The sequence below is a fragment of the Trichoplax adhaerens genome, genomic scaffold (assembly GCF_000150275.1).
Source record: "Trichoplax adhaerens TRIADscaffold_21 genomic scaffold, whole genome shotgun sequence".
Lineage (NCBI taxonomy): Eukaryota > Metazoa > Placozoa > Uniplacotomia > Trichoplacea > Trichoplacidae > Trichoplax > Trichoplax adhaerens.
The window spans coordinates 245,195-367,591 of NW_002060962.1; the positions used below are offsets into that span (position 1 = coordinate 245,195).

Sequence of the window (122,397 nt, forward strand, 5' to 3'; positions counted from 1 at the left end):
AAATGCAAGGTGATCAACTCCAATCTATTGATGACTCATATGGTATTTGCTGTCCACCATTTTGTTTATAAATTGTTTGTTAATCAATCTGAAATCATGCTTTAAAACAATCATCAATGCTCATTAAAGACAAGGCTTTCAAAACTGTATGATCTCAATTCCTTACTAGTAATAAGTGAGAAGAATATCTCTACCAGTTTTATATCGATGGAATGACAACCCATGATTGATATCTGCCTAAAAAAATAAATGAATAATAGTGTCATACCTGCTTAGTGATCGCTTCCATCTTATTTATTTGCTCTTATTTCTCTACAACCACGCTATCAAAATGCTTGCATTATCGACAACAGTAGCAATATTCACTTGGAATAGAGTCATGGATTGCTAAATTTGTTTGCCTAACCTATACAGTAGTGTAGTAACTTCTTAAAGCTATTGAACCATCTCTTCCAGCAAGTACGTAGAACCTATTGAAAAAAAAATAGAATAGCCTTCCATCGTTGATTTACAATCAGCATGAAATGGAGATTCAGTGCTTTTCACATTCCATCATCTCTCTTCACGTAGTACGAGAATGATACTGTACAAGATAGTTGATATTATACTTTATAGATCAATATCTTACACACTTTGCACGTTACACTTATGTTCTCTGATTAAGAAATTAAATAATCAACCTTTCAATAGAGACGTGAAGTAAGTTTATCGATTCGATTTGAAAGCCTCAATGAAACGACGGCGTTACAGCAAAATAAATAATATCTATCGTTTCACTAAGACGGTCTAAAGTTATGATAAAGTACCTACTACCTATTGTAGTAAATCTGATCAATTGCACGAGCTAGTTCGACTCAGCAATTCCATCCTGTTTACTATACTACATGTACTATTAGAGTTATATACTCTACACTTTATAAAGCTGCTTACTGAATTTTGTTCCATTATCCTCGTTGCACTTAATAATTCATGAATCTCCAAGTACTCTACAATAGACCTATACAACAGTATAGACCAACTATTAGCATATCTGCTCTCAATAGGCTGTACTTATAGTAGAATAAAATAAAAGTAACATAACTACCCCATTAGAAGCTTAATCGTAGTCTGTGTGACCGATCGTATTAAGATCGATTAAGATTGATCAAAGGATTGGTAATTAACTTTAATCTATGCAATATCAGCAACAGCCGGTGCTGATTCTTTTACCGACTTGAGTACTTTCAGTATTATTATTTTCCATGAAACTTATACATATATATATATATATCATCCTTGGACTAGGTTGAACTACATACTCACTTCGATGGCGCTCTCCGTGCAGAAACAGTTGTAGATCTAGCCAGGTATGGAAGGATAGGCCTTCAACTAAAAACCATAAATAGAGAATAGCTTTATACTAGTGATAGTACGCGTATAGGATACTGTATGTGATAAACTGCGATCAAAGTAGAAGAGAAATTTATATCGCTGTTCAGATTTCAATCAAGCTTGATGTTGTAATATCTTTAGAATTTGAACTATTCACTTTTCATGCAGCCATGAGCGAGTAGGAATTGTGCTGCAAACTTAATACATAACCGAAATAGATGAAATACAAGTAGAACTGCAATAGAGTACAGCTTGAGCTACTATACTGTACTGTGCCCTATATACAGTATCGTGTGATAGATGTCATATATGCCTTAACAAGCCCGTTCATCATGTAAAATGCGCTGTTTATTTTCGCCGATTTATTCGGTCATTCTCCTTGAATAATTGAATTGATATTTAATTTAAATAGAACCAAAGGTATCGAATTGCCTGTCGATAATGCTGAACAATTGAAGGAATATGTATCCTGTGCCAATAAAGAAGTAAAGTCTTTAACAGTATTTTTAGAGGCATTTGGTATATTCAATTCGGTTATCAGGTACAGTAATGCTCTTTTTAAACAGTAAACAGTCATGACCCTTAATGACAAAGCTTACTCCTTTAAACATAAGTGATATCTCACAGCGATAACACTACCAAAATGAATAACTGTTTGTTAATGGTAATAATTTAATGCCTGTTCTATCCCCAACTCTTCTTCGCGCTATTTATTCCATACGAGTACGCAATATTGATATGTATTCTACCTTATCTCGTAATTTTAAATCCCAATTAGAAATTAGCCGATCTACTTTAATCCAATTCTACTTTCATCTAACAGACCTATGCAATATTGATTGAATTCAATGTTATGGTTAGAACGTACACTTTTAACGTCTGTAGAATGTAACAGCTAACCAACACATTATTAGCTCATAATGTCTGCATATATTTGAAATTTAGAGGTGATCGGGATGCCCTACGACGCTGTGCTCTTGAATTCTGCGAAGATCAAGCAAATTATGGTGTTTTGTACTCTGAGGTACGCTATTGCCCTCAGTTTATGTGTGGTCAAAAACCAAACGTGGAAGGAGATTCAGAGCAATACTCATTAACAAGTGATGAAGTAGTTCAGATTTTATTAGATGCTTTTGCCGAAGGATCCCAACGCTACGGTATTAAAGTTAGGAGTATTCTCTGTCTCGTTCGACCGTTTCCAGGTATCACTATAATATATGGAGAATGTTAATCTTGTATTATGAGTCATCCTTAATGAAATATATATGATAATGAATGTGAGGCTAAATACTTTGCTACCCTCACCATGTTTACTTGCAATTCTAAAACTACTTATTAGGAATTAAATAAAGTCAATCTATTCCAATATAAGTAGAAGATAATGACATCGTATAATCTTAATTTAATGATTTGACATTTAAAGTGATCAAAAATATCTATACAGTCTTGATAATACGTTTTACTTCACAATTTACCCTTCAGAGTGGGCAGCAGAAACGGTTGCTCTTTGTAAAAAATATTATGGTAAGGGTGTTGTTGGGATTGATGTTGCTGGAGATGAAACGCTTTACCCGATTGTGGCTAATGATGAATTTGTCAAAGCATTTCAAGTAAGCTACCAAGATCAGAATTTATTTTCACGTACGTGTATCGATACTAAGATTGTGTGAACCAGGATTATAACTATTTTACCCTCGATTATACAATTAAAGGAAGCCAAGAAATTCGGTATTCACAGAACTGCACATGCTGGGGAAGCGGGACCAGCTCAGAACATACGAGAGGTATAGAATGTATTATTACTATGCTGAAGACTTTGACAATATTGATTAGATAATAGATTACTTAGTTCAAACTAAAAAATCCTCCAGGTTTTGGCTAAACTAAACAACTTGTCACAGGATATTTATGTTCGTACTCGATAATTTGTTTCTCTACCTATTCATTAACACTTATAGTCCTTGGATTGGTTAAGTGCTGAGAGAATAGGCCATGGTTATCACTTGGTACAAGATGAAGAACTGTATAATGTGATCAAAAAGGAGAAAATTCATCTTGAGGTTGTAATTTAATTCTTGAAAAACAGTCAAATTGTATGTTATCCTTATATTTGGAATTGTAATTTTACTCTGTATTCCACAGCTGTGTCCTACTTCAAGCATCCTTACCGGATCTGTGCCAAGTTTTAAGAATCATCCAGGGAAACGGTTCGACAGTGTTATTAGCTTATAAAAGTTGAAGTTATTATAAGATTTTATAGAATATTGCAATCATTGTGTTCATTTAAATTTTTACGTCTTTCAGGTTTATTAATGATGGATTCAATTTCTCTATAAATTCCGACGACTCTTTATGTATTAATTCAACAGTTGCTGACGAGTATAACTTAGTTTATAATGAATGGGGCTACGACTTCCCTGTACTAACAAGAGCGGTAATTAATTTTTCCACAATAATCGTTACATATAATAAGTATAATAAGACAGTAGGCGAAGATTTTGTCATTAATCTATTACTTACATATTAAAACAGTTCATGCCTTGGCATTCTAGTTATTATCAATCTTACCTGTCTGCTATTTTTTACAGGCGTTCAATGCAGCCCGCTCATCGTTCCTACCAGAGGAAGAGAAGAGGCAATTAATTGAAGACTTAGAGACAGTATACGGAATGCGATAGTGTGATGGCTACTGCTGCCCTTCTATTTCTAGAGAAAATCTCTGTTGCTAAATTTTAGTGATAAAAGTTTATTTCAGCAAGATTTAAACGTCTAGAACCACGTATTTGCTTTTTAATTCTAGTCTGCACAATATCGCTGATACAGATTTATTACTAAAATAAAAATGTACCAATCTTAAAAATAACATAATGGGAATTATGATTACATTCACAGTTATGCCTACTATGTACGGTATATACTGTATGCCTATATAACAATCTTTACATTGTGCGTAATTACTCTCTAAGTTACATGTACGTTTGTAATTTGGTCTTAGTTGCTTTGTGAACTTCACATTACGATATTATAAAGATCCTAATACGATACTGTATCTAGCCTTTACTATGGTCACCGTCCCAGATAGCCCATCTTCCGTCTTCATCAAAATTTAGAACGTGCCTATACGCACGTCAAGTACGTAAAGTGTTATTGCGGAATTCGGAGCAGCATTGCTACATAACTGCTGTAAAGCTATTACTGTAAGCAATACTGAGTACTGTAATTGCTAAGGAAGTTATAACTACTATACCGTACATAGAAAACGCCCGTAAAGCTTGATTACTTGCATTAATGTAAGCTAGTAGCGAAACTCTCATCTATCGTAATTGCATTTTATATTTATTACAATTGAGCGTATTTTTATACGCCCTTCAATAACATTTTATACAGCATAAAGCAATCGTCCCAAAGACTGTATGTTTCCAAAATTTGTTCAATCATTAACACATTTTGGTATCAATAGCCACGAAAATATGTTATATGACATCATATACTCATACTGTATAATCAAAGAATATTAAATTTTAAAGACACAGGCACAGTATTATGTCAGAATGCTGCATAAAGCTGTAACAAATTCATAACAAGCAAGGAAGTTATATCAGACATTAGGTATCAATATTTGCAAAGTACATCTTACGTCAACATCTAATCATAATAATTAGAAGACTTTAATACGAGTAGATAAATAATATCCAGCGTAGGAGTGGATATAGGGATATAACATAAATAATTTTCAACCTATTAATAGAAATAGCTTTCTCATTGCATATTTCCAGTAAATACTTTCTAATCTTTCGGGCTTAATTCCATTTCTTCTTCACTATTATATACTCGTTTGTTTAGACGAAAGTAAGCTTCTATCTCTTCTAAAGATTTCCCCTTCGTTTCTGGAAGTGCATAATAGACATAAATAACTGCAATGATTGAAAATACGGCATAGAGCCAGAAGGTACCGTATATTTCCATCGTTTTTGTCATTTTATCATAAAAATAAGTTACTATAAATGCTGTCAACCAATTTGCTATCATAGCTAAGCCACTGCCAACTGATCTTATGCGAATGGGTAAAAGTTCAGACATGCTTAAAAATGGCACAGCTCCCCAACCTAAACCGAATGATACTAAGATAATTGCAACGGTAGCAACAGCAAGCCAGCGGAGATCTCCTGCTGCCTCAGAAATAACCATTAAATGATAAATACCAAAACAAAAATGACCTACGGCCATACCAAGACCAGATGTAATTAGCATTTTCCTGCGACCAAAGTAATCAACTGTGTATAGGGTTGATATCGTCGATAGAAGTAGTCCACCGACCAGGATAACGCTAATCTAGATAGATAAACCGATAATGTAAAACGATGAGTATTTCACAAGCATATCGAAAGAACATCGTACAGCCTTAAAAGGGCTCTTTGCTGGTTAAAATTAAGATTTAGCCAATACATAAGCTAGGTAGCACACCCTCGGATACAGTCAATATCATTACCTCATTTTATCCGTATACTAACGAATTTCTATATCTATTGCAAATTTTTTTAACATCTTTAACTATGTACTCTATTCGTGATACGGTATATAGACCGAAAGAAGAGCTCTACCTGGTTTAAAGATAAAGGGATAGTACTATAGTACCTCCGTTGGACATATTCTGTTACTAATGGAAATGCTTATTCGCTATCAAGAATTCGCCATTTACACTTAAATGACGAATTGACCTGACTACTCATTCGCTATTCTGCATTTCTAGTCGATATCGAAATATATACCATCAGATTTCAATATACTGTAATCAAAGCAATTGAGAGAGAAGCATATTATATATGATAAATATTATAAAATATGCTACGGCAAGCAAAATAATATCAGTTACTTGAACCTTGGTATCAATACTAATAATAGAATAAATGCCATAAAATCTACTGCAGCTATGAGATATGTAGCTATTTGTGCTAAATTAATGAGCTGATAAGAGAAATAGATACGGTATAAATTTCCTTTGGTCTATGATATACATTAAAAGTAATCATTTATGCTCAGAATCACATAATTAAAGAGTTAATACGTATAGCTATAAGAGACTTTCAATACCTGCATTATAAATTATACTAATAAAAGAAACAGATATCACAAGATCTACCTCTACGCTTACGATATCTAATAAAAGAAATAAACTTTATGAAATTTTTTGTAATCGTAAGACCCTTTAAGATATATATGTTAACAAAAGCTATTAATATACTAAGAATGTTAGGAGGCTTTAACTCGTAAATCCTTTGAAAAATAAGCTGCATTGATTTTTATTCGATATATCTACTTGCAGCGTATAGTAATTATTCTATATACTACTACTATAAGGCAAATCTACGAAATCTACTGAATATTGCGGAATCTTGCTTATTAATAGCAAATAAATCTTACGCAAAGGAATCAAAAATGAGATATTCACTCTTAAAATAGAGTAGTAGTGGCATAGCAATAGCAATTGGATCTTACAAATGGCAATCAGAAATTAAATTTCCAATCTTAAAGTATTAACGAGATATAAAATAGGGCATAGCTAATATGAATCATTTGTGATGGTAACTGATTGTGAATATAAAAAGAGCAGGGAAATTTAATTGTTGCATAAATGACTGTAAACACTACCTCATAGCCTGCGGAAATTCCAGTTCTTTGAATAATCGAGACACCATAAAAAATGAAAATATTGATTCCCGACGTTTGCTGTAGTATCATTAACATAATGGATATCATAAGAGGCTTTAATACTGCTGGCTGACGTAACTCAGAACATTTTAATTTTTGATTATCGTTAAGACTCTGATCGATTGCTTGTAATTCAGGTCGAATATCTTGATCATCTCCGCGTAGCCATCTAGTAATATTCCAAATAGAAAATGGCAATGTATCGTTAGTAAAGGGAGATACAGTATTCATCAAGAAGATCAAATTTTAACCAAGAGCTGGGGTATACAGCTACAAATAACCATTATTCGTTGTTGATAGTTCTATATTAATAAACTAGCTCGAGAGTTTCGATATTTGCAATGAGCATTACGGAATTGATATTAGATTGCTTATTATACATTATTTTGAAGTACAAGTCAAATATAATGGCTTATAAACGATTTGAACTTGAGTAACATAGGAACTCAGCCGTTTGTGAAGAAGTTATAAGCTATATCCCAGATAGGTAATTTAATCACAAAATTCTATAATATAATTATATCATGGAACTGTCTTACTTAAGCGCATAAAATGCTTGGTAGGTTCGACCCTGTGATAATAACCATCTTGGTGTTTCAGGCAAAAACGCCATAGCGATGGATAAGATAGTTAATAGTACGACACTCACTAACGCCAAGTAATTCCAGTTAAGAATTAGTGAGAAAAGAACGCATAAAAAGTTACCACAAATAGCGGCTAAAAATGTTGCTGAAACTAGTCGCCCACGAATAGATGGAGAACAGGTTTCTGCCACATAAATCTTAAAATAAAATAGGATTATAAACATCAGTAATATGACGCTAATCAATTTTATAAAGTCTTCAACTTCTTTTTCTAATTGAATTATAGTCGTTTATACATTAAAATCTACATTTAAAAATTATCGCAAAAATCAAAACGTACAGCACTGAAAGTTAAACCAAATATAACGACAAAAACAATGTAATTACCATAAATCTCTAGTACATGAATCTTAAAAAATGAATAAAATGATTCGAAATTTCCAATCAAGTTAGAAAAATCAAATTTATACACTCTTTCACTTCTTACTAACTCAATTTATATTCACTTATAGTATGGATATAAAGAAATCATTACAATTTCAAAGTTAGACTTAAACCCAGAGTGCTTGAGTTAAGTATCATAATCACAAACAGGAATCGATTAATGCCAACATCTGTATTACTTACTGGTGCAGCCATCGCTGCTAGAATAGCTCCAATGCCGGTAAATGTACGACCAATGATTAAATAAATTTTGTTTGGTCCATACATAATAAAACACCAACCTAAAACAAACGGAGCTGAGCAAACAACTAAAGTTGATCTTCTGCCCAAGTAACGAAGGAATAAACTGCCGATAATACCACCAATGATGCCACCAACAGAAAATAATGACTAAATGATGTAGATTTAATGTTTGATAAGTGCTAAATTATCAAGAACGGCACAAGCAGAATTTACTTTACATAGATTTAATTGAGCAGATATCAAGTAGATGCTTTAATTAAAAAGTGAATTACTTTTGTCCACTATCCAGTTGTCAGGTAAAAATAGTAAACGTGTAATGAACTTTAGACCGATTTTAAATCTATAGACTGTAATTAACCTTGGATAGCTTTATTTCTATGAATATTAAGTCAATTACTGTTACATGAAATAATGCAAGCTCGAATAATATCCTGTATTGAATTGTGAGGTAAAAAGGGCACAAGTATACTTTGCCTTGGATAGATTTAAAGGCATTGGACGTCAAGAGAATATTATTAACAGCAAATAAGATGATTCATATTCTTATACTATTCCGAATTGAATCGGCCATCTTAATGTGTATACGTAGATTTAGTTAAATAAATGTCAATTAGGCTATCTCGAAATAAAAATAATTTGCTAAATTCTATCCAGTATCTACCTACAAGGTAGAATGGGCAAAAGTATAGATACTTTGACAGATTTATTTCATCGAGTAATTCATGATCGTATACTACGGTCCTTGCGCTATTTGTGGCATTGCCTATGGTCTACTAGACGAAGATCTATATACACATATATAAATCGGTGCAAAGTGTGTTATACTTGCACCATTTTCGCCATGCTATCGCATACAGAATATCGGTATAATATACTTTCGACAAATTATGGAGAAATGAAAACAAGGATTGTAAAGCAATAAGACTACAGATTCTTCACTTACCCCAAATAAGCTAACATCCAAATTGGTCAAGTATCGATCGCCTAAGAGTTTATTTTGCAATTGTGGAGTGGCTTGCGATGAATATTGCGTAGCAAATCCGAAATTAACGTTGGCAATGCAAGCAATTAATGTGACTAGAATTTGTTGAGCTATTCCACGTGATAATTTCTCTTTACTCATAATTGATCTTCTGTAGGATGATATCTCTTCAATAAAATGATAATGGATTGCTAGAAATAAATTACTAGTGTTGGCTTTTATTCTTGATTTCTTTCGTAATCAGGATAGTGCCAGCAGAATCTGAAATGAAGCAAAAGAAAATGATAGGAAATTTTTAATATCCTATCCCATTTTCGGTGGTAATTTTTATCTATTTTCTCTACCCTATTCATTCACTATCACTTAAAATCAAATGATTTAGACGAGCAAAGGAGAACTACAAGTATCTTCATCACCCGTAGTTCCACATTTACAATATCAAGAAGAAAGTGTCGACAATAGATTGAATACTTTAAGGATTATATTCTTAAGTTACTAGACATCATTACACAGTTAAAAGCAAGAGCAATTCATCCTTCTATTAGATATACCCAACTGCTAGAGGATAATCCCATTTACTGCACCTTTATCATGTCTTATTTCATGCTACTACCACATAGATAATTTGATTGAATACTTTAACGATTACATTCTTCAATCACGAATAAAAGTCAAAAGCAAAAGTAATTTGCTCTTTTCTATCAAATCTACCCGACTGCTAGAGGGGTATTTCTATTTGCATCTTACCTTATTGGGGCTACTACCAAATCAATGATTTGATAGATTAAAGCAGAGAAAGCTGAATGTATTTTGTTCAAAGTTTTGTTCTAAAATATCATACCAGACACTTATCTGAAGATATCGATTGAATATTTCTACAACGTTATTTTTAGCTACTTTAAATCTAGCCATCAATAGCTTAAGTTTACTCTAGGTATTATCATTGCTTTACATTTAAACCACTCATCAAGATCGTTATTGTATAACGAGAGAAAAGAATGCTGCAGTTGAACTAGTAAACACTGATTTAGGTATGAGAAGCTTGATTTAGCCTCAAGGTAAAGCACCTTATTCTAGAGTCTCTTACTAAATAATAGGAATAAAGAGTATGATAACGAAATAACCATGACTAAGCTAAATTGGCTTGTTAACTAAAAAGGCCATCTCCTAAACATGGTCATAGCGAGGTGATGTTGAGAATACTAAATAAGCTGAAGTCTTTCAAAACTTGGTCATGAAAATGATCATGTTCTACAATAATAATCAATTATTTACGATCTTTTAGAACATAGTCAGGAAGCGATCAAGTTGAAGAGTTATTTAATAGACCAAATGTTTTATGTAATGGATGGAAAAATTCTTTCAGAACATCATCATAAAACGATCATGATAAAAAATGACTTAACAAGCCAAAAATATCCCGAGTAATAAATAAGAAAACTCTTTCATAACAATTGAAGAACCATTTAATAAGCCAAAATATCCTGCGTAATAAGTTAAAAAAAGTCTTTTTAACAGGACCATAAAATAATCATACTGAATAAATAGCTAGAATTCTTTGAACATGGTCACAAAACGACCATATTGAAAAATTATTTCAGCAAATATTCTGAAGAAAAATCTTTCAGAATAGGGTGCCCTATGTAATAAATAGGAAATTTTTCAGAATAGGGTCATGATAAAGGATCATCTAAATAGACAAAATGCTCTATGTAATAAATAGGAAAATTTTTCAGAATTGCGATCCTATCCCCCATTAGTCATAACCGAGAAAGAAACATCTTTCGTACATGTAGTAAAATATCTATTGATATCTTTACCTAGAACCTATTGATGATTGCTGTATTATGATGCCTGCCCAAGTAACTAAAGCAACAAGGGAATATGATTACTTACATAATCAATTTTAATTACAATTAATGCGAAAGGAAAAAAAAATTCTAAACCTTGCAAAGTACAGCATACTATTACGTTAATTTTAATTGAAAGCAATGCAGCAAGGACAAAAAACTTCTAAACCTTTTAAAATTATAGCAAAATATTACAGGATCATTCTTACTCACGTAGTAGACTAGTAGATTACACAATAAAGAGAGTAAAGAAGGACAAAAAACTGCTCTTATATCTTGCAAAGTGCAATATTACAACATTATTCTCACTCATGTAATAGACTAGAAGATTATCAGCGAAAGAAATAAAAAGGACAGAAACTACTTCTAAACCTTGCAAAGTATAGCCTAATATTACAGTACCATTCTCACTCATGTAATAGATTAGAAGATTATACAATAAAAGGAATAAAGAATGACAGTAACCACTTCCAAACCTGTCAAAGACAGCATAATATCACGCCATCATTCTCACTTATGTAATAGACTAGCAGATTATAAAATAAAAGGAGTAAAGAAGGCCAGAAACTACTTCTAAACCCTGCAAAGTACAGCATAGTATTACACCATCAATCTCACTCATATAATAGAGTAGAAGATTATACAATGAAAGGAATGAAGAAGAACAGAAGCTACTTCTACACTTTGCAAAATCAGCATAATGTTAAATGATCATTCTCATCCTGTAATAGATTAGAAGATTATACAATAAAAGGAATAAAAGAAAGGGTAGAAAAATAGTAAACTACTTCTAAATCTTGCAAAGTACAACATATTATTACAGCATCATTCTCACCTACATAATTGACTAGAAGATTATACAATATAAGGATTAACCAAAGGATAGGAAGATAGTAAACTAGCAAGCCTTAAGATTTCTATTCTATCCGGGGTTATGGTATGACAAAAAAGAGAAAAGAAAGAAGGTATGAGATTGTATCATAAAAGTCAATGTAGATACATTTATCTAGTTTATGCCCACCTATTGATTTTTAAAAGAACAGAAAGCAAACAACTATTACGTTAAACAGCTGTATTTCTTCTTTATTGACTTAATGTCAATAACTTTTAGTCCAATTTCTGAATTGTATAATAACTCTCTCATGTCAAATTCATCCCTTAGTCTTCTTAAATCATCAACAAATACGCGTAAGAACGTATATTCAAATAGTCGAGTCTATCCATCGTCTAACTACAATTTAATCCGCCCAACGACAAGTTTACTACTTACGTTAGTAAATTAACCTACAATAGATAGTGTAAAACCAAGAAAATGATGAAAGTGATGTCATAGCGTTTCTTATTTACTCATCATTTAATTAATGTAGTGCCACTATTCGAGATAAGATCAAGACAAGAGATTGAGTCAATGACAATCGAAGGAGAGGATGATGTCGATATATATGTATTAAGAAAACCTTAATATGATCAAAGTAGATTGTCAATACGAAGTAAAACAGGTCAAAGAGACTCCAACTTTGATTTGAGAACGTCTTTGTTCAACACGAAATAAAAATATACACATCAGTTCTGCGGGTTGTTATTATTTGAATGATAAAATTAATTCCTAATTAAAGCCAGTTAAAATATTATTTTATCCATTAGCAATACTAGACAGCGATCACATTAATCATGAGATAGAGTCTATCTTTAAGGATTCCAGGAAAGCTGCAGGACAGATGTCAAATGGAAGTAGTACTACTCAAGTATAGTTTATGGCCATCATGAATTTGCATGAATCGTACTAAAGCTACAGGATGAGCAGGATATCCGTCAAAATGTCAGCTTGACAAGTATGCCAATGCAATTAGAGAAGATGAATGGGGCTAAATGATCAAGATGGAGCATAACAAGGTTATACGATGAGAGCTAGCGATGGATTCACGCTAAGAAGCTAGCTATGGAGTAAAGAAAACGCATTCGATATTCTATAGAGTTGAAATGACAGTCTTTGAGACATTCAGAATAGGAAAGCTAGCTTCCAGATGAGCAAGACCTTGTAAAATTATGAAATTCGGTGTAGCAATGGATTCAGTATGAGAAGCTAGCCTCCAGACGAGCAAGATGTTATAAAATTATGAAATTCAATACAGCGATGCATTTAGTGAGAGAATTTAGTTATAAATGAGTAAGATGAAATAAATTAATGCAAGGACGACGAAAATTAAGTTAGAGCTAGCAACAAGATCAACATGATTACAATTCAGTGAAATTCAGTGCAGCGATGCATTCAATATGAAAAGTTACTTATAAGTAAGCAAGATGAAATATATTGATGCTAGGATGATGAAATTAGACTTGGTAATACATTCAAGATAGGAAGTTAGGTATGGCAGTAAGTTGATTCTCATGCCAAGGCTATAAATTGGACTATGAATTTAGAATAGGAAAGCTAGTAACATGAACAGCATGGCTATAATAGTATCATAGAGTGCTAAAACTAGAGCTCATGATCGATCCAAGATCGAAAATGACAAGGTGAGCCAAATGCACTATATACAGTATATCAAACGGATATCTTGATCGGCCGATAGCGAAAGTGAATCATTTTTTTAATGATGGGAAACTACATTCACAACTAGACTGCAATAGAATTTTTTCAAAGTTATACCTTTAAACTTGACGATGCATTAAATAATATAGTAAAATGTAGTCATTGATGGTAATCTATACGTTTCAGAGCTACAATTGCTCTATGTAACGGATTAGTAACGAGAAAGTGCGACAAAATATTCAAGGTCAATGAAAAGGCATTTAAAATTACTCCTATAAAATTGACAACACTTGCTATTTCTACATGTGTTAAGAATGAGATGATTACTAATAACGTCTAGGTGTTATGCATGTAAGAATACAGTAACTTGTTGTGCTGCACATAATGTGTTGTCATAAGATCAGGCAATGAATTGCTAATATAAGGCTCGTATAATATGTTATTACGGCTATACTATTTAAATGCAGTAAATCCTAAATAAAAAGAGATTTTTAGTAAGCTTACTAGGCGGAGTGTATTGAAGCCCTTCGTGACAACGTCAACGACTAAGAGTGGAAACACAACGTAGGTAATAATTCTACTCTCTATTGCTCCAAGTAAGTCAGATAACATAGACACTTTCAGTATGAAATAAAGGCTAAAATAAAAAACGTGTACAAAAATGTATTTATATTAGGATCAAGATTGATAAGGATGGCTATAACGTTATAAAACGCTATAAACATTAGTACGAGAGATGGCGACAGTTTTCTTGATATATTAAAAATTAAATGGATCGATATTGAATAAAAATCCATCAAGATGACCATTTCTATCTCCTACTGAAGCGATCTTCTGCATCACTTCTGTAAAAGTGGCTAATAACTATAACATTAAATGAGATATTCCTGAAATAACAATCCTTGAGGTAGAGCAAGGATAAGGGTCAGGAAATGAGAAAGGATTATGTTGTAGAATGTTGTTGTTTCCAATACAATATTAAATCGAACATGACGGAAATGACAGCCTCTACTATACGCTATATCAGTAAGAAGTTGCTTGGGCTTAGAAGTATGAAATCAATGTCGTTAATACGCATTCGAAACGAGATTAAAAGACAACAAGATATCCCAGTAAAGAAGTCATTTGATGAGAAATACGAGGCATAAAGTGTGTAATTTAATACGTAGTTAATAGGTACTACTAAAGGATACAATATGAATATCTTGAATTGATATCATAATATACTAATCTATATGAATAAAGTAGCAGGAGCAAGCGGAACAAGTAAAAAAGTACTCAGTTATAACGATAGAAGTAAAAAATTAGGATGGTCGTAACGAAAATAACACTAGGTTACTTTGTTGGAAACTGAAAGAGATTGATAGCCAAGTTTGGGGCCATCTAACATCCATCTAAGATGCTCTAATGTCGTCAATTATGGCTATCACAAATACGTGTATGAATGCTACTCAATGACTAAATCACTGATATAGGATAAGATTTACAACAAAATCAAGAACGGAACTTCGATGTACTGTATCCGAAACTGTTTAAAACATAGCTGACGAAACATAATTGCAAATTCTATAACAGATGAGTGACTACTGTCATGACGGAGGAATTCTATTTCATTTTCTTGTCTAATAACAGCAAAATACGTCAATAAACTGTAGTTCAGCTCTCGTTCGAAAAATCAATTAGTCATTTACGTTATCCTTCAGTTATAACGGACATAATTGATTGATTCTCAATTAATTAGTGTTACTAACCCTGACATGGACCAAGCAAGATTTTGATTTACGATGGCGAAAATGCCGTCAAGCCATCATCAACCCTATTTATGCAGCCAATATTCATCACTTGGCCAATAATTGATATAGCTTTAAAAATTTAAAAGCACTGTCTGGATACTTTAATTAGACAAAAAGATAGACAAAAGCTATATACAAAATAGCCAACCCTGGATAGTGCTCCTAATCGACTCCTAGCCAATTAATCATTTCTACTTTACAATGTAACGATCACTCTATTTAAGAACTAGTTAATGACTGTTGCTTCCATCACTTTTATTCTGAACTAGTTACCTAACATTGACACAAATAGAAGAAAAGGCCTTATAACACAAAAAGAAATAATGACTGTATTATCTATGGTAACTATTGTTTATTAACAATCACCGTCGGTAGATAATAAAGTTCTTATCACCATATCTATCGATCGATGAAAGATAATGTAGAGAATACATGATGCTGTTATCTTAACAATAAACTGTTCATGCAAACGGAGCTACTATTTCAATGAATTAATAAACTGATTTTCCAAGGCTTTAGCTATCCTTCTACTGGGATGCAAACTCTGAGAAAACAGTGTTGTTTAATATGGAAATGATTGATCTAAAGTTTGAAAAAATATCTTACAGCATCGTATTCTTGTCATTAAAAGATTACCCTTTTAAATCAATGAGTATGAAATATTTATGATGATTGCGGGAAATAAGAGGGAGTAAGTAATTATCATGTGTCAAGATTGAATTTCATCGTAGCTATTGAAAGAATGAACGTCGTATTTTACTCGTATGAGTATGTAAAGTTGAAGCTGCAATAATGCTCTTTCGTCCATACTCCTTTCTAATCTTTTTTAATATAATCTTTCATTAAATCTTGCATTTATAACATCAAGCAATTAATTGTGAACAACGCTGATTGCAACGATACCATCTGATCAGACAAAGGATTAATTATTCCTTGCTGTCCTGTAAATCATGTGCGAAGCGCGTTAAATGTTTACATAATTATATCGGAGAAAATATGAAAATCAATCACAACACATGCTCCCATACCCTCTGATCAGATAACGGATTAATTATTCCGCGTTGTGATGTAAATCGTGTGCAAAGTGAGTAAATTTTCACACTATTACATCGGGAAAATATTGAAATCAATCACAACTTATTGCACCGTTACCTTCTGATCAGACAGCGGATTAACTATTCCACGCTGTGCGGTAAATCATGTACAAAGGTTAATTTAGAAAGAAAAAATAGAAGAACTTGGCATTAATTGTACGAGCCATGAGCCATATGAAAAGGAATATCCATCACCGAGTCATATTAACACAGCAGTTGACAATTTTCATTACTATTCTAGCATTATTGTTCAATCTACCTATCCAATATACTGTAAATAGAAGACATGTGAATCAGAAATAATACACTAAGAATGAGCTAGGATTATTTACTATCATGGGTACATTCCTGCAACTTTTACTAAATAAATGTAGGATGTCTAGGAATTATTTATGAAGATTAGATAGAGCAATCTAATTTTTTGGGAGTCTAGTTTAGTTAACAGAATAATTATCTGAGAAAGACAGATGCAGCACTTATTTATAAAGGTGATCTATATTAAAATTAAATATTAAAGATTAGTAGGATGATATACACTGATTAAAAGTTGTACCAGGTATGCACATCATTGAGAATTTTTTAATCATTTATAGAATAATAATAAAACGAAAATATCAATAATCTCAGCGTGTTGTGCATCATGCACAGCAGATTCACCTCGTTGATAATAAAACGATATTAGCCTTACGATGTCAACTTTATACTAGTTAATGAAATAATTATAACCAATAACTTCCAATTCCAGAAAAAATGAATACATCATACGTATCTGATATTTTCTGTAGTCGCATAAAAAACTAGACAAAAAATGCGCCAAATTTGCAATAATTCGAGTTATAAAGGGTCCAGCAACTTGCTTCATTCAGAGTTATTAATACTTATCTTATAAAAATAATAGCTTTGTAATAAATTATTGTAGAAACAAATTTCATATTTTCATACATTTACAAACATTGTAAAGGACGCTATATTGTTCATTAATGTAATTCATATGCAAAATTATTTATTAATTGACCAAGATTGAGATTTATCAAAAGCTCTCTGGCCACCAGTAAGATCGCTTCCATATGATAGATGAGGTTCTTCAATGGGTAAATCTGGATCGAATGATTGCTGTATTTGCTCTAGTGTTTTTCCTTTAGTCTCTGGCAAATAGTAATAGATGAAGAACTCGCTAGCGAGTGTACATCCTGCAAATAGCCAAAATCCACCTTGTTTAGTAAGACCCTTTTCAATATCTATAAAAAAGAAGACAACTAAAAAGCCACTTGTCCAGTTTAAGCAAGCAATTAAACTACTAGCAATTCCTCGAGCTTTAGTTGGTAGCAATTCCGACATAAGCAACCAAGGTATAGCTGACCAGCCCAAAGCAAAAAACATCAAAAATAAAACAACGCTGACAATAGCTAGCCAATCCAATTTTAATGGCGTACTTTCCTTTAATTGGAAGAAAAGACCGAAAAGACCACAGCTTATAACAATTCCAGCCCCTGATATCATGAGTAGTATTTTCCTACCAGCTCTATCAATAAATGGGACGGCTAGTATAGTAGCAAATAATTGTACGGCATTGGCTATAAGGTTAACCTACACACGCATGAATAAATAGAATCAATCAAGAAACTACCGTATTTATTTAACTTCTATATTGTTTTATCAATCCTACCATTTGCAAATAGTATTCTATATTATAGTTAATTTAGCTACTTTACTGTAACCATTGGATATGAAATAATTACTTACAATTAAGCTATCTTTGAATCCTGCTTGATTAAATATTGATGTACAGTAGTAGTAAATAGCATTAAATCCAGTAAATTGCTGGAGCAACATACAAGCTATAGCTATCATAAATGGTTTAACTAATGGAGGTCTAAACAATTCACAGAGATCCATCGTTGGCGTATTCTTATGCATTTCTTCAATTTCTGTTAGTTCAACATAGATATTGGCCTCATCACCATGTAGCCATCTGGTAAGATTTTAAAATTAAAGAGATAAATTTAATATCTATTTTAATATTAACCGTACCTAACGATAGTGATTTCTCAGGTAGCTGTATTATAATAATGATATACTACTACTCTATGGTTATTATTATAGTTGTATTAATATATTTTTATAAAGTTTTAAGTATGATGCCGCTTGATTGAGTGCGACAGATGTGCGAAAGTATATGGGCTAGAAGAGCATAGGGTGATAATTTTGTGACTTTCTGACAGTATTGTAACCCCAAAAAATAGACTTTTGCAATATATCTCGTAAAACAATTCAAATTGACTCATCTATAAAAGTTCTAGCGTATAACATTAGTAAAATAGGATATGAGAAGATTGGATAATTTTCTTAGTTTTATTTATCTGGAATATAGCGTATTCGTTACCAATCCTAATTGATATTATCACATAACTTTTCAAGAATATCTGATTTATGTCATTGATAACACTGTTAAAACACAATCCGAGTCACAGTTATTGCTGATATTAAGATTATAAGCCCATAGTTGTAATCAATTTATATTTGAAGCTAACTCATTAAATTGCAGCTATTGTACAATTGAAGTCTGTACCATATTTCTATCGCATATTAGTAAATATAACATATGTAGGTTGAGTAAATTTATTTAGGAGATCTTTCGATCCTCATTGCTACTGTTTCAATCTTATCGGATTGATTTTTTTAATATAATACAAACAGTGCGACCAATGTTATTAGAAAGGTAAATTCTCAATTGTATTCGGTTCATGTTCTAGTCTAACCGATACAAATCAAGTATACGCGTAAAACAGGTTATCTCTATTCTCCGATAGTAAAATAGGGTATTCAATATAATATCTTGTTCTATTGCTAGGAATGTGAGAGTCTCCAAACTTACCTTAAACAGTCAATAGCTTCTTTTAGACGGCCTTGGCTGACTAGAAAACGTGGACTTTCTGGTAGTAGGATCATACCGATAGCAAGTACTAATATTGGAATTCCTGCTATTACAGCTAAATATCTCCACTTGACCAATACGGATAGAGCGGCACAAGATAATGATCCAATGGCAATTAACAGAGAAGTTAGAAAAAGAAGACTTCCACGGATATCTGGGGTAGATATTTCTGCAAGGTAAATCTAAAAGTATTGATATGTATATCAGAGCAAATCTCGCAATATATGCTAATACAATACGAATTGTGATATAGAAAGTGTATGCGATAGTCAATATTAAAATGAAGACAATTGATAGTTAATAACTAAATAACGAACGCCTTTATGATTAGAGATATCAAATCCATACTATATCTTACTGGAACTGCCAGAGACGATATTCCAACCCCTATTCCACATAGTGTTCGTCCAACCAGTAAATGCCATACTGCTGTCGCGTATGCAATTAACAGCCAGCCAGCCATTGAAGGTATTGAAGACAAAATCAAGGTCGAACGTCGACCAAGTTGATCACTAATTTTGCCGCCAATTAAGGCACCACCTGCTGCACCAATAGCTAATAAAGACTTTGCAAGAAACGAATAAGTAATGTCAATTATAATTCGTATCTCTAATTGTTGCAGAAACGAATTAAGAGAGTTCTACTGTTTCGTCAGTAATAGACTATTTTAGATTTATCTATGATTTGAACCGTTTAATATTGTCGTTATTACATTATTAGTAGAAATTATAAATTAGAAAATAACGATCACGAAGATGCAATAAATGAGTTAAAATCCTAGCTTTCAGTAAATCTCAAAATTTCTCATGTTCGATTAATTCTATCGTAGTTTAAGTTGCGATTCAAAATTATCCTTAAATAACTACTTAATAGTTACGGAACAGGTTAGAATATATAGTAGCAGATTCAGTTGAAGCAATTCAACAAGGTTAAAATAACGACTCTAGTTGTAAGCATTTATGTCGAGTTGAAATTGTTATAGCATAAACATAGATTTAGATCGATTTCATCTATACGCGTATATTGGGGTTATCAACTCACTAACCGCGAATAAAGAAGTATTTCCAGATGATAGATAGAGATTTCCAGCGCTCGGTATAGTCAACTGTGGTATGGTAGGAGAGGAATATTGCAAGCTATAACCTACTACAAAGGAGGCTATACAGGCGATAAAAGAAGCAAAATACAATTTGATCGATCTACATAAATGTTTACCATTATTACTAGAGGATTTATAACTATATTCGTCCTCTAAAAGCGACATTACTGACAAAAGAAGAACAGTATTAATTCAGTTGTTAATGTTTGTTTCAATTTTCAAAACAGTATAGAGAATAGATGGTATTATTTTATGGTCATTTAAAACAAGATTTGAACTTAAACTAAATCAGTGGTAAGAGTACGGTCTGTTATAGATTTTAATATGCTTTTACTATAGTATTGAATATTGAATAGGTCATATAGCATCGATTCAGTAACTCTGTATGAAGATATTACTTAACTTATCAATTATGATGTAAGCTATTCTGTCCTATTCGATATTATATTTGGTTTATTTATTTTGATTGTTTTATTTATTGAATTTTGTTGTATATAGTATATCATCATTAAAGGTAAGTTGCTATTTTTATGCTCTTGCACCGATATTTACGTAACTATTGATGCAATCTACTATAGTATTTAGATATTTAGGTATAATTAATGTAAATACAATTTATAAAAAAGAGGCTTGTCCCTAATCTTCCCCCCTTGTAATCTTCATCTATACAGTCCTTTTTATGTCACGAAGATTGAGAGCATAATGACGCATAAGTAGTTTATTTAATCAATTGGAAAATAAATTATTAAATAGTTGTTTTTATGGATTATAGTAAAGTTAGTACCCATTCACGATACAGTTCTTAAATAAGTGAATTTAAAATAGATTAGGCCTGAAAATTAGTAATTATTGGGGTCTTTAATTTCTCGTAACAATTCATAATAAAGTAGAGTCGTGTCTTACTTGCGTTTAGCCTTTTCTTTTACTTTATTTAAATTACTGTCAGTACGATCACTAAAAACTAACAACGTGTCCGCAGAAGAGAAATCGGTATCCGAACCGGGTGTAAAAGAGACTTCCTCTGTTATTGAGAACCATGCTGTACTGTTTCGCAGTCCATTCCATTATACCAATACTAAGATTGATGATTACAATTATAATTAATTATCATAGGCTACATTAAACTGTGGCATGAACGGTATGTGAACAGCGATACAACATTATAGTGAGATAATACATATTACTATTTCATTCGCGATAGTAATCATGTTACTCCAATTAGATATACGTTGAGATGATTTTTTTCATTCTATAGCAGCGTTCCGATATATATTTTACTCATTCATTAATTGCCTTAGTTCTATTAAACTATTATATCCGTATGTAAGTTACAGGGTTGTTGTCATCATGTTATCGCTATTACTTTTATGCACACTTGATTAAAACTCTTTCAAGATGATGCAACCGAGTATAAAGTTAATTAATATAGCATTATTCTGTATGAATCGAGTACTGTATCGTAATTTATTGCCCAATCCTATATTAGACATGTTATTGATTTTACTAGTCATTCCTTTTTTAGCTACAACTAAAAGTGTATTCAAAAAGGAGGGGGGAAAGGGCCAGTAACATCTAGGACCATTTCTGCGGTGGTGATGCATGTGTAAAAGTTCAGAATCGCTGTTCTACTTGATTCCTCCTACCGATATCAGGGGTCAGTAAAATACCCTATGGCATGGTTATCACATTCTCTAATATCGAAGCTCGAGTATTTATCATACTAACTATACAGAATGGACATGACTGCAATAGCATAGCAATGATAGTGTGCAATGTATATTAGTTAGATGACTAGCAACTGCTCCGCTCGCTTAGCTTAGATCAGTAATCTTCTAAAATTGAAATTGCTTAATTGTTATAAAGTTACATTACATAATTGTACGCACAGTATAAATATAGCCGACCCAAAGTTGAACGGTATTATTTTATTTTAGACATACTGTATAGATTAATATCCCACTACAGTACACCCGATCGAAAATTCTAGTATTACAGTACTGAAATATTCATTTTACGTCGATTTATACTTACGCATATAGTATGCTGTATACTGTATATCTTCTTTATACCTTACAAGTATTTGTAAATTGAATACTACTGTATTATTTTACTTTACAAGAATTAATTCAAACTACTATGGTTAAGCTTGAATTACTACAATCTTACACTGGGATATTTATGAACAGTTGATAGCTATTTCACTATGATAGGATGTAATGGCCTGTCTGTGTTCTGTACGTATATGTACGTCAGGGACTACTAAAAAAATACTGGAGAGGAACGGGACAACGAACGATCGCTGACGACTATACTAATAATTGAGAGGCTGATTCTTTTACTGGTCATTTCAACTGTATCGCATGTCTGTAAGACGGCAACTTCCAAATTGTCCTGATTGCCCGTTTGCTGTCTCCGTTTCCTTCTTTTTTCGTAGTCTGTAATGTCCGTATACGAGTGTTACGGCCAACATCGGTAATCCCAGCGTTACCGGTAATGACGCCCGCGTTACTACGCCATTACCGGTAATGCTACCTTCTATTTCTTGGCCAATATCGGTAATGCTACTTTTGGTCTGGCCAGTATCGGTATTGGCCGCTGAATCTAACTGGCCATTACCGGTATTGGCCAGTTATTACTTGATCAATGTTGGTAATGCTACCTTTGGGCTGGCCATAAGCAAAGTCATTAGTCAATATCAGAACTATTCAGTAAACCTGAAGATGATCAGATCAATTTACTGTATTGCAGACTAGAGATTCTAGAAAGAGAGAGACTATTCAATAGTGTACACTGCTAGTCGACAGTGTACTAGTCCATTTTTGTTGCTGTTACTGCAAAATACTGCTGTCGATTTCCTATATTTTGCATCGATTCAACTTGCTCCATGACAGTGAAAATGAAATTGCTCAACTTCTACAATACAATATCATCCAGCTTGTTGATAGGCTGAACATCACCTGATCGATTTACTATACATCACGCCATCTTTCTCTATCTGGCGTGAGCATTACCTACAGAGACGACTGTTTTAATGGTCAAAGGGTAAGCAAAAAAATCGCTTCGTAATGGTCTTATATTAGTCTGTGGTAGTAAAACCATGCTAAATAGACGCATGTAGTCAAAAATTGCATCGTAATGGTCCTTAATTAAATTAAATTAATCATTGGAGCTGGCGAGTGCGTACTACTGTAAGTATTGATTTGTGCACACTGCTCAGTAAAATAATCATTTTTGCAACTTGTACAGTAGATAGTATGTGTGTCCATTTTTAAGTTCATTGGGTCACAAAATTTGTAGGGATTGCAATCCCTTAATTTTCAAATTGCCCTTCAAACTCAATCAGCTGCCATGTCCTCCATTTTGCACTTTTTTTACAGTACTGTACTGTACTGTAATGCGGTGTGCACTGTACAGTACACTGTACAGTACAGTATTCAAGTCTATTCTAGTCCAGTACGGTCCGTACCGGAACGGAACGTGACGCAACTTTCGTCATCGTGATGCAAATTATGTAAACAAAGTGCATTTACTGTTCATACGAATTTCTTCTCTTCATGCAGTATACTGTGTACAGTATAGAGTCGGTAGTACCTTTCTGAACTGTACACTCAGTGTGGTGGCAACCCACGAATCATGTTGGCTGAAGACTCTGAAGAGCCTATTTAATTTGCAACCCCAACGCCGATTGATTCATTAGTCTCCAGTTCTCCACGACATTCATTGCAGGTAGATTATATATATCATTTACCTGATTACTTCGATTAAGGAGGAATCACAGCAAGAAATTAATCCGTGTTCCACCTTACCAAAGTTATACAACAACACTTGATTAACACTGACCTCAATCAACATGAAAAATATTCGCATTCATCAACTTGATGCATTCTCAGCTCAATTATTTGGTGGCAATCCAGGAGCGGTTGTATTCGATGCCGATAATCTAACGGACAAAGATATGAAAAATATTGCTCGAGAAATGAATACTTCCACGACTGGTTATGTTTTAACAAGTCAGCGTGCCGATTTTCGCTTGCGTTATTTTACTCCTAGCGATGCAGAAATCACATTTTGTGGTCACGTAACTTTAGCAACATTGGCGATGATTGCTAGAGAGAAACGATTTGGTGCTGATCAGGGCATCGTTAAACAATACAACATTGAAATTAACGCTGGTTTATTCAAAGGTGAAATCGATTGGAGTGGTAATGAACCGATTATTTCTTTCTTTCCTCCCCCTATTAATCTTGATCCTGTACCTTTCAATCATGCACAACTTGCTGAAGCACTAGCAATTAATTTAGATATTATCGATCAATCCAAACCAATCTTGATCGAAAGAACGAATCGCTATGTTTATTTTGCTATTAAATCATTACAAGAACTAAAAGAGTTAAATGTCAATCAGGAGACTGCTAAAGCTTATGCCGAACAACATAATATTATACTTTATTGTGCATCAACACCTCATGGTGTAGATGAAAACAACCATGCACATAGTAGGGTGTTTGCTCCAGTAGGAATTGCAGAAGACCCAGTGACTGGATCATCTCAAGGTCCATTGACTGCTTATATGGTTCAAAATGGAATGGTTCCACAATCATTAAGCAAAGTTAACACAGAACAAGGGGATTTTGTAGGTAGACCTGGACGTGCAACTGTTTATATACTTGGAAGAGACCCTATAGAGGTCAAAGTTTCCGGCCCTGCATTCCATGTATTTTCTGCTGATATGCAGATCCCTTAAGCTGTACAGTATAGCTAGTACAGGCGAGCATCTATCAAGAATACCTTGTAATAGTAATCATATTACTTCAAATCTTTGGATAAACGTTGAGATAATTTTTTTCATTCTATAACGGCACTCCAATGTACTGTATATATATACATTCATATAATTGCCACGGCTCTATTAAACTATTACGAGTACTGTATATCCTTACATAAGTTATAGGATTGCCACCATGATGTTGTAGCTGTTACTTTATACACTTTTTATCGAAACTCTTTAAAGGTGATACAGCGGAGCTGAGCGTAAAGTTAATTTACATAGCATTTTACGCATCGATGTACAGTAATTTAAATTAAACATAAGTGCTGCAACGATAGGCCCAAGTCTGTATTAGGCCTATTATTAATTCTAGTGGTCTTTCCTTTTAGCCACTACTGCCTCTAGGCAGTCTATCAGTAGTGATTACAAATAACTCGGTACACTCGATCGAAATTTTAGTATTACATTACAGAAATATTCATTTAACGTTGATTGATTTATACTTACTCATATATCTTCTTTATACCTAGCAAGTATCTATAATGAATATTACTGTATTATTTTACTTTACAAAATTACTATGGCTAAAGTTGAATGACTACAATCACGACGTACATACAGTACAGTAGTTACACTGGGATATTTATAAACAGTTGATAGCCATTTCAACATGATAGTTGGATAATCCACCAAGAAGATCAATCCGGACCGTATAAGAAATCAGAGAGACTCATAGAGTCAATGTAGCGATGTGTTAGCCTGTTGCGATTAACGTAGAACCTTAGAGTGTTGTACTGTTAACTATAATTATATTATATCATACGCTGAAAGCGTTGCCTTATGTCGAGAAGAGGGATATGATATATACAGTAACACTGACCATATAAAATAGATCAGGACTATTATAATTATACAGTATATGAAGCAATACAAAGCTATCGCGATACGGTACAAATCAATCTGGGGGTATCCCATATATTTCACCCGGTGCTATAAGACTGTTAAATAGTATTGCTTTTGCTATAATACATGCAGACGTTGCATAGCTATCTCGGAAATTCGATCTCGATCCTGTAGTGTATTTTTGCAATAAATCTTATCCTGAATCATCTATATATCGTGTTGATCGTTATCCTAGCGAGTTTGGACCTCGCGCATTACGCAATGTAGTAGTAAAAGATGAAAACGATATCAATATAGATTTGATATGAAGAGGGTGAATTGAATACTTTGTAGTATTCAATCCTATACAGCTTACCGCGTAAAATTAATCTAATGCAGTAAAAAGTCTGTTTTGATATTGCGAGGGTGGATTGAATATTTTGCAGTGTTTAATCCTATACAGCGTAAAATTAATTTAATGCGGTGCATTATCCGGTTTCGATTTGTTCGAGAGGGAGTAGTGCTCTTACTGATGCTGGTGCAGTGGTTCAACTTGATGTACTCTTCTACTATGCAAATTAGTTTTTATTTACTGAACTAGGAGTACAGTATAGTGACGGAATTATTATTGCAACTGTATTACTGGTAAAGTAGCAGGACCGTCGGTCTAGGGTACATCCTTCCAAAAAAGCTAGATGTGTTTATATGATTTCCTTCATGATATTGAAATCGTCGCATAGTATCATCCTATTCAGTAAACCTGAAGATGATCAGATCAATTTACTGTATTGCAGACTAGAGATTCTAGAAAGAGAGAGACTATTCAATAGTGTACACTGCTAGTCGACAGTGTACTAGTCCATTTTTGTTGCTGTTACTGCAAAATACTGCTGTCGATTTCCTATATTTTGCATCGATTCAACTTGCTCCATGACAGTGAAAATGAAATTGCTCAACTTATACAATGCAATATCATCCAGTTTGTTAATAGACTGAACATCACCTGATCGATTTACTATACATCACGCCATCTTTCTCTATCTGGCGTGAGCATTACCTACAGAGACGACTGTTTTAATGGTCAAAGGGTAAGCAAAAAATCGCTTCGTAATGGTCTAATATTAGTCTGTGGTAGTAAAACCATGCTAAATAGACGCATGTAGTCAAAAATTGCATCGTAATGGTCCTTAATTAAATTAAATTAATCATTGGAGCTGGCTAGTGCGTACTACAGTAAGTATTGACTTGTGCACACTGCTCAGTAAAATAATCATTTTTGCAACTTGTACAGTAGATAGTATGTATGTCCATTTTTAAGTTCATTGGGTCACAAAATTTGTAGGGATTGCAATCCCTTAATTTTCAAATTGCCCTTCAAACTCAATCAGCTGCCATGTCCTCCATTTTGCACTTTTTTTACAGTACTGTACTGTACTGTAATGCGGTATGCACTGTACACTGTACACTGTACAGTACAGTATTCAAGTCTATTCTAGTCCAGTACGGTCCGTACCGGAACGGAACGTGACGCAACTTTTATCATCGTGATGCAAATTATGTAAACAAAGTGCATTTACTGTTCATACGAATTTCTTCTCTTCATGCAGTATACTGTGTACAGTATAGAGTCGGTAGTACCTTTCTGAACTGTACACTCAGTGTGGTGGCAACCCACGAATCATGTTGGCTGAAGACTCTGAAGAGCCTATTTAATTTGCAACCCCAACGCCGATTGATTCATTAGTCTCCAGTTCTCCACGACATTCATTGCAGGTAGATTATATATATCATTTACCTGATTACTTCGATTAAGGAGGAATCAGAGCAAGAAATTAATCCGTGTTCCACCTTACCAAAGTTATACAACAACACTTGATTAACACTGACCTCAATCAACATGAAAAATATTCGCATTCATCAACTTGATGCATTCTCAGCTCAATTATTTGGTGGCAATCCAGGAGCGGTTGTATTCGATGCCGATAATCTAACGGACAAAGATATGAAGAACATTGCTCGAGAAATGAATATTTCTGAGACTGGTTATGTTTTAACAAGTCAACGTGCCGATTTTCGCTTGCGTTATTTTACTCCTAGCGATGCAGAAATCACATTTTGTGGTCACGTAACTTTAGCAACATTGGCTATGATTGCTAGAGAGAAACGATTTGGTGCTGATCAGGGCATCGTTAAACAATACAACATTGAAATTAACGCTGGTTTATTCAAAGGTGAAATCGATTGGAGTGGTAATGAACCGATTATTTCTTTCTTTCCTCCCCCTATTAATCTTGATCCTGTACCTTTCAATCATGCACAACTTGCTGAAGCACTAGCAATTAATTTAGATATTATCGATCAATCCAAACCAATCTTGATCGAAAGAACGAATCGCTATGTTTATTTTGCTATTAAATCATTACAAGAACTAAAAGAGTTAAATGTCAATCAAGAGACTGCTAAAGCTTATGCCGAACAACATAATATTATACTTTATTGTGCATCAACACCTCATGGTGTAGATGAAAACAACCATGCACATAGTAGGGTGTTTGCACCTTTAGTAGGAATTGCAGAAGACCCAGTGACTGGATCATCTCAAGGTCCATTGACTGCTTATATGGTTCAAAATGGAATGGTTCCACAATCATTAAGCAAAGTTAACACAGAACAAGGGGATTTTGTAGGTAGACCTGGACGTGCAACTGTTTATATACTTGGAAGAGACCCTATAGAGGTCAAAGTTTCCGGCCCTGCATTCCATGTATTTTCTGCTGATATGCAGATACCTTAAACTATTGTAGAACATACGACTATCTATCGAGAATGCATTTTGTAATTGGTAAGTCATTATTGAACGAGAAGAACTTATAACGTAATCTTTCTATATTTATTTATAAAAATAGCCGATAACGTCTTTACAATGCTATGTTTTATGTTAGGTGATAATCTGTCTTATTAATCTCTTCTTACTGTTATCTGAGATGAGTAGCAAGCATTTCTTCTCCTTCTTATGGTGTTCGTACTAACAAAAATGATACGATGTAAATCATAATCTAATTTCAACTTTAATTACCAACGCATAAATTTCGATCTCACTAATCCATTAATCATGCTTCCAATCGGATGAAATTAAATCTACCGAATGTATTATCTAAACTGTTATGGATGTGAAATAACAATAATGTTAATAAAAAAAGTAAATCCGTAAAAATGTGAGTATTATTATCGAAATTCGATACATTGATTGGCGACAATAGGCAAATTTTAAAATATTCAGAATGATAAGAAAAATGCCCTTGATGATATATTTAGACGATATACTGTATAGAGTATGGCATCGGAGGGCTCAAGGTGGCCACAGGTCACTCAAATTCTAAATATTACTGGAGATATACATACAGTAAATAAAATGAAATACTAAGCGACATCTTTATAATCTTCGTTCAATAATGTAAAACAGAAGTGCTTTCAGTAGTTATCACTTAAAGAATCTAGCACTGTAGTTAACTTAGTATGCTGTTTGGCGATACATTACAAGAGTTGGCTCTTTAAACGCATCTGAAGACGCTACAAGTACGTCTTAAATGTTGTTAGTTATATACTCGTTATGATACATTTTACTGTACCGGCTTTCTATTGCTTTAGTATGGCACACTCATCGTGTCTGATTGCAGCACTGAAACTCCCGATTTCTTTTTTACAATTATAAGATACTGATAAGAAGTTATAGCAAGATTATAGTATATACGTAATGTCACAAAATACGTTGCTCTACGTCAATTCGATATGAATCAAATGTGATGATAACTTTTCGCTATAAGTTTAAAATTTCCCTGTAAATTTTAGTATAGGATGTCGGCAGTTTACGTAATGAATTGAATGTCAAATTGACAGGTTGTGCTGAGTTTTAGTTGTCTCATCACTAAAACATGCAGATTAAAGTTTAGAATTTTCTTTAATGTGAACTATCACTGTTTGATAGTGTCCGAAAGAGTATTCTTAAGCTATCTGTCGATAGCTTAAGAATTAAATATTTATACTTTTTATTTAATAGATAAAATCAAGATATAGTACACGTACCTTTTGAGCATTTATTATACTGATTACCATCCTTAACTTATGACATAAAACGAAACCAGAAAATTCCATTATATTTTTGTAGTAAATTTAGTGAGTTATGATTAGACGATTGATAACCGTATCAAAATCAGCATATGATAAAATAGCTTAATTTTACATTAGTAGAACGAAGAAATTATATGAATAGCTATCAATTCTGCTGAACTCTTGCATGGTTTTACCCGATGCTGCAAGTGCAGGTAGCCAAACTATAACTTTAAAGTCTTAAATAGCTAGCTATTCGATATCAGCTGTTTCTAACCCAATAGTCAAAAACTGACTACTATCTAAAACAGTTAATTTTGCCGAAATAATAATACGGTACTTCACCAGACATAGTATAGTGGAGTCATATATAGATACGTAAATATCGTGACACAGCAACCATATACTGTGTAATATAGAAAGAGAAAGCAGATAATCGAAATAATTTAATTAACCCGACATAAATAACGTAGTAAATATGAATAATAAATTGTTTCTATTTTTCAAAACTCAACTTACTATATTAATATACAATTTTAATCTTTTGTTGAAACATCATTTCTTAAATATTGCATAAGATTTCAAATTTCGACTACTAGCAATAATACTTGCCTTCAAATTATGGACGACTGTTGCAGTTGATATTGACAATTAGATAGCATGAAAATACCGAACTGAACATCGTACAGTATATAGAATTAAATCAGAATCGCTCTTATTTGACATCGGATATACTATCACGTAAGTAGAGACTACTGTCCTAAAAAATTTGTCATCTCTAATATAAGCCAATGAATAAGAAGTATCATACCTCAGTTGCTCGACTGACAGATTTGTTACTGTCAAAGAAAATCTCAATTTCTTCTAATGTCTTACCTTTGGTCTCAGGTACAAAATAATATACAAATATTGCGGCGAGAAAGTTAAATCCAGAAAATATCCAAAGTACACCTTGTATAGAAATTATTTCACCTATAGGTAGAAATCCATAGCTGACTAGAAATCCCCCAGTCCAACCAATTCCGGCGCAGATACCGCCTACTTTACCGCGTACTCGTGATGGTAGGACTTCCGACATAACAAGATACGGTATTGAGCCCCATACACAATTAAAAGCCATAAAAAATGTAAATACACTAACCAACGCCAGCCAACTAGGGTTCAGAGATGCAGTATCAAGTAGGTGAAAGTAAAGCCCAAACGTAAAACTGCTCAACGACATCACTACGCTTCCACATGACAATAAAACCACCCTACCGAATCGGGCAGCTAGAAAATACCCGATAATGCTAGAAACTAGCTGAGATGTAGCAGCAATAAGATTTACCTAGGTAATTAGAGCAAGTCCATTATATGGAGTGATTAGTAAATATTACAGCATAAGGAAGGTAAATTTAACAAAGGTTAAGAAAGGTAAGACGCTAAACGCATAATGGTTACAATTGAAACAACACAAAATTTAGATAAAATGGTACATGAAAGTATAGTTTTAGATGTTTTCGGTACTTTATGAAGCAGTAGATTACGAGGGCACTTAAACGTATATCTATCGATAGCTACCTATAATCAGCTATATACACACTCTACATGTACATCATTTCTATAATATTAAAAGTCGTTAAATGGTACACTAACCACATCACTATCTTTAAATCCAGCTCTTTCGAAAATATAAGTGCAAAAGAACATGACAGGATTTATACCAGTAGCCTGTTGGAAAATAGTTAATGCTATACTGATTAAAAAAGGCTTTCGAATACTAGGGGAAAAAAGTTCTGAGTAGCCAACATTTTTCGTATTTTTGACGAGTTTTATTTCCTCTAGTTCATAATTAATATTAGCATCCGGTCCTCGTAACCATCTAAGGGTATAAAGTATAAATAATGATATAATAAATAGGAAATAATAAGCTTATTCATTCAAAATTTAGAGGCGCAGCACTAAAAAATTGTAATAAATGAGTTCCATTTGATAGTGATGTCAATCCATCGGAAAAAGAAGTGCTATTTATTTACCAAAATTGTTTACTCTATCAGAGCAATAATTAGCTGTAACTATAGGTTTGCCATTAAATCATGATTTAATTGTTATTCTATCTTATCAGAGCGGCATCATAGGTATACTAGTAATGATGGCGCTAAGTCAATTGCAAGAAACCTAACCTTCGAAATGGAATATCAATTTCATCTTACGTGGTGAAGGTCTGATTTTATATAGATGATACCGTAGTGGTATCTTTCATCTACAAGCCGAAATGTATAGTATAGTACCTTAATGTGTCAGAAGCTAACTCTTCATAGCCGTTGGATATCAGCCAACGAGGAGTTTCTGGCATAAACATCATGCTGAACGCCAGGATAGTAGCAATAACTTGACCTGCAACGGCTAAGAAATTCCAACTAACCAACATGCCTATAGCAGCACCAATGGTAGCACCAGCAGTCACTCCAACTTGAAGGAAAGCACCAAACATGCCACGTTTGGAAGCTGGTGCGATTTCAGAAAGATAAACCTAAGTTAATTGCCCCAAAAATCGATTACCATCATTTATTACTAATAGTAGATAAAATTTACTTATTTTTTATCAATTCTTGTCAATGATTCCAATGTTTCGAAACGATATTTAATTTTAGATATCTAATAAAATTTATCTTAAGTGACAGAAACTAACAGAGCATGCAATGGATGCTATGCCAACGGAAATGCCGGTGAGGATTCGACCAATGTACAACGATGTGACACTCTGAGCGTACATGATTGCTACCCAACCAATCGATGAAGGTATGGATAAGAAAATTATAGCACTTTGTCGACCATAAATATCTACAAGATAGCCACCAAAGAAACTTCCTATTAGAGCTCCCAGTAGCGGTAAAGCCTAAATTCATTATAATTATAATAATAATACAGAAATTGAAATATTTTCATGGTGTAGTAGTACAGCATGTTGGACGTCGTTATTGATAGGTTTCACTGTGTAAGCCGAGTGGCCAACTAAGAGTACTATGAAATGTAATTTTATTAAAAATAACTGTGATCCATAGCGCCTAAAAAACGCCAAAGTATTCTAACTTGTATTGCATTTTAGCATTCGCCACGACAATACATAGTGAATTAACAACAGTATCGTAGTGTGCAACTTTGTTTAGTTAACACCCTTCGACATTTACTCTATAATCAGCTGGAATACTTTACAATGAGTATTTTGTAAAATTTGTTTTCACTTTTATAGGTATTGTTGTAATTTGTGATGCCATTTATTCTCCCGTTGTAATCCTATTACTTTCGCTAAGGCTTTGATTTAATAAATAGTAATAGATTGGTGTAAGCTGCAGTAAAGTAAAGATAACTATGATTGCAATGATAATGATTCTACTTTACTGGCCCGTACCCGTACGTAAATTATTATTTGCAGCATCGTCGTGTCGATAACTGTAGCAAAAATTTTAGCGTGCTTTACTCTATTTTTTTAAATAAGAAGATGAAAATATCACCCATCCAAAGATCACTCTTGTATTTCATCATTAAGTACAGTACAATCAGCACAATGGAGTATATGATATACCATCGTATAGACAATCATGCTCTATCATCATCAGGAGAACAATTTTAAAATACTGTACAGTCGATTTAGAGTGATTGATAAATCATTTTTGGAAGGCATTCTCAAACATGGAATAGTAAATAAGACATAAGCAATCTCAGATCAACATGAATATTGATCCGTAATTTCAATATTGTTAAACTTGATTATGGATTTATCTTTCTGATGGTAGATAACGATAGGAGAATTGTTACAAAGATGTACGCGTATAAAGAAGACGTAAGTGGTACAAAAGAACTTTTAATCTGACAGTGAATGATAAAACGATTTAATCATCAAAACTACAACTGCCAGGATATTCTGTCAGTATTGCAAGTGATATTTTGAAGTCCACGATAGTAGTGCGATCCAGTAGTTTTCAATTACCATACACAAGTATGTCGATGAATCAAAATACTCATTGTTAATAAGCAATTCAAGAAATAAACGACTATACAAACTATCAATAATGGAATAAGACATGTGTACAGTAGCCCTAACCATTTTGCATAAATTAACTTTGTACACTTGGTTTAATTAAGTTGTCCTACTGATACATTCATTACACATGGATTGATATTTCTGCCCCCCCCAAAAAATGAAGAAATCATTCAATCTCACGCGGCGCAAATCCAATTTAGGGGGATGATGCAGGACACCAATTTGATTTACGCCGCGTGAGATTGGACAAATCCAATTTACGGGGATGATGCATATTACTGTACATATGATCGCAGGACACAAATTTGATTTGCACCGCGTGAGATTGGGCGAATTTCTTGATTTTTTTTTCAGATGTGTCAATACATGTCTAATTTCAAAAATGATGTATCAGCAGGACAGTTTAATTAACAGTAAATCAAGTTTACAAAGTAATTTATGCAAAACGGTTGGGGATAGCGTACAGTACTGGAGTACTACTGTACAAGTACTCTGTACTTTTAGGGTTTTTCATTCAGCATGTAGCCATCTGAATTCTTACGATTAAAACAGGACGTATATTACTAGTACACGCTAGTCATTCAAAGTACAGCAAGCACAGAAAGTGAAATGTGTGAATATGTTACTTACACCAAATAATGAGGATGAATTCTCATCTAATCGCAGTGCACCCATGTGATTCGCCATCAATTGAGGAATAGCAGGAGCGGAATACTCAAACACAAATCCAAAATTGATCGTCCCTATCATTGCTATCAACGCTGCTAGAAATGTGTTCTTATTGGGCATCGTTACTTGTTGCTTTTCTAAACCGGCATGATCGTAGCCAATGACGGTAATATTTCTCGATCGTGAAGTGGTAGAAGAATTGTGGCGAGCGCCTTCGCCATTTGCTTTCATTTTTTCAGTATAGAAGTGGTTGCTTTCTTGACCCATTGTCCTCCAAATGAGTACTGTATCAAGACTATCGTTGAGTATCTTGCCCAATTCGATTACAGTAATGTAGTATTCACTGTAGATCTGCAATGCAAGTTGCGATGATGTTTTATCCAGGCTCTGGCTAAATTAGCCTATCGTAAAAGTTGAAATCATTTTGATGATGTGGTGGAGTGAAATGGAATTCAATATTAAATATCGACAACATGCCACAGCAGCTAATACCTGGGTGTACCATACTGTACAGTGTACAGTGTACAGTACAGTACTCAACGACTTCGTACTGTACACTGTACGGCCCAGATTGACGGCAGAGGTTCGTTTCGATTTTGTCCTAATCCGGCAGTAGACAGCAAAAATATGGACATGGATATTAACGAAGAGAAACTTTTCTCAGGATCTACGCTTAACTGATCATGTATGAGTAACATCTGGAAAAATCCGGACTCTAGGATATAAGTAATAATATTTGTACGTTCGGATTTTTCCGGACTATAGCAAGCCTAATAAGGGTTAACTTGAGTAGTCCACATACATTTAGTATAGCAGTGGAGAGCAAATAGATTGACTTGGATATTAACGAAGAGAAACTTTTCTCAGGATCTAGCTAGGTGGCATGATAAGATTTTAACTTGAGTAGTCCACATACATTGGTGTAGTGGTCCTTGTAGCTGTATAATAAGAACAGGAGTTGAGGTCCAACGTGGTAATAATGAATTAATTGATGAATTCAATTAATCCAAGGGTTGAAATAATATTATCATGTGTACAATACTGTATACTGCACCGGGACTGTACTCTTGAGAAAAGTTTCTCAGGATCTAGCTAGGTGGCATGATAAGATTTTAACTTGAGTAGTCCACATACATTGGTGTAGTGGTCCTTGTAGCTGTATAATAAGAACAGGAGTTGAGGTCCAACGTGGTAATAATGAATTAATCAATGAATTCAACTAAAATAATATTATCATACGGGCTAATGTACACATTGTACAAGTGTGCGCCATATTCTAAATTCTTCAGATTTTTCAATGGCAAAGTAGAAAGAAATTAAATATTGCTGTGTGCCTTAACACTATTCTTGCATAGATGATAGCAGTAGCTACTAGCTACTGACATGTTGGTGTAAAGTACGGTATTTTGGACCTTAGTTTTAGTCCTATTTTTTTCGCCATTTTCTCTATCTAAAGAAAAAATAAGCATGCTTGTATATTGTACTTATATACTTGCACCTTCTTACTTTTGGCCACTTTCGCAATTCTCTCTCTGCTCTGCTTATAACACAGTCCTGTAGCGGTCCATAATTAACTTGTAAACACAGATGATTACACACATCACCAACCCTCCCTCCCTCCACTAATTATAATTAATCAAAACTTTACGGCCTGCTGGTATTTTTATATAGCCTGAAGGCTCAACAGCGGATTATACAATCGTAATAGAATTACTTTCAAATCTTTCAGTCGACTGTGGAAAGACCAGTCTTGCAAGGTACATAAAGTTGTCGTGTACACTGTACGCTAGGCCGAACCATTTTGCAAACAGTATATTACTTGGTACACTTCGTTCAAGCTGTCTCGCTGGTATATTAGACATGTATTGACATAGTTAAAAAAAAAACCAAGAAATCGCGCGGCACAAATCAAATTTGTGTCCTGCATCATCCCGTGACTACTAATGTATCAGCAGGAGAGGTTCAGCCAAGTATACAAAGTAATTTATGCAACATAGTTACGGCTAGAATAGAGTAGAGCCAGAGTAAGAGCAGCAATGGATGAATGAATGAATTAAGGCAGAAGAGCTATGCACGGCACAGTTGAGAAAAATACTTTACACTGCAAATAAAAGTATGGTGCGGCGTTGAAGAAAATCTCAATGACTAAATCAAAATGGATTTTATCGTTGGCTAAACCAAGATCTTCTTTTAATAGTCCACGGCTAAATTAATGCACGCTTAGAAACGTCCAAATTGAAAATCATTTCAAACTGATTCCAAAAACTGTTCACTAATAGAACATGCAAAATAATCAGAATTAGACGACAGATCAATTCTCTCTAGCCTCCATTTTACTCCACAATCACGTCATCCACAGCATCGAAATATCGGAAATGAAGACGCAATATTGAATTCAATTTTAAACATCGAAACATGTAACATGCGTATAACATTTTCAATCATGGATCCGCATATACTCTTTTACGTAGATAAAAGGTAGATTTACATCTGTTGAAAAATAAACCTTACAGTAAATTTAATTTTTAATTAGAAATTGGATATGATTAATCTAATTATCCGATGGAAATATCCTCATTTAGTCTTTTTGTTATTAGTCGAAAATTCAAGTACTTATTTGGCAGCACTTACCAATATATCAACTATAAATTACATCTTCATCCATTACAAATATAAAGATATAGAATGAGTACAAAGTTTCCTAACACCGTCAACATTTTCCCTTTTTAGTGATACAACATGAACGTTAGTAGTTGTAAATAAGATTTGATCCATAATAAAAATATATATATATAGTCAAATTCTATACACGTATAAATTCAAGGTATTTAATAAGACTCTAATGTAATCCATTCTCTCTATAAGTACGAGTATAATGTAATAGAGAGATATCTGTAATGTGCTAGACCATCGTTGTTTTATCCATCCTCTTCTTTTTATCGAAAATTTTTTCAATATCCGAAAACTTTTTACCTTTGGTTTCTGGTACACAGTAAAAGACAATAATTGCAATTAATACGTTGAGGCCTGTATAAAACCATAAACTCCCTTGAACTGATATTGCCTGTGCCAGCGGTAAAAAAGCGTAACTAGCAGCAAATGCTGCTAAAAAACCAACGCTGGCAGATAGTCCAGATGCCACACCACGTACCCTGAGAGGCAGTATTTCGCTCATTATAGCGTATGCTAATCCTCCCCATGAAATATTAAATCCCAACACATATCCACATGTACTAATGAAGCTTAACCAAAGTAGATTTAATGACATTGCTTCTAATAAATAAAAGTAAACTCCCAATAGAGCTCCAGAAACAGTCATCAGCGCGCTACAACTTAATAGCAGTTTCACTCTACTAAATCGACCAGCCAAAGCATAGCCGACGCCACTACCAACAAATTGTGATATCGCCATAATCAAAATAATCTAAGGGTAGAAAAATATTCATTCAGAAAATATAAGTTATGCTGAAAGAGAGCAATAAGACAACTAGATGATACGTTAGCAATGTATGCGTAGGCTGCCATGGTAATAAGCGTTTTTAGTTAGAAAACACTTACAGCATTAGTATCATGGACTAAAGCTACTATATCTGGTACAACTTTAATTATTAAAGCTCAATCAATAATTATCCTTACCAGGCGAAAATCTTGAAAACCTGCCATTCGAAGTATGTACGGACAAAAGAATAAAACGGAATGAAAACCTGTCCATTTTTGAGCTATAAGTAAGAATAGACTGATCAAGAATGGTTTTCGAACTGAAGGAGACCATAACTCCGAATATTTAATTTGTTGGCGGTGTTTCAAACTCTCAATTTCTGTTAGTTCAAAGTTGATGTTTGCTTCAGGTCCTCGAAGTCGTCTGTAATAGATCAACAAGATCACTGTTTAATATTACAAGTAGAAATCAACAGTAACAACTGTAATAGCTATCCAGCTGTAAAATCGTTTGCTACCTTAACGTATCAATAGCTGTTTTACGATAGCCATTAGCAATTAACCAATGTGGTGATTCAGGCATAAATACCATTCCTATCGCTAATATGGTTGCGATTGCTTGCCCCGCTATTGCTGAGTATCTCCAAGTAGTAATCATGCCAATGGAAGCATTAAGAATATATCCAGTTGAAATAGCAAATTGAATAGACCCTCCGAGTAAACCACGCATTGAGGCAGTGGATATTTCCGACATGTAGACCTAAATTAGGGATGAGCTATAGTTTATAACTCTTTCAATAACTATCTACAATAATATGTTATACTACAATGTCTGTATAACATAGTGTTAATCTTACCGAGTAAGATACAGATGACATCCCAAGAGAAATGCCTGTTAATATTCGGCCAGCAAGTAATGCTGTAACTGTCTGAGCAGACACAATTATAAACCATCCAATAGTAGCTGGTATGGAGAGTGTGATGAGAGTACATTGCCTGCCGAAATGATCTATCATCCTGCCAGCTATGATACTTCCGATAAAGGCACCCAACATAATTAGAGACTATATAACAGAAAGGATTGACTCAATTTCCTTAAACATTCAATTAATTGACTACTAATGGATAGAAAATAACATTCTATCTGAAAGATGGGATTTTTAGTAACTGAAATTTAGTCCGTCGTATGAATTAATCACTGCAGTCGATTATGATTAGATGAGCAATTAAGTATTGCAATAGAATCGCTCGTTAATATACGGGTTTTAAGATACTAAAGGGATAAAATGAATTTAATCCTGTCTTGAAAGATGCAATTTTCGGTGATTGGAATTGAGTCAGTCAAATGAATTAGTCATTGTAGCTGATTAAGAAAATAGTTAAATAGTACAATCGACTCATTCATCAATATACTTGTACTGATATAAAATAGACAATTTCTAGATAAAATGATATATTATGGATACATGTACACATTTCAATTTTGACTGATTAAACGGATAAAGTGAAATTGATCCGTTTTAAATGAACACAAATGGGAAGATCGCAAAAAATTGACTAGCAAAAACGTTACCAAAATCAAATTGTTAATGGTTAATTTAATCGTTAACTGCGGTAATAATTAACGAAAAGGTAATTAGAACAGAAAACAAAAGCTTGGATGTATCGTTGCACTAAATCACTTTTAGGCTTGGTGAATAAGTATATGAACTTGGATTAACAAGCTGAGATGGATATACAGTTAAATACTGTACAAGTATATTTGCAACATCTTTGTATTCGCTTAAGTGCTGTATTGCCTTGGTGTGACAGTTGCTGATTAAATATCTTTAGCTAATAATGAATTGGCAATGTACTGAAAGCTATGGCTCAATATAATAACAGTAGAATATACTGTAGTTTGGCACTACGTATACTTACACCAAACCAAGCCACAGAATTTTCACTTAATTCTATTTGAGCTTCATCGGTCGTCAACTGGGGTATAGCCAGCGCGGTATATCCTAGCATATATCCAAAACTAATTAAACTAAGGGAAGCTATAGCAGTGGCAATAAATGGTATCTTATTTGAGGTAATATGATGTTGCTTTTCCAAGGATCTTTTGTCATAGCCAATAAACGTTTCAGTGTTAGACGATGATTCAGGAGTTTTTATGGGAAATTTACTTTGCAATTTAATTTCTTTCATTGTGAATTTATGTTCTGTAGTTTGAACTGACATTGACGGTACCAACTCGATTTGATGTAGTCGAGATTTAATCTACTATTGATGAATTTATTGTATAAGACTGCAATGATTGCCATTGAATTAAATTAACATTTTTACTCTACTTATTAAAGCTTACTAGAAATTGTAAACTATTACTGAAGTAATGCCTTTACTTAATGTCAACATAAAAGTCTCTGATATTATTTAAACCTGAAAATAGTTACATATGAGAGAGCAAGGAACTACTAAAAGTTGTATCGTTCGCTAAGCCAGTAAGAACAATGATATAATTATATTCGTAATTCTTTTGACACAGATCTATTAATACTAAACAGTAGTACTATACAGTGTACAGTAGAGTACAACACTATAGCAGGTTAAAGTTTCCTTTAAGACTAAAACTATTACACTGTAGTCAACAAATTCTAAACAAAATAGAAAGATAGATAAATAAATCTCATTCTTGGAGTCTGTTAGTTCTATTTTAGGGGCCTATCTTGCGAGTTAGTGGATACTGGCCAAGTGCAATCTCAATCAACACGTTTGTACACTATGACTAGAACTGAAATTGAAGGCCAAAGTTCATATATTGTATATAAATGTCGTAACTTCTACGGTATTAAATTGTTTGTTTTATGCTAAGATTATTGCATAAAAAGACCTACAATGCTAGGATGGCCGCTGATACTATCTCATTAGGCATTCCAAATTCTGTATGTATGCATATACACTATACAGTGTTATACTGTATAATACATAATAGTTGATGGAGCGTATAGGTAAAAATTTCTCACAAGAAAACTCTACTTACTACTGTATTAAATGAAGACTTAATGATTACAACTTCATCATCAAGGCTGTAGAACTAATCTATCATGGTGCATTATTTCTATGAAAATAGATACAAAATAGACGACTATTTTTGATATATTTACTATAGATAGAATTAACATGGGTGGAATTCCGTGGTAGCTGATGGAATAATTAGTGGCTTAAACTAATGATTGAGGCCCATACAATGCATAGTATACTTAGCGTATAGTAGCCAGCGTTGTTCACAATTAAATGTTTAATGTTATAATGACTCTTTACCGAGACTTTTGCATACAAAGATACATATATACTATATTATGCAGTCATCAGCAACTCTTTAATTTAGTTTTTTTCAAATAACTGAACAGCAATCGATCGTCTAGCGTTTTTGATATCCATGCTTTGATATGTAGTAGGAATGACTTAATTTGCCATGCAATGCAATTATCCGATAGGATGAAATAATACCATTTCTCTCTATTAGATTAAAATGATACTGTTAAAATTTAATTTAAACAATTCAGTGACAGTACTTATAATGATATGGACACACAAATTGCTTAACTTATTATACAATGCAATTCTTTGATAATATAAGTTAATACCGTCACTCCTTAACTGATTTAGATTACAATACTTAGTTTCTAATAGTTCAACGATAACACCAATAATGATGTGGACAATGAATTATGTTATTACATGGAAGTAGAGGTCAGTATTATATTATAGTCATTGGCTATATAGATGTATTCGGTGGGATCATTGTAGTACTGCACGATATTGATAACCATTTATCCAGGGTTAGTAATTTTACTGATAACTCTTTGTGGTTACTAACTCAAATTTGATCGTATATGGTATCCGACATTCTTGTCCATTTTATTATTGTAATATTATACATTGCAAAGACTTAATCCTTCAGAAAAAAAACTAAGATAGTTGATATTAAATAATGACATAATAAGATTAAATACAATGTTTATCATAGTAGAATGATATCGTAAAATACATCCATTTATCACATAACGTTTTATGTTAACAAAATATTCCCTTATCAAGTTTTTTTGCCATATATATAGTTCAACATACGTGGTATATTGTTATATATGCGAATATATGCATAATATCAGTATACTAACGGTAAATAAATCATTCAAGTACTCAACATAAGCATTCGATATGTTGTATCTCAATAATTCAATAATATAGTAATATAATATGATATGGTGGTTAAGTCGAGGAGCAATATTAAAAACGTAGTGAAAAATAACTAACTAGATATAAAGAATGGTTATTAGAAATAAATGATCCCACTAGATTAATATATCACATCTCTCTGTATATATGCAAATATATAAATATATATTAAATTAATGAATTATAGTGATTAAATATCTGATACACCAACAAATTCAATATTATAATATTGAATGGAACAGAGAACAAAGTTGATGTAGAGAGCAGCCACTAGTGATGAAACATTTCCACTGTACTGTATGTATGTATATATATGAGTATTTATAATATTCAATTTTAGAAAATAGGCCAATTAAAATTTTGGATACCAGATGTATAGTAGTACTGTGTATTTCGCATTGCTAAAAGATTAGTAAAAGACCACAATGTAGAATTGTACCATTACCTTAAATTCTGGCATTATATTGCTACACTAGGCTATGTTACATCGTTTGGAACGCCATGAAGTGATGAAGTTGTATCGTATAGCATGGGACCAACAATGATCAACTAATTATGCCATGCACAATGTTATATTATTTGGTCATGAACTTCTACAGTTAGCGAAATTCAAAGTATTACGCTAATCAGAAATTTAACCAGCAGTTATTAAATTATTTAGGTATAAATTATACCTCAGTAACTCGCTTTCCCATAGTTTTTTTAGAGTTAAAAAAATATTCAATCTCTTCTAAAGTTTTACCCTTTGTTTCAGGCACAAAAAAGTAAACGAAAAGTGCTCCTAATAGATTTAATGCACTAAAAACCCAAAAAGCTCCTTGACTACTAATTGCATTACTTAACGGAATGAATACATAACTAACGCCAAATCCTACAGACCAACCAAAGCAGGTACATAGCCCTCCAGCAGCGCCACGGGCTCTCGATGGTAGTATCTCAGATATCACAAGCAATGGAAGGCTACCCCAGGCAGAATTAAAAGCCACAAAGTAGACAAAAATACTTATTAGAGCTAACCAATTAAGATTTATATCGTATAAAGATGTCAGTTGGAAGTAGAGGCCAAATGCAAAACAAGTAATAGACATGGCTGCAGCTGCAAAGGTTAATAGTAAAACTCTACCAAGGCGATCGACAAAGAAGCTCACGGCGATACTAGTTACCAATTGTGATAAACTGGCTATAAGATTAACCTATCAAAAGGGGAAAAGATTTATAAATATAGTGTTTCAATTATAACGTTCACTAAATATCTCTACTTCGTAAAGTTTAGCTAATGAGCCTATCAGTCTGATATGTGATAAAAGGCTGTACCTAGAAGTGGAAAATACGTACTAATTTATAATTTAGCTTTATTTTTATATGTTTGCAAACATATCCTGAATTATATAATATTTTTTAGAATGTTCACCTTTCGATGAGAAGGTCATAACATTAGTTTGCTGCGTTAATATTGCACTGATTAACGCAAGACAGATATAGGTTAAGGTATACGTTTAGTAGGGGAATATAAAATATGGATTTGATATAATTAAAATATACAGATGTTGTGAAACCTATATGATTGCGCTATTCTACGTATACTTGAATTTTATTAAAAATTTCGCTTGACTGTTTCTAATATCCAGTTCTATAATTTTTTTAATAGGTATTGTTAACATACGCGTATTTACCATATTGCTATTGTCGAAGCCAGCTTGGTTAAAGATGTAAATACAAAAAGGTAAAACTGCATTGATCCCACAAAGTTGTTGAAATGATATTAAGCCTATACTAAGAAGAAACGGTTTCTTTAAACCTGTAGAAAATAATTCCAAATAGCTAAATGGTTCAATATTATCCAAGTGATCTTGGATTTCTGATAATTCGTAGTTAATAGGGACATCTGTTCCTCGCAAACGCCTTGAAACATGAAATACAGTAATTGTCATTATTATCTTTTATAGATACAAGCACGATAGCTGATACGATCTACAATTTAGTTATAGGTGTAGTTATTAAAGCGAAGATTGGCTTTGTAAATGTAGCTATTGAAAATTTCTGAAGAAAAATTATTAGTTTAATACAAGAATGTAAATAGCCTGGCCGTTAAATTATACAAGAATAATAGTACTTCTTAAGAAATAGCATATAAATTCGCTTACTGCAAAGAGTCAAGACCAGATCGCTTATAACCTTGCGATAGCAGCCATCGAGGTGTCTCCGGCATAAACATCATACAAATTCCTAATAAGGTAGCAATTATCTGGCCTACCAAAGCCAAGTAATTCCAGTTTATACCTAAAGCTAATCCAGCACCGAGTACATATCCAATGGTGACTCCAATTTGAAAAAAGGAACCAAAAAATCCCCGTACTTGGGCAGTAGAAATTTCAGCGATATAAACCTAGGCATAATGTATGCCAATAAAGGTTTGAATTTACATTAATTATCATTAACTACAAAGTTGGAAAGATTGCTATATTAAGAATTTTGTATCACATAATTATTTAATAATCTGTACGAAAATATACCGGATATGCCATTGTGGCCATACCAACAGAAAGACCGGTTAAAACCCGACCGATGTAAAGACTTTGTATCGATTGAGCGTACATAATACACAACCAACCAACAGAAGATGGCACAGATATCAGAATAATGGCAGATTGCCTGCCATAATTTTCCATGATATGACCACTAATTAAACCGCCAGCCAATGCGCCGATTAGTGCTAGAGACTTGGAATTGTGATAGGAGAAAGTACTATTAGAAGAGTAAATCTGATTATGATGATATTATGTCTTTACAAGATGAAAATATAATTAAGATCAAGATCATCTAAGGCTTATGAAACAAACTCGATTGGACTTTGATAACATCCTTATAATTTTCACTTATTAAACAATATGGCTAAACTTCATAGAGTATATACATAGTTCTGTAAGGCCTTTTAAGACATGAGTGTTTTATCCTTAGAGTTATGTCTTCCTTTCTGACGATGTTAAACGGTAATAAGGATCAACGCTTGCAATTTTAGGCTTGTCATATTAGACAAATGTAACTACTGTAAAATCAAATTTAATTTATTACTATGTGAGTACGTTCGGTAATTCTATTTGATGGTTCTGTCCTCTTTACATGATTGGGATAAGCAACATCACTGATCCAGTTATCAGAGATGGTAGTAAGAATCTTAAGATGCTCATATACAGTAATATACTAAGCTATGAATCAAGTGTCTAACTTAGACTAACTTAGATAGTATTAGCGCTATAGAAGACAAATACAGCTTTTATTTCTTTCATAGCACACTATATAATTATATGACAGTAGTCGTACATCCATTTTAAGTTAATGTAGCTTTCTAAAGCCAATAATGGTTATCATGTGCCGTATCTAAAGCGAAATAAAGTAACAATAGTTTTCTTGTTACTGATGATCTAATAAGATTACAAGGGTATTCAATTGCATAGAAGTAGTAATTTAGAACGTAGACTATATCTTCTAATTTTAAGTTTTATTTGATGCTATTAAAATAAATTCTTGCAATATTACAATTACTGAATAGCTTTGTTTTGTATTTCTGTATCACCACATGACTTCTAGTGAAAAATTAAAAACTCATGAGAGAAGCTATACAATTGCATGGTCGATTGCAAAATATGGACATGGCAGGGGGTAGTGGATGAAAAATAACGCTGGTACATACAGTTATATATTGTAAAACAACGATGGAAGAAGCAGGTAAATCATATAAGACGAAGCATTACGCTAATTAAACTGCGAAAATAGCAATTGTTATAAAATTAACGGTACTGCATTAAAATTCTGATTTCGTGACAGCTAATATTGTTGAGTAAATTTATCCCTTTTTATGTTAATACTAATGTCGGGTTAGAGACTTTGTTTCTCTCTTCAAACTTATGAATGAACGAGTTTGACGACGATATGCTTATCAAGTAACATACTATTGACGATAGCAAAGGAATAGTTCTAAACTAAATTAGCTTTGAAAGAGCAGTAAATGCCTATAAACATGAAAATTTGTCTTGACACTTAAGTATCAGGATGGAATATCTTTTCTCGAATATTAAATCATGGTTAGCAACAATACATCTGTATGAATCTATTATTAAAAATGTTCTGAACTAAGCCATAATTAACGCAAAAGTGTATGTTTGACAAATTGAGCCTAAGAGAACGATTGAAAAAAATAACGGTAATTCTGCTCTATTCACTATAGTGAAGAAAACTCTCAGATGATACGTTGGTGAATATTCCTTGCTGTATTTGCAAACTTTTTACAACTAATTGGTGCTTATACAATCGAATCCGATCGGGCGGTCTTACTATAGCGATAGTAATTATTGAATTATTGTTTTTACTGTGGTGTACTCGCCAAAATAAGTTTCTTTTACTGTTTTATCTTTTTGGAGCACTATGTTACAACAAGAATATGTCAGGATAGATACACGATAAAACCATTAATTGTCGGGAAAAAGCCCCAAAATACTCAGTAAATAAATTCTAAAATTTGCTTGAAAGCCATTTAAGGAGTTATATTGCTGTAAATTGTCTTAGATATAACGCTGTCTACATGAATGGATTGTGTTAATAAACTGAAAGTTTAAGAGAAGAAGCGAAGCTATAACACTTATGTAATCTGAAAATCTCATTGGCATATAGCAATTCTTACTACAGTGATAACTTTAACACTTTATGTATAGGCGACTTTTAAAATCTTGAGTAGAACAGTTTCCGATATAATAGAAAGGTGGACAGAGATACGAAATTGTTAGTGGACAGAAAAGTAGATATACTTTAAGTAAATATATACCATAGCATAATATTTCTGTAAATGAAGGAAAACGTTTACTAAAAAATTCTTATCTGGTACGGCATTAGATTAATGATAGACTTTCTAATTCAATTTTTTTAGAATGGGAGTATTTTAAAGGCTTGCCAACATTTTGTGCTTCAATATTCCCTATAATATAAAAAGTTTCCTTACCCCGAACCATGCTGATGAATCTTCATCCAAGCGCAAAATGCCCGCTGATGGGAGCATCAGTTGAGGTATAGCTGGAGCAGCATATTCCAAGACAAATCCAAAATTGATTACGCTTAAACCCCCTATGACAGCAGATATAAACATCAATTTATGCGATACTATGCCAGATTTTGGCTTTTTGTCTTCGTCTATTCCGATGGTAGTGACATGTTTGGATGCTGTTTTATTGTAATAAATCGTTTTACTTTTTTTCTTTTTAACGTTCTTCTCTTCGATACTAGAATTATCGTTAATTCGAGTCATCGTTGCCAGGCATTTAAATTAAATCTCTAATTTTATGTGTGCGATTTTCTACAAAGGGATCGGACGAATCCAATGTCTTAGACGATGCTATTATAGACGTAGATTTAGATACTGCTTGACAACTATTTTATCCAATTTTCTTGAGGTTGTTATTTCTCTTCTTAATACTATAATTTCATAGCCAATCAGATAAAGATGGATCTTTCACTACTTATTTTGGCTTTAGACTGAAAGGACTATTACATTCATTCGTTTATAATATAAGAACAAAGCTGTATAGTGTGAATTAAATTACTAGAATAGCAAGTACAATGATGCAATATTCAATCTGAGAAAAGACATTGATGTTCAAGTTGGGTCAAGATTTTAAATAGAATAGGTTACAATTTACTATGTTAACTTGTATATAGTCTTATACATTAAAGCAATTTAATAATATTAGCTTTATATGGAGTACTTAAAGCTTGCTTGTATTTATTGTTAGGATTATTAAAGAATATAGCGTAGGTCTTTATGGCAGTAATATGCAATCATTGTCTGGCATACTGTTATGAATTGTATTAGCATAAATTATACTATAAATTAATTAGATGGATAACAATTCAATTGAAGTAGTGTAGCAAGCACAAGTTATGAAATTATAACTGGTATAGCAACGGCTATAGTAAATCACATACAGTAGCTACAGGATAGCATGCAGTAATATGTTCGTTAATCATATTCTTGTGTATCTGATGTGAACAGTATAGATCAATATTGTTAGATTGAAATTACATAAGCATGATGATGATATTCCTGGGATTATATTATTGCCATTACTAATGTTTTATGGAAGTTACAAATCAGCCCATGATACATGATTTGCATAAAATGATGATAAGCTAGCGCTTAATATTTATTTACAAACGTCTTTGAGAATTTACTACTATACGAAAGGCTATACAATAAGTCATTTTAAAATGGCTTCTAGCCTAAAAAGAGATCTACACATGAGTAGCTTTTATGGTATAGAAATTTACAGCAATAAATCGTGCTACTGAGCTATATTTCTTTCCTTTGCAGGGTTAATCGTTTATATGAAGTTTAACTATTAATTTATGTTAATGTATGAGGTTACTTGGCTACTAATATTATGGTAATATGAGTTGTAGGCACTTTTACGTGATGCAATTGTTAGTATTACTTGACGCTTTACGCTGTTTTATGGTCTTTAGAATTTCTGGCAGATACTATTAAAAAGTTACTGCCAATGTTTAGTATCTCATATACTTAGTACAATAAAAAAATGTATGGAAGGTCCTAGGCCGTGATTGCGATACAATCTGAAGTTACGATAAGTTTTCTACGATATTATACTAGTTGCTTTGCTTTATCGACTAAGAATTATTGCTAAATATAGTCGAAATTTTCTTTGTAATAGGTACCAGGTTTATAAAAAGTTTAAATAGAATGAGATGAAGTTCTAGCTAATATTTGCTAACATTTATATTAATTAATTGAATGATAATATAGAATTAAGATGTGTATTCTTAAAATTTTCATAGCTTAATAAGGTATACATTTTTACCAGCTTATAAAAAACCTGGCAGCTTGAAAGGCATTAACTTTAATATTCTTCATTTGATATTTGCGTAAGTAATTCTATGAAGTATTAATATATCAATTACAGTACATTTATCAATACTGACATGTTATCTGTAGTCTAGCTGTTAATCCTGTCAGTTGTTTACCGAAAGTGACAATCTTCGAGGCGTAGAATAATGTGTATGACGTTGTGCTATATGTCTGTGTGTTTGGTAACGATTCTGAAAGTAGATCGGAATCATTTAAATTTGTTCCAGTATGTAAAAGTTTGATTTAAAATCATTGCTTATGGAAGTGCTATACAGAAATGTAAGGAGCTCTCATATGACTAGAAGCATTGGAAGTTGAAATTTTATCAGATGACGAAATTTCAAATATTAGACATTACTGATGAAATAACTGTTGACAGAGGACATGAATACCCTTTCAAGATAAATTTTATTTATGAAAGAAAATAAAGTGTACAGTACAGTATACATATATAAGTGAGCTGAGCACAGCTCCACAAATCTACCATTGCTTAATATAGAAAACAATATAACAAGATTCGTTCAGCCTATGAATAAAATTATTGAAGTCTGTAGCAGATTGGCGTTTAGATTATTAAGTGGTAAAAATGTCTTTATTTTGTATACATTTGTAGATGAATTCCACAGTGTCCATATTATTCTTGATTACATTACTGAGAGGAATTACTATTGTGGTAAACAACATCAACTATTGAAATTGTGGTGACTATGATGATATTATCGATTAAAATTGCGCCTTATTCCTAATTGATGATTATATGCTGTTCTGTATAACGGAGAGATACGAAGCTTTCATCAAAGTGGATTCAATTTAGAAAAATTTAAACTTTTTACGTTTTATGCTCATTGATAGTGAAATTAATCAAGGCATTTAACAAATGGCTAGTGGTTAGGATTCCTCCGTATTCATTTTCCTGTCAACGAACAATCGTTCTATTTCTTCAAGAGTTTTCCCTTTAGTTTCCGGTACACAAAAGAATACAAAAATTGCCGCTAATAGATTCCACGCAGCAAAAAACCAAAAAGTGCCATAATCTTTCATGGATTTTCTCATGTAAATAAAAGAATAGGTGATCGTAAAAGCAGCAGTCCAATTGATGAGCGTAGCTATACCACTAGCTATTCCTCGAGCGCGAGCAGGAAAGAGTTCTGACATCATTAACCAAGGAATAGCACCCCATCCCATGGAGAAAGCAACAAGGTACACGAAAAGACTAAGCATTGCTAGCCAATTTAAATTCGTTGTTGTCTTGGGTTGAATATAGTAATAGACACCAAATGTAGTACAAGAAATTGCCATAATCACAGCGGGCGTGATAAGTAAGACTCTTCTTCCAAGACGATCAACCAACATGACGCTTATTAGTGTAGCTCCAACTTGTACTGAAGTAGCTATTAAATTGACCTGATAACGTAAGAAAAGATTTGTAGTGAATATAGTATATTGAATAATAGTAGAATCAATGGTACAACAACATACCAGCTTGGGGTCTCCAAAGCCAGCTTCTTTAAAGATATATGTGCAAAAGAAGAGCACAGCATTTATTCCACTGAATTGTTGAAATATCATTAAACCAATTGAAATTAATAAGGGTTTAAATAGGACTGGATTTTTAAATTCGGAGAAATGCATTTTTTGTCCGTTATCTAAGTTATTTTCTATGTCGTATAGTTCTGTATTAATATCCGCATGTGATCCGCGTAACCATCTATCAAAATACCCATAAGTGTATCAGTTATAGAAGCATTGCTTTCAATAATCAATTGAAGCGATTAGATATATTACGCTATCGTACTTTAACTGTTTTATAGCCATAGGGCGTTTTCCTTTAGCGAGAAGGTATCGTGGGGTCTCAGGCATGAACATTATTCCTAAAGCCATCAAAATTGGAAGAACCATACCAACGAGTGCTAAATAATTCCAGTTAATTCCAAGAGCCAGTACAGCTCCCAAAAGAAATCCTATAGTGACGGATAATTGATTCATCGAGCCAAGCATACCACGACTTTCAGCAGTTGAAATCTCTGCTATGTATATCTATTATGGAGATAAAATATTATATTTATAGTACCAGTAACTCTTTATTATTTCATTTATAAAACTAATATTTAGACTGTTAATCCTACAAGGCTACATATACATATACAGTATAGTTTGTAGTAAGATTATGTAAAAGTAATAGTATAGTAAATAAACTGCCATCATCGAGTTACCGGGACTACCAGCGATGCCATACCAACACCTAACCCACATATTAAGCGTCCAATCAGTAGTGATACAACAGCTTCTGCGTATATGATTAAAAGCCAACCAGCGACAAAAGGCAATGAAATGACGATTAATGTAGACTGTCTACCAATAAAATCGATTAAAAAACCAGCCACGGGAGCGCCGATCAGTCCTCCAATTGCAATTAAAGACTGTTAGGAAAGTTAGATAAATGGAATAACCATTACAATCGGTCATAGCTTAATCATAAGAATCAGTCATAAGATCATGGCATGACGAGGAGTCTATGACTTTGCTATTTATATGTGTCTATTTAGACGAAGAGTTTGTGACTAGCGGTAGGTATCTTGGTATGCAGATATTTTACTTTACAAGTCCATACTTACGTCTAGTAAAAAGCAATTACACTGTAATAACATATGTTTAAGGCAACTCGCTTGCTACAACTACAACGTATTACAGTATTCATTGATTCAAGCTAGGAGGAATTAACTTTAGACTTGGAACGAGTAATATTGAGTGACGAATCATTTTAGTTGATGATTATTGAAACTCCTGGACGGTTACTTATAGTAATAGGGGGGGGGGGGGTTATCTGGTAATAAAATATAGTAAATCAGTATTTTTTTGTGTAACTAACTACACTAATGAAGTTCTATCCAGTTCGCATTTACTGTATCCTCATTCAATTAAGTTTATTCGGCTACTAGGAAATTTCATGTTGGATAATCGTTCAATCAATCCGTTTATAACTTACAGTAAACCAGGCAGATTGTGATCGGTTGAGTTGTAACTTTCCTGCCGAAGGTTCTTGCAGTTCCGGTAACGAAGGCGAAGCATACTCCAATGAGTATCCAAAGCTAACTGCACCTAGACAAGCTATTAATGCTGCCATATAAACTGAAAAGGATGTACCCATACTCTTAGTATGATTGTTCCCATTGGTGATACTTTTTATATTATCGGCAGAATTGAGTTCTTCTGCGGATTGAGAAATCAACTTGTGATTGCTACTATCTTGTAAGTGAGATTCCATTATAATTGATTACAACGCGTATAATAAAAAGGACGCTAATTTGGCTGAAGGTATGGAAAATAGAGAGCAATTTAAAGTTGGCCGCTAATCAACATCATCAGGCACCGTTTTCTGCCGACTGTACAGTATATTAAGTAATTTTTTAAAATCAATCAATAATCTATCTTGATTCTCGTATCTGGTACTAATAGGATCGAATTTGGTAATATAGTACAGGAACTTTTGACGACCAACACAGTTTAGTTCTAATGACTGTACTGATGATAAATGTTACTGAAAAACAAGAATAATTTTGCTATAGTAATCGTTACAGTTTTTGAGCCTAATCGACCGGATTGCGTCGTTATAACATAAGCATAAACACAGCATGTTGTACACTACATTACTATGCAGTCGAGCTCAGTCTAAGCCTACTGTATTCCTTTTCCACAGTGATGGGAGTCATGTGACTGGAAATCCTTGATGAGTACAACTCAGTACAGTACAGTAGTCGATGACAATACAGTGTACAGTGTACAGTACTGTACGAGTACTGTACAGTATGTACTGTACAAGTTTTTCTACCGCGTTACCAGCGGTCTCCTTTAATGTACTGTACAGTATAGTACAGTACTGTACAATAAAAGGAGACTGGAGACAGTACGGGAGTGAGTACGTTACTGTATGCAGAAATTCTTTTTTCACAACTGTACAGATTCTGCGCTGTAAAGTTGTCCCTTTTGGGCCACAGTACAGTACTGTATACAGTACAGTATGTCATACAGTACTGTACAGTACTGTACTGTACTGTATAACTCCTCTCAGGCTCTCACGTACAGTATAAGAAAAAGAGGTAGTGGACTCGGTGGAGAGTACAGTACTGTACTCTACTTTTCTTGTACTGTAGTAGTCCCCAGAGGAAGATCACACCTGAGGTCTGTCTGTATACTGTAAAATGTGCGTAAGAAAAAGAGACAGTGGACTCGGTGGAGAGTACAGTACTCTACTTTTCTTGTAGTAGTCCCCAGAGGAAGATCATACCTGAGGTCTGTCTGTAGGTCCCTACTGTACTGTACTGTACAGTGTACAGTACTGTAAAATGTGCGGGTACAGTACAGTATACTGTAGCTCTGTACTGTACAGTACTCTACTTTTCTTGTTGCAGTCCCCAGAGGAAGATCACACCTGAGGTCTGTCTGTACAGTACTGTAAAATGTGCGGGTACAGTACAGTATACTGTAGCTCTGTACAGTATAAAAAGAAAGAAAAAGAGACAGTGGACTCGGTGGAGAGTACTCTACTTTTCTTGTAGTACTGTAGTCCCCAGACGAAGATCATACCTGAGGTCTGTCTGTAGGTCCCTACTGTACTGTAAAATGTGCGGGTATAGCTCTGTAGTAGTGGTTCATCAAATGCAGTACAACTAGCTGTGACTAGGACTACATCGCCGCGGTTCCTAATCGTTACAAATCATCCAATTTTTTTAGCATAATCCTATGACTGCACTTTTATTTCAATCTTTCATTTGAATCGTCCTGGTGTTGAATCATCTTTAACATTGTGGTGTAATACCATCCTCTTTTGGCGATTGTATCACTCGACGATACAGCAAACCTACTGTGTCATCGCCTTTAGTCGTAGCTGGTTGATTGGATACGATAAACGCGCACATATAGGACAGTACAATAGGAGTAAAGCCATTTTCTGTAGACTTTGTCTGCAGTTTAATAACTTGCTCATCAGAAAGACGTTACCGACATTGTGGTACCTTTATTTGGATCAAAAAGTTGTAGAATGTTCACTTGGATAGTATAGCGTTGAAATCGGGCCGCGACAAAACAACGGATGGTAGCGATTAGTTGCACCTTTTACAATACAGCAATCCTTTCTTTAGCCAGTCAGCTGTGGATACAATTATTACAGTAGTAATTATTGTAAATTATTCAAGCAATCCAGTACAACAACTCTCAACAGATTACATCAACGCTCTACGGTAAATCGATTTAGAATATGTCTGAAAATAATAGAAGCAGATCGTCCTTACATACGAATACCAGCAGCGCAGCCCACAATAGTTGTAATGAAGAATTGAACAATGCAAGAACAAAGTTCAACGATTTGTTACAAGATTTGGTTCGTCATAATAAAGAAAGTGCATCGGAACAAGATTGCATAAATAGTTTACTAGAATTGCCTAATCAGCCTTTACTTCCTTCGAATTCCACTGGACCTGAGAAGCGTAGCCTAGCTCAAAGTAGATCGCCACGAAAGCGAAAAAAGAAAGATAGTGGAAACAACAGTAATGTCCATGATAACTCTAACACGATACCGAGCACACCTGAAGGTAATAAACCCCCTATACATGTTATCAAGCTATTCGATCGTAGCGTGGACTTAGCACAGTTTGACGAACGTACCTCGTTATATACACTTTGTCGGTCATGGATGCATAATAATCCCAATGACGGTAGTGATAATGATGGATTTGCCAAATTAGATTTAGATGCAAATGAAAAAGCAAATAACGATGACACTAATGGTAGTAATCCAGCCATCGACGAATCAGGTAATGTTCATAGTTTACCAAAGCCATCTATTTTACAAAAGGAACGTTATACTGCTCTGACGCAAGCACCCAAACCGAAGCTGTGGGACACTAACCTAATCGGCAGTAATCAACAATCGATTGTAGAATTAAAGCGAGTTCATATCGCCCGATGGAAACTTATAAGAGCTAAATCACGCGAAAGATTGAGTAGAATGCAAGAGCAATATAGCGAATCTAATCGAATTATTAATAAACTGTATCGACCAAGACATTAACATTGTATTTATAATTCTTCGGAAGTCAACGTATACGGTACTGTACGAGTGTACGGTATACAGTAGCATATTAATGTGAATATAATTTTAATAAACCATATTTGACTCCTATTTTAAATGAATTTGTATCATAACTCATAAAGCGTATCGGTGAATTGGTTTATTTCACCACTGTAGTGTATTAATAGTGTTTGCATTTTTTTATCGAATAATGATAAATAGCACCCAAGAAGTTCATAATATGCTTTCGGTATTTCTGAAGGTATTAAATATAATATTTCATAGGTTCAGCATAAGGATAACACGCTGTGCTATTACAATTATATATCGTTTTTATCAATGCATTATGTATGAGCTGTATCGATATGTTTTATCTGTGTATCTTTTTTTATACTTCACAATTTATTACTGGATTTGCCCATACAGATATGGGCCATACGGCAATAATATACATTATATAATGTTCTCTACATATTTCATTATCATAAGTTTTTAGTATGTAAAAAAGTGGGCAGAGCTATAGCCACTTACAGTATATTGCACTCGGTGATTCCACTGTATTCTACAAAATCTGGAAGACATTAGCTATTATGCGTTTGGTTCTTTAAATTCTTTACTAATTTCGTTACTTCTAGGACGTTAATGCAGTTACACGAATTGTATTTTGCCATATGACCACTTTTACATGTACTGAGTGGACAAACTTGCTGCTATATGACATCTATTCCGTTGATATCGTTATATTTGAGAAAAGAATTCGTATAGCTTGGTAACATTTTTATATAAATGAATGCAATAGCGATGCTCTTCTAAAATTCTTAAATATATTAATCAATCCATTTTGTCTATAATTTTCCTTGTAGAGTTATGCAGCATAAACATGTCAATGCATAGAATGATACTGTATTGTATATCTTAATGCTAATAAGCGAATGTATCTAAGATTTGTTATCCTGGTAATAAAAATATCAGTTTATCGTAAAATTTGAACCAGTTCTATTGGTATTTGTTTATAGATGTAGTGTGGCTTATATTAATTGTTCCGATGTACAAACTCGGTGCGATCTACAATTACTCTGCCGTAAACTGATCACACTCAATGTAGATACTATGTAGCGATTAATGGATTATTTGCAGGTTGGATATTTTAGGAGTTTCGATTACTGTATAAAATGTTGGTTTTTGACCTTTTCTAAAAACGTGCTTTGGGAAATCACGGTTATCTTTACCATTTTTTAGAATTGATATTAATTTATAACTTTATCGTCATTCATAAATGGAATTGAATGCGTTTTATATGTCAATGCTACTTGATTGTAGCAGTAATCGGTAAAGGAAATTACTATTTTGATAACAACTATCAGAACGTTCAGCATAAATCATTCTTTCTGCCGTTTTATGGTTTACCATAACGTATGCACGCATGCAGTCTAGAATCAAATTCGTTGGATGACATGGACTTAATTTCATCCTGATCTATAGTATTAAAAGTCTTAATGCTATCCTATAGCGAATCTAAATTGCATCATTGTAATCACTCTACTGTATGAATACTAACAAATGTAATGCTTTTGCAGAATTCGTGGCCTGTCGCCAATGTAACTACGCGTATAATGATTATAGTAAGATTTTTGGTCTATTCCCATTATAATACTACATCGCGCCGAAGAATTGATTGATTGATATCCATCTTCAAAGGTGTAGATATTTTATTACAGATTTATGATAATTCATATCAGAAAATCATCAGGACATGGACTACTAGATGTAATTTAGTAGTCTACGGTCAGGAGCATCACAGCTCGGTAAATTCCTGTCGAATACTGATGAATTACGCGTATAATAATAAGCTAATTATGCTCAGTATTTAAATTATGCACTACGCAGCCTGACGGTGCCATTAAATCATTTTATATCTACCGTGTATAGATTTAGCAATCTTAAGTTAGAAAATAGTGCTAGCTTCCCGTTCATCGTGAACCAGTCTAGACAGCCAGCCAACTATATACTAGGAAATAGGAGAATTGAACCAGTATACGGTACAGCCTTTACGATTGCAAAAGCACCAATGTCTCCTCATCAAATTATCAACATAGATAATTGTGAAATAGATATACTAGTATCGGATAAATATCATTCTTGATGATACTTTGCACTTCATGCGCCATGCTACTACATACAGTAGGCCACATAGCTATAGCAATTATATAATTATTGCTAGCAAACCTGTTACTTAGTTAATAGAGACCCTGTCTGTAATTGAATCTTAATCCTACCATGCTACTATGACTGGCTCGAGAAATGCTATTTTATGGTGGGCGTACCGTATCACAATACAGTACAGTACTGTACTACAGTAGTAAGCACTGCATCTCGTTACAGACTGTACGGTACTGTAAGAGTGTCAGTACACTCTACACGTTAGTCAGTAGATTTTTATTTTAAATTTTTGCGCGTAAAAATCATTACGGTATCTGTATCGTACTGTACTGTATACTGTACGTACTGCACACTGTACTGTACACTGTACACTGTACAGTACGACACTGTACAGTACTGTAAGTTATTGTAATAAGTACAGTAAGTTACACTCATACTGTACTGTACGTTTGGCCAGCTGGTAAGAAGGTGGATGGCTGTTACTTAGCTTTAAAGCAACGAAAAGTTTGTCAAACTTTGCGTACCTGCAACCGCTACAAGTACATGTATTTTAAACTGAATACAGTGTAGAGCTCTAAAATCCCAGATAAAACATACTGTAGATGACATTCTGACAATGATATAGTTACTTATATACTGCACATCAATTATATTATTCCTTTCTTCAATGGGATCCAATTTGCAAATTGTAAATTACACCCAGAGTACTGTATAATAATAAAAATACAATACTCGTACACTCTTTTATCGATACTGTCAAACTAAAACTGGGTTAGCAATTCTAGTTCACTGTCAATGAAGCTACCTTCGCTGAATACACGTTCCGTGGATTCTAAGGACAACCAAGGCACTCCGGTAAAATTGATCAGCTTACGATCGGTAGGAGTTGGCTCATTAGTAGGCTTTTGTACATTTCCTGCAACACTAGGAACTTTGCAAATAGTTCTGTTCAGCCCATTAAGATTATCATGCTCAATTCCAGTGGTATCATCTGTTTCTGGCACACTAGCTGTTGCCACTTCGGTTACAGTTGCGTCAATCGCCTCTATATCTGCTTCATTATTTTATCAACGACTGGAAAACTCCCTAGCAACAAAGAAAGATACCAGAAAAGAAATTAGTTTACGCTACTCATTTTCTCCCGTTGATTTAGGGTTCTATACTGTAGCTGCTGGCATTACTTTTAAAATTGCTGGGGGTCGGTTCAAATCTGTATTACCAAGTAGCTTTTTCAAAGCAGGAGCTTTTGCACATTCTTGTATACCTGCCAAGGGACAGATGTATGCCACAAAGAAAGAAAAATGGTTACTTACCTCGCTCGGGCGAAAATACGGATGCCATACCTGTGGAAGTAGAAGAAGTAAATTCTATTTTGGAGATCATATTCCTCCGAATACACTACTAAGGAAGGGAGAGCAACAAGTATTTTATCCTCAATGTAATCAATGTTCCAGTTTACAAGGTGGATTACTTTCAGGAAATAAAAGTAACTTCAAATTAAAAACGCATGCCTTATCGTTAAGGCTATATCACTTGTATTTACCATTTCCATTTATTTTAATGGCTATTCGTCAATTTGCTATATAGACAGCATTGATATGTACCAATGTACGCGCATGTATAATATATTATACTGTATATATATAATAACTTAACGCAATCATTGTATATTATTATTATAAATATAATTTGATCGGAATACTATAGAAATGTGTCTTAAAGTTTATCATTTTTACTACAGATACTGGACAATAGTCAGATAAAGCGTGTACAGTATAATTTGACTGTTTACTTCAATTAAATTGTCCAGTATCACAGTACAGTACAGTATTTCAGAAATAGGATTGGCGATGGCATACTGTATGTAATCAGGAATGTCACAGTTCACCTCGATGCTCCAAAACTGTCGATATAAGATTTAATATACTGTAAATGTTTCTCCATTAACAGACATAGTATATGTCGAAGTTTACTTGATATGAAACTAACGTTGGTACAAATATAACGAATTTATAGAAATGACCAACCTCAATTACTGCTATTGGAGGGTGATATTGAATAGAGTATCTATGAAAAGGAAAGCAAATTCAATAAATCGTTGTACATTTAGAACATCGATCAAAAAGTAGTTGTTAATTTGCGACGAGACTTTGAATCGTTGTGGTAAATGTATCATGACTGAACTTTAAGTTAGCAGGTAGTGATTCAGGAAAATGATAAATTTGGATTAAGGTTCAGAATACAAGAATAAATTAATTTTTAAAATTATAACCGTGCTGTTCGTCTCAGACTGTTAACTTTGTAATAAATTTATTGCATTATTATGGATGATAATTCTATCTAATGGTACAACTTCGATTGGACTTTAGAATGTAACATCTACATAATAATTCAGCAAAGATTTCAACCCTGATTACGGTGTAGTGCATTATAAAACGCATATGATGTTCATATGCTTTACGCTGGTATTGTACAGATGTGAAATTTTTAAAGTAGCGAGCGTCGCATACTGCAAAAAATTTTGTTTCATGTTGTTATTATAACTAGGGTTTGTAGGGTGTGTCTCTTTACTTACAGGTTGATGTTTTGATGAAATACGCGTACATTATTTTTTCAACGCATATTCATGATATCTATCGTAACTACACAATTTATGATGCCATTATCCATTAAAATTACCTCATTTTACCATTATATGATGCTATTCTATAACCGCATTTTATCATCGCAATTGGAAACGCTTATACTCCTTTACATTATGCATATTCATACATGGGCGTTATTGAATGTAAAATAATTTTACAAATTGCTAGAATGCACCAAAAGATGTTTTATTTTATTGATAAAGTTCTTCACAAGAATTCTAGCTTAATTAATAGAACATACAGTATATACGCGTATACAGTACTTAAAATTTTTAAATCTTGGCATGATATCAACGCGCATTCAATATTTCTTAAATTAGGCAATGGCAAGGCGTTAAAAAAGTGAAATTTTAGTCGAAATTATTTGGTTTAACTGTATTTTTCTAATTTTACAATTTATATAATATAATAAATCTTAATACTATCATTTTTATGAGGGCAACGCTTCTGAAGCTCTAGCCAATTACTGTTGTAAATCCCATTTCATCACGTAAAATTTTTCTACAGTATTATAAAAATCATATATCTACAGAGCATCATAAAAGAAGATATCACGTAATTTTATGTTAGTTACGATAGCTACGATAGTAACTAACATCGCAAAAAGTTTGAAGTCATTTTTTAATCTTACGATAGGAAAAAAAAGTTTCGGTCGAAATTTGATAAGAAGGGCATCGTGGTAGAATCACTTTATCAGGGACTACTCGCTGGAGCTATCATTACCAAAATATTCCGTGATTGGAATATACTAATTGATTTATTTATTTTTACTTTATTTTATTATTCTATGCGGGAATACCACCGGCGTTGTTGGTAGTATCCGTTCACTAACCATCACAAACCCTAATGAAGGTAAAAAGATAAAAAATATCAATATGTTTTAATATGCTCGTACTTAAAAATAGCAATACAAGCTCGGACAAGATACCCAATTTTGAATATAGACATTGATAATAATAAAATTGATAGGATTTAATAACCAAGTATTGAAAGTAAGCTCTATCGATTGAATGACAATTCTGCTGTCTAATGTTACTGTATACGCGTACCGACGTACGCGTATATACAGTACAGTAGTATATGACTAGAGTCCCAATGCAACAAGTGAAGTCAAGGCACAGTCACTGCAGCACGATTCAATCACGCACTGACGCATTGACGTCGTGGTGATTCTTTTGTTGGAGCGGCATGACAAAGAGGTTAAGTAGTGCATCAATTAAAGCGATGACAGAATAGTATGTAACCGCAGTATGGTATGGTAGAACTATGCTGTACCGGTGTATTTGAACAGTAGACTACACTTATTGTAGTGTTTGAACAACAGCCCACACATTGTAATGTACATTATACAGATGAAGAGATAATTAGGTTTACACACCAAAAAACAAAATTTTCTTACGTAATTTTTCCTCACCAATTCTACTGTATAAATGATGCAAGGCTTTTTAAGCTCATGCTTTGCGAGATTGATTAACTTTCTATTGCAATTTACAGTCCAATTTATTAGAATGCGTTTATCTGTATACTATATTCGTAAAACCTTATCAAGGAGGACGCACTTGAGCTGCTATCCGTACAGTATACAGTACTCTACTGTACAGTGTACAGTGTACAGTAGATTGCTTAGAAAATAAATGGAACTTTTATGATTCCGAAATCGGCTTGAACCAATTCTTGTTTGTACTTTTTAAAATATTAGATCCGCTCTAAATTGATCTAGGTAAAGTCAAATTCGTCATTTTTGTTCTTATTGTACTACGTAAACTGCTGCGGCAGTAACTTGTACTGTATGAGTGACATAGGTGCTGTACACAGACTAAACAGTATGTACTAGGCAACGTGTGCAGATGGATTTTGAAACTTCACTTTACGTGAAAGTCAAGTGTTGTGGACTTGATGGGCACTTCAGCTGAAGTTCGCTAAGTGGACAGTATAGTGCTACTAGCAGAAACTTCTAAATTTACAGCAGGATCCAATTAAAAAAATAGTATCAAAACGCCAGATGAATCAACAAATAATTACAGTACGTAAATATGTTACTACAATGTGATAAAATGGAAAAGAAATAAATATCGATCATGACCTTGGCATTGGTTACGACAGATTCAAGAAAAATTGTCATGGTTTATACTTACTGTACTGTACACTATACAGCACAGTAATCAGTAATCTGCAACTGATTATTATTATTATTACTACGGAGCTCAAAGAAGGCTGAGAAGACGTAATAATGTTGTGACTAGATGACTACATACAGTATAGTTATCTACCTGTTCAATGTTTAAATTTATAGCACCATATACACTTGTACAATATATGGTAGATATGTTACATAAATAATAAATATTACAATTGCAGAAATCTGCACGTACACGATTATCGTACTAGAGGTTTTGGATCAAGTCGATTTTATAGGATCCGAAGTTTTAATGTCTATGTGTACATCACTGTTTAGTTGCAAGGCTTGTTCTCACGGTCGAATTTTGAAAGTAGTTATTGCAGAGCCTTACCTTGCTTGAACGAGTGACGGCCGAGCCAGATCTCGGTCTTCGAGATCCCAATTCGTTGAAAGAATTCCATAAACCATCTTTTGGTGTAACAGACAGTTTGGAGATGGAACTTTGTGAAAGCGACAAGCTGCCAAAATGACCCAATGGCTGCTTACTTGGTAAATTTTCTATAATTAATAAAATAAGAATCCGATAAATCGACTGATAATGGTTGTGTTGTCTGCACAGTACATATAGTATATGAACATAATTGCAGCTTTCAACATACAGTACTAACAAAAGTACAAATTGATTTGACAAAAATCATTAGGTAATAAAATAATGCAAACAGGATCATAATCAACGGTAATTAATCCTGCAAATTTTTTTGATTGCTGTGAGTCATTTTGATATGGCTGCGATCACTTTTAAAACATGAAAATACAAGCATCTACAGAAACATCAAACTGAAAAAGACGTACGTCCTTGATTAATAGGAAAGTTTTGGTCTAATAAACTTTCGGATCGGACCCTATTCTCAACATGCTTCAGAGAGTGAACCGAGACGTAAGATGGAGCTAAATTGGCCATGGTTTCTCTTGATGCGATCTCAAGATGAATCAAAATTGTGATCCTTTATAAAGCACTGCGCTTGCCGGTACATCAACGTTTCAGAAAGAAGTAACAATGTGCACTTTGATAGCAGAAAAACAATCAAAAATGATTTGTCTTGCTTTTACCGCATTGCCAAGTAAGATATAGACACACTGTACAGTAGCAGAGTATGCTTGAACCCTAAGGGCTTGTCATGGGCTGTACCCATTCAAAGCTGATGAAACTGCTAACGCAATGCATTGTAAAATTGCGTAGTCTACAGTCTACTGTACTGTACTGTACAGTATTATGACGCGGTAAAATGCAAAGGGTACAGTACAGTACTGTAGATTGTAGCATTGTACTGTACAGTACAGTACAGTATTCAGTACTGTACTGTACTGCACAGTAGTTCTGACTACTACTCGGCCAACCGGCTTAACCAGTTATTATCATGCTGAGATATATAATGTAATCATATAAATAAGAAGATAACCACTTTTAGACCCGAAGTGAACCGATTCACAGAGAAATCAGAGGATTAATAATATAATTATTATAATTGTTTACATTATCGTCTCTATGGACGGAATTGAATATTTGGGCAGTTATTTTTTTTTTTTTATTCTTGCCCTCATGAGATATGCAATGCAATACTGTATTTAGATGCATACTGTACTATAGAAAGTACTATAGTCGAGTAAATTGAAAACAATTTCTAATTTCAAAATACTGTATGCTTGTTGCTTATTACTCTCCATTTGGATTACATCAATCGATAATTGTAATGATAAGTTATGTGGATCTACAAGGCTGTAACTCAGATTTACCATTACTTCAAGTATAACCCTGATATTTCCTTTTGAAGATTGATATAATTAGTCGAATTTCCAAGATTCCCATCGGACGTAAACTCTGTATGTTTCCCATTTCTTTTATAGGGCTTGATCCGCCCCGTAATAAATACAAATACGGTATAATATATATCGACAGCAATGATTCCGGGTAATATATACTAAAGTGGTAATATCGACATATTCATGGGTGATTTATCAGTCCTTGGCAGTCGCATAACCTCATTTGAGTTGTAACATTTTTCAAACGGCATAATGTCAGAAGCGGCTTGCTTAAACGTTCAAACCTTCATCATAGGGGGCTTGTATCTCTTTCTCAATCTTATGTTGGCGGAACTTATTCACTGTCAATACTTCTCTGCGGTAGTCAAGAGGTACGGTACTTTTTCAAAGAAATCGTTATATCGACGTAATTGCGGTCTAAGCCGCATTTAGATTCTAGTGCTACTCTACTATTCAATGTAAAATTGGCGTACTAGCCTACTTTTTACATGTACCTACATTGTATTCACTTTTGATGATATATAATACAAGCGTGAATCAATGATGGTCATTATCATACCATTTAATTAGTTGTTTATGAATAATAAGAGAGCATGCATCATCGCTATGACGTAAATAACATTTCTAATTAAATGAAATTGGTGTAGATCAAATAAATATCGCAAGTTGAATCAGTAATGATGGCTAAATGTTTATTCCTAGTTGTAGTCAACAAAGGAAGAATATACATATACGTGATACCATGATAGTACAGTATACCATACATTAAACGTTGTACAATGGTAAAGTAGACTGTGTGGATCAGGTCAAATCCAAAATTGATAACAACTACAGTATCAGTATATTGGCCATTTGGCGTCCACTAAAATGATTCAGTACTATACTAAAAGTTATAATGAAAACATTACACAAACAAAACAGACAATAGTATTAATTGTTTTCCTATTCTACTTGAAGCCGGATCTATTAAAGTTTGCAGTAATTACCTTAGTTTTCTCAGAAATTATCTTATATACTGTAACCAGTAGATAATAAACGTTTGAGTATACCAAAACTACATCAGTTATTATTTAGAGATTTTTTCATGTATTACGGCATGATTTTATAAACTGGGTAGTACTATAGATATAAATTGACCGTTAAAATTTAGTGTGTCTATAAGCTTGGAAGAAGGTATTCTAGCATTAGATCGATTGACTTACATATGAGAAAATATCGAATTCATGCTATTTACTGTATACTACTGTATACGCGTATACGCGAGTAAATATTACGAAAGCCAATGGACTTGTAGCAAAGTACAGTAGTGATTTCTAGTGATGATCCAATTTATACGTTGAACTTTGACATAGGCAGTAAAGTTGGCCATTCAGATAATACCCCTAAAGGCACTACGCTATCATTAATCACCTTACAGATAATACTAATAATATAATTGAACGTTTATAGAGCAATTGTTCGTATACAAGCAACTCTTTCGAAATGATAAATTAACGAAGAATCGATTAAAGAACCGTTAAACCAAATCCGGTTTGTGACCGGCATCCATTATACATGTCCGAAAGTTAATTAGCATCTGGGTAAATGTAATCGTCATATCAATTATTGTTCTTTTAATGTCCAATGTTACTGGCTACCATCAATCCCTTTAGTGGCGTAAGTTTAATGTGGTTTTTAATCGAAGAAAACGATATTAGTAGGCAAGGAAAGTGAGCTCTACATAAAAAATTTTGAATTAAAGATGTTTATATGATAACATTCACTATAAGTATGCTAGTATAAAGGCATTTGTATCGTTAATGAATGAAGAAGTTCATCTATTATTGATTATCATGATTATTGTAGTCTTTCTGCTGTACTGTATTCTACAGTAACTGAATAATGAATGGCCCAATATTTATTTAACTTGAATTCAAAAGCATCGTATTACGACAAATTTTTAGACGGCGCCAATAACTGATGTTCCGCCTTCGGAGTAACAAAATATTATATTAGTATCGTATCCTTAATATTCCTTATGTAAGTAAAATGTACTTACATTATAACGCTATTCATTTTAGCCATATGCTAATCAATAATAAAAAATAAATAGGAAGTTTAGTTCACTGCTTGGCTTCACGAGAGTTTTGTTTTCAATCATTTTACTTCTTAGAAAATCTAATTAAGAACAGGCCTATTCAAAGGCATTAAGCTAAGAATGATAGCTTATTTTATAGCGGAAAACATTCTATTAATTAAAAAATCGTATCATGCTTTATATTGAAGTTATGGGATAGTTATTTAAATTACAGTAAGAGTTGATATGTGTACGTCTGTGTCGCTGGATATAAATCATAGAAAGAAAACCTCCTGAAAGCAGAATTTAATTTATGAATAATTCGAAGGGTAAACTACGTATAACGAGTAAATTAATTTTTCAACATGTAATTATAGTGAACATATGGAAGATTTGCATAGCATTTAATAAAAAATATCATAATAACTTACTCAAATTTAAAAGATATAATAATAAAAATCAAATTAAATATGGAATGAGATACGTATGCAATAATTTAATCATAAAAAATCAATATGACGAGTAACCATCGCATAATACGTATACATAATTCTTAGTAAGCTGAATTGTCTGATTATTTTGGAGATGTGTCATTCTTAAATAAAAAGACTTTATTTTACGATTTATTTTACATGAATTCAAAGATTAGATAATTAATTTTTTGATTTTTCTGTACGGTAATTATGGCAAGTGATCGTATAACAACAGATTTCAGTTCGAGTAAAAAGTTGAACCTTGGCACTAATTATCCATAGAGGCTAAATTTATGGCACAGCTTTTCTGGTCATTATGATCATCATCTATCTGTCAACTTGCCAACAACATCGCGTAAATAATATAATACTTGATTAACAACAATATATGTTACCGCACGTACAGCAAGGGTTTCGAACTTATTTCACAGTATTCCCCAGCTGTAACCTAACGACTATCCCTTTAAATCGACGTATGCCCATAATACAGCATGCAATACAATACCTGGCCACTATTTGATTATAATCTCTATAGGTAAATAGATCAAGATTAGAAAATAATCTACTTTTATACTGTAAAGTGAAATGCCGTTATATTTACAAATAAAATGATAATTCTATTTACTAATTGTGGAGGTCACATATGCTTCAATGGGTTTACAAAGACTTGACGTTTACATATATTTTATCGGAATTTTGTCGCTCACATCGTCTTTACCTATGTAGGCAAATCCATTATTACGCTAGAAAGTCGAAAGTTCGATTATGATATACCAATCAGCTTATTTTTTGATTTCTGTAATGGAATTAAGTTTGAAGAAGGATTACGTAATGTTATGAAATGCCAGCGCAGTCATGTCGATACTGCATAATGAAGTATTGATACACGCCACTAGTAGCTGGTAATGCACAGTGATCTAAGCTCATACACGATACAGTAATTTAAGATGCTTGCTTTTCGATTTACTATACTCCTGTGCTTCTACAGTTTATAATGTATGCGGTCGTACGATACGTATTTTTGTTCAAATTTTGCCATGAATAAATTACAAATGAGAGTTTAATGTATTTCACTAAACATAGTAATATTAAAATTGTAATAAAACTTGTTTCTCGAGTTTCTCTATAATTAAATTATAATTGTATATGATTCGGAATAAAACAGATTTTATTATGAGTTCATTGTATTGGCTAACACTACTGTATAGCACCATAGTAAATAAAATATTTTTTCTCATCGGTAGACCAACAATACTAACGATTATCCATCTACTTTATACGAATAAGAATAAGGATAGCGTAGCTATACTGGATGTGCAGAACTTCTAGCGTTATTCGCGCAATAGAGTTCATAATAAGAATAACATAATTGTTAGATATCGGTACGATACAATGATTCTTATTAAATACTTTTAAGGTAATATTAGTTGTCACCCCTGTAACATGTGATAAGACGAAATTCATCAGATGATAAGTAAGACAGAGTATGCAGTCTATAAATACCGGTAATTAATAATAAAGTGCTAGCTACAATTATATTCTCGGAGTAATCTCTTACTTTGGAAAACACAACGATAATCGAATGGTATTTGCAGCAAGTTATAAGATTAATTATGTTACCTATACATCGATATCTATGCTGTATATATAATTATTAATTCGGAAATTGAATATTATGGCTTAGTAAAAGGCCCTCTATGTCAGTACTATATTTCTATATCTGTGTCTATGTTTACTATTAATTTCCACTGTAACTCAGTATTGTGGCATATTCATTGTAGTACTGATGTGTAGTACAATGTTGTAAAATATACCCCAGTGAAAAGATAAATGAATTGTGCATTGATCAATTTGATATTTCTAATGCTGATATATAGTATACTATAGTAAAATATACCCTACGAATGATATACTGTATTAGGCAGTATTGAAATATTAGACCATCGCATAAGATTTATTATAAAGAGGATTCTCGCAAATTTCAAATTTTATCATCCTATGATTTGAAGATTGTAATTCGGAAATTGAATATTGTGGCTATAGACTTCAATTATTTAGACTTATTTCATGTCTAATTTTGCTTCAGTAGAATACATTTTGACGACAGTAATAATAATTATATTATACATACAGATATAATTACCTATTTTTTTTAGCGAATTCATTACAGAAATATAAGTATTATACTGTATGTTCTCGACATTACAGTAAACAAGGTAATTAATAATATTTATGTACACTTGTACAGTATTTATACAATTAATAATTATAATATATACATGATATATATATATATATACAATTAGCGTTATTGTATGCAGTCTGACATGAATTAAAGGTGCAGCAGTAATGTAAAAGCGATCATCAAAGATTGTTAAACGCCCTCGTTATACGCTGAGTAACAGTACTGCATAAAAATCGAGGGATCTAATTCAATGCACATAATTGTAGTGTACAAGTGTACAGTTGATAGTTGGTAGTAAAGCCAGTAAATATACAAACCTAAAAGAGTATTTCCACAGTAGCCGATAAGATGCCATGATCCATTCTTTCTTTAGTATTCCCTGTTTCAGTTCATAGAATTCTTTTTTATATCAACGGATCCACTCATACTCGTGTAGCTTCTTTTCGTAGAAGTGGAGTACCGCTTAAAAAAAGTGTGCAAAATAGATATCGCACAAATCTCTACGCTCTACTACAAACGCCGCATTATTCTACGACAGTTGTTTTGTATAAGTGTAATATCAACAGTACAGTACAGTACATAATATCAATCAGTACAGTCATTGAAAGTCATGGATGGGAAGGGACGTACAGATGGTATCCACCCGTCACCCATCAACTACGGTAGCAGATATACAGTACAGTACACAAGCATGTAACAAAACGACGAACGACTGGTTATTAAGCTCGGTGCAAGGAGCTGCTTGATCTTCGATGCATCTTATATCGATCTGTTTCAGGTCTTTGGTGAGCCCTTTACTAGTTTATAATGGCTTCATACAATATTGATCAATTTTTGTATGCAATATTATAGGATGCATGCTGTCATATTGTTTATCTGCGTCAGACGATGAAGTAAATTTATTAGAATTATGGTATCAGTAAATAACGCAACGTAGTCAACGTCTACATAGTCTAGTAGGAAGATTTTAGGCAATATGACAGACTCATTTAAGGTTTGGCTGCAAACAGTTTGCAAAGATTTTTCAGAATTAAAAAACGAAGAGAAAACTATCTGCTTGAAGGAATTGATAGAACTTTGTGGACCTTCTCAGTTATTTTCCCTTTGGCATCAATTTAGTCCAGTTCTACACTGCGATTTCTTGCAGTATTTACCGTTGGAAATAGTTTATAAAATCTTGCGTTATGTCCAAATCGAGCATGCCTTGCAATGCCGATTAGTAAGCAGAAAATGGAATCAAGTTATCTGTCGCTGTATTCCGTTATGGAAAAGTGCCTGTAGTGACGTTGGAGTTAATGTTGATAATGTTTTGTTCAAGAATAAGCATTACAGCGCTTGGAGAAAATTATATCTGCAATGCAGGACGAAGCTTAAGGCGGTATCGAATACATGCTGTTATGTTGAAACCAAACTAGCTGGTCATACATTGCCTGTTAGAGCTGTAAAATATTACCAAACTTTACTAGCTACAGGTATGAATATTTGTCTGGGATCTAGAATTTATCAGTGGTAATCATACTTTGATGCATGACGTGTGACGATGTGAAAATATGTTCGATATCTTGTTATTGATGACTATGCTTAGGACAACGATTGTAGAATACAAAAACTGCATGTGTTATGATATTATAGCTCTTGATCAAACGCGATTATTGTTACTGTCCTATACTGTACCATGGACTTCTAGATACTGTACCTAGAAGTCTACGCCTATATCTACCCTTTTACGAGGTTACAATGAAGAATGCTATTATTCGATTTGTTTCTATCATTACTGTAGCAAAGTTATGACTAACACAGTATGTGTAAACTAAAATTTATAGCATAATATTGAATTGATATACGTATTAATTCTCTATTCTACTGCATTATATACTATGTGTAGGTTCCGATGATAGGACTGTACGCATTTGGAGAAAAATAAATGATCAGTTTCACTGCAATCATGTCCTTCAAACGCATTCATGTGCAGCTTTAAAGTGTGATGCAAATATTATTTTGACGGCTTCTTTCGATACATCGGCAGCCGCCTGGAATTGGCAAAGTGGCCAGCTAATCCAAAGATTTAAAGGACACACTGGAGCAGGTTAATTTACTGTATATGAAATTATGATTTATGCGAGCGCAGTGAGTAATAATATTGCATAATAACTCGTTTCGAAATCTAGTTGTCTATACAAATAATTTAAGAATTGTTTTACGTTCGTAATTGTTCTTCTGCTTGCATTACAGTAATAGAAGTTATTTTCTGTACTGTTGATTATTGTATTATATGATATTGAAATCTCAAATGCAGTTCTTGATGAACTTGAAATTTATTGTAGAATACTGTATACTGTACAGTATAATGACACATTTTGTCGTTTTTTAGTAGCTAGTCATGTCAACGAAATTAAAATTTAAAGGAGCTTAATTTACCTAATGTCAAATTTCTATTTCAGACTTATACGTGTATATATGTATGTTATGATCAGTGCATAATCCTCTTATCCATGGTTTATTAGGACTATATTTACAAATAAAACGTATCAGCCCAATACTATCCATAATAATCCATTCCTACCAACAATTGAATCTCATTGTTTCACCAGTTTCCTATTGCAATTTTAATTTTCTCTTAGTTGGGATATTAAAACACTTCTATTATAATACGGTTAGAGATGTATGAGCAGATTTTAGAACCTTATGATTTGTTTTGTCTTTGCATCAAATTCTATTACTAGTATACTGCCTAGATTATGATCTAGACCAAGATTTACTTGTTACTGGCTCCACGGATAAGACAGTTAAAATTTGGAAATTATCATCAGGAAGCCTACTAAAAACTTTACGTCACGACGAGTGGATTCTAGAGGTAATAATGTATCTCAGATGTAACAAGTGATGCACTTAAATATTAGAGTAGCACATTCTAGACCTCAAAGATTGGGCTAAAGTATGAATTTTCATATAGGTAAAACTAGCCAAATCTTTAGTTAATGGCGTGAAATTCGATAAGGAAGATCTGCTGCTAATTGTAAAAACGCGTCATATCCTTTCGGTGTGCGAGATATTATCTATTACGAAAGTTGAAAATATGCTGTATTCAATTTTATTTCTTTAACGATTGTATTACTGAAATCTCAGTTAATACTTTTTCAAATAGATCTCAATTATTGCTGAATCGTTTCGCGAGAAGTTAATCTATCCACTCACAACTCTAAACAAGGACGACCAATTTTATCCTACAATGCAATTCAACGGTCATGTGATTGCGTGTGCAGCAGCTAGTGGCTTATATTTTTGGAGTATATCCTCGCTATGCTGTATCAAGTACGTACTTCTTCAGCTTTCAAATTTATAGCTGAGACCCACGTATGCTGTACTGCAGTCTTTAACTACTGAAACAGTGCTGTACCCTAGCTAGTTCGTTACTATCTCATGTACTGATATATGAATAAATATGTGGGATTTTACTTTAGATTTATTCCTTCAGAGGGAGATAAACGACTGGTCTCGTTTGGTAGCGCTTTAACAGTGATCCTTTACAGAAGATTTGAGGGAGATATTTTGCGTATTATTGACACAAAGACTGGTTTAGAACGAGCTGCAATTTCTTTCAGTGATACTTTTGAAGTGATTGAACCTTGTACATTAAATTGGCTCGATGACATATCTATGATTCCGATGGATAACGAACCTCTGTTTGTGATGTCTCCAAGTGCAACGAGAAAACTAGATTTTAATGTAATTATAGTGCAATGGAAAGACCTTAAAAAGGAACATGTAAGCGATTCTGTATGACAATTTGTTATAAGATAATTGATATTATATAGAAATTGAGAATTATTTCTATTTTGTAAATAATATCGCAAAAGATAATAATTTATGTTAATGCAACAACAATATTGAACAATAAATAATTTGGTTATTTTATTGGCCAATACAAATTTACTTTAAAGAAAAATTATGTTATTTATAAGTATATATACATATGCTCAAGTTAAATCAGCTTTATATATAGAATGTTTTGTTGAAACATTATAAAATGGCTGGTGAGGTTCCCAATGCAAAAAATGAAACTCCTTTGTCACGAATTCTATAGTGAACGCATCTACTAAGTGGTGATAGTGAATGCAAATCATTTTGCTCTCTTCTCGTGAAAACCACCTTAAGCTAGGAGTTATTAGCAATCCAAAGAAAATTGAAATTCAGTATTTTTCCACAGTATAATACATACGAGGTAATAAAGGAAATTCGATTAGAACTACAACTGCACTTTACACACATAGATATTTTATACTAGTATACGTTATAAAAGACCGACCTGACCGTGGACATCCTTAGATCTCCCACTTTGTAAACCTTCTAACTCCAAAACTATGTCGGCAAAATGATGGAACCATCTACTTAAAAGATTACTTGACTGATCTTCAACGTCCGAATCATTATGAATTAAAGATAGTATACAACCGTTGGTCTGTAAAGGAGAGAATTTGAATATGGTTAGGGTTAATAATTTTGAAAAAGCGCTATGCGTGCATTCTTTACAAGATAATATTGTTAAATTGATTGTATCAAGAAATAGTGATGATTGTATATAACCTTTTTACAGACGGTATGTTGACAGTAAGTTAGAAAGGTACAAATTTCCGTGTGTTGAAATCCAAGATATAACAATGTACTGATGTCGTCTATAATCAATAAGGTCGGCAATGATTGATTTTCATTTGCAGAGATTGCCGAATTTATGGCTTGATATAAAGAATGGAGGGATTTACAATTGCTGTAATAAATTTTTTAGGTAATCCAGGGTTAGATCGAGTAGATGTAGTTTACAACAGTTGAGTGGGTTTACAATCGATAGATTAAAGTAAAACGTATATAGTCGTTGCAGTTAAGCATTACGGTACTTTCACATACCTGGTATCCAAAAGTGGGTTTTCGACGTCTCGATTAATAATTCCATCTAATGTATACTTCAGCCCGGGTAAAAAGACAAAAGTCTTATCGTCGCAGGCAGAATTTAGGTTTATACCCTAAAGGTAGATTTGTTCAATGACATGATGAGTGAGATGTAGAATGAGTTTTTTAATATAGCAGGTGATATTGACTGGATTTGCTTACTAGTTTCTGGGCAACTGAGCTATAATGACTGAAAGACTGGGCAAAAGCAAGCATTACAACTTTTCCACCGCCTGAGATTGAATATGAGAATGATTATGTCATCATAACTATAACGAATTAATGAATTCGATGGATTGCAATACATCAAAGAAGTCACACCATGTAATTGATACAAATGGATAATGTTTGATTCAAATTTAATTTATTGATAAGTTAAGAAAGTACCGGTTATTCTTATCGGTTGATTGTATGTCGTGTGCAGTCTACAAATTTACCTTGAATGTATAATGATATAAAGTGGTGCAATAAGAAACTTCCATCTGTTTGAGAATCTATAATGACCAGCGATTTTCCCTACAATAAATAGCAACAGAACAAAATGGTTAGTAAGTAGCGTACATTAATTAATAAAACAACATTTTCGACGTTAAACTATTGTAAAGTACAGCATGCTAGTAGAGAACCATAGAGTGTACAAATCTGTTCTAATGGTGTCAGAGGCATACAGAATAGTTAGGTAGATCTTTTTTTACTTCTACGGGTATTGGAGTACAGTAATGCGATAGCAATGAATGAAATTTAGGCAACTTCATGTAACTTGCAATTTAGAAGCAGTATGCTAGCAATACAGTAGAACATGTCGATTTACTTTATAGTAAAGCCTTTTCTGCGGTATACTTATGCAGCTAAACTAAAGTGCATCTCTAACTGTACATGTACTTATGCATACAGTATTTAAAGTAGTCGATTTTGGGCATCGCAAGCGGTCTTTCGATGAACGAATAACAAATAATAAAGTAGACGAGAGCAGAATATGATAGCCAATTTTAGCTAGGCTAATGCAGTACGAATGCCGTATTGTAAAGCATTACGTTGGGTAAATTCTTCTTGTTACATTCCAATAGAGAATTAAGTTCTGGAAACATCTTAGTAACGTGATTAAGACGATGTAGAAGGGCTCCTGAAGTGTTTAAATTTTCTTTCTCGACGCTGCTAGCTACCCTGCACGATGGAGCTCTAAGCTCAGAGACTTCGTCTGGAGATCGTCTCATAGGGAATGTCTATGAGCATCTCGGACTCAAGTACTGTATACTGTACTGTCGTCTAGCCAGAACCAAGTATGCGACTTGGAACCGATATTAAACCCTAGTACCGGTACTCGTTCTGCATACTATATACTAGCGTTTAGCCGATACTGTACCCTCTCTACTATAGCAATCTTACAACGCGCCTAATATGAAGACGATGGATGTGCTTTGCAATTTTAAAAATAAGGCGGCTACTCTACATCTACTATGGCCAACATTGACAATGTATCAGTCCTTTTGACTTACGAGAGATCTCTTTCCTATACCATAGACATTCTTCTAGAGATCTTTGTCAACAATAATGTATAAAGTGCTTATAGTAGACCCTTTCTACATAAGCTTATTCAGCATGGCAAGTTTACTGGCGCAAGGCATACATCTAAGGCAACGCATCCAATTTTCCTTGGCAAAGCTACCCTACAGAAGTATCTGTAATCTCTATATAGGACAGTGGGAAAATCGTATCATATGAGAGGCTATCCTGTAGATCGAGATGAGGTGTAAATTTCCTTTGCAAAACAACCATGCATCCCGCGTATGTATCTAGACTGGTAATTAATATGCGGAATAGTTGAAGCAACATGGAAAATGGATGCACTGCAAGTTTAACCTTATTGTATTCAGGTAAAATATTGAATTATTTATTTAATTTATGTATCGTTATTATGAGGAGATAAATTGGGATTTAGTCCATATTATAATAGAAAATATATCCATTAATACATGTTATTTACTGTATTTGAGTGAATTTCATCCCCACCCTATGGATTTTTCGAACCTTCAACTTCTATACGAAGTCGTACAGGACATTGTCCATACTATCACTGTATTCCTTAACATATGACTACTGTAATTAGCTAAAATTATTGACAGACATACTGTAAAAATGCTTAGTTTGTCTACAGTGTATCATGTAATCGTTGATGGTTATTTCTCAGCAAGGTACTTGAAAACGACTTCAATAGATGCCTCCCAATGCAGGACACATTAATTACTATCTATAATTGCACAAATAGTCGATAGAAGCAGGAGTAGCTGGTGTTAATCAATAGGGTTAATTAGGTTCTACTGCACTAGCATGGATGGCAGAAATTAAAAGTAAACAGACGTGAGGTAATACACTTATACTGTAAATTTAATTGAAATTATACTAATTAGAAATAATCGTCAAAGTAGTACGTATGCAGTTTCTGTTCTGAATCTACGTAAACAGTATAAGAAATAATTATAGCCTAGCTACATCTAGATATAGTACTCGCTTGATGTAAGAATGCTACGTATGCAGTTCCCTCATCGACATCAAAGATGCATAATTTCCATTTACAATGATGCTTTTAGCTTTCAATAAGCTCTCCCTTACTGGCCAAACCCCTACAGTGTCAAGACAAATGATCCAATGATATGAAGAAGAAGCGACAGAATGATTGGTGAGTAAGTTGTCATGCGTTTCTATAGCAACCGATGTAAAACATCTTTTTTATTGTTGCGTAATTCCTTACGTTGCATTTACCATAATGATAGCGATTGTTCTACTACTAGATAATATTCTTGAAACATTGCAAGGCTACTATCTAATTCATTGATAATAATATAGAGCACTACACACTATACACGTATACTGTACTAATTGACTGGATCATTTTTGACAATATTAGTTGTAAGATTCAACATTAAATCATTCATCATTGTCATCGATATTAAGAGCAAGTCATATAGGGAAGTTATTGTCTTGGATATCAACTAATGCTAAGATCTATGGCCATGGAGAATTACTAGGAGTTACATCAATATAATGAACATTAATCTTGAGTGTTAACAAGCGATAAGACGAGAGCACGATTGCAATTGCTCAATTACTTATATCGTAACTTTTATCTATCTATTCGTATATTATTGTACAATAATCTTGACGCCAATCATCATCAATTAGGTAAGAGATTTATGCGTGTGTTCAAACTTTATATATCAACGTAATAACTACAGTCATAGCCATTAATTATTTTTAATTGGAAATGATTGGTATTGTTAGTTCACGCTTGTTCTAACGTTTCGATGAATTTCATCATCGTTAATAACATTGAACGTAAAGCGACTTTCGATGGTAAATGATTCAGGGAATATGGGCTATTTTCTTACGATGGGCTATTATAGTTATAATAGGAAATAAAGCTTTTTGATACGATAGTAATTAACATCTTGGCATACCGCTGTTTTGAGTTATGTGAAAGATTTTATATACAGAATTAAAGTAATGTAAAATATTATTTACGTGCTTTCGAAGTAGTACTATACCGTTTACTTTATAAATTATCCGAATAGGCGTTACGAGTGATAGTAAATTACTTGTGCACTACCTGCAATTTTACTCATGTTTACGTTTTAAATAAATGTCCTGGTAAATTATTCGAGAAATAATTCCCTTGACCTATCAAAGAGGGTGTACCAATCGAGAGTCAAATAGAAGTAATAATTATTTCTATTCAGTTATACTAGTTACTCAGAAATTTTCAATAGAATTGTTGAAAAAGTCTTCCTATTAGATTGAGATGCTCTCATAATAAACCATCTATCTACTGAATTTTCTTATCAAACTTTTAGATGGGAAGTGAATACTGCTACATCATACGAGGAAGATATAGATATATAGGTTAAAAACAGACAACGTATTGACCAGTGTCAGGCCCATTGCCTATTGGTTTTGGTGAAAGCCATTGCTTGACTATTCTAGTATTTGAAAACAAGCAACACTTATACTTGTCATTACATGACGGTTAATCTTCTACAATACCTTACTTATCTTGATTTGCTTAACCTTACGAGCGGACTATCGGCTAGAAATGATAATATATCCGACATATTTAAGAAATGTTCCATCCACAGCTCATTCAGTGCACTATTTAAAGACATATACAGTACTTCATATCTTATTTTAATACAATCCTGACGCCAATAATAATATCCCCTCACAACGTGGAAATTATGATCACGTCATGGATGAAAACTGAGTATGCTAAATTTTGTTTCATTCTCAAGATCAATTTCGGAGAAAGTAATAGAATTTTCGTAACGTGATTGAAATTCATATTGTCTTTTCCTTAGCAGTTGTTGGTTTCTAATGTAATTTATATAAATATAAGAAAGAAACGAAGTAGGTGATTTTAAAATAGAAGCTATATGAATAGGATTATTGACATTTCGTAGTCATTTTTAATATGTGAGTCAAGATGTTGGTGCATACGAAGGACTGCTCATACAAAGGGGCATAGTAAATCATTCTTCCCTTCTCTAATTTTCTGAATGTATCAAAATTAAAGAAATCCATACTCAAATCATTTCATTAGATTTGTTTGATAGTTAGATGATGCTGAAATGTTGTACCCTTGCAGCATCATTGTTTGAGTTGGTTTTCGTTCATTTACTTCTCTTCGTTTTAACGTAATTTTTGATAATGATAAAAAATAATATCAAATAAAGTCAGTACTTCTGATTACAGCAAGTACGATTTGATGTTTATATAACAGGCAGTTAGTTTTTTATAACAATACTAATTGTTCATACTGGATGATTTTCTAAAGCCTCAATTATTAAACGCCGAAATATACTGCTAATACGAATTCTATTTTGATGATGTTTAAATATTATAAAATACACAATAGTTACTATATACTGTATCAAGGGATAAATGAGATTTTTGAATAATACTTACTCGGAGTTTAAATTTTTCAACGTAAAGGATAGGTAATATTATCTATTTATATTCTCTGATAGGGCGTTCAATCCTTTAGCTCCTTTAACTATTAGATTTTTAAATTATCCTATTGTCAGAGTTAAAAGTTATTCAGTCTTTTTATGTAACAATTGCATGAATAGATATAATTATAGACTTTTGGGATAGTGCATCCTAACTCTCAAAATAGCTAATATTTAATTTGCGCTATTTTATAAAAGTTACATATTGGGGCTATTCTAATTCAAGATTTATGAAATATATTTTTTGGTCTGTTAAGTGTTACATCAAAAACTTACAATTAAAATCTACGATTAGTTCATAAAATTTAGAACCATGAGTATAAAAGTGTTTCTCCACTTTTTAAGTATTTCTTATTATTGTAATTTAGTGAGAAAAATAGACTCTTTTTATATAAAAAATTCAGCATTCGATTTTGGAATATATTAGGGTATCTATATACGGTTTAAGGATCTGCTTTTATCGAAGTTTATCAGCATTACCTTATTTTGAGTAACATTCAAATCTTTTAACTAATAGTAATCATATACTACAAGTATATAATGTAATGTTTCGAAAATAATGGAAGAATAGGTATTTAAAGTGATCTTTAATTTATCTTCGACTTAATTACGTATCCGCTCATGCATTTTTTAATTAATTATATTTAATCATAGTGAGATTGGGCCCTTTTAAATTGAACTTTGAACTGTTATTTCGATTGAATCATTACCAAATTCTATTATCTATATAACATTGTTTGTTAAATTATAAATATCGATTCGGTATAAAATCAAAAAATAAGTTCTTTATGATCATAAAATTGCTGTTGAATGACTGCTTGTATTATGAGCAAATTACTTCATTTTTTAATTTTTTATTCTAGGTGAAAAAGTATGCTATCCGTGAATGCTCATTATAATGTAAGAGATATTATCGATATTAAACCGTTACCAACGCCGTCATGTATTGGCGAAAAGGTATCAGTGAGAAGTTCAACAACTTACATTAGCCCTAGTTTGAAAAAAGATCAATGGAAAAATAACCATGAAAGAAGAACTAAACAAGTCACTGAGTGTGGCTATCGATCTGTGCCTCACCGTCCTTATAAGCCCGTTGGCGAAATGTGCCTTGATGAAAAGCAGCTAATACTATCTGCTTTAGGCCAAAGCAATAATCATGTAAGTTTAAAAAGAATTATTAGTTATCGTCGATACATTATTCGTGTAAGCTACAATGATGTTACAATCGAATAACTTAACTACTTTAGGCTGATCAAGATGGAGGAACAAATACACCAAGCGATAAAGGCTTATATCACGATATCGCTAGAGGCGATAAGGTTAGTTTCTAAAATTCTATTGTATAAAAATATCTTTTTGGATAAATTTATTTGTTTCGCTACCCTTTTTTTGTTATGCTTTATTTTAGTCGAAAGTGACAATAAGCAGTTATAAAAAGTTGTTAAAAGTTCAAGATTTAGTCAATAAAGATAGGTAAGTGCAGTTTTTTAATAAGTTCCTCTTTAATATGTAGTTTTAAGTATCTAAACTGTTTTCGATTCATATTCGATTACAATGCAGCTTGTAGTCGTACGCATTTTATCTTAATTCGTTGATAGAATATTATACTTAATTACTAGTGATCGAATTTCTAAAATTAAGCTTGGGCATGGATTATTTCAAATTATTAAAGACGAAGAAAAAGCTAAGGTAAACCCATTTACAATATCAATAAAAGTAATAAAATTTTCGGCTACAAAATTAACTTTAGTCAATATTATGAAATTTTATACGACGGTATTATTTTAACATCATGATTTGAATTTTCGATTGATATCAACGTGATTGCTGTACGATATTGTAATCCGTGTTCAGGCACAAAAGGCAGTCACTGAAGAGATAGAAGCAAAAGCTAGAGCTAACAAGCAGTGGAAACCATCGAAGGGAGAGCCTGATTCGTCGTCAGACGATGATGATGACATAGGTTTCCGTGAGGTTGTCCAAAATTATTTGATAAGGTATGGCAAAATTTAGTAAGCCTCTAGAATATCTATCTATTTACAGATGTCAGAGAGATCCCTACAGTAAATGATACTGCCCAATTCAAGTATCCCTTTAGAAAAATAAGTGTAAAAGTGCTCATGTTGGGAGAGTTAATCATTAACTGATTTATTATTTTATCCGACTTGTGCTTTATGACATAGGTATCAAACACCTTCGTTACAGAAAGATAATCTGGAATTGCCATCTACTACGTCAAGTCCGATTGGAGTAAAATTTACACCAGTTAGTGCTCGCCAAACTAATAATGGCGAGTATTCGCGAATAAGGTAGGCTGTAGCGGAAATTCTTTGTGCTGTAACTGTCATAATTCTTAATGTCATGGTACTATACAATACTAGAAATGTAAGAAATACTAGTTAGAAAAGATAATAGTTGCACTTTTTTAATTTGGAAAATCACAATGGAATGATGATTATTTGTATTAATAATTAATTCTTAATGATTAGGCGCTAGCTTTAGTTGTGGATCGGATCTACGAGTATCACTGTAATTTACTACTACATTTATCGTATGGTATTTAAACTGATATTACTTATATCCATAGACATATGATCATGTGATACCAGTAGTTATTCATTTTTTATGGCTTCATATATACATCATAAATTAACTTGATATTAGCTGTAATTATTCATGTGCAGTACACTGTTTTCGTTTACTAGTAAATTTTATCGTATTGTAAATAACATACCCTAGTTATTATAGTTTAGAAATCAAAAATGATGATTTTCACATACGAGTGAAATCAATTACAATCTAACTGTTACTTAATCTTGTCGTAATTATAGCTTGGATGGATCACCTTATGGCGATACGAAGGAACATAGTGGCCGTTCAACAGAATCGCCACATCCGAACTTTAGGTTACATCGCAAGCATTACAGATCGCGAAAAAGCTCTTCAATTCAAGTTCGTCCTTTTTCTCCATATTATTCCAGTGTTGCCAGTTCACCGATCCAATCAGACAGGTATAATTTAGTATTTACAGCTGATGGAGAGTGATCGTATTTATTTACTATCAAATCTCTAATCCATATGATAACAATATTTTCAATACTATAGAGAACATATCTTTCGTCAACTATGTGTTATTCAATGGCTTCTGGAAGCTACAGCATTAGAATTGGGTTATATTATGGTTCCTATTTCTGCATGTTGGAAATTGAAGTAAGTTTAAGAATGAAAATTTGTTCATAAATGATGTTTTCTGTTAAAGTTGAATCTTCATTTTAAGTGAATCAAATGACGGAAAAATGTCGCGTAAACGCCAAGAAAAGGATAATAAGAAAGCTTTGGATAATAAATGGGATGCATTATGCAATAATCCACATCAGTTATCTAATATTGTAAGATTTCGTATTCATCGAGATAGCAGTTTACATTTGAAATAATGTACTTGTATATGTACATTTCAATATTCTAAGTTAATGTTAGGAAATGTAGTAATTATCCTGTAAGCGAAATCAGTAGCTGTACACATTTTTTTGATATTGTCATATTCACTTTAAAATGTTTAGATCAAAATGCCTGATAAACCAAAAACTGCACGAGGGCAGAAAATTCTAAAGGAAGGCTGGCTAGTCAAGCGTAGTCGTAACAGAAACGCTATCAATAAAGATGCCAATTATCGATCTCGATACGTCCGTTTAACGAAGGATTACCTGATATATTATCTTAACGAGAAATTGGTTAGAATCACTTTATTAAAATATAATATATCAATCCCATTTTAAGTATAGAAAGGCGTCAAACTGATGTAAATAAATTTTTTACTTTATTTATCATCGATTTTACTAAATTTATGCCTCTTGAATTTCTCTATGTCATCAACTAGAATAACTACAAAGATTGTATTCATCTAAAATATGCTACTATTGTTGAATCGGTAAAAGATCATACATTTGAAAAGAAGAAAAATGTTTTTCAAGTTAGTAGAAATCTCTTTTATTTTTTGATACCCTGTCGATATTTTTACAATTTCTTGTGCTCTCAGATGTGATGCATTGGTAATCATTTTCAGAAACGTAGTGTTTGGTGCAACAGTTAGATATTTTCTGTAGTATTATTATATGAATAATGCCGTGATTGTATGTTTTAATCATGTCGGCTGGATTTAATAGAGTATGAAATAAATGAATAGTGCAGTTTCAATTAGTTTTCAGGAATAGTACATATGGAAATATAAGCTAGATAACAGTGTATAGCGGGAAGTAAATCTCTCCTTTTACTTTTCTTTCGGCGACACTGCAAATACAGATTAAGCTACTGTATATACTGTACTGTGCAGTATATTGAGCCTTTGCTAGCTATATAAAAGTATGTATAAAAATGGCAGTGGTAGAAAACTTTTTTTTGGAATAACAATTGGATTGAATGAAACTAACGACTGAGCTTATTTATATATTCAAAATATAGATTGGCCAGAAAAATGATTTTTTATATCTACTAGCTCAAAGCGATAGTCATCGTGAAGATTGGCTGAATGCAATACGAAATGGTAAAGTAAAAAATTTCTTACCTGTTATGTAATTCATGAAGGCTAAAGTCCAAGAGTCATAAAATCATTATAAAACGTTTTCAATTTGAAATTAACATTATGGTATTTTCTATTAGCTTGCATGAGACTAAGAAATAAAATGGATAAAAAATTTCACCCTGGGGCTTTAACTAAAGGTGAACGATGGTCTTGCTGCTCTCATCTGTCTAGTGCTGAAGGTTGCGAAGATGCTTTTGACTATACGCTAGGTATGAAATGATTTACAGTTCATGTAAATGATCCACTTTAGGATGTCTCATTTCATGAAATGGGTCTGGAGTTAAATTTGCGAGCGTAATCTATACAGTGTCCATTAGTTATATACAGTATAAATATATTTATTACAGACTAATATAAAGGACTTTTTATTTCTAAATAGATACTAAGGTTATTAAAGAAGGTTGGCTTACCAAAAGAAGTCGCAATCGCAAAGATCCCAAAAAAGAAGCCAATTATCGTGATCGCTATGTTAGAATGACTACAGAGTGCCTGTCTTACTATATTACGAATAAAGCGGTAAGTATTGTTCGAGAACTAATAAGGACATAATTTTTATTGAGTAAGTTTTAGTTCGTTTACAGTCAATCGTAGCATGGAGTTTATCGTCTTACGATATTACCATAATATAAAAAGTAGTAAAAGATTGAATCAATTAATAGAACTGATGATCATCATTTTGTTCTTATTGATCTCTTGAACTATATTTAGAACGCTGTACCTAAAGATTCCATGAAATTAAAAGATGTGACAATTGTAGAAGCAGTTACCGATGGCACATTTGGTGAACGAAAATACTTCTTTCAGGTCTTTAAGTTTTTTTTACCTAATTGTAGTTATCATATATTACGAAGTCTGCATAATAGAAAGGTGCTGATCTTGATTGCTTTATCCAGTAGAAAAAATAGCATTATAATGCGCTAACATGTAACAATAGAAATTTTGCAAATCTCCATAGTCGGAACGATAAATTTTTATGATTGCTACAGGTTGGATCAAAAGGAGATCTTCTTTATGCTCATGCTATGAACCCAACTGATCGTGACGAATGGGTATTAGCATTACGGCAGTGTAAGTTTGCTTTTCTATACGGCTAGATATTAAATGAATTTAAGCAGTTTATTTCCTTATTCTAACTGACTGAATTAGGTCAAAAAATAAGTTGTACCCTCAAGTATGTGAAATGTGGGGTTATAAATTTGACCTCTTTTACATCATTATGTAGGCTGTCAGAGATTAAAACTAAATATGGATCGGCGCTATCATCCTGGTGCCTATACTGATAAATGGAGCTGTTGCCAAGCGGTTGATCTTTCGCAAAATGGTTGCCAACATGCATTTGATTATTCTACTGGTGAGTACAACGTAAACGATGTTTTAACTATTTGATTCCTAAAAGTTGACAGTAATAATTGAATGACCTTAGAATGATCATAAATACTACTGCCCTATGGTAAGAGATTTGTTCGAATTACGATTATTTTTAATTTTTAATATCGTAATACGATATACAGCATCAATTGCTCATGTCATGAAGTAAAGAAGCGTAGTATTCGCTCATTTTAAATGTACTATTGCTATGTATGGTAGATCTTACAGAAACATTGTATTTTAATTGAACTAATTCTAAGTGATGCAAACTATATAGAATTGTCAACCGTAGTTAAGAAAGGCTGGGTAGTAAAGCGGAGTCGTGGACGTGGAAAGAGTAAAAATGCTGCAAATTATAGGGAACGATTTGTTGTCTTGACAGAAGAATTTTTATCATATTATGGAAATGAAGCTGGAGTAAGTATTCTTTTAATTCATAAAAGCAATGTAGTAATTAACTAAGGGATGGATAAAATTGTTATTGCTGTATGCATATTTAAATGCATTAATAACTAAGTACTTGTGCACTCTGAGCTGGTATGATATCTTATGCAAAAGTATTAATTTGTTTTGTTTCTAGGAATATAAAGATTGCATTAACATGAAGCATGTCTCTATTGTGGAACCTGTTAATGATGGAACGTTGGAGAGAGATTTCGTCTTTCAGGTTATTTCTTTTTCGTTTGTATAATTGCATTGATATTAGAAACATTAGAGTTGGTTAAAAGTTTCGTTACCAGCAAATATTGAGAGGTTTGATTCACGGAATTTTCATTTGCTATTATAATTGTAATCTGAATCCTACAAACTAAAGGAGTTTGATAGTAATTTTAAGAAATCAGTCTTCTTTAAGGATGGAACAGGAATAGAACAATACGTGTACTGGACTAAAATAATTTATCTATAGATATTAAATATAGATATACCCGTGCGTTAAAAACATATATTTTGGGGACTGCATACACTTATACCTTTACTTTTGTCATGACATAGGTTGGGAGTAAAGGAGATATTTTATATATATGTGCTCCTAATGAAGAAGAACGAGAAGATTGGATTGTAGCTTTAAGATTTGGTAAGTAACGATGATATGAAATGTCAGACATTACAAGGTATCTAGTAAGTTAGTCAAAATTGTTCAAATTTTAGACAGATAAGAATCATTTAAAGTGATTTTCACGGGTGATGTCATACAATATTGATAAGGTCACTACCATATCCTGAAACCTAACAATAAAAGACTGTATGATCTGCAGTATGCATACTTTCTTAGAGTGATGTTTAAAAATATGGAGGTATTGCACAGAAAACTTTTCTTCCGTATCAGAGTTGATTTGACCATAAATGAGCAAATTACCAAGAAATACGTTATTATTTTGCTACAATATGCAGTGCTACAAAACCTCAAGAAGGAGTTATTTATTTTTTAGGCAGAAAGTATACAGTTGGTAATAGTTAGAATTACAGGGTTGAATGATATAAGAGTACTAATTGAAGATCGAAGAAGGCGCTATTTGTTTATTACATCTCATAAAAAAATCAGTAGATCTTACATCGATACTATTGTATCTCACGGAAGATTTTAATTTATGCTGTATTTATTACTTAAATAGTAACTCAACAACTGCATAACAAGATGGAAGATAGATTTCATCCTGGAGGTTTTACTAGGAGTAAATGGACATGTTGTGATTATCCTTCCCTCGATGAAGATGGGTGCCAGAGAGCGTTTGATTATAGTAAAGGTAATTTAAAAGCCGCTATTGTAATAAATTTACATTATTCCAGGGTCAAATATACTTCAAAGTGCAAATTGAATAATCTTTTTTGAAATTAGTGCTAGCATTTAAACTGTACATTGGTATAGGTAATAAAAAATTTGTAGGCTTACTTATTCTTAAATAAATCTGAAACTTGCAATTAAGCGACTATATTCTATCACTAGGTGTTGCATACAGTCCTAAAACAGAAGAAGATTACTACCCTATGCCAACTGATGATAGTTTATACGCTTTTAATGGTAATATTAGTCCATTTATGGTTGGTAGCTCAACGACACCAAAAGCTGAGACAGCTATTAATATTAAAAGCTCACGTCGAGCGTCTTTAGCAAAATCGAGCGATATTAACCAAATTACAAGACGTGTATCAATGGCTATGCCCCCAACTATGGAAGGTATTGTAACTGGCAGGAGATCATCAATGGCTGTTCAAGCAGAAGCTATACCTCTGAGCAGCAATAAGAGACATTCAACAGCTGCTTCAAAACCGACTGATTTTAGTCAAATAACTAGGCGAATATCATTAGCCGTAGGTAAAATCCCTACTCAAGTTCCACTGACCCCTGGTGGACAAAATGAAAATGCACCAAAAAGCAAATGGCCAATTGCTGCCTTACGAAGTATACAAAAATTTATGCAATATACACAACATCGTCGAATTAGAACATTAGGAAACGTAAGTTTATAATCATTATACTGAATATTGTGCTATTTCAATGCAATCTTAATTAAAAATGTCCGCATAAGCTAACAATATTTATTTCAACTTTTACTGGCTGTATGATATCTGATAATCGTAAGGCTACAACTCCATTTATACTTTTTACGTGCTTTTTATTTACAAGGCTGAGGATGTTAGCAAGGACAAAATTAGCGACGATGCTAAAATTAGGGCATGGATTGAAGAGTTTGGTGGCATAGAAGAAGATGACCGCCAGCGAAAGAAAAAATTACGACCGCAAAGGTGATTATTATAGCTATATTTTTAAAGTAAATGATGACATGGATACTATACTAGCTGGGGTACCGCTTTATTACATTTTGTGAAGCTTTAAAAACATTTGATTTGATATCAAGATTAATTATTGTTAACAATAATAGCCAGTCATAGCTGCTTGATAGGTAAATCGAATACACTTAAATTCTCAGTCTTCAATTTATATTGAATATGAATAAAATTATCTCTTACGTCTAGCGCACCTGTTAAAAATACACCGGGTACTGCAGGTATTGAGAGATACCAAGATTTAGCGTCAAGAATGCGACAGAAGTTTATTGATGTTGCCAAAGAAAACGAAGAGTTACTACACGATCAGTTAGATAGGATAGAAATGTAAGTACTACGTAATTCGTACAGATTAATTTTGAATAATATTCACTTTTTACTCTATGTGTCATTGTCAGCCTGTTGTCGACGATGATATTTCGATTGATTGTTACCCACTTATTTAAATAGATGGCGAAATGATTATAAAAATGATTTATGTTTACCTAAAGTTTGTTCTTTACTTATATTAGGAAAAGATCTCAAAAATGCGAGCTTCGCTTCTTTGCTATTGAGCCCAAGACTTATGTTCATCGGGATTTAGGAAAAATGCGACATAAGATAAAAAAAATCGAAATACGCCAAGCTAACAAATCAGTCCATCGACCTTGGTAATTGTCATTTTTATTTAGCTAACAATCACAATGCTTTACCTACTACGTGATAATATAGAGTTGTTCCATTTAAGCTTTCAACCAACTTATCCACTTTTTTCCTATTACTTCATGATAGGTATATTAATCTAGTCGACACTTTACCGGAAAGTATTCGGGAAGATCGTCAATGTTCTCAAACGTTAGAAAGGATTTCATCCCACGCTAAGGTAACTAATAATTACAAATAAAAGTATTCTACGATACGACCATGGTAGACTAGGCTGTTTTAGCTACTTGTTGTGAAAATAGTATATTTTAATCGTTTAAATAACAAATGATATTGCATTATGTATTATTATAGATTGATGGAATAGTTCCGAGCTCTGTCCAGTTAATTCGAGTACTATCTGGGTTACGTCATTGGGAAATTTGCTCTCCAGATATTAGTGCAGCTATAGAAGTAAGTGATGTATGATTATTTATGTACTGGTATATTTCTTATTTAGAGATGTCAGAGTAACTGCTATAAAAATTTTATTTCTAGTTTGAATAATAGTAGTATAATAGTAAATTAATTTTTTACCTAATCTTATACAGTTTGTAAGAGAAAAGATAGTAGAAATGCCTGATTACGAATATGAAGAATGGTTACGATCCATTTTACCTATGAAAAAGCCCAGAGCTGAATCTGATCCAACAAGTACGAACAAAAGTGACTCGTAGAAATGACTTCGTAAATTTTCACCGATCAAAGGAAAAACCTATATCAACATCATATTCATATTATTTCATGTCGTAAGGATTATTGATGTAAATGATAGTGTAATATCATACCCCGTTAATAGATGAAGATGTATACTTGTATATTAAATGCTATATCTACTGCGCATCAATTCTAAAATTGGTTATTAGAGATGACATTGATCTTCCTGATTTCATTTAGGAATAACGGTTCGTATTAATATACAGATATGATTATATATTGATGATCTTCTTCAGGCCAATTTTTATTTATATCTCACTCTAAAGTTCATAATTTATTTAAGATACAAGTCGAATAATATTCAAATACTCCTCTTAATCTTACGTAATTGATTGTATTCGTTGAAAATGTTTACTAAGGATAATTTTTTATATCACTTTTATACGAGATTAATGCATATTAACCATGTTCATATTACAATAATTGAGTTAAGAATAGGAAAATTGTCATTTTTAAATAATAACCTGTCATGAACTTTGCTCACCGTACGTGTCTTAAAACTGACAGTATCCGGCCATTATTGTCATAACGCTGGGATATCAAAGATAATCATATTGCATTAATCTGATTCATATTTTATGTATATATATGAGCATAATTTTTTTATTCTATTGATCTATGGTATCATTGATCCATTATATTTGCATTTTATGTAAAAAATTTTCATCAAATATTAGCACAATCATACAAGTAATTTATAATATCTAAAATTATTTTAAAGACAAATTTTGAAGCTATTCAAATACAAATAAAAAGGACGCATTTAAGAAGTATATTTACTCAATTGATTCAGTTACTTAAAAATTGATTTTAAACCCTGGGGTTAAATAGTTCACAATCGATAGTAAACTCGATACATTACAATTATCGTACACGATATGAGAATAGTCGCTGATAAACGAGTATAAGATTTAGAGAGATTATCTGTCCTGAATACCTGAAAAGCGATTTTACGAATAATGATAAATTAATGATTGCGTATCGTTTCAATTTATAATATTACTTTCTAAATTCGTGCCTCATGCTCTAAGAGATACCGTAGCTATTTGGATATCAGCAATGAGAAGGACTAATGAAAATTTAACTGTAAATTAATGATAATACTTTCCAGATCCTTAATCAATGCTAAAGACAGTACCTTACCTAATTTAGGTACGATATTTACTTACATGAAAGATTACTAATAGAGTACCAGCTTACTAGATTCATATCATAAAATGTAGCAGAGTTAAGGATTACCGACAGATACCCTAAACATAATCAAATCTATGGATTAAGGTGATTATTACTGTTAAACACCTTTGATGATATAATTACGAAAGAATTGATGAATAAATAAATTTCATCGTCGCTAAACCTACTCTAGAAACGTTTTAGTATACTGTATATATTTAGATAAAAATCATGTTTATTTTAAGTTTGATCTTATTGATGAGCTTCTAAACCATAAAACGTAGATAGTATCTTACGAAAATATTGGCTTGACCTTAAAAACACATAAGTATCAGTAGATTAAGTGTAATTCGTACACGTATATACAACACCCGGTAGCAAGAACAGAATAAATTGCCGGAGATCAAGTTTGATATTAAACTGTAATTTAGATAGATTTAATACTATAAATTTTCTGTAAGCCTATGATATAATCGATAACAGAATTTACTGTAGCTGATCATATACAGGAGATTGTTGAGGTACTTGATGTTAAAATGCTGTACTGTAAAATATAGAAAAAATTCGATAATAAGGACAACAGTCTGACATTGTAAAACTACTTATTTCGTTTTATCAATCCCAGTTCAACAGCTTTTAGTAAACCACGTTCAGCGTTGGCTACAATTTCTTTTTTATTTATATCAGTTTCCTGCGAAAGAACCATTAAAACTTCCAAGAGCTTGCTTTCTACAACCTAAACGACAAATTTACAGCATTTTACAATGCGAACATCGAACAATTTTTACTCATAAATCTGGTCATACTAACTTCGCTAGCTATTGCTTTGTTCGCTTCAATTAGGTTTGCAACAATGTATATTCCCCTGCAAAGAAAGATATTAAAGTGTATTGGTAAGAATGACTGGATAAAGCCAAGCTAGTTACTTCTACAAATACTAAAATTTGCAGCCTTACCTGTGCTGTAATTCTAATTTTTCAGAAAGTAATAGTTCTTGCATGATTTCTAGCCAAGGTTTGACCTAGATGAGTGTATGGGGGAAAATACGCTTAAAATTATCAAAAATTTTATTCTAAAGACGCTAAATCAAGCTTATATTCATTAACATACCTGGATAATCTGCTTGCAAATATTTTCATTGGACGACAGGATTGCCAATGTACCACTTGCAGCTCTAACGTGTACATATAAAGATTACGTTATCCATGAGAGTAATTTACTGTAGCAGATACAGACATAAGAAGCTAATAATGCAATAAATGTCTATTCATTACAGTCATGTTTATAAGTTAACAGGCATAGCAAGATAATTTACTGTACCTAGCTAATTCAAAATCAGATTCGCCACTATACAAAGTCAGCAGCTTAACGCGATCTGTTTTATCGTTTAAGTATTTTTCTGCAGCCTATATGCGACATGCATAAGGAGTCATTAAGGGCTAAATCTTAAATCTAACGGTGGGAAAACGAATTTAAGTCGTTTGACAAGTAAATATACTTCTTCGCAATTGACTAGGTTACACATAGCCTCTGTAGCCGCTCTCTTTATAAGTTCGTGATCGTCAAACATCAACTGTTCAATACTCGTAAATCCCTTTTCCGCCATAATTTTTCTCCTAAAGGAAACATACAAATACAACATCGTCGGTATCATACTTTTGCAGCATTTCTCTCAGCTATACCATTATATTTTACCATTTGCAGTCATTAAAACCCATGCAAAAGTTTACGATTAAATCTTCAGGTTTATTCAATATCAAAATTATTAGATCTAAACTACGCAAACAGTATTACTGACGGCGGTAATTCTATACACAAGTGTTACCTAACAGTGTCATTGACTTGAGCTAGATTAGTCAAAGCCATTAAAGCTTCAAATTGTTGTATTCCCTTAAATATAAAAAATATGTAACGATCAGAAACATTTCATTGAATGAAAGGTAAGCTACATCAACAGTTAGATTACAGGATTAAACTTACAGAATCTGAAGAAAGTAATCCAATTAAAGGGCGGACAGTTTCTAATATCTAATTATCAAATTTAGCCAGGGTATAAACATCATTAAAAGACGGAATTCTTATACTATGCAATAAGTAAAAGAAATTACGAAAATTTTCCTTGTGAATACTAGCTAAATTAAAATGCTTGAAATTGATCAATGTTACTGACTCTTTGCCCAGAGAATGCTAATTCAGGATTAATTGAAATTCCTATCTTTGCGATCGCCTGAGTTGCCAATGACTTTCCTTTATCTGTGCCACTTAAAGCTAGTGAGCACAAAATCTGTTAAAAAGTATGCGAATACATGATCAACAGATGCCAAGATAATCTAAGGATATAAATTGATTTACCTTTGTCCCACCTTGCTGTACAATAACACCTCGGTGTTTAGGCTCAGTGGATAAGGCTAAAAATACTCTATTCCCGTAAATAGTAAAATGCATAAGTAATAATTTAGCTACAAATACAAGAAATTTAATAATTTGATCGATAGTATAAAAGAGACCTGTTTAAAACATTAATATTATACATATAATCTCTTACAATCACTAAAAGCGAATTGTAATGACATAGCGTTACTGTGTAACGACTAATTTCATTAGCTAACCTTGCCAGTTTTTCTTTACAGTTATCAGACTTTTCATCTAATCCCAGGTTGACTAAAGTCACTACGACATCGTTCTAACATAAGAAAAGTAGCACAGTAAATGAATACTTATGACAAGTACTTTGATAGCCAGTGAGGTTTTGTACATGGCTTTTCTACCTTTATCATGGTTAGGATTCTTTTTTCGACATATTTTTCACTATCCTAAAATTAAATAGGAAAAGTAATTCATAAATAATTGTGTAATTGGATTAGGAAAAATTGACGACTCTACCATAAAACTATAATTACCTTTTCGTGAACTTTCGGAATTTTATATTGAGCAAATTTAGCAAGCTCTTCAAGTTCAAGATTTTTTTCCGGTTTATCATAACTATTGGTAACATTTACTAATGTTGAAGCAATTCCAAATGTTACTGCCATATCTTTAGTCTAGTTAGAAAGTATTTAAAATATCATAAACCACCATTAAATGAGGTGTCGTAATTGCTTGAACAAAGGACGTTATACAGTGAAATTGAATGTTTTATTACTCTATATACATTCAAATTCATAATGATAAATTGGATAACCTTAGCCATATTGAATAGAATCTTTAAAGCTTCTGTATCGGAGACCAAAGCATCCTAAAACCGATATCAGATGACAAGTATTATTGCAAGTCCTATTGGAATAGCAACGTGATTTTTTGACTATTGATGTTACAGTACCTTAGCGTCAGCATCCAGAGTAATTAGGGCCAATGCTTCTATAGACCATTTCTTTAGATCCGAACTCCTTTCTCCCCCCACTAGATAACTAAGTTACAATAGGTTTATGAATGTAAAATTCACTTTTCGCCATAGCAATCAGTTATTTGACTGACCTTCTAATAATAGAATACAATTCCAGTACGGATTCTTCCGGAAGCCAATCTTTTACTTCGCTGGCGTCAACAAGACCTATTTTACATAAACCCTGTGGTAGTAAAGTAAATAAGATTTAGTGGAAGTGATATTTTATAACATATAATATCAACGTTCTTCTAACAGCATAGCAGATATTGGTTGAGGAACTAACCACTAGAGCCCGAATGCGTATTTTTCTGTTTTTCATCTCATAAAACACTTTCATCAACGGAAAGATCTAATCATTATAATAACATGATTTGTTACAGGTGAATGAATAATAAAGCAATATTTTATAAAGATAATCATACCTGCGATCTAATTTCCAGGCATTTATTCTTATCGGAACATATATGAGTGAAAACTTCGGTAGCGGCGCACTAAATAAGAGTCCCAATAAAATGATATGAGTGAACAATAATGTCCAGTATAAATGTAATTTTGACTTTAGCTATTGTCATGGCATGTAGTAAAAACGTCCAATATAATATAGCTTGATTAGAGAATTTTTATGCAGTAATGCATAAATAGATCTCATACAGTATTTTCATAAAGAAGTTACGTAGTATTACTTTCGCAGCCAAGTCCTTCGACGCAATTAATTCAAACAATTTCTGAAGGATACTGTCTGTGTACGCAATTTCGATTCCAACCTCACTAACTCCCTAGGATTATATTAATAATTTGGCCAGAATTATCCTAAAACTCTTGTTTTCATATAGATTCAACTACGTTGAATTAATTTTGTGCCTCTTACAACAAGGAGTGCAGATAGAGCGATGACCCCTCCAATATTCATATCAATATCGTTGCTATATTGCATATGCTCTCTAGTTGTTATAATTATATCGATAAAATCACAACGTCATAATTCATAGAGGTCAATTGTTCTGTTAGAAATAATTGTAGTAATTTTCCTTACCTAATAAAAATTTCACATTGCCTTCGAAAAATTAAGCGGCTTTGGTCATTTCTATGAGAAAGTTTGTTTTAATAAATTGCTAATATTAAATATTACTTAGAATTGTGTCATTAGTTTGTCGACTTTGATTCGTAATATTATTTAAGTTATCTGAATAATTCCAGTACTGTGACAATGAATTGATAACTCGTTTATTAATTTAATAAAATTTTTGGTTAGTTAATAGCAGAACTTGAGAAATTAAAATTGTTTCTTCTTACCGGAGCGATTTATACAACTGGAATAAAGCTACTGATACATGCATTTGACATTCAGATGTTGTATTTTCATTTTGATCTTTGGAAGCACTAGTGTCAATCATAAAATATGGAGCAGAGTCTGCTGCGACTTTTAAGAGTTTGCTTAGTCCTAATAAAGATTTGAATTTTAAGAAATGCTACTCAGTTTGCCATTAAATATAGGTTATACAAGCAATAATCCATGAAGCAGTAATTTATAAAATAATATGCATGCGCTACTTAATTTTTTGGAGGGGATAAAAAATCGAAAAGTCCCTGTAATATGATACCTTTGCATTCGATGAACGTTTTCGTCATGCCAGCTTCGGGAATTGCATATACCACAACATTAATAGCAGCGCTTCTACCACTGATAGTAATGCTATAAAATGATAAAATATTTTGAGGTTAAAGTAATAGATTTCCTGAGTTGAATAGTTAATGCTTTTACCTTTGATTCGTCATTGCATGAATTAGCAAGTCAAGTAACTCATCAATGTCCACTTTGTTATCTTTTTTATAGAAGGATTAAGAATTCTTTTATATACACTTTCATGGATAAATGTTATAATGAAATGATTACGAGTACAGTATTTGTGATAGTATAGCATACCTATTACAATAGCTTCATTGGGAATCTTTGCCGGATTGTCGTCGCAGCCGGTTAATGTAGTCAGAGCAGTTTGTAGGAATAAAGCGATTGATTGGCACAAATCTTCTTCTGGCTGCAAGAGTAATTGTTTTTATTATGAAATATAATAAATATTTTTAATAAATTACTTGGTATAGTCCCATAATAGAGGCGATTGAGATTATTCGATCTAAAGGATTACATATACGAGTATCTAGACTCAAAAACTGATGGTCTGGTAATCCCTACCGACGATAACATCGTGAGCAATCTTGATTTAGTCATTTCCTTGAGAGCAACAGACATCTACACCATCGATTGATTACAAAAGGAACGAATTAGCGTCGATAACATCAGATGGTATAAGAAATAATAGCATTGAAGCAAATTTACCCTATTTCGATGACCTTGACAAATGCGTATAAAAAGTTTAACAATGGAAGATTTTACTTCTTCTGTTTCGCTATCTAGTGATGATAGCAGTTTCCAAGTTGCTTCTATTAGAGGAAGAAACAAATTGTTAGTATAGAGTAGGAAAAACTTAATAGATTCGCCTGAATTTAGATATCATTTTACTGTAAGCTACAAAATGACTTTATAGATAGTTTATTGTAACCTTCTCGAAATATGAATTCAGAACCAGCTGCTTCCTTGGCTACTACGCGTAAATTATTAAGAGCCTATTAGGAAAGTTAACTGTAAGTCAATAATTAATTCATTTTAAATAAAACATGATTTTAGAATTTGGTTCTTAAATTAAAATAATATCCTACCTTCATCTTTTGGTCATTGGTACTAGAAGAGTTCAGAACTACTGATAGCATTTGTTGTACCTTCGTGCTGGTTTTACCTAAAGCTTGGGACTATGCATACAAGACCATAATTAGCTTTACAATCATTGAAACTATTCTAATGATCACTAAAATTGTTATTTTTCTTAAAATTCTTTCAAACGGAGTTCTATGCCCTTGTAATAGCTTAAGAATAGCATTTTTAACGTAGATTTAATTTTGTGTTTATATCTATTCAAGGTGATAGCTAACTTTGTGAAGTTATCATGTAGTTTACGTGAATGATTTCAATCTGAATTCATCATGACATAGTATTACAATACAATCGGTCGAAAAAATATGATGCAGTGGTAGAACTAGTTTATACTTACTTGTGAAGTCATTTGTATATTAAGTTGGCGTAGCATATCTATCACAGCTTGATTCTAATTTTAGTGGCAGTTTCAAACATTAATCTTTTAGTTGGATAGAAGAAATCAATGTATTCGCACGATACTGTGAAGAGCAACACGTTATTGATATGCTGTAATATGCTTTATCTGATAAACGAACTTTTGAGTCTAATTTGTTGAGCTTTCTTGCTTCTTGATACGCTTCCTTTAATTGACCTAATTTTTGGAAAGCTTGGCAACGACGGAATAGAGCTTTTGTATCGCTAGGAGTAATGGCCAATGCTGCAATAGATATTAGTAGAATAGCGATGAAAGAATTTAATTTATACAAATTGTAGTGAGGTATGCAATATTATCATTACCCTGAGATTATTACTTATTGGATTAAAAAAGACGTGATTGATAATAAATTATATGAAATTGACTCCTATTATCGAGATAGGGTTTAGCTATATTGGTGTAGTTTTTCAGTTCTAGAAACATTCATGACAGAGAGTAGAGGTTACAGTACTATACTACTGTATATATTTGTTAGGTGAAATTACTGGTAAGCATATCATTATACTGTACTGTGACACACACACTTGATTATACTATAAATTTCTTTTAAGAAGTCCAAGTTGATCAAATCAAACCGGCTGATGTAAGTTTATTTATATTTCGGTAAACGGAATACTTACAGGCATTGCAATCCGTTATTGCATCTTGATATTGGTTCTAGAGTGTTATAGAAAGAACTGATTTTAAAACCTTTCTTCTTAATTCATGATATAAATATATATAGATATAATATGCGGAAAAATTGATTTAAAATTCAATCTTATACAATGATACGTATAGCTTTTCAATGTTGATCGTTTTATTATCGATCATTTATAAGTATTGCATACAAGTATTCTTTCACTATCGTATTCTATACAAAAATAACTGATACTATCCATAGTGTAGGAGTGGAACTGACCAATTTTAAATAGCAAGCAGCACGATTTTTATAATAAATGCTTGCATCAGTCGACTGCTTGTGTTGGCATAGCGTTAAGGCTTTGGTATAACATCGAGCAGCTGAGGTATAATCCTGTTGAGTAAAATATTGATTGCCTTTGTCTTTGGCTGTATGATCATCTGCAAAGTCGAAATCTTCTTCATTTCCCATATTCATATAGCTACATTGAATAGCATACCAACATCAGTTTCATAAACAGTAGCAAATCACTCTTGGCCTCCTTTATTTTCTCGCTCGTCTTACCTCAGTGATTTCAACTTGTGCACTGCTTACAAGTTGTAAACGATGTTGGCCAACCCACTTCAAAACTAGCCTCGCCCTAGTCTAGCAAGATTTACTCGGGGCGAAAAAATGATCAAGAAGGAAAAGAAAGAGTTTTTGTTGGTTGACTTTCTATTTGCACTTTACGAATGATTGAGCAATGATCAAGTAGGTAGGAATGGCCAAGATTCAATTTTGAATTCATTGAAACGCAACCATGGAGATGGCTGCATTCATTGCAGAGCAAAGTGAGCTTTTACAATACGTTTTGCAAGAAGCACAGTACAGTACTGTACAGTACTGTACAATATACTGTAGTACTGCACTGTAATGGCCAATGAAAGTGCAATAAAGAAAATTGACCATGCACAAACCTAGTCTAAAAGCTGTTAAAACCTCAAAATTATAGCACTTCTTATTTCGTATCCACAGAAAGAAGTTTCCTATTTTTAAGCTTTATTCTCCTGCTTATACGATATATGAAGCTCTTTAACAGGCTACAGAGTGGATTATTAAGCTGTTACAAATTTTTCAATTCGTCACAGCACGCTCTTAAGTCGACTGATGATTTTTTCAACGGACGCCATCATTTTTTTTCGGTCGAATTCTGATGCTCACTCGAATGTTCTCTTTTTAAAATATTCATTTACGGCCAATAAAGCTTAATTAGAAATAAAATATTTAAATATAGAAATTTTGGATTTTTTTTACGCATTTTAGGGAATTTTTAACCCTGTTTAAGTAACTCAAATTGAATTCTACATATTCAAAAATGAAGTTGATTTGACCGTAAAAATGGCCGTACAAAAGCCTTTATTGCACTTCCATTGGCCATTAGTGAAAGTGGATAGTGCAGTGCAGTACTGCACCGTACTGTACTGTATAATGAGTGTACATGCTGTTGCTGAGTATGCGTATTACTGTACGGCACTGTACAGTGTACAGTGTACAGTGTGCAGGTACGCTCTGGTGCATTACAGTACAGTATACTGTACAATACAGTACAGTACAGTACAGTACTGTACACTGTAGTGTACAGTGTACAGTACAGTTCAGTCCTGACACAGTCCGATGACCATGAAGTAGTAGTTAACCTACACAATTTTGGGCAATGAACTCTTGAGCAGTTGCTCTCTCCTTCATAGACTAGACATGATGTCGGTGACAGAAAAGTCTCAATCAATCCTGTTGTATTGTCGCTCAAAATTGCAGTCATTTCAGACTGGCATGAATGTCATATTGCATGTGCGCTTCGCCTTGAAGATTGAGTGTGCACTGTACAGTACACTGTACTGTACAATGCTACAGTACTATGTACTGTCCCAGCAAAGTCCTTCGTGAGTTCGATGTACTGTACTGTACCTCCGTAAGCGCGATACTGCTGCAGTCTACTGTAATGAGAGATTGAGATTAGCAAGTCGAAATACACTACGGTTTGCGCGTACCTTCAGCTGGCTCATACTTGGAAGTACTTGGAAGTTGGAAACTCCATCGAGGCTAACATTTTAACTAAAACAGCGTTAATTTACTGCCAGCCATCGCCGATTATTTTGAAGGATAAAATAAAGGTCAAGAAAATGAGTAAGAAACAGACACCAAGTGAATTTTTAAAGAATGTGATTGGCAGGCCAGTGGTCGTCAAGCTCAACTCCGGAGTAGATTACAGAGGTAATGAAGTAGAAATCATCCATTTAGGTCGAACTGTATGTAGCACATTGAGCGAGTACCAAGATACAAGATTGAGCAACCCAATCGATCGATTTTATAATCTTAATCGAGATTGACTACCTGTCTTTGGCTCTAAAAATTTGAAAGTCATAACAACAGTCGATACTCAGTCAATATACAATAGAAATCCATACTCTATCATAGTTGGATAGACTTGGTTTCATTACTTTGAACACCAAAATCCTCCATGATTCCTACAGCATTCTACCTGATACACAGAATACCGCGAAATTGAATATACGATTGTACATTGTACAATGCACAGTGTATGATATCACGTAATTACTTTATACTAAGCCTTAGCTTTGCTAAATTTATTCACTGTCTGCCCTATCTCTAGTAGTAGTCATTCAATATGTTAAAAACTATTTTATCATGGATCGATTGGAAGACAAGCTGCTGCAAATGCAGTTCAATGCAGTACTACCAGCTTTTGATGCTATTATCCATACTCTTAACGTGAAACTTGATGGAATACGATTAGATATCAACTCATTCATAATTAATATTGCAATCAAACATTTTAGGGATTTTGACTTGCCTTGATGGTTACATGAATATCGCTTTGGAACAAACCGAGGAATATATTAATGGACAAGTATGTGGTATTGGTAATCCTTTGTTGTTCAAATCACTCATTTCTTATACTGTATGAAACACATACAACGTGTCGTAATATTATATGAATAATATATAGAGTTAGTTTATACTTGCTTTTGGTTACTGATTACCATGATAAGTACTCTAGGTGTTGTAAGACAACTGTATAATCATTAAATTTCTGTATTTCATGGCGTACAGGCATTTCAACTTACAAATAGACTTTCCTAGTATCATGCTTACATGATGTGATAATGGTTTATGCTATCGTAAGCTGTTATTATTAACTTGTATTATTTTTCTTTTAGCTAAAAAACAAGTATGGTGATGCATTCATTAGAGGCAATAATGGTAAGCTAATCTCTACAAGTTATTCTTTTGCTAGGGTATAACGTAATGTAGTCATTGACTCATGACATAAACACTCTTTTCTGAATTTTTCTAGTTTTTTATATAAGCACGCAGAAAAGACGACTTTAAACCTTCTAGAGACTTACATTCCAGTGTTAGAAGGTGTTTGATCCAGGCAAAGATTGAATTTCCTTCTTAATGTTATATAGCATTTTATACAGTATATTATTTTGTAGCATAAATTCATCATTATGAAGATCCTATTTTCCTTTTGAAAGTCGTTGTCGAAGTTCATTCTGAACTTGAAGTTGTACACTTGTCATTATTATTCTTTGTACCTGTAAACTGTCGGATCATTTTCCTAAATTGCTGTACTTAAATTAAAAACGTTTACATAAAGTACTAATTTAATGAATTATACGATATTATTTGTGGTACTTGGCATTGCGACGAATATTTATCGTATTAGATAAAATCTTGCCATAAAGGATTGATTTTCTGAAGCGTGAGTAGTATTATCCATTTATTTACTGTTGCACGTACGTACAATTGCGTCAAATAATGCCTCTTTAGATAACGATTTTGACATTCAAGAACAAAGTCGTTAATGGCATACGTACATTCCTGGACTATGTGTACTATAAAATTCATTCATTGCAAATGTCCTCAGTCGTAGTAGGACCAATTTTATTTATTACGATCAATATTGTATTAGCTCTCGTGCTGGGACACAGCAGATAACAGCCTTAGAAATAGAATATTACAAAGAACAGTATTTTTACTCGACAACCGAATGGCAATGTTTTATACTTAACTTCCCTAATAAACTAGGTACAGTTTTCACGCAAATAAAGTCAAATACAAGAATTAATCATTAGCAGAGTTGTATTTAAGAATCATACTTGAGTATAACATCTGCCATTTGTTGCCGAAATTACAATATCAACTTGATAGGAAAACTTTAAAAAACGACATTATGCAACATTGCTCCTAAACACTGGGAAACATTAGAGGTCATCAAAACATCAACGCATTCCTCTAAGTGACGCTTCGGATCCTAGTATAGAAAATGAAATAGCATTCTTTATCACTTGCGTGATAGTAGTAACATTGACTACATACTGTACAATGAGAGTCCATAATAGTTCCAATTTAATTATTAGTCTTGACTTTTAGAATATCAGTGAAATGTTGGTTACATTTTTCTTGAGAAAAAACATTACCTGTTTGCCAACATTACGAATAGCAAGCTGTTCGGTAGTTAATTTATCTTCTTCCTCTACAGACTATATTAAGAGTAAATAAATAGAATAATTATTTTTTACAATGAACCATGTAAAAATATCAATTCTATGATTAAAGAATTTTTTTAACCTTTACGTATTCTTTTGACAGCCGCACCATATCCTATTGCAAGGGTAGAGGATTGTTTAAGCTGTAGTCTATCATAAGATTTACAATGATAAGATATCGTAAATAGTAGCTAAACCTTTAAAATCTTTTCGTTCGACTCATTATGTTCCTTGTAGTCGTCTAGCTGTAGACCATCAACCCAACTTTTTTTATGTAATTTCATTAACATCTATAATAATTTCACTAATATTAGGGCGATAGATAGAAATGAATTATTTTAATCGTGTAACCACAACTCGTATACCTTCTGTTCTAATTCATTCTTGCGATAATTTATAACCATAGAATAATAACTACGATTCAATCCATGGATCAGCGCCTTAAAAATCGATTAAGTAATTACATTAAAATACAAGTAGTATGATAAGGTGACTAAAAAATGCTACAGATTAGCTGAAATAAAATAGCAAGCCTGATTTTTACTCAAGATTTATGTTTGTACAGTACCTGGATAGACGGTTTTTGCAAATGTCCTATAATAGATGTTGCCTGTCGAGGTTCGTGGCCTACCATAATCAAGGTAGGATGAATTAATCGAAATGCATCAATAACTACTTTGCCTTTAACACTTTGGATAGGATCTACAACGACAGCAACAGCTCGTTCTGACAAAGCTTCAAAGCTCTAAAAATTTAAAATCCAGTTAGTTGATTCAGAAATATGATTTTTAATTTAACACAGCTTTTAATGCAAAAATTAATTTTAATGTTATTTTACCTGCTGAGTATTTACATCCACACCTGACAGCCAGCAACCAAAGCCAGGATGGGAATGATACCATCCAACTACCATTTCTGGTCTACATGGATAGATATATATAGTCATGTTATTCGTAGTTGGCCAACTAAGAAAAAAATATTCGGGTCTATCTATTCTTACCTTCCAGTTTGCTTAAGCATATCTAACATTCTCGCTTGAAAGACTGGATCAACTGCTTCAACGCTGACACCCTGTTGATGAATGATAAAAAAGAAAATAAGAATTTATTTATTTAGCCTTTGCTAAATTACGTCCTTGTAATAGGGTTACGCATCGTTGATAAAGTCAATAAAATCGTAACGATCTACATTTTTTACTGTAAATGTTGTTCATTTTTTCTATGATTTACGTTAATAACAACGGTTTAATATACATTATCGGCAATTTAAATGTACAATAACAATGACTGGATATGAACTAATTAGAGTATACATAAAGCAGATATAGCTACTGACACAACCTGCATTGACCGTCCGGTCATCAATATATTAAATTTTGATAGTTTTACTATAAAAATTGATATAGAAGCTGATACTGTATTAATTCATTTAGTTGATGCTAACCGTTCCACTTTGCGGCATAGCAAATACGTCGATAACTCGAACTGTATATTCATCAACAAATTGACCCAACATTAAACCCATAACTTCCATCGGAACTCCAGCACGACCTATCCGGTTATGATTGGTGTAGTATTATCAATTCAAAGGCTATCATAGTCTATACATCACTGATACCTATACCGTACGTCAATCTTGTACGGTGGTGTATCTATCAGGTCTACATATGTGTAGATAACTTACCATGACGAAGCATCTGTAAAGAAATTCGCAGTCGAGAAAAATATTTGATTAGAAGAATTAATAAGAAAAGAATGCTAATTGCAATGTATTTAATATTGTAGACATAGTACAGTATAGTAGGCATATTATCTTCCATTAAAAGTATTAATGTAAGTTATATTTTGTCAAATTTTATAAGTTATTCAAGGCTACAAAATCAAATCTCAACTGATTATTGATTTATCTACTGCACTCATTACATAAAATAACGGTAGTAAAGTATTGATAATACTCTCTAGAATTGATTCATATCATCAAAACGAATGGTTTTGGGACGCTTGTATTCCTCTGCAAACTAGTTATCATAACTACTAAAGTACAGTATCTTTTGCCTATTTTGCAAGTACAAGTCTTACCTTTAATAAAGCCAAAGAAGAAATATATACTTGCTCAGCAGTGTCTACATTAGGTGCTTCTGGTGGAGGCTATCGAAAAGAGAAAGTTAGCAATTCAATGGATATCATCTTATCAACCATGACAAGGTAGAAAAAAAACCGCTGCTCTCCCCTACTATCAAGTACTGTAACATACTTTTTAGGCTCAGCTCTACGTCAGTATAGTCAATTAATATACAATGATATAAAATGAATTGATCATGCTAGTTATGCACTTGCTTAAGACAACAATATACACCCTGATACACAATATAATCAACAAGAGAAATTGTCCTTTTGCCGAGCATTTGACTTCGAAGGGCAATCCATCGGTATCCTCATTGTTATTGCCCGTTGAACAACAAAGTTTCTCTCTACAATTTCCATCGTTAAAATTACCTGTCCAACACCAGGCAAACCGCCAGACCCTAATCTAAGCAGTCTATCCATGATTATGTTACAGTAAGAACGATTAATAAGGAAAGATTTGCGTGTAAGCTGGAAAAATGGTGATTGGAAAAGATTTTATGGGATTTTAAACGAGCGCTTTCTCACTGATTTCTATTCTGTTGGAGATGGAGTAACAGTATAGTACTGTACTGCACAGTACTTTCAGCCCGTCGTACAGTACGTACAGTCACTACTGTACACTGTACACTGTAGCCAGAAATGCTTTGTCATACTGTAGTCACGGTACAGTGTACAGTGTACAATTTACAGTACTATCACGTACTGTACACTGTAGCCATCAATGCTTTGTTTGTCATACTGTACAGTACTGTACAGTACTGTAGCCATGGTACAGTGTACTGTACAGCACTATTACGTACTGTACTGTACTGTACACCGTAGACAACAATGCGTTGTCTTTTGCCATACTGTAGTCATGGTACAGTGTACAGTGTACAGTGTACAGTACGATGACCCTACTGTACTGTACGTTTGCAGTTTGGCTGCCTGTGAAAGTTGAACTGCCATGCTCTTAATATTTCTTACTAAATCCTTCCGTCTTAAATTGAATCATAGACGTTGTTTATGAACTCTATGGACTGAATAACTTCGTAGGCTTTCTCGTTGAATCATCATTTCCTAGGCTTAGTCGTTCGCATGTAGGCAGAATACATAAATATCAAATAATTATAGCGATGTGATACTGTACTGTATAGTAGAGAGAATTGGTTGAATGGATAGCAGGAATCGAATCGATGTATAGGTATCAAACAGTATCTAATCGATAAGGGATTGGACTCAGTAAAGCGGACGATATAATATAAAAGAGGCAACAAACGATCGATCGATCAACGGACGGACTCAAAATGATTCGGTTCAAGTCCATGATTGGGCACATTGAGCGACATTAATTTTGATTCCGATAACTATTCCACTATGCTATCTTGGACAATTAAGTGCGAAATCAATGTCATGCCCACTACTACGCATACGCTACCGCACAGTCCTACCGGATGGAGTCCAGTTCTCTGTGACGTAAGCACACGTGGTAACTGAAACGGAGCCATTCAGACCTGAGTTCTATACGGAATACGCAATGATTGAACGCGAATACTATTCTGTAGGGAGGAAATGGCTCACGAGAGACCTAACCCTGACATCTACCCTGAGGGAGTCAGACTGGCAGTTTTGGATGAAGCATTGCAGCCAGGCAAGCAGCTCGATTTAGGATCAGAAAGTTGAAAGTAAGCAATTATTGTTGAGGTTTATTCAAGCAATTGGACTACATTCAGTATATTAACAATGTCTATAGCTAGATTGCCATAGTTAGATAGTCGTTCGCTAGCTTAAATATTAAAGTACGATCTGTAATATTGGAATACTGGTGATTGTCCTGGTTTTATTTCAGCTGTTGACCATTTTGAGCTTGTACTGTATCATCATTTGTAGCTGTAGATAAACTCACTTGATTTATCATTTCACGTAAGTAGTTTACTCATTTGCTCAGCCATCCTGTCAAGCTCTACCGACATGAAATCCAAGAAAGCCGATCATCTTAAAAGAAAGGTAATGTTACATTTTATAGCCAATGTTGAGATAAATGAGTGGAACCATCATTAGCTACAATTTAGCTTGGTTTAGCAGCTTGCTGTAGTACTTTGAATTAGCAAACATTGCAAAATAGTGAATGTAGATTGGCACTTTGATTGGCCCAAAATTATACCTTGTAAGACGTTCTTATCATCATACAGGTGTAGCCATATAGGTAGAATGATTGCTACGTATTTTATAGAGGCATACATCAACTACATTATCGGTTAAAAAAAATTTCTTATTTCTGGCAATACACACGCATATACAGTATACTGTACAACACATACGAGGACGGGCATACGACTCGTGTCCAATTTTGGTTTCAAATTGTACGGGACTATGCACGATACACTTCTCGTAGGCATAATAGGCAATAGATATACCTAGAACAGGTTATATTGAATTACTGATACAGCTTATTGGATAATATATATATATATGTATATATTTTAATTGACCATATAGGAAAATGCTTCACAGTCCGATCATGCTGATACTGATGAAGGCAAAGTTGTCAAAAAGAAGAAAAAAAGTTTATATGCACCTCTGACTCGAGATGAATTATTTACCATCAAAGAAACTGAAAGTCTCTATCGATCTGGATTATTTCGTATGCAAATTGATGAATTATTAAAAGAAGTTAAATTAAAGAAGAAAAGAAATAAAAAATTAGATCTTTTTCTTCATGCTTTACGTAACTGCTTAATCAATATACCCGATGACAATCAACAGGAACTTGAATTTGATAGTTTATCCTGCAAACCTGATGGCATTCAGATACCTCTTCATTTAAAAGATGTGCAGACTATCAAGGGCAAATTTATATTTAAAACCCCGACTGTCATTGCTGTTGTTGGCAGCTATATGATTGGTACCATTACCAAGCCAATAGTCAACGTGGATGTTACCGTAGAGATACCGCAGGTCTCAATCGCTATACTTATAATTAAAATTTAAAAATTGATTAGTGTACAAAATTAAATTTATTAACACAAGATATACTCGTAAAGTAATAATTTGTGTTTTGTGTATTTCAGGAATGTTTAAATTCTAGAGATCACATCAATGCTAGATATTATTACCGACGTGCACTTTACTTAGCACATTTGGCTTATCATTTAAATCAGAGTGATATCTGTCAAGAAGTCCAGTATTCAACAATGAATGGAGACCCACTTAAGCCAATCTTAGTTATAAAAGCAGCACCGGAACGATTTAATCGCTACTTTACCATTCGTTTATACCCTTGCATTAATCAGTCAGCGTTCAAATTAAGTCAATTAAAGCCAACTAAAGATAATATAAGATATGAATTTTATCCAACGATAGAGAGTAAATTAAATGAAGAAACTCAACGGTTAGGCCCGCCAACACCTCATTACAATCATGGTATATTGGTAGATATGAGCTTCGGCCGCCACCTGAGGGAGATTTATCAAGCAACGCGACAAAGTCAATCTTTAATTGATGCCATTACCTTAATCAAGATATGGCTATACCAACGTGAATTTAATAAAGGGATAAACGGATTGAATGGATTTCTTGCTTCAATGTTTTTGATTTACTTATTAAAGAAAAAGAAACTCAACTTGCAAATGAGCTCTTATCAGATTTTAAGGATCTTCCTTATACAATTAGGTATCATAATACGATTGTACGATAAAATAAGATGGTATTAATTATTACACAGATAGAAATCAATAAAATTCGAAGAAAAATTTACATACAAGCATTAACATTTTTTATCACCTGGACTTTTTTGTTGGAATAGCGTCATCCGACTGGTCTACCAATGGAATAACACTTGCGGAACAGGACAATTCCAATATTGTAATTTCAATATTCAGATTATGAGCTTCTTTTATATTTTTCAAATATCTATATAACAGTCCGCTCTAAATTTTTTATAGCCATCTACTGCAGAATTTTCTACAGTTTTTGAAGTGGTTTTTATCGACTCTTCTGGATACTTAAATTTAGCCGCCAACTTAACGAAAATTTCATACGATGAAGTTAGTAACAATTATAATCCTGCAATAGTAATGCTCTTAATTATTACAGTTCGGTATTATAAATTTATATTCATCTTTACAAATTGTACGCTCTTAAATTATTATATTCTGATTTGTTACAGTTACGTCATGCAGCCTCCTCGTCACTGCGACATCTCGATAGCAGCTCTAGCGATGTTTTCTCTGACCTTTTCGTGAAAAAAGTACCATACTTTACAAAATATGATCACTATATTACGTAAGTCCTTGACAGCTGTTATCATTAAAAATGCATGGAAAAAAAGTATTCAAAATAAGCTATTATAAATTAAATTGATGATATTTTTCGGATTAATGGTAATAAACATGATTTCTGTCTTTATTGGCTAACCATTGAATCTGTACGTTGAATTTAAACCAGGTTAAAACAGTTACCACAAATAGAAAAAGCTAATATTGGACAAGAAGTGTTAGAGTATCTTATCAGCAGATGCAATCATTTACGACCAGTCATGCTACGCTGGTTAATGGTTATCCTTCAAAAAGGTTTAAATAAAAGAGTTAAATTGATTTCTGTTATGCCTGAAGATATTTCAAAGGTAAAATTTCGAATTTTAAAATACTATCTAATATATTTTATTCAACTATGAAATGCTTTTTATTCGCTTATAGTGGCCAATTACTAAGATGCCGCCTGCAGAAAGTGAAACTGTAACCATCGGCTTATCACTTGATACAGAACAATATTCTTCCATTGTAGAAATGGGTCCATCGGCTGAAGACTCACAGGTAGATATGACTTATAGATTAAATTATATTTATTATTTCTGTTATTTAGGTTCTTGATACCATTCGTTATACTATATAATAAACTTCGATTAGGCTGCGGAATTATTTAGAAAATTTTGGGGTGAGAAGTCAGAATTACGAAGGTTTAAAGACGGCGCTATTAAGGAAGCAGCTATTTGGCAATGCAAGAATATAGCAGAGAGGAGATTTATTTGCGAACGAATCGTAAAATATCTATTGCAGCTGTAAGTTACTACAGTAATTATAGGATCTACAAGGTATCCTGTATGTCCGCAACAAATCTTAACTTAAATTTATTTAATAATTAATCAGACATGGTAAAATTTCTCCAGAAAATGTTAACTATATTGCCGGCCAATTAGATCATACATTAGCGATAACATACGAGGACGAGAAATCTAAACTGCCTTTCTGTAATAATAACGCTACAGAAGATGCTATCTCAATTATAAAGTCTTTTAATGAGCTCTGCAAGCAGCTGCGTTTGTTGAAAGGTTTATCATTAAGTATCAATACAATTCAAGGAATCAGTCCTGTTTTTAGGCATACCGAAGTAAGTTAACTTTAAATCAAATTTTTGATGCTCTAGAATTTAGTACTCCAGTTGAGAACATCATTTTAATGCTACAATTGCTTAGTTTTATATTGTGATCATGCATTGGATGTAATATGCCATCATGAAATATTTTAGTTATTTCCATCAAAGCCAGCGAAACGTTTTAAAAGTCGCACCAGGCTTTCCGACGATGTACAATTTCGAAATGTTGCCAAAAATGTTTTACTACCAACTGCGAATAAGACATGTCCTGAATGGATTCCTGCTAATGAAGGTTATTACTATGTCTGATTTATATCATTTAGTATTCAGTAGTCATCAAGTTTATTTACAGCGATATTAATATATGTTCACAATTGTCTTACACTAGCTGTATGCAGCATGGAATTAAGTGGCGATTGGCCTCAAAATGCAGAAGCCGTACAACGAGTTAAATCTGCGCTTCACCTAGAAATTGCTAGATTACTATCTCAGCATTACTCGTTGCTGGCGGTTGGTCAAACCAACTACATTGACGTTTTCAAAGTAAATACTAACTTTATGCGCTCTATTATGTGATCTATATTAAGTTAAGAATAAAATTTTACACTTTAATCGACTTTTGAATCATTTAACACTAGGATGGCTACGTATTTCGAGTGCGTGTTGCTTATCATAGAGAGCCAGGTTTAATACGATTAGTTGAAAATGAAGGAAATGAATTACTTGCTGCTGAATTAGAGAAAACTACCATCTTGCTACCTCAATTTGCTACCATGATAAACGGGTATTTGTCCTAATTATTTTTGACAAAGTAACGACTTCCTATGTACAAGGCAGTGCACTAAACTGACTCTCGTTTCAATATACTTTAGTGTGAATGAACAGTATCATTCATACAGTACCACCGTTCGATTAGCCAAGAGATGGATTTCATCCCACCAACTTTGTGGCTATGTTACCGAAGAATGCATTGAAGTTATTGTGGCTTCTCTTTATCTAAATCCGGAAACCTACGATAAGCCTGGGTAGGATAACATAAATGCTTTCTGTAATATACATTTAAGAAAGGTAACTTTGGTAGTATCTTTTAACGTTGATAGGTCGGAGATTAATGGGCTGTTGAGGTTTCTTAAACTTATTTCTACTTTTGATTGGTTAAACTTCCCATTACTTGTTAACTTAAACGAAGAATTCAGTGGTGCGTTCAATAGTACAAAAGCTATGAACATTAATGCGTTAATGACATGACACAAAAAATATAGAATTACTATCTCTGATACCTTAGGCTCTGATATGGTAGAAATAGGAACGGACTTTAGAGAGAATAGATCTAAATTTCCAGCAATGTTCGTCGCCGTTCCGAAAAAGAAATTAAATCAACTTTTAACTACTTCGAAACTTACAAATTCGATACTGCATAGGCTAACATTGTTAGCCAGCGAGTCCTATAATCTTCTGATTAAGCAATTGTCAACATGTGCATCGGAAAAGGTTGATTTTATGGTAAGCCATTGCTAAGACAGTAAATTATTTAACTGTAATTTTGTTGTTGGTATATATTGCAATCGATTGGATGGAACGTATATATCTCTGAAGCTTTTATTCTATTGGTAGAAAATATTTCGAACTCCAATGGAGGACTATGATGTGATTATTAATTTAAATCTAGAAAACGTTTGTCGATTCCACGAAGGCATTGACAGTGTAGTCACTGAATGCCATAGCGATTTAAATAAGAAATATATGCCCGTCGTTAATTTCGATCCTGTTGAGTACTACCTTAAAGAACTAGAGGTAAATATTGCCTAAATTTCAATATAGGTTATTGAGTAATAATCTACTATAATGAACTTTTAGGATGCCTTTGGAGATATTGCTTTATTCTTTTATAACAAGTATGGTGGCGACTTCATTGCTGTGGTCTGGAAGCCTGATGCATTCAAATTACAATCATTTAAAGTACTGTTGATACTGTATTTTTGTAACCGAAATTTCATTATTCTAAAATTTAATTAACGTAAATGACGTTTATGAATTTTCAAGGTTAATGAAATGTATTATAAAAATATCAGGAAACAGGTACATTGTCATAGGATTTTACAAACTTTCTAAATATTTATTATATCAAGTAGCAGGTGTTTGAAACTAAAAATATTTCTCTTCTAACAACTGGACTTATTGCCTTAACAGGGGAGTTCAAAAAAGCTGCTGATGTGCCCAGATAAAGAAAGTATTCTACAAGACTTTCGATTATTGGGTGACAATCTTGTTTCTTCTATTGAATCCAAATAATTACATCTCAACGTTGTAGCCATATTTAATATCAGTACGGTAATTATAGGTGATAGATAAATCATGCAATACTGATAATAATTCTGCAAATTACTTTATTGGACAAAGAATTTCAGATCGTTAAAATTTCGGATATTTGAGTAAGGAATACCGTACCGCAACTGTGTAGGAACGTTTTTTGTAAGCATGCCCAACAGTTGTAGTAGCGAATTGCATATCCGTATACATTGTATCTTCATTTACACGTACATACAGACACCGATGCCAATGAATTGAGGATAACTTGCTATACATATTATATGCGGTTAAAAAATTTCTCTTTAATAAATTATCCAGTTAGCTTCATAATACTTATTTGTTGTTACTGGAATATCTGCATACTCTGTAATCAATCAGCCGCGAAATATAAATCATCACGAGTTAATGCAAATAAAGAGTATGACCTTTTGTTGAAAATGTTTTTTTTTGTTAAGCTAGGTTAGTAAGTAATGGCCCTAGTATTATGCAACGTGCAATTCCAATCTACTGATACAAATTGAAAATCTATATGCTTGCTATCTTTAATAAGTACTAATCCAATACAGTATTGTTCTCCACGTTGGATCATTAAATATAATTACAATACCCGTACACAGATTAAATATTTGACATCTAGACCTAAGTAATAACACATGTATAATAAACAAGAATTTATGATCCAGTCTTTTGTTAATTCTATGATTAATTAATTTTTATATATTGTAACGAATTATACAAATAAAAATAGCTGTACAGGTCTATTATGTTTAAGTGACATGCCATTCCTGTAAGCAACTAAAACGGGTCAATTTCAAACACTTTTCCTACCAACATATTACGAAGAAATAGTCAGGATATCACATAAAGCGACATACCAACTCAAGAATATGACAACCGTTAGCTTTCAGTACAGTACATGATGTCACAAAAAATAAACATGGAAGTATGTTCCTAACGATTCGATATGTACTAATAAAGAATATCTTCCCAACGCTTATATTATTGCATGAGATGTGGCTGGGTAAACGGTACCTTCGAATTAAATTGATTTGCTGCTTGTGGATACATGTTATATTGAGGTTGTGCGTTCATTTGAGGTAGTGGCTGTTGTTGGGTTGTGCCTCCTTGAGACGTAGAATATACCCCTTTTGGATCGATAGGTTGCTGTTGGTGATAGTATTGTGATTGTTGCACTGGAAATTCATTAGACGTCCCAGATGACTGATTTCTACCGTAATGAATATGGTTTCGTATAAAAATGTTAAAAGCACTAATATCTTTTGCATTGACAAGAACTTGTATCTTTTCAGCAAAGCTAAACAGTATACTTACACTGGATTGTACATGTTCTAGAATAAAAAAATTGTATAAAAGTATAAGTACTGAGAAAAGGAATTAAGAAGGAAAATTTGTTGCTTTTCTAAGTGTCGTATATACAGTACCTGTTGCGATTGAACAGTTTGCGGCTGTTGATTCAATCCCTGCATCATTGGGTGCTGTATAATTTCCAATTTTACCCAAATCAAAAATATTTCAGAAATATAGATGGTAGTCTACTTTTGATTTAGAAGCTTCACACCTATAATTAAAAATGACTTTGAAAATTTACCTGTTCCGGCGAAAAATTTTGTGGACCTGTAGGCTGTTGTTGGTAGCCAAGAGTATTAGGTTGCTGCGGAATCTACCAAGATACATATAGTATAATTATCCGTAAAGAATATGCTTGTAGGCCTTTTCTGTTATCGTAGAGGTTAGTGAATTTAAATACGCCAAAAATAAGTTCAGTAAGGATAACATACCATATGCTGTTGCGGTACAGGCTGCTGAGGTACAGGTTGCTGAGGTACTTGTTGTTGAGGTACTTGTTGTTGAGGTACTTGTTGTTGAGGTATGGATTGCTGAGGTAAAGGTTGCTGAGGTACAAGTTGCTGAGGTGAAGATTGTTGAGGTAGAGGTTGCTGGATTGGTGCCATCCTTTGATTATCTTGCAAACGGTTGGATTGGAAGTGCTGCTGTGACATCTCTGTAAATATAAATGTAAACATTGCATTAACGAAATGGAAATTTTTCTCAAATTAAAATAAGGACAAGAGAAAAGTACCAGGTTGTAAGCCTGCTGCAGAATAAGCTGCGTAGATAGAACTATATCGCGGCCGCTCTTGCATCAATCTATTAATATGAAAAGTAATATAAAAATTTTAGTTATTCGAATAACATCGAAAAAGCAATAGTTCATTTAGGTCAAGTCTTACTTTTGATAAAGAGCAAGAGTTTCTTCAAATTGATTTTTTAAAGTATTTACTTCTTGATCTTTACTATTGGTAATAATAATATAAAAATAGTGTAAATATTTAATTGAAACAAAAATAAGTTACTGTACAAGGTATAAAGACTCACGTTTCCAGGCGCTCTAATTTGTTAGTCACTTGATAATTCATTCGATTACACGTATCTATAAAATGATATGATTGCGCTTGTATTAAGTAAAAATGACTATTTACCTATCTAACGGAAACATTTTAAGTTAAATTCTTCAACCTTCTAAGTCAATAAGTTCTTGAGTATCTGCATTTACAGTTATATCAGCCTTTCCAAATATCTCAAGTGTGATATCTATTTTTTCCTAAAACGATTGCAGACATTAAAAATACGTTTTTGTGGGTGATAATTACTTTTAATTATAGATAGAAAATAACTTCTGCAAATAAATGTGATCTCAGCTTATGATTTTATTTCATACTTCGTCAATTTGAACTTCTTTATATTCGTCCATTGACGGTTCTATAAGTAAAATTCAATATATTGTAATTAAAGTAGTAATAATACTATATTACAATTTTAAATGTTGTCGCTAGATACAAACGTTTTGCCTCTCCAAGACCATTTTGTACTTCAGATTCCTCTACTACTTCCGTCTCTAATTCCTGATGTACCTCATACTTGGGTACTTAACACCACAGGCAAAAAGTTAGTATCGTAAAAGGATGTCATAAAATTATATGTTGTTATAGAGATGAGACCGAGTAAAATTGTTAATAAACCTGGTTCATTGAGATCGGAAGTAACAAAATTTGACGGAAATAGTCCAGACCCATGTGGAGTCTCTCCCTTCCACCAGTTGGGGTCGCTATTATATCAACGTATGAAACAGAATTATTGCATGAAGTAACCTAATCTCATACATTCAAATTGCTAGTAATAGACTTCATTGTGCTATACTACCTATCATCAATGATAGAAATGATGTCACCAGCTTTAAAAGTTAACTCGTTATCTTCAGCGGCCTCGAAATCGTATAATGCAAGAACTTTACGTCGTTCAAGTTCCTATAATATAGATATACATCCAACCCATTAATTTCTTATGGCCATTAGTAACATAGTAATGCACGCGCATTAGATCTATATTTGATAGTGAAAAATAATACATGGGCTACAACTTACCTTCCTAAGTGACTTAGGAGAAGGTGGTTTAACTACAGGGTAAATACTTGATGTCGAAGTCTAATTTAGAATAGTTAAAATAGAAGTTAGGTAAGAAACTAAATGTCATATTATAAATTCATTTTACCTGAGAATAAGTTGCAGGAGTACTAGTATTAACCGTCGTAGAATGAGAAGAATGGGATGCACCAGTTTTATCTGCATCTCTTAAAGACATTTCAATTGCTGATATAATCGATTGAAAGAATAGATATCTTTTAATGACGAATTAAATATATATTACTAAGATGTAGAACTAAATATAGTTGAAATCTACTATCGCATGTAGCGTGGTGTCATTTGTACCTCTAGCAAGATCTTCGTCCTCTTGTAGTGCAGCTCTATCGCTACTAGGTTGATTCTTGTTTGATGTAGAAGTGAAGTTCGGCGATTCAGTAGGATTGGAAGAGGCTGCTCCCCCAGGTACAATTTCAGGTGTAAAAGCAGGAAACTCAACACCTTCATTCTTTAAGCTATTGTAAAGTGTTGGTATTAACCTATGATTGAAATAGATATTGAACACGGGTTAATCCAATCTACAAGTCGAAATCTATTACAAATACCGAACTAATATAAATAGTATTCATGTTGATTTCAATGAGAAGCTGTTGGAAGAATTGCAACAGTAGTTTAAAACAATAATAAATCAAGGTTGTATTTCAATACTATATAGTGTACTGTACTGTGTATGAAGTCCAATTATTTTTAAAAAGCGACTTATTATAAGTAGTATTTCCTTACGTCACTTTAGGATCATCTTTAAGCATATGAGCCCATTTCTGTAATAGTTCTTTCATCTTGTTGCCAACAGCAGCATTGGAATGCTATGAATTATATATAATTGATATCCGTGAATCATAGTTTAGCAATTTAATTGATTGTGTAAGTATATACAATATGATCATCACATTATTTCAGGAGAAATTGGAAAGACTACTTGGGAAATGGTATACAGCAAATGAATTGTCATTGAGCATTGGATTTTTAGAAAGGTGTTCTATGCATTGTAGAAAAAGTAGGATATCATTTTACTTACTTTTTGTATGATATTTCGTATTTCCAATGACAATGGCCTAGTACAAATTTCCAAATGGAATATTTGGCCACAGTTGTTCATACAAGCATCAAGAAGCTAAATAAGCGGAAGAGAATCACATTATGACTTGTCTAGGTACAGGATTTTAATTTTAGGACATGGATTATCCTCCATGGCTATTACAAATGCAGTGATAATCAAGTTGATAGCGAATTAGTACTGTAAACTAGTGTACTCGCATATTACATTTTCGATAGTGCATCTTGTCATGCAAACAATGTCAAAGTGATCTCTGTACGCGTATTTTATATCCATCAAGACTCTAGCACTGATGGTCACAATTATTAAGCAAGCAATTGATCTGTTTCTTTTACCGTTAATGCTTGTATAGCAACGTGAGGAATTTTATGATTAACTCTTTTCATGATCGATTTAAGGCATTCTTTTGGTCTACCAATAAAAACAGGAACGATATCATTGGAAATATTGAACAAAGCTCATACTTGTTATCATCAGAGCAATTTGTACAACAACAATCATAAAAAAAAATCAATTTCTTCTACGTTAACAGCCAGTTATTGCTTTTCATTGATATTGGTTAGCATTAGTCTTACCCATTTGCAGTACGGCCAACACGATCACAAATTTCCATAATCAGAGACCAATCTTCAGAAGTATTGGTTTCATTGGTAACCTTATCTATAAGAAAAGAATATCCAAAGCACAATATTAACATGAACAGGCAAGATTGATTTTCTCTACAATCTACTGGTTACTATTGCAGAATTCCAATCCATTTCTTTTTATTAATACCACTCCATCGACAACTAAAATACACTTATTCTCCTATCTTGACTAACCTACGTCGGCATCGAACGTATTATTGGAAGAAAATAGAGGCATTTTGGCATCAAAAATGGTGGCTGCTTTGTGAAATTTTAACCAACTCGAATCGTTGACTTTGACTGACTGAAGTGGTACCGACAGGGGCGATTGATTACGTCGTTTTTGACGACGACGGTGTCTTGTACCAGGGACGCAATGGCTAGGCTGGTGTAATAGCAATGGGAAGAGTCATGTTTGAGTGATGATGGTCGCACAGTCGATTCTAGAACACTACAGTACATGGTACAGTCACATGTGCAGTACTGTGCACTGTACACTGTACTGTACAGTACAGTATAGTACCATTAAACGCTTACAAGTACACTACTGTACAGTATAGCCTGAGTCATGTTGGCAGGCCAAGACCAAGACTTTGTAAGCAAATGATGTCATCGTTATATTTATATTTATTTATTTACTAGCCTACAGCTCGCTAAAAAGCGAGCGATAGAATTCTTACACCTAAAATAGTGCACAACCAAGTATATATTGTATCCAATTATAATGGTATCAGAGGGTCAGACAGGTTCAATAATACAAACTTTGATCGTATACTGTAAAATTAGACAACCGATATTTTAACATAGATGGATAGGATATTTCAAAGTTGTTTTCCACTCATCAAGTCATCATGGATGACATGGATTGTCTCGTTGACATTTTAAATGGCTGAAATTATGAACAGGCTGCAGTTGGTTGATAGCAAACCTAAGCATAAACATTCAATTTTCATTCTTATAATATCCTATCTTACTGTAAGTCATAGACTACAATAACTTTACCTCAAGCTTAGTACAATATAGAGGACTGCAGTGCTGATTTTGCATAACAGTTATTAATCAAGTGCTGCTAATAGCAATATGTAATCAATGAATACATGTATCATGCATCATATTAGGCTTGTTTGCCACTGCAAAGTGTTTATACTGCAACGAGAAACGGCCAACTCAAATAGGAAATGATTATTTCCTAACCCAACTCCTTACGCACGCTATGTTATGCCATAGACTTCCAATTTTGTCAACAATACTACTGAAAGAAAGTGCTCGATTTACAGCTAATGCAGTATGCTACAGTACAGCACAATGGAGAGTGTACTGTCAACAAGGAGGGACGCTTGTCGTCGCCTCACGGACACTACAGCGGACAGACACCACTCCAATCTTACTGTACTGTTCTGTCTTGTATTGTCTGTCCATCAGTCCTACTACTACTGTATCATAGTCAATATGGATGGATACCAAAGATACTGTCGTACAGTATGCACAAAAAAAATTTCATACCAGAATCTCTAAGCATCATTTTCAAGCAGCATTTCACGTCTTGGCAAATAAGGATAGAAATTGATACGTACAGTATAATGTTATTGTATCAATGCACTAGTTACCCTTTTCCCGCTTTTATTATCGTTATTATACCTACACTGATGCACATTATAATAAATAAATGATATTTAAAGGTGAACAGTTTCATAGATTGTTTTTAATTTATTTATCTCCACTAGCTAACAAAGTTTATTACGCTTTGCTTTGGGCAACATGCCCTTATATACTGTATATGTTACAGTGTACAGTAGTCTGTAGTACAATGCATAATTGTCAGTATCTATTTATAAACAAACTAATATACTTGATGTTTTTGATTTCTGGATTACTGTTACTTGAGTGTGTGACATGATATAGCTCTGCACATTGAACACCCGTATAGCAGTTATTAATGATGAATTGATTACAGTATCCTAAAGTAAAAAAAAACTGCAACATACAGTACACCAGTATAGTATAGTACTTGTTCATACAGTACCAGTGACATGTACGCTTATTTAGTACAAGTAATATTGTGTTGAGCATCAAAGGGCTTTAATTAATGAATCGATCTGTTACTGTAAACTGTAGATTACTGCATAACTGCAGCGTGGATGGTCCATGACGTTGGATATCAAGTACCTACATTTAGTACAAAAACGACTTTTTTACCTCCAGTAAAATACTTTTATTGTAATAATAACAGCTTCAAGATGACAGTTAATATGACAAGGCCGCACGATGCAAGTACTCTCTATACAGTACATGGTAGTTTTTCATCTTAAACTCATTCACCAAATTTTACTTGTGTATGACTAGCGATGAAAACAAAATATGTAATTGCGCCGACGAAAATTTTTGTACATATTTACGTACAAGCTTGAGAACAATGTTAATGTCATTGATGATAATCAAAATGTATGTAAAGATAATAAATCGATGATTAATTAGTGTAATCGGTAAGTAATTACTCAGATAGGATCATTTTCAACCATCTAAAGGATATTACGTGATCAATTTTAAGCTTCCACGTTGATTAATTCTTCTGGAACAGCATTCTTCGGATGTTTATTAACAAAGTGTTGTTTGTACGTCTTTGGGTCGGGCATTTGGCACTAAATAGAAGATTGAATACAGATTCGATAATGAATTAGTTTAGCTACATCATTGTCGTTGATTACATTGTACACTTTACAGTATACTGTACGTACTACTACTAGCCGCTGCTATGTTGTACTGTACCTCATTGCTATTGCACTGTTGCAATAAGATGGGTACATTAGAAGGCTAGACAGCAGTAGAAGTTAGATACAGTACTGAATTAATCACTCGGCGAATGAATATGCTATAGTAATGTGATAATAATATTATTCAGTTTGGTAAGTATTACTTACATAGAACTGTAAATTATAAAAATAACCGATATCATCCTCTAATTTCATTAACTGTTCAGGATAACTTTACTTATCTTTGGTAAATCTACATAACTCCATATACGCACATATAGTGTCAAATCAAAAAGTACCAACTGTAAATCATGATCATTAGAAACTGAATAATGGTGGAATTGAAAGCAAACTACTTGTACTGTAGATTAGTAAGAGATTGTAACAGTATACTGTAGTGTAATCCTTAACATCAACAACTGCAGAAAGTTCCGTTTACTGCTGCCAATATAGTACAATTAGTACTACAATATAGTCAACAGCACATGATAGTGTATCAGAAAGCATTTACTAATCTATATCCCATCAAAAGAGATGTGATTAAATTGATGAGATGTACAATTATACAGTACATGCAATGGTAAATAAACTCTTGTTGTCAACTACTACTGCAGTGGGATAGCAACCTACTCGTATTGAATGTTCTATGCAATACAGTGTGCCATACCTTACAAACAGTGCACGTATGAACTAGGGCCTTTTTAGCGGCTGTCTTCTGATCATGTCCATGTGCTTTGGCTATTTTGGCTTTCTTTTCTGCATTTTTTTTCTGTGATTGAATCTTTTGATGTCCACGAGCCATCGCTTTTATGACAACGTAACCGATAAAACAGTGTAGCCAAAATTGGGTGAGCAAATACCAACCTTATAACTTGTCCAAGTGGTTGAACTCCAGACTTTCTGCTTTCGATAGATACTCGTACGGTCGAACTTTTTTTACCTTAGCAATAACAGAGTAAAAACGGTAGCGCTATCGAAGTCATAGTGTATTATGTCAGGTCTACGTACAGTACACCAGGCTCATTGTAAGTCAACCCGAAACCCGATTCGAGGGCGGGATTCGGGTTTAAAAATTGCTATTGTAATACAGCGTTTGCATAGCGATTGCACCATTTCGGGTTAGAAAATCAACAATTTGATCGGGTTTTGATCGGTTTCGGATTTCGTTTTCACTCCACTTGGTTACAGTATAAAGTGCGCTTTGTCTTTGCAGTACTGTACACTGTACACTGTACCGTCAGGGACTGTCCGGGACGGCCGGGCCGAGTGAGTTGTCATTTTTTTCTGAAATCTAGGACACTACTCTATGGTTCATACCAGTGTACGACGTACTGTATCAGTCCTTCTATCATCATACAGTTAACTAGCGAAAATGATGTCGTTAACAAAGCCCTCGTTTTTAGTGTCAGCCTACTACCGATTCTTTACCAAGTATGACATCCTTTTTGCAAGACTGCCAAACCGGACTCAGTGTAGTAGTACGATGCAATACTAGTACAGTATAGTAGGCTTTGATCATAATTATAAATCAGTTATATATACATGTATATACTGTACATTATTATGGGTATCAAAGGTCTCGTCCTTTTATATAAATTTCACCATCAAACGGTCGAAAAAATGATCTACTTCCTGACTTCGTAAAAGATTCTATGACACTTTACTGTACATCATGGAGGTAAATAATAAAAAAAAAAAAAAAACCCTAACCCTTTTACCTCAGTACTGTACTGTACTGTACAGTACGATAGTTACAGTACTGTACTGTATGTTACGGACTGTGAGTGTGACTGAGTAGCATACTGTACTATACTGTCATAACGAGAAGTCCGCACGTCCGCACATCTGTCGTAATAATGAAGCATAGAGCGCATGACAGTATTGCTCATGCTCACTGACAAAGCTGGAGCGAAAGGCTTGATCGTTCTTTCTTGTCGCTACCTGTGGTCCAGCAAGATGGGTATGTAGCCGACTCCTCTCCATGCTTTTATATTGCTCTAATATCACATCCATCGGTTACTTTTTCAGACATTTACATAACTTTTATGCTCGCTGTAGTCACTTTGAATCATCTTTTCTACTTAGTTTAATTTTTCCAACAGTCTTTTTGTAAATTTTTTCCGTTTTATTGATTAGCATTTGGTAAGAGTGTGCTCTTCGTTGCTATACTACCATTTCACTGAAACTATCCTGTACAATTATATGAATCACCCAGGACATGCTTTTTTGTACAATTTGCTATGGCTATGAACAACATGCTCATAGTAATAATCGCGGAAGAGGGATTAGAGATACGTTCAGTTGACTACTCATGATCGTTTTTAGCAAGTAGCTCATTCTCCATCATATTACAGTAAAGTGGCCTTATTCCCGTAATGATTCGTATAGAGTACAGGATTAGTTGGCGATACGACTAGTCGAGATTGGATTAGCTCGCTAGTTCGTAGTATATGGAGACTTGGATGTCTATCTCTCTTGCGGTCGAACTTTGCCACTACAG

At 33.3% G+C, this 122,397-nt stretch overlaps 20 protein-coding genes across 20 annotated transcripts in view; 9 read left to right on the forward strand and 11 right to left on the reverse strand.

Moving 5' to 3' along the window:
• Positions 1-4,049, forward strand: part of TRIADDRAFT_61081 (uncharacterized protein) — a gene marked incomplete at both ends in the record, with an annotated part of 4,837 nt that extends 788 nt beyond the window's left edge. The window contains 9 exons of the mRNA XM_002117011.1: positions 1,285-1,346; positions 1,784-1,912; positions 2,317-2,573; positions 2,854-2,981; positions 3,084-3,155; positions 3,330-3,431; positions 3,514-3,578; positions 3,676-3,805; positions 3,960-4,049. Coding sequence (XP_002117047.1) covers positions 1,285-1,346; positions 1,784-1,912; positions 2,317-2,573; positions 2,854-2,981; positions 3,084-3,155; positions 3,330-3,431; positions 3,514-3,578; positions 3,676-3,805; positions 3,960-4,049 — 1,035 coding nt within the window. The remainder of the gene's footprint in view (positions 1-1,284; positions 1,347-1,783; positions 1,913-2,316; positions 2,574-2,853; positions 2,982-3,083; positions 3,156-3,329; positions 3,432-3,513; positions 3,579-3,675; positions 3,806-3,959) is intronic.
• Positions 4,050-5,157: 1,108 nt separating this feature from the next.
• TRIADDRAFT_31909 (uncharacterized protein) lies at positions 5,158-9,474 on the reverse strand (the record flags this gene model as incomplete). The annotated part of the gene is made up of 5 exons (XM_002117081.1): positions 5,158-5,703; positions 7,021-7,249; positions 7,620-7,861; positions 8,292-8,498; positions 9,295-9,474. The coding sequence occupies 5 exons, from the start codon at positions 9,472-9,474 to the stop codon at positions 5,158-5,160; spliced, it is 1,404 nt and encodes a 467-aa protein (XP_002117117.1).
• An 8,128-nt stretch (positions 9,475-17,602) lies between these two features.
• On the reverse strand, positions 17,603-20,802 carry TRIADDRAFT_32030 (uncharacterized protein; the record flags this gene model as incomplete). Its single annotated transcript, XM_002117082.1, has 5 exons — positions 17,603-18,190; positions 18,347-18,575; positions 19,479-19,720; positions 19,897-20,103; positions 20,584-20,802. The coding sequence occupies 5 exons, from the start codon at positions 20,800-20,802 to the stop codon at positions 17,603-17,605; spliced, it is 1,485 nt and encodes a 494-aa protein (XP_002117118.1).
• A 3,685-nt stretch (positions 20,803-24,487) lies between these two features.
• Positions 24,488-25,381, forward strand: TRIADDRAFT_61084 (uncharacterized protein; the record flags this gene model as incomplete). Its single annotated transcript, XM_002117012.1, has 1 exon — positions 24,488-25,381. The coding sequence occupies one exon, from the start codon at positions 24,488-24,490 to the stop codon at positions 25,379-25,381; it is 894 nt and encodes a 297-aa protein (XP_002117048.1).
• A 2,803-nt stretch (positions 25,382-28,184) lies between these two features.
• On the forward strand, positions 28,185-29,081 carry TRIADDRAFT_61085 (uncharacterized protein; the record flags this gene model as incomplete). Its single annotated transcript, XM_002117013.1, has 1 exon — positions 28,185-29,081. One exon carries the CDS (start codon positions 28,185-28,187, stop codon positions 29,079-29,081), a length of 897 nt encoding a protein of 298 aa, XP_002117049.1.
• Positions 29,082-31,199: 2,118 nt separating this feature from the next.
• TRIADDRAFT_32044 (uncharacterized protein) lies at positions 31,200-35,207 on the reverse strand (the record flags this gene model as incomplete). Its single annotated transcript, XM_002117083.1, has 5 exons — positions 31,200-31,721; positions 32,030-32,255; positions 32,665-32,906; positions 33,066-33,272; positions 35,049-35,207. The coding sequence occupies 5 exons, from the start codon at positions 35,205-35,207 to the stop codon at positions 31,200-31,202; spliced, it is 1,356 nt and encodes a 451-aa protein (XP_002117119.1).
• A 2,782-nt stretch (positions 35,208-37,989) lies between these two features.
• Positions 37,990-40,715, reverse strand: TRIADDRAFT_61087 (uncharacterized protein; the record flags this gene model as incomplete). Its single annotated transcript, XM_002117084.1, has 5 exons — positions 37,990-38,511; positions 38,724-38,949; positions 39,044-39,285; positions 39,383-39,589; positions 40,446-40,715. 5 exons carry the CDS (start codon positions 40,713-40,715, stop codon positions 37,990-37,992), a joined length of 1,467 nt encoding a protein of 488 aa, XP_002117120.1.
• Positions 40,716-43,414: 2,699 nt separating this feature from the next.
• On the reverse strand, positions 43,415-48,042 carry TRIADDRAFT_61088 (uncharacterized protein; the record flags this gene model as incomplete). The annotated part of the gene is made up of 6 exons (XM_002117085.1): positions 43,415-43,939; positions 44,420-44,648; positions 44,891-44,996; positions 45,027-45,132; positions 45,260-45,508; positions 47,740-48,042. The coding sequence occupies 6 exons, from the start codon at positions 48,040-48,042 to the stop codon at positions 43,415-43,417; spliced, it is 1,518 nt and encodes a 505-aa protein (XP_002117121.1).
• A 2,126-nt stretch (positions 48,043-50,168) lies between these two features.
• On the reverse strand, positions 50,169-52,804 carry TRIADDRAFT_38377 (uncharacterized protein; the record flags this gene model as incomplete). Its single annotated transcript, XM_002117086.1, has 5 exons — positions 50,169-51,060; positions 51,136-51,364; positions 51,452-51,693; positions 51,870-52,076; positions 52,643-52,804. The coding sequence occupies 5 exons, from the start codon at positions 52,802-52,804 to the stop codon at positions 50,545-50,547; spliced, it is 1,356 nt and encodes a 451-aa protein (XP_002117122.1). The 3' UTR covers positions 50,169-50,544.
• Positions 52,805-54,910: 2,106 nt separating this feature from the next.
• Positions 54,911-55,723, forward strand: TRIADDRAFT_61090 (uncharacterized protein; the record flags this gene model as incomplete). The annotated part of the gene is made up of 1 exon (XM_002117014.1): positions 54,911-55,723. The coding sequence occupies one exon, from the start codon at positions 54,911-54,913 to the stop codon at positions 55,721-55,723; it is 813 nt and encodes a 270-aa protein (XP_002117050.1).
• A 2,955-nt stretch (positions 55,724-58,678) lies between these two features.
• Positions 58,679-59,470, forward strand: TRIADDRAFT_61091 (uncharacterized protein; the record flags this gene model as incomplete). Its single annotated transcript, XM_002117015.1, has 1 exon — positions 58,679-59,470. The coding sequence occupies one exon, from the start codon at positions 58,679-58,681 to the stop codon at positions 59,468-59,470; it is 792 nt and encodes a 263-aa protein (XP_002117051.1).
• A 10,688-nt stretch (positions 59,471-70,158) lies between these two features.
• Positions 70,159-72,066, forward strand: TRIADDRAFT_31932 (uncharacterized protein; the record flags this gene model as incomplete). Its single annotated transcript, XM_002117016.1, has 3 exons — positions 70,159-70,654; positions 71,068-71,268; positions 71,906-72,066. The coding sequence occupies 3 exons, from the start codon at positions 70,159-70,161 to the stop codon at positions 72,064-72,066; spliced, it is 858 nt and encodes a 285-aa protein (XP_002117052.1).
• Positions 72,067-73,202: 1,136 nt separating this feature from the next.
• Positions 73,203-75,340, reverse strand: TRIADDRAFT_61093 (uncharacterized protein; the record flags this gene model as incomplete). The annotated part of the gene is made up of 7 exons (XM_002117087.1): positions 73,203-73,337; positions 73,489-73,641; positions 73,767-73,947; positions 74,085-74,200; positions 74,289-74,359; positions 74,564-74,642; positions 75,161-75,340. The coding sequence occupies 7 exons, from the start codon at positions 75,338-75,340 to the stop codon at positions 73,203-73,205; spliced, it is 915 nt and encodes a 304-aa protein (XP_002117123.1).
• Positions 75,341-79,999: 4,659 nt separating this feature from the next.
• Positions 80,000-89,218, forward strand: TRIADDRAFT_61094 (uncharacterized protein; the record flags this gene model as incomplete). The annotated part of the gene is made up of 28 exons (XM_002117017.1): positions 80,000-80,284; positions 80,374-80,445; positions 80,535-80,599; positions 80,746-80,815; positions 80,981-81,123; positions 81,310-81,435; positions 81,958-82,137; positions 82,232-82,336; positions 82,404-82,515; positions 82,687-82,857; positions 83,004-83,096; positions 83,585-83,666; positions 83,783-83,914; positions 84,085-84,221; positions 84,414-84,509; positions 84,692-84,773; positions 84,928-85,056; positions 85,351-85,490; positions 85,654-85,740; positions 86,067-86,148; positions 86,687-86,818; positions 87,019-87,530; positions 87,700-87,818; positions 88,050-88,187; positions 88,373-88,510; positions 88,632-88,722; positions 88,857-88,955; positions 89,093-89,218. The coding sequence occupies 28 exons, from the start codon at positions 80,000-80,002 to the stop codon at positions 89,216-89,218; spliced, it is 3,744 nt and encodes a 1,247-aa protein (XP_002117053.1).
• A 1,811-nt stretch (positions 89,219-91,029) lies between these two features.
• TRIADDRAFT_61095 (uncharacterized protein) lies at positions 91,030-98,094 on the reverse strand (the record flags this gene model as incomplete). The annotated part of the gene is made up of 32 exons (XM_002117088.1): positions 91,030-91,167; positions 91,242-91,296; positions 91,388-91,452; positions 91,542-91,605; positions 91,752-91,837; positions 91,930-92,047; positions 92,257-92,321; positions 92,412-92,459; positions 92,602-92,715; positions 92,784-92,850; positions 93,041-93,114; positions 93,200-93,244; positions 93,332-93,472; positions 93,613-93,666; positions 93,751-93,838; positions 93,906-93,997; positions 94,100-94,165; positions 94,239-94,307; positions 94,500-94,592; positions 94,685-94,757; positions 95,110-95,257; positions 95,418-95,509; positions 95,579-95,639; positions 95,741-95,852; positions 96,008-96,064; positions 96,152-96,255; positions 96,375-96,438; positions 96,532-96,621; positions 96,921-96,974; positions 97,102-97,223; positions 97,622-97,658; positions 97,903-98,094. 32 exons carry the CDS (start codon positions 98,092-98,094, stop codon positions 91,030-91,032), a joined length of 2,748 nt encoding a protein of 915 aa, XP_002117124.1.
• A 1,688-nt stretch (positions 98,095-99,782) lies between these two features.
• TRIADDRAFT_31943 (uncharacterized protein) lies at positions 99,783-101,013 on the forward strand (the record flags this gene model as incomplete). Its single annotated transcript, XM_002117018.1, has 4 exons — positions 99,783-99,873; positions 100,461-100,531; positions 100,842-100,884; positions 100,979-101,013. 4 exons carry the CDS (start codon positions 99,783-99,785, stop codon positions 101,011-101,013), a joined length of 240 nt encoding a protein of 79 aa, XP_002117054.1.
• Positions 101,014-101,845: 832 nt separating this feature from the next.
• On the reverse strand, positions 101,846-104,722 carry TRIADDRAFT_32120 (non-ATPase proteasome 26S subunit; the record flags this gene model as incomplete). Its single annotated transcript, XM_002117089.1, has 12 exons — positions 101,846-101,941; positions 102,108-102,170; positions 102,259-102,291; positions 102,374-102,466; positions 102,542-102,616; positions 102,745-102,921; positions 103,015-103,096; positions 103,177-103,247; positions 103,620-103,726; positions 103,860-103,872; positions 104,255-104,323; positions 104,672-104,722. 12 exons carry the CDS (start codon positions 104,720-104,722, stop codon positions 101,846-101,848), a joined length of 930 nt encoding a protein of 309 aa, XP_002117125.1.
• Positions 104,723-106,828: 2,106 nt separating this feature from the next.
• TRIADDRAFT_32058 (uncharacterized protein) lies at positions 106,829-111,946 on the forward strand (the record flags this gene model as incomplete). Its single annotated transcript, XM_002117019.1, has 18 exons — positions 106,829-107,239; positions 107,353-107,953; positions 108,087-108,145; positions 108,226-108,327; positions 108,450-108,565; positions 108,728-108,905; positions 108,979-109,095; positions 109,189-109,340; positions 109,429-109,669; positions 109,808-109,946; positions 110,043-110,197; positions 110,293-110,438; positions 110,527-110,679; positions 110,755-110,852; positions 110,940-111,157; positions 111,269-111,448; positions 111,512-111,613; positions 111,845-111,946. Coding segments are annotated over 18 exons (3,270 nt in total), but the record flags the coding sequence as incomplete, so codon positions are not given.
• A 785-nt stretch (positions 111,947-112,731) lies between these two features.
• Positions 112,732-117,385, reverse strand: TRIADDRAFT_64319 (uncharacterized protein; the record flags this gene model as incomplete). The annotated part of the gene is made up of 21 exons (XM_002117090.1): positions 112,732-112,788; positions 112,997-113,192; positions 113,297-113,313; positions 113,407-113,460; positions 113,574-113,645; positions 113,764-113,987; positions 114,066-114,133; positions 114,217-114,279; positions 114,362-114,416; positions 114,503-114,587; positions 114,705-114,745; positions 115,006-115,091; positions 115,187-115,290; positions 115,408-115,467; positions 115,535-115,632; positions 115,753-115,943; positions 116,188-116,270; positions 116,483-116,578; positions 116,857-116,932; positions 117,097-117,181; positions 117,343-117,385. The coding sequence occupies 21 exons, from the start codon at positions 117,383-117,385 to the stop codon at positions 112,732-112,734; spliced, it is 1,854 nt and encodes a 617-aa protein (XP_002117126.1).
• A 1,971-nt stretch (positions 117,386-119,356) lies between these two features.
• TRIADDRAFT_38381 (expressed hypothetical protein) lies at positions 119,357-120,699 on the reverse strand (the record flags this gene model as incomplete). The annotated part of the gene is made up of 2 exons (XM_002117091.1): positions 119,357-119,786; positions 120,565-120,699. 2 exons carry the CDS (start codon positions 120,697-120,699, stop codon positions 119,691-119,693), a joined length of 231 nt encoding a protein of 76 aa, XP_002117127.1. The 3' UTR covers positions 119,357-119,690.
• Positions 120,700-122,397: the final 1,698 nt, after the last annotated feature.